The sequence below is a fragment of the Mustela lutreola genome, chromosome 3 (assembly GCF_030435805.1).
Source record: "Mustela lutreola isolate mMusLut2 chromosome 3, mMusLut2.pri, whole genome shotgun sequence".
Lineage (NCBI taxonomy): Eukaryota > Metazoa > Chordata > Mammalia > Carnivora > Mustelidae > Mustela > Mustela lutreola.
In genome coordinates this window covers 1,419,139-1,557,167 of record NC_081292.1, presented here as the reverse complement: position 1 = coordinate 1,557,167, position 138,029 = coordinate 1,419,139, and the positions used below count along the sequence as shown (strand labels likewise).

Here is a 138,029-nt window from a genome sequence, read left to right as displayed (position 1 = left end):
CTTTGAGGGCAGGTCCCTTGGGCCAGAGTGGGAGGGATTCCCTCTATGTGCCCGGGGCAGGGGGTGGTTGGCTGATCCAGTTCTGGTCTGTCTGGACAGCAAGGAGCCAGGATGTAGGGAGGCCCCTGTTGCTAAGTATGGGCAGCTGGTATTTTCCAGAAGAGGCAAGATGGCCCACTGGATAAACAAGGTTGTCCCCGCTGCCGGCATCCGGTCCCGCAGGACGCACCTGAGATTGCCCCGCCTGCCCTGCCCTGCAGGCTAGGGCTGAGCCCTGGGCGGGACCCCACAGCCAGCTTCCCAGAGGAAAGGCACTGGCAGTGGGCCAGGAAGGGTGGAGAGGAACTCCATAGCCAGAGCAGGGCCCAAGATGGACAATGAGGCCGTCCTAGGGACTGTGTGCGTGGGAGCAGCTCCCTCTCTGAGCCAGGTTCCCTAGGCTTCTGTTCTGGCCCCATGGAAATCATAGCACTCCCTGGGCAAAGGCTGGCCATGGAATTTTATGTGCCATTATCCTGCTTGACAGTGCCAGGGGATGGGGTCGTGAGCACGGTCTGAAGGTGCACACAGGAGCTGTATCTTTCCACAATGCCCGCTCTAGTCATCATCAAACAAGGTGATGTCATCATAAAGCAGACTCAGGTCTCCAAATTTAGCGACATTTCACCACGTGATTAACACAGCATAGAGAGTGAACACAAGACAAGCCACACGACAAACAAGATACCAAGGGGGCAGGGAGTTCACGAACCCGAACCCCAAGTCCGTCTGTGGGCGGCGGCTGAGAGGGGGCCCGGGTCTTGCCCCCGGTCAGCTCTTGGCACTTGCTGCTGCTTCTGTTTAAGCAGGGACGCATCTCAGTCCTGTTCGGAGGCCAGCTGGGCGAGGCTTGGGCAGCAGCTGCCTTTCTGAGGTGGTCAGACTGAGGGGGTCTGTCTGTCTAGGGGCGTCCGTCCGGAGAGTCTGATGTTTGCTGCAAAACCCCTCCCTTTTAATTTATTTATTGTTTTAATTTTTTATTTAAGTTCAGTTAATTAACATATAGCATGCCATTAGTTTCAGAGGTAGAGGTCAGGGATTCCTCGTCTGTTTTGTTCCTTAAATTCCACATATGAATGAGATCAGACGATAATTGTCTTCCTCTGACTGATTTCACTCAGCGTAACTCCCTCTAGCTCCATCCACATCATTGCGAATGACAAGGTTTCATTTGCTGATGGCTGAGTAATACTCCACTGTGTATATGAACCACGTCTTCTTATCCATTCAGCTGTCAGTGGACATCTGGGCTCTTTCCATAGTTTGGCTGTGGTGCTGGGTCCCCTTTGGATCATTATGTTTCTATCCTTTGGAGTAAAATACCCAGTAATGTAATTTCTGGGTTGTGGGATAGCTCTATTTTTAATGTCCTGAAGACCCTCCATACCATTTTCCAGAATGACGGCGCTGACTTGAGTTCTCACAAGCAGTGTAAGACATTTCCTTTTTCTCCACGCCCTCCCCAACATCTGCTGTTTCCCACTTGTTAATTTTGGCCATTCTGGCTGGTAAGAGGTGGTATCTTATTGTGGGTTTGATTTGTATTTCCCTGATGCCAAATGACATTGCATACTTTTTCATGCATACTTTTCATGCGTTTGTTGCAGAAATGTCTGCTCATGTCTTTTGCCCATTTCTTGATTGGATTATTTGTTCTTTGGGTGTCGAGTTTTGATAAGTTCTTTATAGATTTTGGATACTAGCCCTTTATCTGATATGCCGTTTAAAAATATCTTTTCCCATTCTTTTGGTTGTCTTTTGGTTTTGTTGACTGTTTTCTTTGCTGTGCAAAAGATTTGATCTTGATGAAGTCCCAGTAGTTCATTTTTGCCCTTGCTTCCTTGCCTTTGGCGATGTTCCTAGGAAGAAGTTACTGAGGCTGAGGTCGAAGAGGTTGCTGCCTGTGTTCTTCCCAAGGATTTTGTTGGATTCCTGTCTCACATTGAGGTCTTTCATCCATTTTGAGTCTATTTTTGTGAATGGTATAAGGAAATAGTCCAGTTTCATTCTTCTACATGTGGCCATCCAATGTTCCTAACACCATTCGTTGAAGACACTACCTTTTTTCCATGGAACATTCTTTCCTGCTTTGTTGAAGATTGGTTGACCATAGAGTTGAGGGTCTATTTCTGGACTCTCTATTCTGTTCCATTGATCTATGTGTCTGTTTTTGTGCCAGGACCATATTGTCTCGATGATGACAGCTTTGTAATAGAGCTTGAAGTCTGGAATTGTGATGCCGTCAGCTTTGCTTTTCTTTTTCAACATTCTTCTGGCTATTTGGGGTCTTTACTGGTTCCATACAAATTTTAGGATTATTTGTTCCATTTCTTTGAAAAAAGTTGATGGTATTTTAATAGATATTGCATTAAATGTGTAGATTGCTCTAGATAGTATAGACATTTTCACAATATTTGTTCTTCCAATCCATGAGCATGGAACATTTTTCCATTTCTTTTTGTCTTCCTCAATTTTTGCCCTGAGTATTCTCTAATTTTCTGAGTGCAGATTCTTTGCCTCTTTGGTTAGATTATTTCCTATGTATCTTACAGTTTTGGCTGCAATTTTAAATGGGATCGACTCCTTAATCTCTCTCTCTTCTGTCTTCTTGTTGGTGTATAGAAATGCAACTCATTTATGTGCATTGATTTGCTATCCTGACACTTTACTGAATTGCTATAAGAGTTCTAGCAGTTTTGGGGTGGAGTCTTTGGCTTTTCCACATAAAATATCATATCATCATGAAGAGTGAGAGTTTGACTTTTTTGCCAATTCAGATGCCTTTTATTTCTTTTTGTTGTCTGATAGCTGAGGCTAGTCTATTACTATACGGAATAGCACTGGTGATTGTGGAGATCCCTGCCATCATCCTGACCTTAGGGGAAAAAGCTCTCTGTTTTTCCCAATGAGAATGATATTCACTGAGGGTTTTTCACAGGTGGCTTTTATAGTATTGAGGTATGTACCCTCTATCCCTTCATTGTGGAGAGTTTTAATCAAGAAAGGATGCTGTGCTTTGTCAAATGCTTTTTCTGCATCTACTGAGAGGATCATATGGTTCTTATTCTGTCTTTTACTAATGTATTGTATCACATGGATTAATTTGTGGATTTGAACCAACCTTGCAGCCCAGGAATAAATCCCACTTGGTCATGGTGAGTAATCCTTTCAAGGTACTGTTGGATCTTAGTGACTAGTATCTTGGTGAGAATTTTGGCATCCATGCTCATCAGGGATATTTGTCTGTAATTCTCCTTTCTGATAGTGTCTTTGTCAGGTCTTTGATCAAGGTAATGCTGGCCTCATGGAAAGAGTTTGGAAGTTTTCCTTCCAGTTCAATTTTTTGAAACAACTTCAGAAGAATAGATATTAATTCTTCTTTAAGCATTTGGTAGAATTCCCCTGGGAAGCCATCTAGCACAGGGCTCTTGTTTGTTGGGAGATTTTTGATGACTGCTTCAATCTCCTTCCTGGTCATGAGTCTGTTTAGGTTTTCTGTTTCTTCCCGGTCCAGTTTTGGTAGTTTCTATGTGTCTAGGAATGCCTCCATTTCCTCCAGATTGTCTAATTTGTTGGCATATAGTTGCTCATAATATGTTCTTGTAACTGTTTGTATTTCTTTGGTGGTGGTTGTGATCTCTCCTCTTTCATTCATGATTTTATTAATTCAGGTCCTTTCTCTTTTCTTCTTGATAAGTCTGGCTAGGGGTTTATCAATCTTATTCATTCTTTCAAAGAGCCAGCTCCTCGTTTCGTTGATTAGTTCTGCTGGGGTTTTTTGTTTGTTTGTTTGGTTGGTTGGTTTCTAGTTCATTGATTTCTGCTCTGATCTTTACTATTTCTCTTCTCCTGCAGGGTTAAGGCTTTATTTGCTGTTCTTTCTCAAGCTCCTTTAGGTCTGGGGTTATGTTGTGTATTTGAGACCTTCCCTGTTTCTTGAGAAAGGCTTGTAGTGCTGCAAATTTTCCTCTTAGGACTGCTTTTGCTGCATCCCAAAGTTCTGAACAGTTGTGTTTTCATTTTCATTTGTGTCCATGAATTTAAATTCTTCTTTAATTTCCTGGTTGACCCATTCATTCCTTAGTAGGATGCTCCTTAGCCTCCATGTATTTGAGTTCTTTCCAACTTTCCTCTCATGATTGAGTTGGAGTTTCAAAGCACTGTGGTCTGAAAATATGCAAGGAATGATCCCAATCTTCTGGTACCATTAGAGACCTGATTTGTGACCCAGTGTGTGATCTCTTCTGGAAAATGTTCTGTGTGAACTTGAGAAGAATGTGTATTTTGTTGCCTTGGGATGGAACGTTCTGAATATATTCATGAAGTCCTTCTGGTCCGGTGTGTTACCAAAAAACCTTCTTTCTTTACTGATCTGCTTAGATGATCTGTCCATTTTAGTGAAGGAGGTGTTAAAGTCCCCTACTATTATTGTGTTATTATCAATGTGTTTCTTTGATTTTGTTATTAATTGGCTGGTCCCAAATTAGGCGCATAAATAGTTACAATTGTTAGATCTTCTGGCTGCATAGACCCTTTAATTTTGAGATAGTGTCCTTCTTCATCTCTTATTACAGTCTTTGGTTTAAAATCTAATTTTTCTGGGGGCGCCTGGGTGGCTCAGTGGATTAAGCCACTGCCTTCGGCTCAGGTCATGATCCCAGTGTCCTAGGATCGAGCCCCGCATCGGGCTCTCTGCTCAGCGGGGAGCCTGCTTCCCCTTCTCTCTCTGCGTAACTCTCTGCCTACTTGTGATCTCTCTCTGTCAAATAAATAAATAAAATCTTTAAAAATAAATAAATAAAAAAATAAAATCTAATTTTTCTGATATGAGGATTGCCACCCCAGCTTTCTTTTGATGTCTATTAGCATGATGAATGGTTTTCCACCCCTCACTTTATTTTTATTTTATTTTTTTTCAGTGTTCCAAAAATCATTGTTTATGCACCACATCCAGTGCTCCATGCAATCCATGTCTTCCTTAATACCCACCACCAAGCTCACCCATCCCCCCAACACCATCCCCTCCAAAACCCTCAGTTTGTTTCTCAAAGTCCACAGTCTCTCATGCTTCATCTCCCCCTCCCATTTCCCCCAACTCACTTTTCCTTTCCTTCTCCTAATGTCCTCCATGTTGTTCCTTAAGCTCCACAAGTAAGTGAAACCATATGGTAGTTGACTTTCTCTGCTTGACTTATTTCACTCAGCATAATCTCCTCCAGTCCCGTCCATGTTGATACAAAAGTTGGGCATTCATCCTTTCTGATGGAGGCATAATATTCCGTTGTATATATGGACCATATCTTCTTTGTCCCTTTGTCTGTTGAAGGGCATCTTGGCTCTTTCCACAGTTTGGTGGTTGTGGCCATTGCTGCTATGAACATTGGGGTACAGATGGCCCTTCTTTTTGCTACATCTGTATCTTTGGGGTAAATACACAGTAGTGCAATTGCAGGGTCATAGGGTAGCTCTACTTTTTTTTTTTTTTAGTTAGTTTTTTTTTAAATTTTTTATTTTCAGCATAACAGTATTCATTATTTTTGCACCACACCCAGTGCTCCATGCAATCTGTGCCCTCTCTAATACCCATCACCTGGTTCCCCCAACCTCCCACCCCCTGCCCCTTCAAAACCCTCATTGTTTTTCAGAGTCCATAGTCTCTCATGGTTGATCTCCCCCTCCAACTTCCCTCAACTCCCCCTCCTCTCCATCTCCCCAAGTCCTCTGTGTTATTTGTTATGCTCCACAAATAAGTGAAACCATATGATAATTAACTCTCCCTGCTTGACTTATTTCACTCACATAATCTCTTCCAGTCCCGTCCATGTTGCTACAAAAGTTGGGTATTCATCCCTTCTGATGGAGGCATAATACTCCATAGTGTATATGGACCATGTCTTCCTTATCCATTTGTCTGTTGAAGGGTATCTTGGTTCTTTCCACAGTTTGGCGACCGTGGCCATTGCTGCTATAAACATTGGGGTGCAGATGGCCCTTCTTTTCACTACATCTGTATCTTTGGGGTAAATACCCAGTAGTGCAATTGCAGGGTCATAGGGAAGCTCTATTTTTAATTTCTTAAGGAATCTCCACACTGTTCTCCAAAGTGGCTGCACCAACTTGCATTCCCACCAACAGTGTAAGAGGGTTCCCCTTTCTCCACATCCCCTCCAACACATGCTTTGCTGAGGAAAATTTGGAAAGAGGAAAATTTGCAGCACTACAAGCCTTTCTCAAGAAACAGGGAAGGTCTCAAATACACAACATAACCCCAGACCTAAAGGAGCTTGAGAAAGAACAGCAAATAAAGCCTTAACCCTGCAGGAGAAGAGAAATAGTAAAGATCAGAGCAGAAATCAATGAACTAGAAACCAACCAACCAAACAAACAAACAAAAAACCCCAGCAGAACTAATCAACGAAACGAGGAGCTGGCTCTTTGAAAGAATGAATAAGATTGATAAACCCCTAGCCAGACTTATCAAGAAGAAAAGAGAAAGGACCTGAATTAATAAAATCATGAATGAAAGAGGAGAGATCACAACCACCACCAAAGAAATACAAACAGTTACAAGAACATATTATGAGCAACTATATGCCAACAAATTAGACAATCTGGAGGAAATGGAGGCATTCCTAGACACATAGAAACTACCAAAACTGGACCGGGAAGAAACAGAAAACCTAAACAGACTCATGACCAGGAAGGAGATTGAAGCAGTCATCAAAAATCTCCCAACAAACAAGAGCCCTGTGCTAGACGGCTTCCCAGGGGAATTCTACCAAATGCTTAAAGAAGAATTAATATCTATTCTTCTGAAGTTGTTTCAAAAAATTGAACTGGAAGGAAAACTTCCAAACTCTTTCCATGAGGCCAGCATTACCTTGATCAAAGACCTGACAAAGACACTATCAGAAAGGAGAATTACAGACAAATATCCCTGATGAGCATGGATGCCAAAATTCTCACCAAGATACTAGTCACTAAGATCCAACAGTACCTTGAAAGGATTACTCACCATGACCAAGTGGGATTTATTCCTGGGCTGCAAGGTTGGTTCAAATCCACAAATTAATCCATGTGATACAATACATTAGTAAAAGACAGAATAAGAACCATATGATCGGGGCAGCTGGGTGGCTCAGTGGGTTAAGCGGCTGCCTTTGGCTCAGGTCATGATCTCAGGGTCCTGGGATTGAGCTCCACATTGGGCTCCCTGCTCAGAGAGGAGCCTGCTTCTCACTCTTCCTCGGCCTGCTGCTCTGCCTACTTGTGGTCTCTATCTATCTCTCTAATAAGTAAATAAAATCTTTAAAAAAAAAATAACCATATGATCCTCTCAGTAGATGCAGAAAAAGCATTTGACAAAGCACAGCATCCTTTCTTGATTAAAACTCTCCACAATGAAGGGATAGAGGATACATACCTCAATACTGTAAAAGCCACCTGTGAAAAACCCTCAGTGAATATCATTCTCATTGGGGCAAAACAGAGAGCAGGGCCAGATAGTTTCCCAGGGGAATTCTACCAAACACTTAAAGAAGAATTAGTATTTATTCTTTTGAAGTTGTTTCAAAAAATCGAAATGGAAGGAAAACTTCCAAACCCTTTCTATGAGGTCAGCATCACCTTGACCCCGATACCTGACAGAGACTCCACCAAACAGGAGAATTACAAACGATGATGAACCCTGATGAACATGGATGCTAAAATTCTCACCAATGTATTAGCCACTAGGATCCAACAGTACCTTAATAGGATTTATTCCTGGGCTGCAAGCTTGGTTCAACATTCACAAATCAATCAGTGTGATACACCACATTAATAAAATACAGAACAAGAACCATATGATCATCTCAATAGATGCAGAAAAAGCATTTGAGAACATACATCTTTTTTTTTTTTTAAAGGGACAGAGACAGTGACAGAGATAGTGAGAGAAAGCACCAGCAGGGAGGAGAGGGAGATGCAGGCTATCAGCTGAGCAGGTAGCCTGTTGCAGGGATTGGCCCCAGGAGCCTGGCATCATGACCTGAGCCAAAGGCAGACGCTTAACCCAACTGAGACACCCAGGTCCCCCTACAACATGCTTTCTTGATTAAAACTTTTCACAGTGTAGAGATAGAGGGTACATACCTCAAAATCATAAAATCCACCTATGAAAAACCCACAGCAAATATCATTCTCAATGGGGAAAAACGGAGAACTTTCCCCCTGGTCAGAAACACGACAGGGATGTTCAATATCACCACTGTCATTCAGCATAGTGCTAGAGGTCCCAGTCTCAGCAGTCAGACAACAACAAAAAAACAAAATAAAAGACATCCAAATCTGCAAAGAAGAAGTCAAACTTTCACTCTTTGCAGATGACATGATACTCTATGTAAAAACCCAAAAGACTCCACCCCAATACTGCTAGAAATCATATAGGAATTCAGTAAGTGACAGAATATAAAATCAATACACAGAAGTCAGCTGCATTTTATACACTAACAATGAGACAGAATAAAGAGAAATGAAGGAATCAATCCCATATACAATTGTACCCCAAAACACAAGATATGTAGGAATAAACCGAACCAAAGAGGTAAAGGATTTTCTTTGGATTCTTTGGATCTTCTTCAGGATCCTAAAGTACCCAGAAAACTACAGAACACTCGTGAAAGAAACTTTGAAGAAGATACAAAGAAATTGAAAATCATCCCATGCTCATGGATTGGAAGAACAAATACTGTGAAAATGTCTGTGCTACCTGGAGCAATCTACATATCCAGTGAAATCCCTACCAAAATACCATCAACTTTTTTTCAAAGAAATAGAACAAAATAATCCTTAAATTTGTATGGAACTAGAAAAGACCCTGAACAGCCAGAGGTATGTTGGAAAAGAAATCCAAAACCGGTGACATCACAATTCCAGATGTCAGGTTCTATTACAAGGCTGTATTCATCAAGACAGTATGGTACTGGCACAAAAACAGACACATAAATCAGTGGAACAGAGTAGAGAGTCCAGAAATGGATCCTCAATTCTATGGTCAACTAGTCTTAGACAAAGCAGGGAAGACTATCCAATGAAAAAAAGACAGTATCTTCAACAAATGATGTTGGGAAAATTGGACAGCCACATGCAGAAAAATGAAACTGGGCCATTTTCTTACACCACAGAAAAATAGGCTACAAAATGGATGAAAGACCTCAATGTGAGACAGGAATCCAACAAAATCCTTGAGAAGAACACAGGGAGCAGCTTCTTCAACCTCGCCCGCAGCAACTTCTTCCTGGAAACAACATCAAAGGCAAGGGAAGCAAGGGCAAACATGAAATATTGGGACTTCATTGAGTTAAATCTTTTGCACAGCAAAGGAAACAGTCAACAAAATGAAAAGACAACCAACAAAATGGGAGAAAATATTCACAAATGACATCAGATAAAGGGCTAGTATTCAAAATATAGAAAGAACTTATCAAACTCAACACCCAAAGAACGAATAATCCAATCAAGAAATGGGCAAAAGACATGAGCAGACATTTCTGCAAAGAAGATACCAAAATGGCCAACAGACATATGAAAAAGTGCTCCACATCACTCAACATCAGGGAAATACAAATCAAAACCACAGTGAGATCCCACCTCACACCAGTCAGAATGGCTAAAATTAATAAGTCAGGAAACAACAGATGTTGGCGAGGATGCACAGAAAGGGCAACCCTCCTACACTGTTGGTGGGAATGCAAGCTGGTGCAGCCGCTCTGGAAGACAGTATGGAGATTCTTCATAGAGTTAAAAATAGAGCTACCCTACGACCCAGCAACTATAGTGACATTCACCCCCAAAGACACAAATGTAGTAATGTGAAGGGGCACATGTACTCCAATGTATAGCAGCAATGTCCACAACAGCCAAACTATGGGAAAAGCCTCAATGGCCATTACACGGGAAGACTATGCAGCCATCAAAAATGAAATCTTGCCATTTTCAATGACATGGATGGTTTGAGAGGATATTATCCTAAGCAAAATAAGTCAATCAGAAAAAGTCAATTATCATATGATCTCATATGATTTAAGAAACAAGGCAAGGAAAAAAAAAGAAACAAGGCAGAGGATCGTAGGGGAAGAGAGGAAAAAAATAAAACAAGATGAAACTAGAGAGGGAGACAGACCTTAACAGACTCTTAATCACGGGAAACGAACTGGTTGATGAACACTGTGGTGGGAGGTATGTGTTGTAATGAACACTGGGTATTGTATAAGACTGATGAATCCCAGACCCGTACCTCTGAAGTAAATAACATGTGTTAATTAATTGAATTTAAATAAAAATTTTAAAAAGTAAGCATTCTGACTTTGCACTCCACTGCTCCATCACTTTCTAGTAGCCAGCTGACAGAGATTCCCTCCCCTGAGGTTTATCTCCCAACAGAGCACCCCAAATTCACATCCCTGCAACTTCCACCCTGCAAACAGTAGCTCCTTTCCTATTCGTAGATTGGCAGCCGTCCTTCTCCCAGACGTCCACTTGATTTCGCAGGAGTTCAGAATGATTTGTAACGATCTAGCTGAATTCCGGGAAAACAGACGAAACTAGGATTCCCTACTCCTCCACCATCTTAACTCCTCCCCAAAGCCTCCCCTTTTAAAGGGATTTAATTGGTCTCGGGCCCTGCAGACCTCTTCTGCTTCTACTGGTTATCAGTTCTAGGGCTGGTCTCGGCAACGTCCATGCCGTGCTGGTCTCAGCAATGTCTGGTCTTAGTAGCCATGCCCTTGACACAAGCCACTGTTCGACATGAGTGACGCCATCTTGCTCTCTACTGATGGCAGTGGCACAAGCATGGCTCCTCCCCTCCAGCATGCAGCTCCCTCGAGCACTTCCTGCTGGCAAAGTAGAAATGTGGAGGGCAGAGTGGCCATGGGAAGCTGGGCACAGAGGCCAGTGGCATGGACCTGAGCCCTGACTTCACTACCAGTGGCCCTCCTGCCACTAAGGCCAGGCACCCTTCAGGACTCCTGCACGCCATAGGGAGTAGAGTGGACCAATGCTGCAGCCAAGGACAACAAACAGGAAGCTTGGGCCTGGCCGGCATCTCAGAACACCCTCCACCATCCTCCCTGCACTGAGGGCAGACTCGGCCACTCCTCCTGGCTCCTGCTGCCCTTCCCAGCATCAGCCCCCTATGAACTCACGCACGAAGCACACTCAGAGCTGTCAGCCCCGCTTCACCCCAGTCTGCCCTCCACTGCTTCACAACACCCCCCCGCAGGCTCACACACTATCACACATGTGTGCATCCTCATACATACATATGTTCACACACAGATGTGCACGTATACACTGCCCCACGCCCACTCACGCATACGCACACATGTGCTCGCATGTCCATGTGCACCAAGCCTGAGAGTGTCAAGCTCAGTCCAGCTTCCTGGCCTTCAGGAGGAATCGCTCTGCAAGACCCCCATATCTCATTGACCTGCTGTCCTTCATGGCTGGCAGGCTCTCCTGTGAGAGTCTGGGGGCCCTGAGTACTTCCCACATGATTGGCTGGAAGGGCATGAGAGGGCAGGAGGGAGGCAGCCTTCCTGCACTGGGAAGACACCCTGGGGTCTCTTCCCCACAGTGACAACACTGTATCAGGCAGGCCTGCTTTGGTGTCCCCAGACCAGTCAATCTGGTCTTGGCTGTGTGGCCTCTCCTTCCACAACTTTAAATTTGTCAGTAAGCTAAGGTGCCCTCCCCAGGGGAAGTTTAAGGGGATAAAACATGTAGCATGTCCGGCCCAGCAGGGAAGCAGGAGACGATATGATGGGGAAGAGGGGGGCGATGACTTTGGGGCCACGAGGTGTGGGGTTCGCATCAAGGCATCGGGAAGACAGGTGAAAGGGAGTTTGCAGAAGGGCCTGGGAGGACGCATGCAACAAGAGAAGCTTCTAGAGCTCCAGAGCACATGGGAACTGGTGGCTTCAGGGTCACGCTCCTCACCGGAAGACAGCACGGGGGACAGTGGAGACTGAGCTGGCTCAGGACCCTGGGCCTTCCCTGCTGGGTCCAGACCCGGAGCTCATATGCTTTTGCCAGATAGGGTGGGTCTGGGCGGGACTGACACGGCCATCTTCGCCCAGCTGGGGGAATGCCAGCAAAGGTGGCTCTGAAGGAGCTTCCCAAACCCCTTCACGGGTGAGCTCCGGTGGCCCCAGCCGAGCAGGGAAAGGAAAGTGGCTCATCTGTGAGCACACACCCTCAGCCTCAGGACCCCGGCTCCCTCCTCATCCTCTAGCCCACGTTACCCTGTTTCCACCCCCACCAGGCCCACTCTACACACAGTGGGCACCGCCCCCGGCCTGTGGTGCCCAGCCTGGCACCTGTCCCCTGGGAGGCCCTCTGTCACTGTGCTGCCTCCTGTAGGATCATGTCTGGCCCTGGGGAAGCCAGCTGGCTGCCTGGAGGCTGGAGCGCCCTGTGGGGGGGCACCACCTTGCTGGTTCCGCTACCGAAGCCTGGCCAGTGGGGCAGGCAGGGGCCCGGCAGACATCGGTCTGCAAACAGGAGCCAGGTAGGGGAGGACTTGTCCAACCGGAGTTGAGGAGGCCCCCCGCCCTGAAGTCATTTAGCTATTCATTCACTCCACAAATATTTATTGTGCCTCCCACATGGCGGGCATGGCGCCCAGCCTTGGCTCGCCGTGGTCTTGGCTGGGGTTGGAAGGGCCAATGGTTTTCACAGGAAGGAGGGCCCTAGGGGCTAGTGAGTGCCAGCCTGTGGCAGCAGGGAATGGCTTCTTCTCCTCCCCCTCCTCCTCCTCCTCCCCTTCCCCCTCCTCCTTCTTCTTCTAAGATTATTTATTCATTTGTTTGGGTCAGAATGCCCAGCAGGGAGGGGGCAGAGGGAGAGAGAGAAGCAGACTCCCCACTGAGCAGGGAACCTGAGGCAGGACTCAATCCCAGGACCCCAGGATCATGACCCAAGCCAAAGGAAGACACTTCACCCACTGAGCCACCAAGGTGCCCCAAGGGAATGGCTTCCTCATGGGCTTCCCACAGTCCCAGGTAGTAGAGAGACCTACTCAAGAAAGCCTCTGGGCTCAGCGGCTCCCACACCTGGCTGTGTCCTCCCTGCAGTGACGCCCTGGGCAAGCTTCCTGCCTTGCTGGCCTCACCTTTACCGCAGAGTCCCCCGTGTGGCCAGCCTCGGAAGGCCCTGCTGAGTTCTAGTGAGACGATGCCACAGACAGCTCCTGTGTGCCCGCTCATACTCTCTGCCCCACAACCCCTTGCGGGTGCCTGGCTCTCAATGCTGGGACCAAAATTCTGGGGCTGGGGCTTGTGCCAGGATCTTAGCAAGGTTGGCCAGCAATGCCAGAAAAATAGATGCCCCCCTCAGTCCCTGAGGTGCTCCAAGTCCCTTGCCAGGTGGGACAGTCAGAGGGGAAAGTTCTACACAAATACCCTGTGATTCCCGTGGGAGGAACCCATGGCCTGCAGTGGCAACTGGCTAGTCACTGCCTTCTCTTCATCATCTCCCCCAGAGAGGTCCCTTTACCTCCTGAATGAATCAAGGGCTCTCCAACCCTCCCTTCGGGGTCTGCTTCTAGAGGGGCTCCAACTGGTCACCTTCAGTGGCCGGCACACAGTCGGTCCCCCAGCAGCCACGGCAATGGCAGTGAGTATCCAGTAGTAGTGGACACCTGCATGGTAGACCAGATGTCCGTGTGCATGTGACCTAGGATCTGGAAGCCTGTGATTTCATCTTCCCTGGGCTGCCAAGTCCACCGGAGCAGTCCCGGGTGGCAGCTGAGCCAGCCATCTCCCCCCAAGGGAGCCCCATCTCCAGAAGCAGCCATGGACAGGCAGGCCTGAGCTGGGAATCTCAGGGTCTGGTCCAAGGCCTGGCAGTGCAGTTTAGTGGGAGCGCCGAGCACGGCACCAAGGCTAAGAGCCCTGGTCTCCCACCTTAGGTTGTGGGGCTTCCTCTAGGCTGACCCTGAGGATCAAACACTGTTTGGGTGGGAAATGCTCGGTGACCTCTAAAGTCTGGCCACCATCCCAGAGCTCTTGTATCCCAGAATTCCCCAGAAAGTTGTGTTGACACCGGCATCAAGACTTCTGGGGAAGGGAGAAATGTCATGAACACTGTGACCTTTGGTGCCGTTAACTGGAAGAACTGATCAAGGGTATGGAGAGTCTAGGCCACCTGAAGCAAAAAGGAATCATATGGGGGGGGATATGAGAGAGAGAAAGGGCCGAAGAAGGGAGAGGCATCCACAAGACAAGATGCACAGTAGACAGGAGGGGTGCACTGGGGAAGGTTAAACCAGCAGCTCGTCCACAAAACCATGCAGTTGTACACATGTGCTTAAGTTTACTGCAAATTATATGCATATAAAAGACATGTAGCACACCAGTCATGAAGAGTGAAAAAATGCACAGTACTCCTTATGGTCCCCCCCGACGGCCAACAGATGTGGCCAGGTGCCTTGCTGGGCTTCTTGCAGCACAAGGGAAGTGCCCATTCTGACTGAAGTACTGACTGATATTTCCCTCTGTATCACAGGCTAAGAGGAATGTGGAACAATACAGACGTCACAGGTGAGGGTCACTCATCAACACTGTCCGTGAATTCTCTGTGCGAGTGGACACTGGTTTTCAAATTCTGGAAGAGGACATCCCGCCAGTTTGGGGCCACTCACAGTGGTAACAATCTCTCCTGCGTGATCAGCGTTTCCCTGTCACTTTCTTAAGTGTAAATAACCCAAAAAAGGACCCATTGAGACGTGGTTTTCTCTGATGATCTGCCGATTTCTGTGGTGTGGACCATCCCCTCTGGCTGACCTCTGCTGCCAGGGTCATGCCGCTGGGCCCTGAGTGAGGAAGAGGAACACAGAGGCGCCGCCACGTCACAGCCCCGCCATCAGGTGCAGTGGGCAGAGCCACCACAAGAGACTAGATGATGGTCACATGTGGCAAAATAATCCGAAGTAGTCAGTTCTGAGTATCACCTTTGTCGTAATATGGCTTATTAAATTGCAAGGTGATAGAACTTAACTTGACATATGACCATCCTTACCGAAAGCTCCCCAAATTCTTGAAAGCCGAACGGCTGACTCTGGGGCACACCACTGCTGTCCCTGCAGTGTCCCTACAGTGGCCAGGGGAAAGGGAGGGGAGGCAGCTGGTAGGGAATGGTTGGGGGCGGGAGAAGGAAGCAAGCATGCGGAGACAGAACATTAAGTGGAAAGTCAGGTCGGAGGAAAGGGAGAGATGCCGGGGGGCTGGGGTAGCTCGGGGGCAAAGCTTGTGGTCCCCCAGCTGATCAGTGGGCCTCAGACATGCTGTGGTCTGTGGAGAGGGTGGCCAGGGCTGGTCGGCACTGGGGCCACAGGAGGGTGCCTAGGGCTGTTTGCACCATGGGGTCTGTGGCCAGAGTTTCCCAACCTCACGGGGGCTGCGAAGACCATGCTCACACAGAAGAGGACACGCTGTAAGGTTAATTCAGCTGTGTCCCACTGTTAGGACTTGGGGGATGGATTTTCTTGATTAAATTTTAAAAGATACGAGGAATAGGAATGGGGTACCTGGGTGGCTCAGTCAGTTGGGTGACTGACTCTTGATTTCAGCTCAGGTCATGATCTCCTGGTTGTGGGACTCAGCCCCATGCTGGGCCCCGTGATCTGCAGGGCATCTATTTGAGATTCTCTCCCTCTGTCTCTGCCCCTTCCCCCTGTTCACTCCCTCTCTCCCTCTCTCTCAAACAAATAAATCCATCTTTTAAAGAAATGCAAGGAATAGCAAGACATGCACAATAAATGTCTATGAGACCTGTGCCCCGACATCGCCTAGAGAGTGGAACCACTGAGAGTCAAACTCACTCAAATTAAATAACATTTAAAATTCTGTTCCTCTGTGGCACTATCGACCTTTTGAGCACTTGATAGCCAGTTATGGCTGGTGGCTGATGGCATCTTAACCAACCGCAGGTGACGTGCGGAGCCCAGCAAAGTCCGAGAGCTGTGGTTTGGGATCACAAAACCTCTCCTCTAGCTTCCTGTTTCCCCAGCTCCAAGCAAACTAACATTACTGTTTAGGTTATTTGGATTTGTCAGGGAAAAGGGTTCCTTTGCTTGAAAACCAAACATATCTCTTCAGTTCCGCTTGTCTAAGTGGTCTGTGGGGGTGACCAGACTTCCATCTTTCTCTGTTTGCCATAAAGAAGGCCAAGAGCAGGTCTGAGGCTCTGACCATGAGCGAGGAGGCAGCACTGGACAGCCACAGAACTTTCCATCCCAGTCCCATGTGCTTCCTCAGCTCCTTCTGGAGGCCCAGACGTGCTTCTGATAGATCGAACAAGGCAAGGAGCTACCCCGCAGGGAGACACACCAGACCCTCTCAAATGGTGCAGATATAAACTTTTTTTTTTTTTTTTTCTATAAGTGTCCCAAAGAGAAGGAGTGCTCTAACTTAGCTTTTACACTTGCGGCAAGTTTGAAATATGCTTTCAACCATGCCTTCATTTTCTTATTTGTCAGATAGAGGCGCGAGTGAAGAACAAGAGCTCACCACGCACCACGCAGTGATCCGTCCGCCGTCGCCACACAGCAACGGCTGTCTTCTCCCTCGCAGGGGGTTCTGCTGTAAGGATTTCCCATCACAAGCTCAGGGTTTCTGGCTGTTTCTGTTCTGTTTCTGATACAAAGCTTGTATCATTTGGGGGACTCTTCTGCAAAAAGAACCCAATAGAATGTAGGGAGTGTGACTTTTTCACTCAAAATAATTCCCTTGAGTTTCATTCAGGTTGTTGCATGTGCCACGATTTCAACCCTTTCATTGTTGAGAAATGTTCTACAGTGTGGATACACCACAGCTGGCTTAACCACTTGCTTCCTGAGGGGCATATAAGTGGTTCCCAGTTTATTTACTATTATGAATGAAGCCCCATCACGAATTCAGTGAAAGGGCAGGTTATAAAATCAATGCACAGAAATCAGTTCTATTTCTAGACACCAACAACAAGCCAGAAGAGAGAGAGATTAAGGAGTCAGTCCCATTTACAATTGCACACCAAACTGTAAGATACCTAGGAATAAATCTAACCAAAGAGGCAAAGAATCTGTACTCAGAAAACTAGAGAACACTCATGAAAGAAATTGAGAAAGACACAAAGAAATAGAAAAATATTCTATGTTCATGGATTGGAAGAACAAATATTGTGAAAATATCTAGGCTACTTAGAGCAATCTACACCTTTAATGCAATCCCTATTGAAACACCTTCTACTTTTTTTCAAAGAAATGGAACAAATAATTCTAAAAATTTGTATGGAACCAGAAAAGACTCTGAGCCTGGGTGGCTCAGTGGGTTAAAGCCTCAGCCTTTGGCTTGGGTTGTGATCTCAGGGTCCTGGAATCGAGCCCCGCATTGGGCTCTCTGCTCAGCAGGGAGCCTGCTTCCCCCTCTCTCTCTGCCTGCCTCTCTGCCTACTTGTGATCTCTCTCTGTCAAATAAATAAATAAAATCTTAAAAAAAAAAAACCAAAGCTGTAATCATCAAGACAGTATGGTATTGGCACAAAAGCAGACACATTGATCAATGGAACAGAATAGAGAGCCCAGAAATGGACCTTCCACTCTATGGTCAACTAATCTTTGACAAAGCAGGGAAGACTATCCAATTTCCATTGGATACAGTGAAGTCTTCCTTTGAAGACAGTCTCTTCAACAAATGATGCTGGGTAAAATTGGACAGCCACGTGCAGAAAAATGAAACTGGACCATTTTCTTACACCACAGAAAAATAGACTCAAAAATGGATGAAAGACCTCAATACAAGACAGGAATCCATCAAAATCCTTGAGGAGAACACAGGCAGCAACCCCTTTGACCTCAGCTGCAGCAACTTCTTCCTAGACACATCGTCAAAGGCAAGGGAAGCAAGGGCAAAAATGGACTATTGGGACTTCATCAAGATAAAATCCTTTACACAGTAAAGGAAACAGTCAACAAAATGAAAAGACAACTAATGGGAGAATGGGAGAAGACATTTGCAAATGACCTATCAGATAAGGGCTATTATCCAAAATCTATAAAGAACTTATCAAATTCAACACCCAAAGGAAAAACAACCCAATCAATAAATGGGCAGAAGACATGAACAGACATTTCTGCAAAGAAGACATCCAAATGGCCAACAGACACATGAAAAAATGTTCCACATCACTCAACATCAGGAAAATACAAATCAAAACCACAGTGAGATCCCACCTCACACCAGTCAGAATGGCTAAAATTAACAAGTCAGGAAACGGGAGATGGTGGTGAGGATGCGGAGAAAGGGGATCCCTCCTACACTGTTGGTGGGAATGCGAGCTGGTGTGGCCACTCTGGAAAACAGTATGGAGGGTCGTCAGAACTTGAAAATAGAGCTACCCTATGACCCAGCAATCACACTACTAGGTATTTAAAGTTACAAATGCAGTGATCCAAAGGGGCACATGCACCCCGTGTTCACAGCAACAACGTCCAAAATAGCCAAACTATGGAAAAACTCTTGCTGGCCATCAACAGAAGAATGGATACAGATGTGGTATATATACATAATGGAATATTACGCACTCATCACAAAATGAAATCCCGTCATTGGCAACAGGGTGGATGGAACTAGAGAATTTTATGCTAAGCAAAATAATTCAATCAGGGAAAGAGACTTTTCATATGATCTCACTGGCATGTGGGATTTGAGAAACAGGGCAGAGGCTCATAGGGGAAGGGAGGAAAAAATGAAACAAGACAAAACCAGAGAGGGAGACACACCATGAGTCTCTTGATCTCAGGAAACATACGGAAGGTATTCCTGGAGTGGAGGGGGGTGGGAGGGATGGGGTGGCTTATGATGGACACTGGGGAAGGTATGTGCTATGCTGAAGTGCTGTAAATTGTGTTAGACTGACGATTCACAGACTTGTACCCCAGAAACAAATAATACATTAAACAGAAGTTTTTAAAAATTTTACTTTGAATTCTGTATCTATTATTTACAGTGTTTGACACCCCTAGTGGTCTATTTCCACTTATTCATTGTATCTTTTATTAAAAGATTTTATTCAACAGAAAGAGAGATCACAAGTAGGCAGAGAGGCAGACAGAGAGAAGCAGCAGCAGGCTCCCCACCGAGCAGAGAGCCTGATGCAGTGCTCAATCCCAGGACCCCGGGACCATGACCCAAGCCGAAGGCTGAAGGCTTTAATCCACCGAGCAACTCAGGCACCCCTCGACCTCTATACTTCTCATGCTAAATTCTCTGTAAAGGACATTATTAATTTCCCAATCAGAAAACTAAACACAACACCCCAAGCTAATGATACACAGTGGAAAATGATATGAATAGAGATATTTCTGTCTCTTAACTCCTTAATATATGCCACTCTGTTATTCATTGTATCTGGTTTCCTTCTGTCTTGGGCAAATTTTAGTATTTTAGCAGGTATTTATGAGATAATACTGGAAAGGTCGTATGAATTCTGAGTTTTGGTATTTGACGTTTCGGGTAGGTAACTTTTATTACGTGATTGAAATTTCCTTATACTCTGGAATTTTTAGAAAATCATGTTATGTGAATGTAGACAATCACAGGGTTCTCACCCGATATTCTCAGATGAGAGGACGCGACACCCTGTGTACCATGGACCGTGCTCCGCTTGCTGGAGGAAGCCGAATTTTCTCATACCCTACCCGTTGCCTTCATCTGCCCAGGCTTGGTTAGCTTCCATATCTCTCTCGTTCACAGTTACATCGGCCCCCGGCCTTCTTGGGCTCCTGATGCCTCGTGGTCATACCCGTTCTGTACAAAGGAGGAGGTAGTGGAAGGTTTCTAAGTGCTTGGAACAGAATGATGTTTCAGACAGATGGACATGTCGTTCAAAGACGCAGAGGCTGCAGAGAGCCTGCATGTTCAGGAACGTGCCAGCAGCTGCACGAGTATCAATCAGGAGACAGGTCCCCAGCAGCCTCCGGTGGGCAAGATTTGAAGCCTCGACTCCTAAGCTCCTCCCATGGGCCCTTGTGTGACCCACCAAGTCCAGACATCAGAGAAGAGGGATGGGCAGCTCATGGAGCTTCAGAGAGTTTTCTTCTCCTTGGAAGATGGCTTCTTAGATTCAAAGTGATCCTCAGACTCCCATTTTTCTAGGTCTGAAAGCCAACACAGAGGTGCTGAAGCTCACGGGCGCGCATGCTCTAGCATGGGGATATCGGCCAGCTGGCAGCACTGCTGCCTCGCCCGAACCCACACCGCCCACTCCCCAGGCTGTGCTCCCAGGTGCAGCGGCACTCAGCAAGGGGAGGCTCCCCGGCTCTGCTGCCGGCTACTGGACCCACGTTCCCGACGATGGACGAAGGCCCATGGGCACACCTGTGAGCCCACACACCTCTGCTGGGTACTGGGCAGAGTCCAAGTTCATTGCACAGGATTTCCCCTGTTCCGTCTCCCAGAGTCTGCGTGGAGGAGCCCAGAGAGAGCAGCTGTGGTCTGCTCTGCCATCGGAGCTGGGCTGTCCCTGGATGCTGTCCCCCACCTCGTGTTGGGTCCTTCACTCCTGGGTGTCCCACGCCCCGCTCCTCCAGTCTTCCTGCTGGCCCAGGGTCTTCCAAGGCCAGAAGCATCTGAGCACTACTCTCCATGGGTACCACTAGGGATCCCCTCCACCAGGACTGAAGCCTTCAAAGACCAAGAGGAGGAAAGCGTGGCAGCAATGAACAGAGTTACAAGGCCTCTCTTCAAAGAGAATCTTTGTAAACAAGATCACTGTCAGGGGATGGACTTGCTCCAAAGGCAAGCTACGGGCCAGGCCCACTGGACGTGGTCCCCACCCAGCTCCCCTCACACCCCTCGAAAGTCAGACCATGAGTTATTCAGCAGAAAACACGTTTGATGCAACAGGTTCCAGGCATCGGCAGCAAGTGCGCTTCCTTTGTGACATGCTCCAGAAGACAGGGCCTGATGCATGCTCCGTTGCTCAGGGCAGCCTGACTTCCTTGAGCCCAGAGGACAGGGTAGGGAAGAGAACCAGCCAAACACGGCTGCTCCCTGCGAGGCTTGTGCTCCCGGCTCGTCTGTACACTGGGTCCGGCTCCTCTCCATTGCCTAACATCCCATGATAGCTCCTTGCATGCAGAAAAGGTGTAGGCTTTAAGGGGACAAAGGTCTTGGCTATCCAATCCAACGAGTCGCCCAATGGATCCAACGAGTCACCCAGCAGACAACCCTTTGAGCACTGCTTTGAAACATAGTAGAAACGTGGATATATCCCTAAGAGCAAATACACACAGAGAGAAAGGAATCAGCCCCCAAAGCACGTTCTGTCAGTACCTGCCCATCCCTGACCTTCTGGTTCTCCCTGCTCAGAGGCCCAAGCTTAAAGAGGACCCCTCTGTCTAGGAGGTAGTCAGGAGCCCTCGCCGAGGAGAAAATGGACAGGACTTAGTGTTAGGAACTGCTCTTGTGGATGGGGAAGGCTTGCCTACAGAGTGGCCAGGAGATGGCCGCCCCACAACCCCTTCCCCAGGCTTGGCCTGTGCATGCGTACTGGGAACCTGGGGCTCGGCTCTCCATTTGGGACCACAGAGGCTCCTAGGCCTCAGCATGTCACTAGCAGGAAACCCAGGCCTTGGTAGCCAGGGGACACACTCGGGAGCTGGGACTTTTGCTTACCTGGGCTATGGCCCAGGGATCAGCTCTGGGCTGTCAATGAGCCGCCAGCCAGGGCCCCAGGCTGTTGCCAAGCACTTCTCAGGGACAGCGTGGGTCGGCGCTTGTGGCTGGGCACTCTTCTGGCTTCCCCTCATCTTTAGTTTCTCGTGCCATTCACTCTTCCCCAGGAGCCTGTGAAGTCTGCCATGGGACGAGCGCAGGTCCTCAGCCTCCACTCTGCACCCCACACATTTCCGGTTCGTCGGCAGGACCACCGGAAGTGGCTGCCGTGCTGCATCTGAGTTCCCGAGTCCTGACCACGCTCTGCTCCCTGGTGCTGGGCCTCCAGACTCCTCTTCCGAGGGGAGCATTGTGTGGCCAGAAGGTCTTGGGTGATTTGCCTGTAACAGAACGATGGTCTGCAAACATTTAACAGCGTACGCCTTCGTTCCCGAACATATGGTGCGCTCACACCCCTGATTATGTAGCTCTCTTGTAGAAGCTACTCCCTCCGGGACAGGTGAAATTATTACAGCTTCATTTTTCACTTAAAATTCAGTACAAATAGGGGCGCCTGGGTGGCTCAGTCAGTGGAGCGTCCGACTCTTGGTTTCAGCTCAGGGTGATCTTCGGGTCCTACGATCAGCCTGGCATTGGGCTCCACGCTCAGTGGGGAGTCGGCTTGGGACTCTCTCCCTCTGCCCCTCCCCTAAGGACCCCTCTTTCCCTCTAACTCTCTTTCCAGGGTAGATACACACATTCTATAAAAACAGAAACAAATACACCACGACCACTTTCCTCCTGCACCCCACTTTACCCTGGTCCAACTCTTTGTGGACTGCTGTATGTTGGCACTGGCCTTCCAAAAGCTGGTGTCCTCTGCCACCGGGTTTCCGTCCTGATGCCTCAGGACGTTGTTCTCCAATTTGTTTAAAGGTCACTTTTATATTAGTTATTCCTTATTGAGAAAACCTGGACAGACCCTAATTCCTGTTAGCATTTACTGAGCTGCCTATGATCCCCAGGAGAAGCCGAGATCCTTATTCATGGAAACAGAGTAATTCAGTTTACTCAGAGTAACTCAGGGCACATTTTTTTCCTGGGTGCAGCGGAAGCTGTTCTCTGCCTCACATAGATGACACATCAGTGTTATATCTAAAAGGAGGAAAAAAAACCCGAAGTGGGTAGTTACAGTCCCCGGTCCTGTCAGATGAACACCCAGCGCCATCATTTCCCTCCTCCACGTGGGTCTGGAGTGCTTTGTCTTCCCTCCTGGGCTTCCCTCCTCCTCCCCCAGGCTGTGCCTCGCTCACACACCCACACCCAGACACACGGCATGGACATGTACACACACAGACACACATCAGTGCACACGGACACCGGAACTACCTGCCTACCCACCCATGCCTTTCCAGAGAAGAACCCTCCCTCCCCACGCTCACACGTGCACATGAACACACAGGCACACGCACATGCACACGCTCGTAGGCACATTCACACACATGCACACACACACACGCACACACTTGGCATCTCACATTGGCAGCTCAGCAGATTTGCCATCTGTTCTCCCGGCCCTTCCCACTCACCTTCGTGGGCCACCGAACCTCCTCCAGCACTAGCTGTGCCGTCCTCAATCCCTCTAGGCCCTGCGCCCTGACTCCCGCGCAGTAGCCCGCTGTTGGGTCTGTATTAGGGCAGGACATGCTCCCGGGAGAGAAGCTGGTCACCGTCTCGCTGCTGCTCCCGTTCTCGGACACAGCCCTGGACGGTCCCATGCGGAACAGGCCAGGCTTGGCTCCCATCATGACCTCTCCCAGGAAGGCAGTCTGACGGGACATCGAGGAGACAGCAGGGTGCTAGGGAAGACACCAGGATTCTAGCACTCCTGCCCGTCTCTGCCCGGGGAGCCCCAAGATGAGAGACTCTCCCTTGAGGTGACCAAATCCACAAGCTGGCTGTCCTGACCATCTCTTGGTCCCTGATGCTTCTGCTTTCCACTTCCCAGAACGACCTGGGGCCCTGAAAGTGTCCATTATGGGTGGCCCCGCCATGTCTGCAACTCAACACCTGCTGGCCTGCCTTCTTCTCCCAGTCAGGAGGCCGGCGGCCTGACTTACCTCTTTGGTGACATTTGTCTCCACGCATGGCAGGGCCATGACCAGGATCATCATTTCTAGCGATGCCTGATCCTGGACACAAGGAGCTGGACGATGTGCTCAGCTCTGTGGCCCCAGGGTCAGGCCTAACTGCCAATGGGACCAGGAGTCCAGGATCAGGGAGGGAGTGTGGTCTCTCTGGGAGGGTGGACACCCATGCCAACCAGATCCCAGGTCCAGCCACGCTCACCCTCACCATCCACTCCAGACCCTCCTGCTTCCTGACACCAACTGTGCCCATGGCCCACCTCACTCACTATAGCCACCGAGCATAGGCCCTATCTACCCACACACCGGTTAGTAGGCGAGTTAAGCCACTGACGTTTATTGAAATGATTGGTATGTTGGGTGTGAACTCCCTCAGAATCTCTCTCTGCTTTAGATTACTACGTACATTAATCATAGTACAAAGTTGACTGATTCTTTCTGTGATGTGTCATCCCTGTTCTTTTTAATATCCCTCTGGATGGCTCCACTTTGCATTTCTGTTTCCGTTTTACCTTACACCCCAGGCTCCTGAAACAGCTTTCTTTCTCCACGTTTTCCTATGTGACTGTTCACTCCCGGCTGTCTGGCTTCAGTGGTGCCCCTTCATTCCCGCTGACCGCCGGGATTAATGACGACCATTCCCCGTGACCCGTGAGCTGTTCTCCGTGACGCTCTCTTCTTACCCCATTCTGTAGTCCCACGACCTCCGCTTCATCTGCGCTGACAGAGGAAGCCTGGAGCATTTAGCCCTACATAGTAGGAGTTCGGGGCCATCACTCCCAAAATTAAACACCTGCCAAACTGGAAACCAACCACATTTCGTAGCCCCTCAGAAAACTGAGGTCACCGAAGTGACAGTCCAAATCCGCTGAGCCAGGGGGACCCTGCCAGGACGTGGTGAAACATGCTGACCTGGAGCAGAAGCTGCTAGAGCTGTCAGCCAGGAGGATCTTACACCTGATTTTGAAAACATGCCGGAGGCTGGGTGTAGCAGCAGTCCTCGGGAATCTCCCGTTCTCACAAGAGTCCGCATCCTGCCCCAAGCTCTTGGCCACCAAGCCCTTTCTTTTGCTTTTGGAAGGATAACTGCTGAAAGTGCCACCAAACACACCCTCCGCCCTAGGAGCAATGCACAGGAAAGATGCGAGCTACAACAGGAGACAAAAGCAAGGACACTCAAGAATGTGAACCCTAAGGAAGCAGAGCTGCAGCAAACATTACAGCGTCCAACCCCAGGCCAAGTAGCATGAATCGTCATGCCCACGGCCTATTTACAGCAGTTCCTACTAACCAGCTCCATGCGTTGGATTTCAACCAGAAATACAAGAAGTGCCAAAGCCAAGAAAACAGTTTTGCGGAGGGAAAGCACGCACGAGGACAAGACCTATGTAACAGATCTATCACAGTCATTAGAGAGGGAGGTGACAGGACTAGGATTGGAACACGAAGAACCCCAGTGGAAAATGCAGATGACACGCGAGAACACATACATAATGTGAGCATAGAGATGAAAACTCTGAGAGTCAAATGGGAATGCTGGAAGCCAAAACCAGTGTGGCAGAGTGCCGAAGGCTGGAGAGGGCCCATCAGTGGATTCGAGACACATTCGGAAAGACTCGGTGAGTTTGAAGACGGGTCAGTAGAAATCTCCCCAGCCGAAAAACAAAGGCAACAGACAATGAGAAAACAGAATAGAATATCGAAGAACTGTGGGAAGGTGAAAACTTTAAGGAACCCGTGCAAAGAAACAAGCAGGGGAACTACAGTGGGCTTCATGTCAGAAACCACGCAAGCCAAAGGAGTGTAACGAAACATGTCCCGGGTTGGAAGACAGATCGCGCCTACCTGGGATCCCGTACCCGGAGGAGTTACCCTTTGAGGTACAGCAGAACACAGTTTTGAAAAAGCACATAACGTGTAACCTCCATTTCGTCCCCTATTGACTGGAACTCTCCTTTACTACTGCGTGATGACAAAATACACCGCACACGTTTGCGGTAGCAACTCCCATCTCCTTTACAATTCCGAGTCAATGGCTCCGAGAACGTACATCACAACTGCAAGGATGCGCTCTCGACGTAGTTATCGGCACGTGCTACAAGCCGCACCCCTCCAACAGCACAGACGCCCGGGGGTGCCCCCGCTCCCTGCACATGAGCAGAGAGCACAGCTCCTCGGGAGGGTCAGCATCGGCCAGCCGCCCGGCGCCTCGCCCCACCGGCCCCTGCATCCCCCGCAGCAGGGCCCCAAGCTGCTGCAGGCAGGGACGGGGCACAGCAGGCCTTTCCCAGCACGAAGGCCCTGTCACTGCTGCCTCCGTCCGGAGGAAGGTCCCCTGCCTGCTCTCCATCAGGCAGCGCTCCGCGCAGACAGCCAGGCCCTGCGGCCGCCTCCCCCCGGAGCTCGGCCCCGGTCCCTGTGCCCGCAGATGCGGCTCCGGAGGCAGTCCTTGACCGGACCCTCAGGAGCAGCTTGGGCACGTGCCGGGAACCCGTCCCTCCGACACTCCCTGCTCCTACCGGCGTCCTGACCAGCGTCTCTGGGAAGGGGAGGCGCGTGTGGAACGGGCCAGAAGCGTCCGTCGCGCGGAGGCTGCAGTGGGGCCCAGGAACCTCCCGCCAGGCCCGCCCCCGCCCCTCTCCCCGCTGCGGGATCAGGTGGCCCGAAGGGCGGGCGCGGAGGGGCGGGGACCCCCGCAGCGAAGCCCACACCCGGGCCCTCTGCTCCCGGAGGGCCCCCGGCCCCGGGCAGCGCCTGCCCCCGCAGCGAGGTCTCGCGGCTCGCCGTGGAGGGTTCGCGTCCACACGGGCCGGAGGAACTCCGAGCCGCTTCTTCCGACGAGGGGCGCCGAGCAGAAGTGAGTCCCCGGCGACCCGGGGCACGGGGTACGGGGCGCGGCCACGTTCACCCCCGCAGCCCCGCGGCCCCGCCGCCGCGCCCCCGGGAGAGGACGGCAGGTGTCTGGGACCGCGGGCAGCGCGGGAAGGACAAGGCGACAAAACAGCGCCCGACAGGGCGGCCCCAAGGGCGGGCGGAGGAAGGGCGGCCCCGGCAGCCCCGCGAGGAGGGCCGAGCGCGCCGGCGCAGGCTCCGCTCCGCGTCCGCGAGACCAGGAGGGCGCGACCCCGCTCCGCCGCACCAGCGGCCCGCGGGAGGACGCGCAGAGCCGGGCCGAAGCGCTCCCCCAGGGTCCCGCTGGGGCTGCGACCCCCGTGCGGAGGGACGCCCCGCACCACCGCCCCGCGCCCGCCCCGCGCCCGCCCCGCACCACCGCCCCGCGCCCGCCCCGCGCCCGCCCAGGCCCCGCGGACCCGGCCGGCCTCCGCGCCCCTCCCCCGCCCCGGGGACGCCCGACCTTCTGTCAGCGACGCTGCTGCTGGGCTGCTGCGGGCCGGCGACCACCTTCCGGAAACCTCGGGAACGGTTCCCGCCTCCCGGCCCTGGAGGGCGGGGCCCTCGGAGCCTGCCGAAGCTTCTGGAATCCCGCGCACCTGAGAGCGCATGCGCACGGGCGTGCGCGCGCAGGGCCCCGCGGGAGTTGGCGCGCCGGCGCGAACAGCCTCCGGGGCGCGCTCCAGCTGAGGGACGCGCCGCTGTGCTGCGGAGGGTCGTCTCGCTCAGCTGCTTCGGCTGTGCACGGAACCCCGCTGTGCCCGCGGCCTCAGGCCCCGAAGTCCGGGGCTCCAGAAGGTTCTCTGGGGTCGTCGAGGGTCGGGTGTGGACGGGGGGCTGCGGGAGCCGGCCGGTGGGCGCGGGAAGGGACTGCGGGGGCGGCGGCGGCGGCGGGAGGCCGGCGGGGAAGCTTCTCCCCCGCGGCGCGGCGGGCCTTGTGCCCCGGCGGCCCCGCCCCCACCGGGTGCTCCCGCAGGCGCGCGGCCGCTCGCCCCCGCCGGCTGCTCCCCAACAGCGGCCGCCTCTGCGCCGACAACCGGCCGGCTCCCTGACAGGCCGGCGCGGCCCTCAGACGGCGCTCCTCCCGCAGCAGGCGGCCGCCTCCCTCAGGCAGCGGCTCCCCGCGCCCCGCACGGCGACGTCCACCTCGGCCAAGGGCTCACACACGCCCCCGTAGGGGCCACCACCCCCTGCCGCAAGGGGCTCCCCCCCGCAGAGACGGCGCCACCCCCCAGGCAGGTGCTGTCCCCAGCCCGGTGGTCGCGCCCCCGCAGCCGGGCGCTCCCCGCGGGGACAGGCGGCGCCCCTCGGGGGCTCGGCCCCATGACCGGCGGCCGCTTCCTCGGGCAGATGCTGCCCCGCCGGACGGTGGCCCCGAGCAGACGGCCGCGCCCCTGCCGGACAGGCGGGCGGGTCCCCACAGGGGCTCCCCCACCGCCACCCCTGCTCAGGCAGGGACTCGCCCTGGAGAAGGCCGGAAGCGCCTGTCAGGAAGGGCGTCTCCCCACACGCAGGTGGACGCCCCTCGTGCAGGTGGCCTCTGCCCTCAGGAAGGCGGCCGCACCCCTGCCCTCAGGAAGGCGGCCGCACCCCTGCCTTCAGGAAGGCGGCCCGCACCCCTGCCCTCAGGAAGGCGGCCCGCACCCCTGCCTTCAGGAAGGCGGCCGCACCCCTGCCCCTCAGGAAGGCCGCCGCACCCCTGCCCCTCAGGAAGGCGGCCCGCACCCCTGCCCTGAGGAAGGCCGCCGCACCCCTGCCCCTCAGGAAGGCGGCCCGCACCCCTGCCCTCAGGAAGGCGGCCCGCACCCCTGCCCTCAGGAAGGCCGCCGCACCCCTGCCCCTCAGGAAGGCGGCCCGCACCCCTGCCCTCAGGAAGGCGGCCCGCACCGCTGCCCTCAGGAAGGCGGCCGCACCCCTGCCCCTCAGGTAGGCGGCCCGCACCCCTGCCCCTCATGAAGGCGGCCGCACCCCTGCCCTCAGGAAGGCGGCCCGCACCGCTGCCCTCAGGAAGGCGGCCCGCACCCCTGCCCTCAGGAAGGCGGCCCGCACCCCTGCCCTCAGGAAGGCGGCCCGCACCCCTGCCCTCAGGAAGGCGGCCCGCACCCCTGCCCCTCAGGAAGGCGGCCCGCACCCCTGCCCTGAGGAAGGCCGCCGCACCCCTGCCCCTCAGGAAGGCGGCCCGCACCCCTGCCCTGAGGAAGGCCGCCGCACCCCTGCCCCTCAGGAAGGCGGCCCGCACCCCTGCCCTCAGGAAGGCCGCCGCACCCCTGCCCCTCAGGAAGGCGGCCCGCACCCCTGCCCTCAGGAAGGCGGCCCGCACCGCTGCCCTCAGGAAGGCGGCCCGCACCGCTGCCCTCAGGAAGGCGGCCCGCACCCCTGCCCTCAGGAAGGCGGCCCGCACCCCTGCCCTCAGGAAGGCGGCCCGCACCCCGGCCCCTCAGGAAGGCGGCCCGCACCGCTGCCCTCAGAAAGGCGGCCGCACCCCGGCCCCTCAGGTAGGCGGCCTGCACCCCGGCCCCTCAGGAAGGCGGCCCCACCCCTGCCCCTCAGGTAGGCGGCCCGCACCGCTGCCCTCAGAAAGGCGGCCGCACCCCGGCCCCTCAGGTAGGCGGCCCGCACCCCGGCCCCTCAGGAAGGCGGCCCGCACCCCTGCCCTCAGGAAGGCGGCCCGCACCCCGGCCCCTCAGGAAGGCGGCCCGCACCGCTGCCCTCAGAAAGGCGGCCGCACCCCGGCCCCTCAGGTAGGCGGCCTGCACCCCGGCCCCTCAGGAAGGCGGCCCCACCCCTGCCCCTCAGGTAGGCGGCCCGCACCGCTGCCCTCAGAAAGGCGGCCGCACCCCGGCCCCTCAGGTAGGCGGCCCGCACCCCGGCCCCTCAGGAAGGCGGCCCGCACCGCTGCCCTCAGGAAGGCGGCCGCACCCCTGCCCTCAGGAAGGCGGCCCGCACCCCTGCCCTCAGGAAGGCGGCCCGCACCCCGGCCCCTCAGGAAGGCGGCCGCACCCCTGCCCCTCAGGAAGGCGGCCCCACCCCTGCCCCTCAGGTAGGCGGCCCGCACCGCTGCCCTCAGAAAGGCGGCCGCACCCCGGCCCCTCAGGTAGGCGGCCCGCACCCCGGCCCCTCAGGAAGGCGGCCCGCACCCCTGCCCTCAGGAAGGCTGCCGCACCCCTGCCCTCAGGAAGGCGGCCGCACCCCTGCCCTCAGGAAGGCGGCCGCACCCCTGCCCTCAGGAAGGCGGCCGCACCCCTGCCCTCAGGAAGCCGGCCGCACCCCTGCCCTCAGGAAGCCGGCCGCACCCCTGCCCTCAGGAAGGCGGACCGCACCCCTACCCCTCAGGAAGGCGGACCGCACCCCTACCCCTCAGGAAGGCGGACCGCACCCCTGCCCCTCAGGAAGGCGGACCGCACCCCTACCCCTCAGGAAGGCGGCCCGCACCGCTGCCCTCAGGAAGGCGGCCCGCACCGCTGCCCCTCATGAAGGCGGCCGCACCCCTCCCCTCAGGAAGGCGGCCCGCACCGCTGCCCACAGGAAGGCGGCCCGCACCGCTGCCCTCAGGAAGGCGGCCCGCACCCCTACCCTCAGGAAGGCGGCCCGCACCCCTGCCCCTCAGGAAGGCGGCCCGCACCCCTACCCCTCAGGAAGGCCGCCCGCACCCCTGCCCTCAGGAAGGCGGCCGGCACCACTGCCCCTCAGGAAGGCGGCCGCACCCCTGTCCCTCAGGTAGGCGGCCCGCACCCCGGCCCCTCAGAAAGGCGGCCCGCACCGCTGCCCTCAGAAAGGCGGCCGCACCCCGGCCCCTCAGGTAGGCGGCCCGCACCCCGGCCCCTCAGGAAGGCGGCCCGCACCCCTGCCCTCAGGAAGGCGGCCCGCACCCCTGCCCTCAGGAAGGCGGCCCGCACCCCTGCCCTCAGGAAGGCGGCCGCACCCCTGCCCTCAGGAGGCCGGCCGCACCCCTGCCCTCAGGAGGCCGGCCGCACCCCTACCCCTCAGTAAGACGGACCGCACCCCTGCCCTCAGGAAGGCGGCCGCACCCCTGCCCCTCAGGAAGGCGGCCCCATGCCCCCACACCCCTTCCCCAGCACCTCACGCAGGTGCTTCCCGCCGGGCAGGCGCCGACTCTCAGCCTCAGCCTGTCGCCTCTGGCCTCAGCGCAGAGCCCCCCGCTCTCGGGCATGTGGCCTCCCCCGCGCTCAGGGTCGGCCCCAGTGAGGCAGGTGCCAGGCTGCCCCCCAGTCAGGCTCCGTCTCCAGCAGGACCCACCTCCTGCCCCATGGGGAGAGGCGTCCCCTGAGTACCGAGGACTGGTCGTGACCCTGAAAAGGCAGGTGGGGCCTCCAGGGCGACAAGCTGCTGGGGCGGGGCACGAGGGTTCCTGCAGGACACCGGACAGGCACAGGTCGGGGTGCCGCCGGGGCCCCAGGGGAGCTGGAGGAGAGGCAGGCGCTGCTGGTGCCTCGGGGGCCGCCCTGGAGCAGAGGGCCAGGGTCCGGGCTCAGCTGTGGGGGGCCCCAGGCGCTCCCAGGCCTGCACCTCGGGGCCACCTGATTCCGCAGAGGTGGGGTTCGGGGAGAACGTTCCTGGGGCACACTGTGGCCAGTGTGCTAGGAGGCTTCTGGCATCTTCCACGCTGTAGTCACGCCCTGTCCCCCATGTCTGTCCAGACGCTGGCGGGAGCAGGAAATAGCCAGGCGGACAGTGTTCTGGCGCTTTCCCCAGGTTGCTCTTGAGATGGAGGGGTGCATAAGGAGGAGCATCTGGGGGCACAGGGGACCTCGGGCGAGCTCCAGGTGGAGGCGGCCCCGGGACCTGGCTGCCTGGGCCGAGCGCTCCTGGGGGCGAGCAGGCGGGATGACTTCCCCCAAGATGAAGTCGCTGGTGGTAGCGCAGCCTTCCTGCTGGGAAAGGCCAAGCCCCAGTCCCTGCGTGGAGCAGCTTGGGCCCTGCTGGGCGGGGGTGCAGGGGCAGGTGGGGAGAGGAGCCCAGCGGCGCGAGCAGGTATGCGCTGCCCCTCCCCGAGGAGCCCGGCTCATGCCCCCCTGGCTCCTGCACACATGCAGCCGGGGGGCGGCGCTCTGTGCACACGGAGCTTGCTGACACGCGTGTGCACATGGAGCTTGCTGACACGCGTGCCCTGCGTCTCCTTGCCTGTAGGTTCGAGCCTCTGCAGGAGATGATGCTTCTCTGCGCCTTGCTGCTAGCCGGCGGCTGGCCATTGGTCATGGCTTCAAGTGAGCATTGTGAGTATGTTGAGTCCCTCAGGAATGGGATAAGCATTTACTGTGATATCCTCATCAGAGAAGGAGTTCGAGGGGGAATTTCTGTCATCTTAGCCAGCAGAGACCTTTGTCATCAGTGCAGATGGCGGACACGGGGTGGAACTTCCTCATGTGAGCAGGCAGGGGTGGCTGGTCCAGCAGCCTCTGGGAGGGCACCGGCCGTTTATGACTCTCAAGCTTCCTCGGGCAGTTGAGGCTTATCTGCAGAGGGCAGGGTCTCCCCCTTGCCCTCTGGGAGCAGGAACAGGCCCCGGCTTCTGTGCAGAAGCTCGTGCTGCCAACAGCAAAGGGGCCTTCAAGGCAGGGGGAGGGTCAGCTGCCAGGGGAGGGCGCAGCCGGCTGGTAACGGGGCAGAGACACGCGGGCCTGATGCCGCTGTGTCTTCTGTCAGGGCCTGCCAACATGAAATGCCACGAGTGCTCGGTATTCAACACCTTCCACTGTCCGACTCTAAGGGTCTGTGAAAACGACGTCAAGTACTGCCTGACAATCTCTGTTCGTAAGTATCTGTTCGTCCTTCCTACGCCTTGTGATTGAGTCCGTTACAGGGAGCAGGTCCAATAGGTTATTTCTCTGCACCCTGAATCGGCCTTGGCCCGCCCTGACCCATCCCGGGAGCACATCCCAAGCACTAGGCTCAGCCCAGCGAAGGGCAGTGCCACCATCGTGGAGAGGCCCATAATCTGCCGGGGCGGGCTGCAGTGTGCACATGTCCTGAGCTGTCTCGCGGGCTCGGGGGTGGCTGCTTCTCTAGGGCTCCAGCTCCTGGAGGAAGCGGACATGCCGTGGCCATGTCAGGGCAACACCTACCTCCCGCAGATGCCAAGACAAAGCGTGGGCTCAGGCAGAAAGGTCAGGCAGTCGGGCCCTCCCAGCATGCTCTCGCCTCTCACTCAGAGGCTCTCGGGCCCTGAGAAAGGCGCCCCACTCTCCAGGCCCCTAAGCTGAGCAATGTGAAGCACCGGCGGCCAGTGACCACTTGTCACCCCAGAAACACTCCACACACATGCCCCGGGGGTTCTGGGCAACCGTGCCGGCGCCATCGGTGGGGAAAGACCGCCTCTTCAAGAGCATCGGGCAAAAATTCATCTTCACCTAAACCTCAACTGGGATTCAAAAATTCCCTCCGAAGGACCGTGGGCTAAGTGTAAAAGGTGCAGTCTGGGACTTTCAGGAGGAGAGAGCGCCGAGGAGGCTAAGCAAAGAGGACCGGGCCTGGCCGCCAGAGCGGGGCCCACAGAGGGGGACTGGCGGTGGGGGACGCCCAGCGATGAGAAGCGCTTCTGTGCGGAAGGCCCTGTTCGGAGGGTGGAGAGGCTACGCACGGGAGCACCAGCGTGCAGCCCGCACTCCCCACAGAAGACCGCGGTCCCCAGCACAGACAGAGCTCTCGCCGTTCAACAGCAAACAATGCAGCCCTCCCGCTAGAACGAGGCCAAAGACACGAAGAGATATTTCACCGATGCAGAGAAACCCATGAACAGATGTTCAGCATCTTGCGCCACTGCCAAAATGAACACTGACACACACAGTTAGGCGTCCTGAATCCGAGTGGCCGAAGTAGAAGAGAGTGACCGCCCCGAATGCTGGCCGGGACAGTAAAGAAACCAGATTCTCACACACCGCCAGCGACAGTGAAGTTGGGGCAGCCGAGACGGGGTCCGGTTTCTTACAAACTGAACATGCAGCTACTCTGCGTGCCCGGAATGGCACTTCTGAGGGTTTCCCCAGAGTAACCAAGTAAAACGGTGCGGCTGTTCACAGCAGATGAATGTGCGACACGCCCGGCCGGAGCATCCCGGCTGTTCTGCACTGCTTAAAGGGTACGGAAGCCATGGGACGGCCGCCCTGCGGGTGCTCCTGCCAGTAAAGAGGAGCAGGTACCGATCCGCCAGCCTGAGCGAATGTCTGGGGCTTCTGCGGAACGAGGGAGGGTGAACCCCAGAGGTGACCGTCCGTGGTCCCGGTTGAGGCCGTGCTCGAAATGACCAACTGCGAGAAGCGGACCCCAGGTTAGTTCTGAGCGCGTGTGGACGAGGGTCCGTGGCTGGCATCTGGGTGGCAAAGACGTCAGTGCATCCGTCTGAGGGCGGAGCGCGGTGATGCAACTGTTGTCTGTCCTGACCGTTCTGAAAGCCAGTGCCCTGGCTGTGACAGCCCGCTGTGCCCTCGCCAAATGTTCCTTTGCAAGTGACTGAGCGACGCTACACGGGAGCTTGCTGTATTTCCTGCGAGTGCTTTGAATATGCCGTTGTCAAAGGGAAAACGTTTAGCGGAAAAGCAATTAAAAATCTACGTGGTTAGATGGTGAAGCCCGGTGGACGTAACGTGGCTGTTTTCCCCAAATTAATCTAAGAACGTCCTGTTCCAGTCAGACTCTCAGTAGGTCTGTGTGTGTGTGTGTCTGTGCACCCACATGCAAGCTGAACCAGATACTGGGATGTGCCGGGGTTAGGAAGGGCTGGAGGGCCCGAGGCAATCTTGCGGGAGAGGAGAGAAACTGGAGGATGGCGCTCTGAACTCGCAAGATGATTTATACCTTTTTGTCGATTCAGACAGTCTGATGTTGGTGTCAAGGTTGAAGAATAGACCTTTAGAGGGGGAAGGAGATCTCAGGTGTGTCTGGTTTCATGCTTTCTGACGACTTTGGCCCCGCAGGTTTAGGGAAGGAGGCTTGTCTGCGCTCACAGCTGGTGGGAGATGGGACCTTAGTCACCGTATGTACTTTACACCAAAGCAGCAGCTTCGGGTGTCTTCTGGATCTCCTTGTAAATACGAAGAGAGCAAGGGGGTCCTGGGCATTTATCCAAAGAACAGTGATCCGAAGGGGCACATGCACCCCAATGTTTAGAGCAGCAGTGTCCACAGTCCCCGAAATACGGAAAGTGCCCAGAGAATGCATAGAGATGGCGTGTGTGTGTGTGTGTGTGTGTGTGTGTACACACATAATGGAGTATTACTCAGCCGTGAAAAGAACGAATCTTGCCATTTGCAACGACATGGTTACAACTAGAGTGTCTTATGCTCAGAGAAATGAGTCACTCAGAGAGACAAATGTCACATGATTTTACCGGCATGTGGAGTTTAAGAAACAAAACAGATGAATGTAGGGGAAGGGAAGAAAAACACAAGAAGCTGAAAGCAGAGAGGGAGAGAAACCACACGAGTCTCTTAACTGCAGGAGATAAGCTGAGGGTTCCTGGAGGTGAGGGATGGGGACGGGGTGACTGGACGATGGGCAGTAAGGAGACCGCCGGCTGGATGAGAACTGGCTGTGGTTCGCACCTGATGACTCGTGCGGTTCTGCGTCTGACACTCGGAATACCGTAGACGTTCCCTGAATTGCATTTAAAGAAGATAAATTTTAAGACGTCAGCTGAAGGGAAACGTAGAAGAATATCTTTGTATCCTTGGATAATTGTGAACTTGAGAAAAGCGAACAATATCGTGCTGGTCACATGTGGCCAAAGTGGCAGGTGCGCTTACATAAAAACTCACCACTTCTGCCCCTGAGAAGACACTGAGGAGACAGTGAAAATGATGCCAGAGATGAAGAGAGAGCAGTGAAAGGCGCTCTGCGGAGGGGCTGTACGCGGTGTATACAATGACCTTCGTCCTACAGATCAGCAGTTGAACAAGCAGATCGCTGCATAGAAATTCGAGCAAAGCGGCTTGAAGGATGTTACCAGAAGATGATACCCACATGGGCAGGAAGTCTCCACAACGAAGCTCAGCATCATCGTTTTTGGTGGAAACGCCAGTCTGAGCCTTGATGCGGTACCCCCAAGGCAACGGCTCCGCATTCACAAACGCCCAGTCAGGGGTGGCGAGTCGTCGAAGCGTCCACCACCCTGTGGAGCGTGCATAGGTACGGCAGGCCCGGCAGCGTGTTCGGCAGCATCTGCCGCAGCCACGCGTCCGCACCCTGAGGACGCGGCGTTATCAGCTCTAAAGAACTCTGCGCGCTCGCCTCTGGATGAGGCCCAGAACATTCCTTGCCATGCTCCTTGGGGATAGACAAGAGCCAGGAACAGCCCTGACGCCCATCACGCACGTGCCGTGGCACAGTCAGCGGGGAAGCATAGAGCTACCGAGCAGGCGGGATACAACAGGGGCCGCGGCGGGGGTGGGTGTCCCAAACACGAAGCAGGCAGGAGAAGCCAGACACCGAAAGGACACAGCGGGAGTACGTAATCACAACGTCCAACGACAACAACGAAGTTCAAGGACGGACGAAGTTAACATATGGCTTACACACCGAGACACTTGCTGTCTTGGGCGCTGGCTGCTCGTCATGCCTGATGGAGGAAGAAAAGCAGGAATGAGGGTTTTCATCCAGTTCTGTTTCTGGACTTTGACGCTGCCGATATTGTTACCAACCCTTCCTGGAAACCCCCTCGGCGGCCGACTTAGGATTCTGCGCTCCACAGGACGGTACGGAACTTTCAAGAGTCCTTTACGTGGCAAAGAAAGAAAAGCAAGTTCCTGGAGCCGGCTGTTCGTTCCTTCTCTGTAACCCCGGAGCCATGAACGGCACATCAACTGCGGCAAGTCCCAGGGAAACAAGTCGTGGGTCAACACGGGTCCCCGGGGGCAGGCTCATGAGCGAGAGCCGAGGACTCGAACTCAAGGACTCGCGAAGGAGGCCTCAGAGGGAGCCTCGCTCCAGCGGCACTGGCTGGCCGAGGCTGTTGGGTGTGCCCGCCACTGAGGTGATCACAGTCACTGTGGGACCCTCGTTGGGACAGAGCGTCCAGTCTGTGCTGGGGAGCAGGTTGGCACTACGCGCGCATCGCCAGTTCCTGTGTTGGGCCAAGAGCTGGGAACATCTGGCCGAGGGGCCGCTCCAACTGCAGAAAATCAGGTGAGGGTCACGGTTTTGGGGTGCTCCACGCCAGGGGCTATGTGATCCTGCGGGACACAAGCCACCGTATTTCTAGAGCCCTGGGAGTCTTAGTGCACGTACCGAGCCGGGCATGTCACACGTGCGGCTGCATGCCAAGGTGCCCAGCGACTATCGGGGAGAGCCCGAGGCAGAGGTGAGGTGGCAGTGCGGACAGAAAAACGTTTCCAGGAGAACCTGTTCAAGGAGGAACAGAACCTCTCGAGGCCTCACTTGACATTCTCTACCAGCGAAGAATTCTAGGCAATGGAGAAGCTTTTGCGGATGTAGAATGTGGGCGCAGCACTAGTTAGACTGGTGAGGTGTGTGTCGATACTCGCAAGCAGAAAGCCTGAAATCAATGATTTTCATGTCTGTATCTCTAGGTGTGCATGAACGGGAACTCCTTGTTTACAAGAACTGTACGAGCAACTGCACGTTCGTGTATCCATCCGAAGTACCTCTTGAAGCCCCAAGAGTCTTGAGGACTAATAGTTTCTATTTTGTTCGGTGTTGTAACAAGATTAATTGCAACGATGGAGGACCTAGTTCTCTGGAGAAGGATATCTCCCTGGAGAGTACAATTGAGGAGACTCTGTCAGGGACCGGGCGCTTGGCGGAGTCGGCATTTTTCCTGGGTGCTGCCTCCATCCTAGTCAGCAACACACTGACGTGAGAAGCCCTCCTAGAGGGTCTGCCCCCCCCATTCCTCAGAGCAAGTTCACGTTCCATCCCTCCCTCGTGAGCCAGGCGCCCTGACCCACATGGCTCCCAGGTGGCGGGTTACCCCTTTGCAGCCTACTTGGAGAGAGAAATAAAGAGCATCATTGTTTGGACTCTGGTGCCCTGGAGGTTTCTTTGTGGTTTTAGCGTTCGATCCGTTTGTTCCTCTTCAGTCATCAGCTCACGAGTAGACCAAAGCCTCTGCCACTCCGGCACACGGGGATCGAGCGTTTGAGTGAAAAGCGGAACGGTTAGAGGGGACAGCGCACGTCTCAGCTGGCAGCGCCGGCCCAGCTGTGCCCAGACCACAGGGAGCTGAGGCCCCCCGAGACCCCAAGCTTCCCTCTCAGAGCGGGACGGTGGTTGCAGGAGGGCGCTTGGCCATAAAGCAGCACACGGCCCACAGTGCCTGACGTTAGAGACTGTGCCGGTGCCTTCTCGCGGGTCAGTGAGCCAAGACCTGCATGAAGCGCCATCCTCCGTCACAATGGCCCCTGTCGTCACGCCAGCGAGAGAAGGTCTCCTCAGATGCTGACGTCAGAGGGCTAAGGGGCCAGAGCCAGCTGCTGAGCGCCTTGAACCGGCAGGGAGACTTCTGGGCGGTGCTGTCATCCTCATTGTGCTCGGGGTCTGTGTCAGGAGAGAGACGTGAAGGGAGCACTAGAGCTCCACCTTCTTTGGCGTCGACCTCTCCTTCTCTAAACTGGATTTGAAATTAGCTAAACTTCACATAACAGGAAAGTCATCATTTCAAAGAGTGTAATTCAGTGTTTTTTACCATATTCACCATACTGTGCAGCCATCCCCACCGCCTAATTCCAGAACATTTGGCAACCCAAAGGGACAGCCTGCTTCAACAAACAGCCAGTCACTCTAAGACCTCTCCTGTGAGACCGGCAAATATTTCTGCACGAGGGCGCGACAGTGTTTGCAAACAGAGTGAGACGTCCTGTCAGCAGCGGCGACTGTGCCACAGTTGTCAGCTCTGTGCCCTGCAAGGCAGCACGACAGCCTCGGCACCAACCCTCCTCCCTCTCCTCCTGGGAGCTCAGGTCAGGAGCCCTCACCGCCAGTCATGAGGCAATCAAGCTTCAGTGTTTCCTCTTCCAGCGGGTAGACTCTCAAACATGTGAAAAAGAAAGCGCCTGCCTGCGCTGGCAGGAAGGACCGGCCATCTTTCCAGTACGGAAATGAGGGCAATGTCAGGTACGGGAGAGGCCGGGCCAGCCCAGCAGCCCCGGGGCCGGGTGGGTCCGCTTCTAAGGGGGAAAGGATGAAGGCGTAGGACCCAGGTAGGATCAAAGCTGCGATTGGAACCCCACAGAAGGGCAGGACTTTTTTTTAAGAAGATTTTGTTTATTTATTTGAGACACCGAGAGAGAGCAGGAGCTAGAGCAGAGGCAGAGGGAGAGCAGGCGCAGACTCCCCGCTGAATGTGGAGAGGATGCCCGAGACGCCGGATCCTGCCCTGGGCCGAGGTCAGGAGTTGGACACTCAACTGAGGAGCCACCCAGGGACCCTGATCTGCCGCTGATCTCCAGGGGCTTTTAGATTCTTGTGTTCACTATGAATGTTCTGCTTAAACTACAGTAAAATCTACATGGTGCCATGTGGTTCGTGAGGGTGTGCAGTAGAGGAAGGTATTTGCAAGAATGCGTGAGCCCGTGGGGACTCGACACCAGCGGAGTGACCTGCCGGTTCGTACATGGTGAACATGGTTGTTGCAAACGCTTGTGTACGAACCTCGTTTCCGTTTCAGGTTTCCTGTTGGCCTCCTTCCAGTGGACAGACACACAAGCCAGCAAATGCTTTTTAAAAAGATTTAAATTCAATTAGCTAACATAAACTATAGCACTTGTTTTTTATTTTTATTTTTTTTAGAAATTTATCTAGTTGAGAGGGAGACAAAGACTGAGAGAGAACGTGAGGGGCTGAGAGGCAGAGGGGGAGCAGCTCCCCACTGAGCAGGGAGCCTGACGTGGGGCTCGATCCCGGAACCTGAGGATCATGACCAGAGCTGACTGCAGACGCCCAACCCACGGAGCCACCCAGGCGCCCCACATCATTTGTATTGTAGTGTTCAAGGATTGTAGCGTTCAAGGATAGCTAGTTGTGTGTAATACCTAGTGCTCATCAGATCACATGTCCTCCTTTTTCCGTTATGATTTTATTTCTTTGTCAGAGAGAGAGCGAGCGTGATAGCACAAGAGGGGAAGCAAGAGAGGGAGAGGCAGACTCCCCACTGAGCAGGAAACCCGATGCAGGGCTTGATCCCAGGACCCTGGCTTTGGGACCCGAGCTGAAGGCAGACACCTAACCTTCGGAGCCACCCCGGCACCCCAGGACAGGACTTTGAAAGACCGCGGCGACACTGAAGACGTAGGGCGGCAATGGTCTGTCTGGCAGTATCGCGACAAGAGAAGGAAGCTGATGTCCACAAGGCGGGAGGGACACCTGTTCCCGCCCGACAACCAGGAGAAACGCCCTCATGCTGGCTTAGGGTTCTTGTCACTCACGTCCTCGGGGAACCCTCACGCTGAGGGATGAACACAGGACGTGGCCCTGGGCAGGGGACCATGCTTGGGTGACTGGAAGAAGCCAGAGAAACGCCTATGGGCAGTGCGGACTCAGCCCAGGCCCCCTCTGGCCAAGGAACAGGTGTCCCACTTGGGGACATCCACGATGTGAAGGTCTAGGCAGCCTGTGCATGGGAAGTCCTGACGAGATAGGAGTGAGGATCATCAAGCTGGGTCTCTCCAGATCGCCTGGACCATTTTCAGAAAGAGCCCAGGGACATCCACCGCCCAAGGACTCAGGGAATCCCAAGCGGGACTCACGGGAAGGGACTGCCACGAGCGATCGCACAGTGAGACATCGGGAGCCACGCAAAACGAGAGATGACCTTGACCCCGAGACCCGTTACTGGGAGGTCATTCCAAGATGTGTGCGGTCACTGCCAACCCAAGGTCCTCCGCTGGCGGGAAGGGGTGCAGGGAGGGCCTGACAGGCGGGGGTCGCAGGGCGCCTCTGCCCGGGGGAGCTGCGAGGCTGTGCAGCAGGAGGGACCCTCTGAGCCTCGGCTTCCCGGCCTGGCCCGCACGCATGAGCTCCTCGCTCCCCTGGAGGGCTGCAGTGACCATGAGGTGAACACGTGTGCTGCCCGCAACAGAGCATCCCTCCGGCCGAGCCTCTTCCGTTCCAGGCCCGCCTCCCTCCCGCGATCCCACAGAGCAGGGCCGCAAACAAGGAAGCGACTTTGGAGCGGCGGGAGAAGCCGGAGCTGCTGACTGAGCGCCTGCTGCAGCAGAGAGCTGGGCCCCTTGCAGACCCAACCTTGCTGTGTCCTCCCCGGGGCCTGGGGGGTGGGAATTCTCCAGCAGAATGCCCACGGGAAGCACTCGAGGCTCAGAGGGGTGAAGGGCCAGGCGCGATGGAAGGGCCAGGCCCGCGTGTGCCTGTGCCCGCAGGGTCCGGGAGCCGCTCTCTTCTCCACGGCTCCACGGCCCCTTGAGCCGTGCCTGGCGGGAGCGGGAGAAGCCCACGCCCCCGCTGCGGCCCTTCTCCGCGGCCAGTGGAGCCAGAAGGGTGCACATCGCCTCCCTCCTCCAGGGAGTCTGGGCAGGACCAGATGCCCGAGGGGCCCCTCAGTGCAGGCAGGGCGGGCCAGACCAGGGTGGAGGGCAGCCCCTCCTCCTCACTGCCTTGCCTGGTTCTCCCCGGGTGAGGTGGGGGTGGGGTGGGGATGGAGGGCGAGCACAGCGACCCCACCCCCCGCTTGGCCTCCCGGTGCCTTTCGACTTGCGGGTGTCACCTGGCCCCAGGCCGCGTGGGACGCACTGCTCGCTCCTGCCAGCTAGGAGACCCCAGCCGACTCTCAGCTGTTCAGAGCCTCTTCCTCCCAGGTCAGGGCCGGTCCCCTGTCCTGAGGGTCACTGCAAGAGGGCAGCCGGCACCGCACACAGAGGGCTTCATTAAAGGGAGCATGTGCCTGTGCCTGGCTGTTATGGCCCCAAGCCTTCTTCTAGAGACTCCTCTGAGGTCGGTCACCCTGCGGCCAGCCAGAGGAGTCCACCTCCACCCAGCTGTCAGAGGAGGATCATTGGCCCAGATGTCCCCGGCAGCTCCTTGGAGGCCATCCTTCCAGGACACACGACACCCGACCCGCGTATTTGGTTCCCCGGCTGGGTGCTTCAGCCACAACCAGAGCCTGGCAGTGCCGGGAGGGCCCAAGCAGCCTGAGCGCAACAGGTAGGGGGACTGAGAGCCCAGCTCGAAGCTCTGGGCCGGACGAGAGCAGTGCAGACAAGGAGTTTGAAGTGGCAACGGGCAAGACTGAGGGAGCCCCAGCTGTCAGCTCTTCATGGGGACAGAGTTGAGTACAGAGGCTGAGGGTTCCCCGAGAGACTAGACAGGGAGGCGGGCGCGGGGCGGGTCCGAAGACCCTGGAGCTAGTGTGGGGCGACAGGGGCTCTAAGGCCCTCCGATGGTGCTCCTTGGTGGACAGGGCACTGGCGGGACTGAGCACGCAGCCAGGACGTGCAACCCAGAGTCATCCCCGACCCTTCGAGCAAGGTGCTGGCCTGGCCGCACAGTGTCGCGGGGCAGGGAGCAGCGCTCTTGGGAGATAACGGGGTGGCCTGGGGTCAGGCAGGGAGGGGCTGGTGGCGCGGCTGTCCCCACAGCATGGTGACGTGACTAGTTGATGGCCCGGAAGGTGAGGAGCGGGAGGGTGGAGGGGATCAGGATGAACTGGTACGTCATCTTTATATCCTCCTGCGTGAGGGTCTCCACCAGGAAGTGGTTCAGCACCTAGGACAGAGGCGCGGCTTCCACCTGCACAACTGCTCAGCCTGGGGTCTGGCCCAGCCTCCCCCTCCTCCTCCTTCCTGGGCCCTGCTCCGTGGGCTGCGTGCCGTGGGCTGCGTGCCGTGCCGGGGAAGCCAGTGGTTCCCAGCCAGGCCGCCCAGCACGCCCAGCCCCCACCCCACCCACTTCCCCCCACCCCCACCCTGGGCCGGGCCCGGGCAGTGGCATGTCATTGCGGCCAGGGCAGCCCCGGCCTGCTCACGTGGTGCAGCAGCAGCAGCATCTCTGTCTCTGCCAGGCGCCGCCCCAGGCACTGGCGCAGGCCGAAGCCGAAGGCCAGGCTGGGGGACCTGGTGCCGGAGCTCCTGCTGTCCAGCCAGCGCCTGGGATGATAGCGCTCCGGCCTCGGGAACACAGAGGGGTTTCGACCCAGGGAGTAGAGCAGCACCTTGACCACGGTCTGTAGAGAGGTGGGGAGGGGCAGCGTCAGCGCCTCGCTGCGGGCAAAGGTCAGCCGGGCCTGGCGTCTGCTGCAGGGGCTGTGGGGCCCCACTCACCCCTGCCGGGATGTGGTAGTTCTGCAGCACCACGTCCGAGCCCACCTGCCGGTCCAGTGAGATGCCCACGGGGTACAGCCTGTGCACAGGGGCATCCAACGGGGACCTCAGCTTCACCCGGACCCTCGCTTGCGTTCTGCGGCCTTCCTATCCAGGAGGCACGGGCGAGGGGAGCTCCCCGCCACGCCCACAGGTGGCTTCGGGCACCGGGAAGCCCAGACCATGAGGGGCGGGCTCCCTGCACCTCCGGAGCCCAGGCAAAGCTCTCCCGGCCTGAGCGGTCCGGCCGAGGAAGCGCCCAGGGCGCCGAAGCGGGATCCCAGGGAGGGAAGCACCCCTATCCCTCAGGGAGAAGAAGAGGAGCTACAGGGCACACAACTGGGGCAAAGTTGCTCGTCAGCCCCAGGATCTGTCTGCAGGTCCGCTGAGCACGGCTCTCCAGACACTGGAGCCGGGGCACCGGGGCGGCCAGGGTCTGCCACACCCACCTCAAGGTCTCCTTGAGGGCCGCCCGCAGCAGGGGCAGCTCTGTGGTTGCCCTCTGGGGATTCTCAGTGATCCCGGCCTCGGCCACCAGGCTCTCCTGGCGTAGGGCCTGCTGCACGTCAGGGTTCCGCGCCAGCTCGAAGAGAGTCATCAGCAAGGGGTAGGCCGTCTGCGGGAGCCACGGTGCGGGGCTCAGACCTTGGCACAGGCCACGCACCTCCGACCCCAGGGGCTCTCCCCCAGGAAGACGCCCTTCCCCCGGGGGTGGATGTGCGTGCCCAGGGAAGCACCGACCCTGGGGATCTGAGACCTCAAGATCTAACACTCGCCTCATCTGCTTCCACTGAATGCCTCAGGGAAGGTGTCCCCATGTTTGGTGAAGACCCAGGCCGCCTCCTCCCATTGCCCCAGGGCCTGCTTCTCCCCTCCTCGGGGGTCCATCTACTCAAGTGTATAGGTACGGGGGGTGCGGGGGTGTAGCCCTTCATCCCCAGACCCCTTGGCACCCACTGCGTCATGTCCCCTGGGCTCCCATAGGCAGGTCAGCCCAGACCCCGGGGTCCCAACAGGAACGGGCCACCCTGGACCCTAAGTGGCCGAACTGCAGCCTCTGCTCATGGGCTTTCTCTAGCCAGTGCTCTGTGCCTCTGCTACGAAGCCTGCGGGCCTGGCCCAGAGCAGGACCTCAGGGATGCTGGCAGATGAGGGTTGGCTGTAGGGCAGGAGGCTCACTGCACTCCACACCCTGGGACCTGCCTGCACCTCCCTACAGCACCCCGGCCCCGGGGCTGGGCTGCCAGCTGCTCTCTCTTCCACAAGCTGGAGCCTCCGCTGCCCTCTGTGTCTTCAGCCCATCACCTCCGAAGCCTCTGTAACGACAGCCCAACGGACTGTGGCCCCGGCAGGGGCTCCTTGTGTGGGCATCCCTGCTTGTGCGCACCCCTCCTTGTGCAGCGGCCCCTCAGCCCCCCTCCTTCCCAGGGCCCAGACGTCGGCCGGGGTCTGCGCTGCTGCATGTTCCTGGGCCTCACCCATTCTGCACTGGGCCTGGAGCACACTTCCCTCCAGAGCATCTGCAAACCCTTCCCTGGGAAGATCAGCTCCGGAGTGCTCTCCCCACCAGCCCCCTCAGATCAGAGCCCTCCATCCGCTCCAAACAGGGCCTGTGGGAGCCACGCGCCATGGGGGTCTCTGCCTGTAGTCAGGAGGCTCCGAGTGCTAGGGCAGGGCTGGCTGCCGGCCTGACCGTGTCCACGCTCCCGGCGGTGAGTTCGATGGAGTTGGCCCTGACTGCCTCCAGGGTCATGTCCGCGTGCATCAGCAGCTCCCCCACGATGCCGCTGTAGTGCTGTGGGCCGCCGAGGGCCAACTCCTGGTAGATTTTCTGGATGGCATTGTTGGCTGTGCGGAAGGGGGAACAGGGGCCTGGGCCTGGTGCTGGGCAGCACCTGTCCTCATGCCGCCACCTGGCAGCACCCCCCACCCCCCAAGACTCACTGTTCCTGTGCCAGATGCTCAGGACCGGCCCAGCCCAGCCTCCCTGCCAAGTCTCTTGGGCCCCGAGGACGCCATGAGCCCAGTGAAGTGGCTTCAGCGCCCCCCACCCCGATTTCGGTGAGTGGCTACTGGGGGCCCTGGTGTCCTTGCTACTCGGCACTGCCCCGTCTCTGGGCCTCACCGTACTGGAAGATGTAGTCCCAGGACTCGAAGTGCTCCTTCCACACCCTGGCACTCGTCCAGCGTGACAGGTCCCTGGGCATGAACATGAGCTGCGCGGTGGACTTCAACATGGCCTCCAGAGCCCGGATGAACTGCAGGCTGGCAGGACTCGGGCTAGGGCCGAGGAGGCCCAGCCGCTCTCCAAAAAGGGCTAAATTGCTGGCTGAGGAGAGGGTATGGCTGCTGAGCCTCGGGCAGCCGATGGCCTCATGGGGGCCTCCTGCAGCACACCCACACGGTCCCAGTCCAGTTCCTGGCTGCCCCTGCCCCACAGAGCCCGGCACCTCCCTACCTTCTACGGTGTAGTTGAGGATGCTCGGCCGGATGTCCAGCGTCAGACTGCCCCGGGCATTCTGCAGCACTCTTGACTTCAGGGCCTTTGAGAAATCCCTTGCCACCCTGTCCACCATGGGGATGTACTTCTGCACCGCCTGCGGCGACAGCACGTCCGGGTTGAGCTTCAGCCGGTTCACGCGCCATTCGGGCCCGTTTCTGGAGAGCAGAGGGAGGAGCTTCAGGGAAGCCGGAGTCAGCAGCTCGGGGCCAGCCCCGGACACATCTTCTCCGGATGGGGTGTGGGGGGGGGGGGGCGCGGACAGGGAGCTGCCTGCTGGGCCTGAGGGGCAGATGCCTGCCTGTCGGCCTCAGCCGCAGCCCTTTCTCTGAGGGAGGCCTTGCGTGCTGTGCCCAGCGTGCTCCCGTCTAAAGAGGGGCTGACCCAGAACTTCTGCATGGCCACGCCACGAGTGGGTTCCTGGCGTTCACTCGTGCACACCTACAGGTCCCCTGCTGGCCCGTCAGCACCCGTCTGGGCCGTCCCTGTCCCGGGAGGAAGGAGGGAGGGGCGACTTCCTGTCCGCCTTTGCCACCCTGCTCACACCAGGCCCCAGAGGCAGAGGCCCGGGGCTTCACCTCCCACCCTCCCCGTTGCTGAGAGTGCTACCCCTGTGCCAGTCACACCTAGTCCGTCCCGGCCCGTCTCCTGGTCCTCCAGGGCAGGAGCCAAACCACGGGTCCTGTCACGTGCTCAGAACAGAGCCCAGAATTGTACTTCTTCCTTTCCCAGCTGCATGACTTTTGTTTCTTTTTCTTGTCTGATCGCTGTGGCTACACCTCGAGTGGGTAAAGAAGCAGTAATAAAATGTTCTTCCCGCCTGTAGATGGCATGAGACTGTATAGAGGGAAAGCTCTAAAGTGTCCAGCAGTGAAACCAACACAAAACAAAAAGAACTGACAACTGAATTCAATCAGGTCGCAGGACACAGAATCAATACACAGAAACCTGCTGGATTTCTGTACACTCATGATGAAGTAGCAGTAAATGATATGAAGAAAACAGTCCCATGTACGGTCGCACCCAAAATAACAAAACATCTAGGAATACGCTTAACCAAGGAGGTACGAGCCCCGTAGTCAGAAAGTCTACGACACAGATGAAAGAAACAGAAGGAAATGGAAAGCCATCCCAGGCTCATGGTAAGGAAGCACCAGTGGTGTTAAAATGTCCGTGCTGCCCAAAGCAATCTACAGGTTCGCTGCAATCCTTATCACAAGAGCGACATTTTTCACGGACTAGAACAACGAATGCTAAAATTTGGAGGGGACCCTAATAGACCTTGACTAGCCAAGGCAACCTTGAGAAAGAAGATGGAAGCCGGAACCCCAGAACCCCAGATTTCCACCCAGATGACAAAGCGCTAGCGATCAGTTCTGTGTGGTGCTGGCACAGAAGCAGGCACACCCATCGATGAAGGAGCATAGAAAGCCCAGAAGCAAACCCATGATTGGACGGTCCACTGTATGGCCGACCTATGACGAAGGAGGCAAGGACACCCGATGGGGAACGACCGTCTCTTCAACAATGGTGCTGGGAAAGCTGGACAGCCCCATGCAGAAGAATGAAGCCGGACCACTGCCTTACGCCACACAGAAAAATAAACTTGAAATGGATGAGAGACCCATGGGTGAGACCTGAAACCACAAAACTCCTAGAAGACAAGGCAGGCAGTAATGACTCTGCCACGGGCCACAGAAACATTTTTCTAGATGTGTCTCCGGAGACAAGGGAAAGAAAAGCAAAATTAAGCTATCCGCACCTTGCCACAATTTGGAAAGGTTTTGCCCAGCGAAGAAACCATCAACAGAAGGAAAAGGGGGAAGCTCCTGATTGGCGGAAGATACTTGCCAGTGGTACGTATGGTAACCTTAATATCTAAAGCATACAAAGAACCCAAGCAGCAGCACACCGAGCAAACAAACGATCCCATTAAAAATGGCCGAAGAGGGACGCCTGGGTGGCTCAGTTGGTTAAGCAGCTGCCTTTGGCTCAGGTCATGATCCCAGCATCCTGGGATCGAGTCCCACATCGGGCTACTTGCTCCGCAGGGAGCCTGCTTCTCCCTCTGACTCTGCCTCCCACTCTGTCTGCCTGTGCTCACTCTCACTCTCTCTCTCTTACAAATAAATAAATAAAATCTTAAAAAAAAAAAAAAAAAAAAAAAAAAAAATGGCCGAAGACCGGAAGAGACCTTCTTCCACGGAAGACCTGGCGATGGCCAACAGACACGTGAACGGGCGCTCAGCAGCACCCTTCATCACGGAGGTCCGCGTCAGCTCTAAGGACACATCACCTCCCAGCGGTCGGCTAAAATCAGAATCACAAGAAACAACGGGCGTTGGTGAGGATGTGGAGAAAGGGGAGCCCTTGTGTACCGTTGGTGGGAATGCAGACGGGTGCGGCCACTCTGGAGAAAAGTGTGGAGGTCCCTCAAAAAGCTAAAGCGAGTTCCACTACTGGTCATTTACCCAAAGATGATGAAACCACAAATGCGACGAGATACCTGCCCCTGTGTTTCCTGCAGCACGGGTACGATGGCCCAGAGAGGGATACAGAGAGATACTCGTCCACATGATGGGGTACTACTCGGTCCCTAAAAGGAATGGGATCTTGGCCATTTGCGAGCCCATGGATGGACGCAGAGGGTATTAGGCTAAGAGAGAAATGTCAGTCAGGGTAAGACAGATTAGTATAAGGTTTCGCTCATGTATGGAATTGAACAAAGCAAATGAACAAAGACACAGAGAGATCAAACCAAACGCGGACGGAGTCTTAAATCCAGACAACAAACTGTGGTTGCAGGAGCGGGGGGATTTCGGGGGTGGGGGACGGGGATCCAGAGTGCGCGCGTCGGGGTGAGCGCTGAGCAGCACACGGAAGTGTTGAGTTTTCCACTGGACCCCGGGTCCTAGTGCGCCAGTTCCTGGGAGTACAGGTCCGTGAGCCGGAAGTAGCAGCAAGAGGAGAACAGGAGCGGAACAGGAGAGGGAGGGGAGGAAGAGAAGGAGAGACAGGCTAAGAAGAGGGGGAGCGGAGGGAGAGGCTGAGGAGGAAGAGGGGGAGGAGGGGGAGGAGGAGGAGGAGAAGAGGCCACAGCAGCAGCAGAAGGGAAGGGGAGTAGGAGCTGGAGGGCGGAGGGGGGGGGAGGGGGAAGGGGGAGGGGGAGGAGAGAAGCTTCTCCCCCACAGGCTGATGAGGACCTGGTTAGATCAGTTTTCTCCGAGGGCACCAGGGCCCAGGGCATTGGCTGCTCCAAAGACAGGCCCATGCCCTCAGCGCACGGCGGGGAGGCCCCTGCATCCTCAGCCACACTCAAGCAGAAACACCTTCCTGGCTTCGGCTGGCCGCCGGCAGGTCTTCAGAACAGTCGCGTGCACACACGTGCACACTTGCACACCAGCGAACACACGTATGCCCGGAGAGATGCGCATACCACAGCGGGACGCCTGCACACGCGCTCGCTGACCAGGACGACGCGCGTGAGCACGCCCACAATCCCCACACGCACCGCTGCCACAGCACAGCTGGAGCGCTCAACCCATGCGCACACGGAGACACACGCGCACGTATGCAGCACTCACAGCGCACACCTACTCCGAGGCTGCGGACAGCTCCAGCCAGGAAGCCACACACACACGGGCACACGCACAGGCTCACGCTCGCAGGGGCACCCGCTTAGAGTTTCGCTTCTGAACAAGGGCGCCTTTCCTACTGCCTGCCCTCTCCCCACCCCAGCCTCCCCATCCTGAGCTACCTGCGCTCACCTGGAAGTCCCACAGGGGACCTCGTGCAGAGGGCTGCTGTCCGGGGGGCCCTCAGGCTGACATGGACGCCTGGCCGGTGAACCCCCCCCACCCCAGGCCTGGGCGTCCCAACCTATAGGAAGGGAGAAGCCCACCCTGCCGGGACAACGCGCAGAGGCGGGCGCAGAGTGGGTGCTCCCTAGTGCCAGTGGTCATCCTTCCTCGTCTCTGGGCTGTGGTCCCACAGCCCCTTCCCGCCCCTGCGACACACAGGGCCCACCTGCTCTCAGGATCTCCCTGGCCAGGGGCGCTTGTGGGCTTCTGGACCTGGCTGGACCCCGCACTGGGGTGCGCGCCACCCGTGCCCCCCCTCCCCCGCCCCGTCCCCCGCCCTCCACGCCACCGCCACCCCTCCTGGCTCTCACAGCAAGAACACGCCACATTTGTGCCCACGATGCTGTCGGTAGGCCAGCCAGGGATCCAGGAGCGGCCGCCAGGGCTGAGGGCTCTCGGCCCGCTGCAGGCTCTCCACATCCTCGGGCAGCATCACGTACACCATGTGTGTCCCTCCCACGTCATACCTGCGGGGCAAAGCTCAGAGCCCTGCCAGAGGGGCCTGCCCTCCCCTGGGCCTCGTTCCGCAGCACCAAGCCGGCCTGTCTCCGGGGGGCCTCTCCCTTCCAGAGCAGGCGCTCCCTCCCGCTGTCTAAGGCAGGAAGCCTCTGGGGCTCTGCTGTCTGCACTCCGCCCTCTCAGCGGCCAGTGGGACTGCTCTGTCCTCACCGAGAGCCGCCGCCTCCACGGTCAAAGGCCCAGAACAGCCACCCCTCGGCTCCCACCCTGCCTTCGTGAGGGCGCAGACAGAGCCCAGGCCACGGGCGCCCGGCGGGGACGGGGCAGCGCTGGTGCGAGGCACCCAGCCGGGACTCAGTCGTCCGGAGGGACAGCCGGTGAGGGTGCTCTCTCGGCCAGGCGGGCAGGAAGGGCTTTACCTGAAGATGGGCCCCAGCTCCTGGAAGGTCCGGTGCATCTCCAGGTGGAGGTTCTCGGAGCCCTGCTCCTTCCAGATCTGCAGCAGCCTCAGCCACTTGTTGCCGGGGCACTGGGGGATGGCTTCGAAGGGCAGCACCGCCTTGGGGGCCTGAGCGGCGCTGGTGCCCAGTGTGCGTGCACAGCTCAGGGACAGCCGGCGCCCGGCCAGCCACCGGCGTGCCTTTGCCCCCAGTGCCATTCTGAAGCTCCCTCTGACCCTGGGCAGCGCAACCCTTTTATCTCGCCGGGAGGCCTGGAGCGGCCGACCTGACCACGTCACGGGAGAAGCTGTCCCTGGACCAGGCCAGGAAACCCAAGGCAGGGGTCAGGGCTGGAGGCCTCCGGCTGTAGGCAGAGGAAAGAGATGGATGGGTGCCTTGTCTCCCACTGACGCAAGACCTGCGGGCGGGTGGCTGTTGAGAGCCTGTGCAGGGTCTGGCCTGGGGGCTCGGTGGGCTCGGCCGGTCGGCGGCGGGATAGGGGCCCTTCCGTCCTTCCCGTGGAGAATAGAGAGAGAGGAGAGCCGCCTGGGACAGGAGCTGGGGCGAGCGAGGGCCTCCATCCCATTAACGCAGGGCCTTTCTGTCTGCTCCTCCCCAGGCCTTCGGCTAGGTGCAGGGCACCGGGACTCAAACCAGGAGCCGTGAGCTGGCAAGAGTCCCCGAGTCCCCGCCAGTGAGGCCTTTCAGTGCTGGGGGTCAGTCAGAGGAACCCAGAGACACACCTGGGGATGGCAGTGATGTGGCGGAGGCCCCGGGAGAGGCTCGCTCGCCTTGGCCCCAGCTTGGCCGACCCCGCCTGGGCCTGTGCTCGGGGCCACGCCCTCCTTTCTCCTCCTTCGGAAGCGGGCTCTCCCGGATGGACGCAGACTCTGAGCGCAGGCCGGGGGCAGCGTGGAGTCTGTGCTGGGGGTGCTGCGGGCGTGGGCTGTCCACCCTCTGCAGGCTGGGCCCGCGGGTCGGGGTCCCAGGGCACCTATCCCCCCGAATCCTGGCAGCCTTCCCATGGCCGCCATTGTTCCCATGCCCACACAAGGGGACAGAAGCCCCTCGCTCCTGCTACCTCCCAGGGTCGCCCTCCTGCTGAATCCGTTCCCTGCTCCTGCCCCTTCCGTGGGTTGGGGGCTTAGGGGAAGGTCTTCAGGTGCGGCGGCCGAGGAGTCAGGACGGCCAGGCAGGCCCCTTCAGCAAGCTGAGATGTGTGCGGTGCCTCAGCCCCGGAGGGGGCCCAAGCGGTCCTCGGGCAGAGAGGCAGGCTGGAGGCACATCGGCCCACGCCACGCCGGACACTCCTGTTGCCCGTGCCTGCCCGTGGGCCCTCTGCCTCCCGGCCCCTCCGGACCTCTGCTGCCCGTTCTCAGGCCTGACAGGGCTACCGCAAGGGGTCTGCTTTCCGTGTCCCCACACAGCCTGCCGTGAGGACCTGGGGAGGCAGGTGGCCTGGAGCCAGCCTCTCCTGCCGAGAGGAACGGTGCAGCCGGCTCCAGCAGGGACGTGCCGGTGGCGGACGGTCCTGCACTTGCCCCGAAGTCCCGGTGCGGGCCGGCGCCCCAGCCCTGTGCCCGGGAGCAGGTTCCGGAAAACTCTTCCTGTGAAGCCTCCTCCTTGGTGCGCACCCAGGAGGGCTGCCAGCGCCGCTGCTGGGCTGCTGCCCCCCCCGCCCCCCATGGACCCACAGGCCGGGCAGGCCCTGGGGGGCGGGGCAGGGTGGCTGCTCTGAGGCAGAGCTGGGGGGCCCAGGCCCAAGCGGCCTGATAGGGAGATCCCCAGCCCTGGCGCTGCCCGTGCCTGCTGACAGCGCACCAGCGGGGGAGGGAGAAGAACACAGTCGGAGGCGGGCCAGGGCAAGGCCAGTGCAAGGTGTCCCTGAATGAGGCGGGCGCCCCAAGGCCCAGTGTCCGGAAAAAGAACCGTCTGCTGACGGGCACCCTGAGCCCCGGGCCCGCCTCTGCAAAAGAGCTGAGGTTGGCACGTGGGCTGCTGGGAGCAAGTCCGGCAGGGTCAGCCGCTCCGCCCTCCCTGGGGCTTGGGTCCCAGCTGTCCACACTTTATATCTAGTCCTTCCTGGCCCCAACGGCAGGGACGGAGCCCGCCCCCAAGGGGCTTCTCTGACGCCCTCCCCTGGGCTGCGGGCAGCAAACCCAAGCCCGGCCTGGCCCCATCAGCTGCCTCGCCATGCCCACGGCACAGGTCATGGGGAACACGGGGGCCCCTCTTCTGGAAGCAGGGAGCTCCGCACAGAACATGCCCTGGTACCCGGGAGTCTTCGCCCCTCTATTTCCATTGTTGTGCCCGAGTTTTCCCCTCCGAGAGACCACCAAGGAGCCAAGCACCGATGCAATCACGCGAGGGTTTATTTGTCAAGCTTAAGCTTGGGCCCAAGTATACCCGACCCAGCGGAGCAGGGACTCGGATGCGAGCTTGGTAAAGGCAGGGGTGTTTATGGGTTCCTGCTACTAGAGCAGGGTGGGGATTCCTGCAACCAAAGCAGCGTGGGGCTTACGAAAGCGAAGTAGGGGAAAGTTCAGCCCTTGGACACAGGGTCTGAGCCGGCCGCCGGGGCTGTGGTGGCCGTACTTATGCGAGAGCTAAGCCTGACGGGGGATGGCCTTAATGTTCTCGGCCTCCACGCCATGATACTATATTCCCAACATGGCATTAAGTGTGCGCTGGTACTCTAGGAGAACCGGGGAGAAACGGGGAACAAGTGCCCCCCGATGTCCGGTCGGGGGGAAAGGGCTGTCACGGCCGCGCGTGCGCACCACTGAAGGGGAGGCGATGGACGGGCCGGGCCGGGGCGGCCTCCCTCCCTTCCCCCTTCTGCCCCTCCCTCCCTCCCGTGCTCAGCAGGCATCACCACGGGACCCGGAGCAAGAGAAGCGCCTCTTTGCCTTCCAAGCCGGTAGCTGGCTTCCCCGGCGGGGGCGGCGCTGCCCAGGGCGTGCAGGGAGAAGGGCCCGCAGCGAGCGCAGGGCCAGGGGGCCAGACAGCCCCGGGTGAGGAGGAACGCGTCTCAGCTGCTCACCGCGGCACCACACGCTCGGCATCAGGTTTGAGCCCGGCCAGAAGCTAGACGCTGAAGTGCACTACGTATGGCTGTTTAAGGTCAGGTCCCCCATGAGGTCTGGGGGAGACGGAGACCCCACGACGGGCCTTAGGTTGGGGGAAACAGGGAGGTGGTGCGCCGGGATCGGAGGTGGGGGAACTGCCCGCTCTTCTTCTAGGGCTGGGCTGGGTCCTTCCTTCCACTCCGAAGAGGGCCCCCGCGAGAAAGCAACAGACCTCGAGGCCTGTAGGACAATGTCAGTGGTCCGTGGGCACCAGTGCGGGGAGCCTGCTCTGGCCGGGCAGGACCCAGTCAGGCCCCACGCTGCTCCTGGGTCCCCGGGACAGGAGCTTTGCCCCCGCGGCAGGCTGCAGACCAGCAGAGGGCAGGCACCTGCTCAAATGTCCTGAAGCTCTGGATGGGAGCCCCTCCTACCAGACAGACTGACAGACCAAGGAGCAGACAAACAGGCTCTAGCCATCCCGAGCTCCCCTCCTCCCAGGCTGATCGCTGGCCGGTGGCAGACCGTCAATCCGAACGCCAGGCAGAGAGTGGCCCCCACAGTGGTCCGCAGCTCCTGCGTCGAGCCTGGGCTCTCTGAGCGCCTCCTGCGGTGCTCCGGGAACACGAGGGGCTCCAAGTGCAGTGTGCTGGCCTTTCAGCTTGTCCTTCCGTGCCGGACCAGCACCTGGGTCTGGCCGCGTGGGTGGCAGAGGTGACGTGGGGAGGACTCAGGCAGTGTTTCTCGAACGGACCCACAGCCCCGACGGGCAGACAGCAGTGGCCGTCCAGCGCCCTGTGCCTCCTCCCCGCTAGGTTCTTTGGGGCCCTCGGGTGCTTTTCCACAGAACATGGGTGTCTCCAACCTCTGGACCATTGTGCTTCCTGCTTCCCTGCTGGGATCAACTCTGAGAACTGCAGAGCTCACTGCTTTGAACTTGGGTCTCCGGGAGGCCGGTGGCCGCAGTGGGAGAGGGTGTGTGTGTGGGGGGGGGGGTATGTGTGTGCGTTCGTGCACGCGCACACACACCTCTTCCTCTCTCTGTCCCTCTGCCACCCAGCTGCTCACCAGTGTGAGATGGGACAGCACGAGGCCATGCGAGGGCCGTCAGTGAATCTTGCCATCCGGAGTGGACGTCACTCTGTCCAAGCCAGGCAGCTGGACCGACCTGACGCTTTCTGCGCTGGGTGCTTCTCCGGCGCGGCTCTCCCTGGCAGTGTTCTGACGTCGCCAGCTGCGTCTGTATTCCGGGTGGTCGGTCGCTGGAGAAGACGCTGACAGCCCGAGGGCTGGTGAGGTGTGCTCATCACCACCCACGCCTGCCCCGGTGCCCCCATCCCTCTGGGCAGACTACTGAGCGGGTAGCAAGAGGGACCCATGCTGGCTCACCAGCCCGGGGCCCTGCCCTGGTCCACGGAAGACATGGGTGCACCTCCCCCCCAGCAGCACGGAGGCAGCCTTTTCCTGTGGCCACCGTCGCCTGCGACGTAGATTTCCGTCCTGCGACTCTCGGCGTCTCAGGAAACTGCATCGGAGACAGTGGCTCCTGGAGTGCCGTGCGGCGGTGTCTGGTTGCCCATCTCGGCGCCTTTTCCTCCCAGATTCATTCTGGTGGCATACGTGCGATAACTGATGTAGAATGATGATTCTTCACGTTCTGTTGTCAGATCACGCCATGTTTTCCGTTTGTCTCGCTTTCCCTGGTTTTAAGATGCGCAGAGTAAGAACTTGACCTTCTTGACCATTTTGTAGTGCCCAGCTCAGGGGTATTGAGTGCCATCCGCTCGTTCTGTGTCCTTCACTGCTACCCTCTGCAAGTCTCTTCGCCCCATACAACGGAAGCGTTGTGCCGAGGAACCATCCATACCTCCCGTCTCCTTGCCCTGCCCTCAGCCCCCTTGGCACATCCCCCACGGTTCTCACTTTGAATGTTGCCTGCGCGCCCTCTTCCCTTGACCTCTTTGGCCTTCTCCCTACTTCTCTACACTGTGGCCTCCACTGGCCACGCACTTGGGCCTCCGGCTGCATTTCCCACCTCTTTTCCTTCCTGTGGATTTCAGTTAAGGAACGTGTTTAGCTTGTGAAAAAGAGGAAAGGAAAGCCTCATGGATGTGGACGCTGGGAGCTAGAAGGGGACGCCAGAAGGGGTCCCTAGCCCTCCATGTCTGTCACAGGAAACACCATGAGTTGTGGGCCCCCGCAGGGAAAGATGGGGCTCCCACACGAAGTCACCACCCCCTGCAGCACAGCCACCAGAAGCCAGCATCTGTCTGGAGCCCTGCCAGCCTCCGGTGGCCTTTCCCTCAAACCCACTCTCCCAGCGTCCTCTTCTGCACCCTCAAGTAACACTCGTGCCCTTTGTTTGTGGGACTAGACTGTGGCTCAGCTGTTGCTTGCTCGTCCGGTCCTGCAATTCTCTGAAACTCCCATTTTGCTGGCAAAATCACGGCTGTGACGTTGACAGCTTACACCCCAGTTTCTTACTCACTCTTCACCCATGTGTAATGTGTAATATTTCACTTTCCCCAATTTCTTTGCTCAGCTCTTCCATTTCTCATTCCTAAGAGTTATCTGTAGATTTTTTTCTTTCAGGAAAATCCCCATACCATTTTTTGACTATGTCTTCTTCTTTTGTCGTGTTTTCTCTGCTCTTCTTCTTCATCTTCTTCTTTTAAGATTATTATTTGTTTATTTGACAGACAGAGATCACAAGTAGGCAGAGAGGCAGAGAGAGAGAGAGGGGGAAGCAGGCTCCCCGCTGACCAGTGAACCCGATGCGGGGCTCAGTCCCAGGACCCCAGGACCATGACCGGAGCCGAAGGCAGAGGCTTTAAATCACTGAGCCACCCAGTCACCCCATATGCTCTTATTCTTCTATAAGCAAAGTTACTTGTGAGATGGTGGTCACTCCATGGCTTCGTGCCAATCCAGCGGTCACCTGCCCCTCTAGTTTCACTCGGATTTCATTAAAGTGTTTATATTAGCTGCAGACCTATTCACAGAGACCTGACGGGCCAGAAAGGACTGGCATGATATATTTGGGCACTAAACAAGAAAAATATGCAGCCAACAATACTATATCCAACTAGGCTATCATTGAAAATAGTAGGACAGGCAAAAAGCTTCCAGGACAAAGAGAAACTAAAAGAATTGGTGATCACCAAACCAGAGCTACAGGAAATATTGAAAGGGGTCTTCTAAGCAAGGAGAGAGTGTCAAAGTAACATAGACCAGAAGGGAACAAAGACAATACACAGTAACAGTCACCTTACAGGCTTTAAGATGGCACTAAATTCCTTTCTCAATCATTATCCTGAATGTAAAGGGACTAAATGCCCCATTCAAAAAACACAGCTTCTCAGATTGGATAAAACAACAACAACAATAACAAAACAACCCAGACCAATCGATATGCTGTCTGCAAGAGACTCATCTTAGACTCAGAGACACCTCCCGATTTAAAGCGAGGGGGTGGAAAACTATTTACCACACTAAAGGATGTAAACAAGCAAACAAACAAACAAACAAAAAACCTGGGGTAGCAATCCTTTTATCTGACAAAGACTGTAATAAGAGACGGGGAAGGACACTATATCATACTAAAAAAGTCTATCCAACAAGATCTAACAACTATAAATATATATGCCCCCGATATGAGAGCAGCCAATTTCCTAAGCCAATTAATAACAAAATCATGAAACACATCAAGAATAATACAACCATACTAGGGAGTTTTAACAACCCCCTCAGTGAAATGGACAGATTGCTGCTGCCCCTCGGAACAATTTGTTACTTAAACTATAATCCCTGGAGGATTTTAATAGTTGCCAAGCACATTTAGATATGGCCTTAATAAAAGCATATACTGGCAACGGGTCTTTGGGGAGAAGGATGATATACGACCGTGAATCTGGGCAGCTGGGGATGCCCGGCTCGCTCAGGGCAAAAGGCTGCCCCTTCACAGAAGCCGGGCAGCTGGGAACGCTGGCCCGCCCAGGGCAGAACAGTGCCTGCTTCAGGGAAGCCCAGCACCTGGTCAGCTGGGTCCACCCGGTCAGCTCAGGGTGGAACGAAATACCGGCTGCCTCCCTTTTCCGTTCTCGCTCCTTTCTCTTCCCAGAAGCGCCCGTTGTGAGTTAGAGGAGTCCCTCGAGTGTGCTTGGTTAACTAGAAACTGGATCCTCCTCCTTGCTTGTCCACAAGACATGTGATTAACGTTTGACCTTCATCGGGTCTTCTGTTGGCTATTGTTTCTATCTAATAAAAGTGCGACTGTGGAGTTGCTCATGGCAGCAGTCTTTTTGACTGTTGTCCCCTGCTCCCAATCTCTTGCAGCTGACTTGTTTGTGCCTAATTCTTCTCCCGTCGCCGACTGGACGCGGCAACAGATCATTTAGAGAGAAGCTCCACAAGGAAGTAAGGACTTCCAATGACACACGGGACCACATGGACACCACAGATATATTCAGAACATTCCATCCCAAAGCAACAGAATATACATTCTTCTCTAGTGCACATGGAAGAGTCTCCAGAATACATCACATCCTGGGTCACACATCAGGTCTCAACTGGTACCAAGAGACTGGGGTGATTCCCTGCATATTTTCAGACCACACTGCTTTGAACATTGAACTCAATCACAAGAGGGAAGCTGAAAGACCTCAAATAAATGGAGGTTAAAGAACATCCTACTAAAGAATGAATGGGTCAACCAGGAGATTATAGAAGATTTTTTAAAAATTCATGAAAACATAGCTGTTTAAAACCTTTGGGATGCAGTGAAATCTATCCTAAGAGGAAAGTACACAGCACTACAAAGCCTTTCTCAAGAAACAAGGAGGTCTCAAGTACACAACCTACCCTCACACCTAAAGGAGCTGGAGAAAGAACAGCAAATAAAGCCTAAACCCAGCAAGAGAAGAGAAATAATAAAGATCACAGCAGCAATCAATTAAATAGAAACCAAAAGAACAGCAGAACAGAATTATTAAGAATTATTAAGATTCTTTGAAAGAATTATTAAGATTGACAAACACCTGGCCCGCTTTATCAAAAAGAAAAGAGAAAGGACCCAAATTAATAAAATCATGAATGAAAGTGGAGAGATCACAACCAACACCAAAGAAATACAATCAGTTAGAAGAACGTATTATGAGCAACTATATGTCAACAATCGGGAAGAAAGGGATGCGCTCCTAGAGATGTAAAAACTACCAAAACTGAACCGTGAAGAAGTAGAAAACCTGAACAGACACATAACCAGCAAGAAAAATGAAGCAGTCATCAAAAATCTCCTAACAGACAGGAGCCCAGGGCCAGATGGCTTCTAGGGGAATTCTCCCAAACTTTGAAAGAAGAATTAATACCTATTCTTCCAAAAGACAGACACGGAAGGAAAACTTCCAAAAACATTTTATGAGGCCAGCATTACCTTGATCCCAAATCCAGACAAACACCCCATCAAAAAGGAGAGTTACAGGCCAATATCCCTAATAAACACGGATGCGAAAATTCTCACCAAAATTCTAGCCAATAGGATCCAACACTACCTTAAAAGGATTATTCACCATGATTTATTTCTGGGCTGCAAGGTTGCTTCGACATCTGGAAATCAATCAACTAATGCAACACACTACATTAATAAAAGAAAGAACAAGAACCATATGTTCTCGATAGATGCAGAAAAACAATTAACAAAGTACAGCATCCTTTTAAAATTTTTTTTAATTCATTTAAAAAATTTCTATTTAAAATTTTTATTTATTTTTAAAATTTCTTTTCAGTGTTCCAGAATTCATTGTTTATGCACCACAACCAGTGCTCCATGCAATACGTGCCCTCCTTAATTCCCATCACCAGGCTCACCTAACCTCCACCCTCCACCCCTCCCAAACCCTCAGATGGTTTTTCAGAGTCCACAGTCTCTCTTAATTAAAACTCTTCACAGTGCAGAGATAGAGGGTGCATACCTCAAAATCATAAAAGCCACCTATGAAAAACCCACACTGAATATTATTCTCAATGGGGAAGAACGGAGAGCTTTATCCCTAAGGTCAGGAACACAGCAGGGATGTCCACTGTCAGCACTGCTACTCAGCATAGTACTAGATGTCCCAGCCTCAGCAATCAGACAACAACAACAACAACAAATTTTTAAAAAGATTTTATTTATTTATTTACTTGACAGAGAGAGAGAGAGAGGGAGAGAGAGAGAAGGCACAAGTAGGTAGAGCTGAGGGAGAGGGAGAAGCAGGCTCTCCACTGAGCAGAAAGCCCAATGTGGGGCTCGATCCCAGGACTCTGGGATCATGACCTGAGCCGAAGGCAGCCGCTTAAGGACTGAGCCTCCCAGGCACCCCCTCCTTTTTAAAGATTTTATTTATTTATTTGACAAAGAAATTTTTTTAAAGGCATCTGAATCAGCAAAGAAGAAGTCAAACTCTCACTCTTTGCAGAGGACATGATACTCTATGTGAAAACCCAAAGGACTCCACCCCAAAACTACCAGAACTCGTGCAAGAATTCAGTAAAGTGGCAGGATATACAATCAATGCCCAGAATTCAGTTGCAATTCTATACACCAACAAGACAAAAGAAAGAGACATCAAAGAGTCAATCCCATTTACAATTGCACCCCAAACCATAAGACACCTAGGAATAAATCTAACCAAAGAGTCAAAGAACCTGTACTCAGAAAACTAGAGAATGCTCACGAAAGAAATTGAGGAAGACACAAAGAAATGGAAAAACGTTCCATGCTCATGAATTGGAAGAACGAATATTGTGAAAATGTCTATGCTACCTAGAACAATGGACAAATTCAGTACAATCACTATCAAAATACCATCAACGTTTTTCAAAGAAATGGAACAAGTAATCCTAAAATTTGCCTGGAATGAGAAAGTAGCCAGAGGAATGTTGAAAAAGAAAACCAAAGCTGGTGGTACCACGATTCCGGACATCAACTCTATTTCAAAGCTGCCATCATCAAGACAGTATGGCACTGGCACAAAAACAGACACATCGATCAATGAAGCAGAGTAGAGAGCCCAGAAATAGACCCCCAACTCAATGGTGAATTAATCTTGACAAAGAACGAAAGAAAGTCCAATGGAAAAGAGTCTCTTCAACAAATGGTGCTGGGAAAATTGGACGGCCACATTGAGAAGAATGAAACAGGACCGTTTCCTTACACCACACACAAGATTAGACTCCAAATGGACGAAAGACCTCAATGTGAGACAGGAATCCATCCAAATCCTTGAGGAGAACACACGCAGCCACCCCTTTGAACTCAGCTGCAGCAACTTCTTCCTAGAAACATCGCCAAAGGCAAGGGAAGCAAGGGCAAAAATGAACTGTTGGGACTTCATCAAGGTAGCGTGCTTTTGCACAGCAAAGCAAACGGTCGACAAAACCAAATGACAACTGACACAATGGGAGAAGTTATTTGCCCATGACATATCAGATAAAGGGCTAGTATTTGAAATCTAGAAAGAACTTATCAAACTCAACACCCAAAGAACAAATAATCCGATCGAGAACTGGGCAGAAGACATGAACGGACATTTCTGCAAAGAAGACATCGAAATGGCCAGCAGATACACGAAAAGGTGCTCTACATCACTTGGCATCGGGGACATACAAATCAAAACCACAATGAGATACCACCTCACACCAGTCAGAATGACTAAAATTAACCAGTCAGGAAATGACCAGCACTGTCAAGGATGCGGAGAAAGGGGATCCCTCCTACACTGTTGGTGGGAGTGCAAGCTGGTGCAGCCACTCTGGAAAACAGTATGGAGGGTCCTCAAGAACTTGAAAATAGAGCCACCCTACGACCCTGCAACCGCACAACTGGGCATTTACCACAAAGATACAACTTGCAGTGATCCAGAGAGTCCAATGTTCCCCAATGTATAGCAGCAATGTCCACAATAGCCAAACTATGGAAAGAGCTATCAACAGATGAATGGATAAAGAACATGTGGTTTGCCCATACAATGGAATATTATGCCTCCATCAGACAATGAAATCCTGCCATTGCAACAATGTGGATGGAACTAGAGAGCATTCAGAGAAAGAGAATTTTCATATAATCTCACTGGCATGTGGGATTTGAGAAACAGGGCAGAGGGTCATAGGGGAAGAGAGGAAAAAAATGAAGCAAGACAAAAACCAGAGAGGGAGACACACCATAAAAGACTCCTTCGATCTCAGGAAACAAACAGAGGGTTGCTGGAGTGGAGGGGGTGGGAGGGATGGGGTGGCTGGATGCCTGACACCGGGGAGGGTATGTGCTATGGTGAGTGCTGTGAATTGTGTTAGACTGATGAATCAGAGACCTGTACCCCTGAGATTAATACAACATTATATGTTAACCTGAAAACATTACTTTGTATTCCATATCTATTATTTGCAGTGTTTGACACCCCTGGTGGTCTCTTTCTACTTATTCCTTGTATCTTGTTTCCCTGTGCTTTTGTCTTTTTTTTTTTTAATTTAATTTTATTTTCCCAGTGTTTCGAGATTCACTGTTTATGCACCACATCCAGTGGTCCATGCAATCCGTGCCCTCCTTAATACTCACCACCGGGCTCACCCATCTTCCACCTCCCTCCCCTCCAAAACCCTCAGTTTGTTTCTCAGAGTCCACAGTCGCTCATGCTTCATGTCCCCCTCTGATTTTCCCCAATTCATTTTTCCTTTCCTTCTCCTAATGTCCTCCATGTTATTCCTTATGCTCCACAAGTAAGTGAAACCATATGGCAATTGACTTTCTGCTTGACTTATTTCACTCAGCATAATCTCCCCCAGTCCTGTCCATGTTGATACAAAAGTTGGATATGCACCCTTCCTCTTGGCTGTGTAATATTCCATTGTGTATATGGACCACATCTTTTTTATCCCTTCATCTGATGAAGGGCATCTTGGCTCTTTCCACAGTTTGGCAGTTGTGGCACTGCTGCTATGAACGTGGGGGTACACATGGTCCTTCTTTTCACTACATCTCTATCCTTGGGGCAAATACCCAGTAGCGTAATTGCCGGGTCATAGGGTAGCTCTATTTTTAAGTTTTTGAGGGATCTCCACACTGTTCTCCAAAGTGGCTGCACCAACTTGCATTCCCACCAACAGTGTAAGAGGGCTCCCCTTTCTCCACATCCTCTCCAACACGTGTTTCCTGTCCTGTTAATTTTGGCCATTCTAACTGGTTTCAGGTGGTATCTCAATGTGCTTTTTGACTTGAAATTCTGTGATAGCTAAAGATGATGAACATGTTTTCATGTGTCTGTTAGCCATTTCTAGGTCTCCTTTTGAGAAGTGTCTGTTCATGTCCTCTGTCCATTTTTTGACTTGATTATCTGTTTTCTGTGTGTTGAGTTTGAGGAGCTCTTTACAGATCTTAGCTATCAGCCCTTTGTCTGTAGTGTCATTTGCGAATAACTTCTCCCATTCCGTGGGTTGTCTCTTTGTTTTGTTGACTGTTTCCTTTGCTGTGCAGAAGTTTTTTTTACCTTGAGGAAGTACTAAAAGTTCATTTTCACTTTTTTTCCTTTGCCTTTGGAGACATGTCCTGAAAGAAGTTGCTGTGGCTGATATCAAAGAGGTTACTGCCTGTGCTCTCCTCTAGGATTTTGATGGATTCCTGCCTCATGTTGGGGTCTCCCATCCATCTCGAGTTTATTATTGTGTATGTTGTAAAAGAATGGTCGAGTTTCATTCTATATGTAGCCAAGCAACTTTCCAGTCTCCACTTACTCTTTTTAAAAATATTTTATTTATTTATTTATTTATTTATTTATTTGACGTCAGACAGAGATCACAAGCAGGCAGAGAGACAGGCAGAGAGAGAGGAAGAGAAGCAGGCTCCCTGCCGAGCCAAAAGCCAATTTGGGTCTTGATGCCAGGACCCTGGGATCATGACCTGAGCCAAAGGCAAAGGTTTTAACCTACTGAGCCACCCAGGCGCCCCATCCCAGCACCATTTATTGAAGAGACCGCCTTTTTTCCACTGGATATTTTTTCCTCCTTTGTCAAAGATTATTTGACCACAGAGTTGCAGGTCCATATCTGGACTCTCTATTCTGTTCTATTGCTCTATGTGTCTGTTTTTGTGCCAGTACCATGCTGTCTTGGTGATCATAGTTTTGTAGTAAAGTTTGAAATCAGGCAATGTGATTCCCCCAGCTCGGTTTTTCTTTTCCAACATGTCCTTAGCGATTCAGAGTTGTTTCCGGCTCCATACAAATTCTAGGATTGTTTGTTCCAGCACTTTGAAAAATGCCGGTGGAATTTTGATCAGGATGGCATTGAAAGTATAGATTGCTCTGGGCAGTATAGACATTTTCACAATGTTTATTCTTGTGATCCATGAGCATGGAATGCTTTTCCATCTTTTTGTGTCTTTTGAATTTCATTCATGAGTGTTCTATAGTTCCTCGGGTACAGATCCTTTACCTCTTTGGAGAGGTTTACTCCAAGGTATCTTATAATTCTTGGTATTAGAATAAATGGAATTGATTCTCTAATTTTCCTTCCTATGGTTTCATTGTTAGTGTATAAGAAAGGAATTGATTTCTGTGCATTGATTTTGTATCCTGCCCCATTACTGAATGGCTGTATGAGTTCTAGAAATTTGGGGGTGGAGGCTTTTGGATTTTCCATAGAAAGTTATCCTGTCAACTGTGAAGAGAGAGCGTTTGAGTTCTTCTTTGCCAATTTGAGTGCCTTTTATTTCTCTTTGTTGTCTGATTGCCGTTGCTAGGACTTCTAGAGCTATGTTGAGCAACAATGGTGAGAGTGGGTATCCTTGTCATGTTCCTGATCTCAATGGGAGGGCTGTCAGTTTTGTCCCACTGAGAAGGATATTTGGTAAATTTTAGTATTTTAAGCAGGTATTTATGAGATAATACTGGAAAGGTCATATGAATTCTGAGTTTTGGCATTTGTTTTACATTTTGGGTAGGTAACTTTTATTACATGATTGAAATTTCCTACTTCTCTGGAATTTTTAGAAAGTCATGTTATGTGAATGTAGACAATCATAGGGTTCTCACCCGATATTCTCAGATGAGAGGACGCGACACCCTGTGTACCATGGACCATGCTCCGCTTGCTGGAGGAAGCCGAACTTTCTCATACCCTACCCGTTGCCTTTATCTGCCCAGGCTTGGTTAGCTTCCATATCTCTCTCGTTCACAGTTACATCGGCCCCCGGCCTTCTTGGGCTCCTGATGCCTCGTGGTCATACCCGTTCTGTACAAAGGAGGAGGTAGTGGAAGGTTTCTAAGTGCTTGGAACAGAATGATGTTTCAGACAGATGGACATGTCGTTCAAAGACGCAGAGGCTGCAGAGAGCCTGCATGTTCAGGAACGTGCCAGCAGCTGCACGAGTATCAATCAGGGGACAGGTCCCCGGCAGCCTCCGGTGGGCAAGATTTGAAGCCTCGACTCCTGAGCTCCTCCCATGGGCCCTTGTGTGACCCACCAAGTCCAGACATCAGAGAAGAGGAACGGGCAGCTTATGGAGCTTCAGTGAGTTTTCTTCTCCTTGGAAGATGGCTTCTTAGACTCAAAGTGATCCTCAGACTCCCGTTTTTCTAGGTCTGAAAGCCAACGCAGAGGTGCTGAGGCTCACAGGCGTGCATGTTCTAGCATGGCGACACAGGCCACTTGGCAGCACTGCTGCCTCGCCCGAACCCACACCGCCCACTCCCCAGGCTGTGCTCCCAGGAGCAGCGGCACTCAGCAAGGGGAGGTACCTGGCCCTGCTGTTGGCTACTGGACCCACGTTCCCGATGATGGATGAAGGAACATGGGCACACCTGTGAGCCCACATACCTCTGCTGGGTGCTGAGCAAAGTCCAAGTTCATTGCACAGAATTTCCCCTGTTCCATCTCCCACAGTCTGCATGGAGGAGTCCAGAGAGAGCAGCTGTGGTCTGCTCTGCTATCAGAGCTGGGCTGTCCCTGGATGCTGCCCCCCACCACATGCTGAGTCCTTCACTGTCAGAGGCAGGCCCCTGGCCAGGGCGGCCTCCGCCATTAAAAGATGGCGCCTGGCTAGTTGCCAGGTTAGGATTGCCTTGTGAGACTAAGCGGAACGCCCAAAGAGGAAGTAAACACCATTGGTTGCTAGCGTAGTTGTTCGTTTGGGTGCACAGCCTGATTCGCTCCCTCCTGTACCCTGCTCCCAGATTGGTCACGTAAGCGTATATAAGTGTGTAGACTTGCGGAAATAAGGAGAGAGAAGATGCATCCGAACTGGGGCTTCTTGTCGTCCTTGCGGGCCGAGGGCGATACTTCACTCCTGGGTGTCCCACACCCAGCTCCTCCAGTCTTCCTGCTGGCCCGGGGTCCTCCCAAGGCCAGAAGCATCTGAGCACTACTCTCCCTGGGTACCACTAGGGCTGGTACAAATACACACAGAGAGAAAGGAATCAGCCCCCAAAGCACGTTCTGTCAGTACCTACCCTTCCCTGACCTTCTGGTTCTCCCTGCTCAGAGGCCCACGCGTAGAGGCCCCCTCTGTCTAGGAGGTAGTCAGGAGCCATCGCTGAGGGGGACTGGGACAGGCCTTTACGTTAGGAACTGCTGTAGTGGATGGGGAAGGCTTGCCTACAGAGTGGCCAGGAGATGGTCCCCCCACCACGCCCCACAGCCCCTTCCCCAAGTCTGGCCTGTGCATGCGTACCAGGAACCTGGGGCTCAGCTCTCCATTTGGGACCACAGAGGCTCCTAGGCCTCAGCATGTCACTAGCAGGGAGCCCAGGCCTTGGTAGCCAGGGGACACACTCGGGAGCTGGGACTTTTGCTTATCTGGGCTATGGCCCAGGGATCAGCTCTGGGCTGTCAATGAGCCGCCAGCCAGTGCCCCAAGCTGTTGCCGAGCACCTCTCAAGGGCACCATGGCTCGGCGCTGGTGGCCGGGCACTTTTCTGGCTTCCCTTTTGTCTTTAGTTCCTCGTGCCATTCACTCTTCCCCAGGAGCCTGTGAAGTCTGCCATGGGACGAGCTCGGGTCCTCAGCCTCCACTCTGCACCCCACACGTTTCCGGTTCGTTGGCAGGACCACCGGAAGTGGCTGCCACGCTGCATCTGAGTTCCTGAGTCCTGACCACGCTCTGCTGTCTGGTGCTGGGCCTCCAGACTCCTCTTCCGAGGGGAGCATCGTGTGGCCAGAAGGTCTTGGGTGATTTGCCCGCAACAGAATGGTGGTCTGCAAATATTTAACAGCGTACGCCTTCGTTCCCGAACATATGGTGCGCTCACACCCCTGATTATGTAGCTCTCTTGTAGAAGCTACTCCCTCCGGGACAGGTGAAATTATTACAGCTTCATTTTTCACTTAAAATTCAGTACAAATAGGGGCGCCTGGGTGGCTCAGTCAGTGGAGCGTCCAACTCTTGGTTTCAGCTCAGGGTGATCTTCGGGTCCTACGATCAGCCTGGCATTGGGCTCCACGCTCAGTGGGGAGTCGGCTTGGGACTCTTTCTCCCTCTGCCCCTCCCCTAAGGACCCCTCTTTCCCTCTAACTCTCTTTCCAGGGTAGGTACACACATTTCTATAAAAACAGAAATAAATACACTTCGACCACTTTCCTCCTGCACCCCTCTATCTCCCCTGGTCCAACTCTTTGTGGTCTGCTGTATGTCGGCACTGGCCTTCCAAAAACTGGTGTCCTCTGCCACCGGGTTTCGGTCCTGATGCCTCAGGATGTTGTTCTCCAATTTGTTTAAAGGTCACTTTTATATTAGTTATTCCCTATTGAGAAAACCTTGACAGACCCTAATTCCTGTTAGCATTTACTGAGCTGCCTATGAACCCCAGGAGAAGCCGAGATCCTTATTCATGGAAACAGAGTAACTCAGTTTACTCAGAGTAACTCAGGGCACATTTTTTTCTTAGGTGCAGCGGAAGCTGTTCTCTGCCTCACATAGATGACACCTCAGTGTTATATCTAAAAGGAGAAAAAAAACCCCGAAGTGGGTAGTTACAGTCCCCGGTCCTGTCAGATGAACACCCAGCACCATCATTTCCCTCCTCCACGTGGGTCTGGAGTGCTTTGTCTTCCCTCCTGGGCTTCCCTCCTCCTCCCCCAGGCTGTGCCTCACTCACACACCCACACCCAGACACACGGCATGGACATGTACACACACAGACACACACCAGTGCACACGGACACCGGAACTACCTGCCTACCCACCCATGCCTTTCCAGAGAAGAACCCTCCCCACGCTCACACGTGCACATGAACACACAAGCACACGCACATACACGCACATGCACACGCTTGTAGGCACATTCACACACATGCACACACACACACGCACACACTTGGCATCTCACATTGGCAGCTCAGCAGATTTGCCATCTGTTCTCCCGGCCCTTCCCACTCACCTTCGTGGGCCACCGAACCTCCTCCAGCACTAGCTGTGCCGTCCTCAATCCCTCTAGGCCCTGCGCCCTGACTCCCGCGCAGTAGCCCGCTGTTGGGTCTGTATTAGGGCAGGACATGCTCCCGGGAGAGAAGCTGGTCACCGTCTCGCTGCTGCTCCCGTTCTCGGACACAGCCCTGGACGGTCCCATGCGGAACAGGCCAGGCTTGGCTCCCATCATGACCTCTCCCAGGAAGGCAGTCTGACGGGACATCGAGGAGACAGCAGGGTGCTAGGGAAGACACCAGGATTCTAGCACTCCTGCCCGTCTCTGCCCGGGGAGCCCCAAGATGAGAGACTCTCCCTTGAGGTGACCAAATCCACAAGCTGGCTGTCCTGACCATCTCTTGGTCCCTGATGCTTCTGCTTTCCACTTCCCAGAACGACCTGGGGCCCTGAAAGTGTCCATTATGGGTGGCCCCGCCATGTCTGCAACTCAACACCTGCTGGCCTGCCTTCTTCTCCCAGTCAGGAGGCCGGCGGCCTGACTTACCTCTTTGGTGACATTTGTCTCCACGCATGGCAGGGCCATGACCAGGATCATCATTTCTAGCGATGCCTGATCCTGGACACAAGGAGCTGGACGATGTGCTCAGCTCTGTGGCCCCAGGGTCAGGCCTAACTGCCAATGGGACCAGGAGTCCAGGATCAGGGAGGGAGTGTGGTCTCTCTGGGAGGGTGGACACCCATGCCAACCAGATCCCAGGTCCAGCCACGCTCACCCTCACCATCCACTCCAGACCCTCCTGCTTCCTGACACCAACTGTGCCCATGGCCCACCTCACTCACTATAGCCACCGAGCATAGGCCCTATCTACCCACACACCGGTTAGTAGGCGAGTTAAGCCACTGACGTTTATTGAAATGATTGGTATGTTGGGTGTGAACTCCCTCAGAATCTCTCTCTGCTTTAGATTACTACGTACATTAATCATAGTACAAAGTTGACTGATTCTTTCTGTGATGTGTCATCCCTGTTCTTTTTAATATCCCTCTGGATGGCTCCACTTTGCATTTCTGTTTCCGTTTTACCTTACACCCCAGGCTCCTGAAACAGCTTTCTTTCTCCACGTTTTCCTATGTGACTGTTCACTCCCGGCTGTCTGGCTTCAGTGGTGCCCCTTCATTCCCGCTGACCGCCGGGATTAATGACGACCATTCCCCGTGACCCGTGAGCTGTTCTCCGTGACGCTCTCTTCTTACCCCATTCTGTAGTCCCACGACCTCCGCTTCATCTGCGCTGACAGAGGAAGCCTGGAGCATTTAGCCCTACATAGTAGGAGTTCGGGGCCATCACTCCCAAAATTAAACACCTGCCAAACTGGAAACCAACCACATTTCGTAGCCCCTCAGAAAACTGAGGTCACCGAAGTGACAGTCCAAATCCGCTGAGCCAGGGGGACCCTGCCAGGACGTGGTGAAACATGCTGACCTGGAGCAGAAGCTGCTAGAGCTGTCAGCCAGGAGGATCTTACACCTGATTTTGAAAACATGCCGGAGGCTGGGTGTAGCAGCAGTCCTCGGGAATCTCCCGTTCTCACAAGAGTCCGCATCCTGCCCCAAGCTCTTGGCCACCAAGCCCTTTCTTTTGCTTTTGGAAGGATAACTGCTGAAAGTGCCACCAAACACACCCTCCGCCCTAGGAGCAATGCACAGGAAAGATGCGAGCTACAACAGGAGACAAAAGCAAGGACACTCAAGAATGTGAACCCTAAGGAAGCAGAGCTGCAGCAAACATTACAGCGTCCAACCCCAGGCCAAGTAGCATGAATCGTCATGCCCACGGCCTATTTACAGCAGTTCCTACTAACCAGCTCCATGCGTCGGATTTCAACCAGAAATACAAGAAGTGCCAAAGCCAAGAAAACAGTTTTGCGGAGGGAAAGCACGCACGAGGACAAGACCTATGTAACAGATCTATCACAGTCATTAGAGAGGGAGGTGACAGGACTAGGATTGGAACACGAAGAACCCCAGTGGAAAATGCAGATGACACGCGAGAACACATACATAATGTGAGCATAGAGATGAAAACTCTGAGAGTCAAATGGGAATGCTGGAAGCCAAAACCAGTGTGGCAGAGTGCCGAAGGCTGGAGAGGGCCCATCAGTGGATTCGAGACACATTCGGAAAGACTCGGTGAGTTTGAAGACGGGTCAGTAGAAATCTCCCCAGCCGAAAAACAAAGGCAACAGACAATGAGAAAACAGAATAGAATATCGAAGAACTGTGGGAAGGTGAAAACTTTAAGGAACCCGTGCAAAGAAACAAGCAGGGGAACTACAGTGGGCTTCATGTCAGAAACCACGCAAGCCAAAGGAGTGTAACGAAACATGTCCCGGGTTGGAAGACAGATCGCGCCTACCTGGGATCCCGTACCCGGAGGAGTTACCCTTTGAGGTACAGCAGAACACAGTTTTGAAAAAGCACATAACGTGTAACCTCCATTTCGTCCCCTATTGACTGGAACTCTCCTTTACTACTGCGTGATGACAAAATACACCGCACACGTTTGCGGTAGCAACTCCCATCTCCTTTACAATTCCGAGTCAATGGCTCCGAGAACGTACATCACAACTGCAAGGATGCGCTCTCGACGTAGTTATCGGCACGTGCTACAAGCCGCACCCCTCCAACAGCACAGACGCCCGGGGGTGCCCCCGCTCCCTGCACATGAGCAGAGAGCACAGCTCCTCGGGAGGGTCAGCATCGGCCAGCCGCCCGGCGCCTCGCCCCACCGGCCCCTGCATCCCCCGCAGCAGGGCCCCAAGCTGCTGCAGGCAGGGACGGGGCACAGCAGGCCTTTCCCAGCACGAAGGCCCTGTCACTGCTGCCTCCGTCCGGAGGAAGGTCCCCTGCCTGCTCTCCATCAGGCAGCGCTCCGCGCAGACAGCCAGGCCCTGCGGCCGCCTCCCCCCGGAGCTCGGCCCCGGTCCCTGTGCCCGCAGATGCGGCTCCGGAGGCAGTCCTTGACCGGACCCTCAGGAGCAGCTTGGGCACGTGCCGGGAACCCGTCCCTCCGACACTCCCTGCTCCTACCGGCGTCCTGACCAGCGTCTCTGGGAAGGGGAGGCGCGTGTGGAACGGGCCAGAAGCGTCCGTCGCGCGGAGGCTGCAGTGGGGCCCAGGAACCTCCCGCCAGGCCCGCCCCCGCCCCTCTCCCCGCTGCGGGATCAGGTGGCCCGAAGGGCGGGCGCGGAGGGGCGGGGACCCCCGCAGCGAAGCCCACACCCGGGCCCTCTGCTCCCGGAGGGCCCCCGGCCCCGGGCAGCGCCTGCCCCCGCAGCGAGGTCTCGCGGCTCGCCGTGGAGGGTTCGCGTCCACACGGGCCGGAGGAACTCCGAGCCGCTTCTTCCGACGAGGGGCGCCGAGCAGAAGTGAGTCCCCGGCGACCCGGGGCACGGGGTACGGGGCGCGGCCACGTTCACCCCCGCAGCCCCGCGGCCCCGCCGCCGCGCCCCCGGGAGAGGACGGCAGGTGTCTGGGACCGCGGGCAGCGCGGGAAGGACAAGGCGACAAAACAGCGCCCGACAGGGCGGCCCCAAGGGCGGGCGGAGGAAGGGCGGCCCCGGCAGCCCCGCGAGGAGGGCCGAGCGCGCCGGCGCAGGCTCCGCTCCGCGTCCGCGAGACCAGGAGGGCGCGACCCCGCTCCGCCGCACCAGCGGCCCGCGGGAGGACGCGCAGAGCCGGGCCGAAGCGCTCCCCCAGGGTCCCGCTGGGGCTGCGACCCCCGTGCGGAGGGACGCCCCGCACCACCGCCCCGCGCCCGCCCCGCGCCCGCCCCGCACCACCGCCCCGCGCCCGCCCCGCGCCCGCCCAGGCCCCGCGGACCCGGCCGGCCTCCGCGCCCCTCCCCCGCCCCGGGGACGCCCGACCTTCTGTCAGCGACGCTGCTGCTGGGCTGCTGCGGGCCGGCGACCACCTTCCGGAAACCTCGGGAACGGTTCCCGCCTCCCGGCCCTGGAGGGCGGGGCCCTCGGAGCCTGCCGAAGCTTCTGGAATCCCGCGCACCTGAGAGCGCATGCGCACGGGCGTGCGCGCGCAGGGCCCCGCGGGAGTTGGCGCGCCGGCGCGAACGGCCTCCGGGGCGCGCTCCAGCTGAGGGACGCGCCGCTGTGCTGCGGAGGGTCGTCTCGCTCAGCTGCTTCGGCTGTGCACGGAACCCCGCTGTGCCCGCGGCCTCAGGCCCCGAAGTCCGGGGCTCCAGAAGGTTCTCTGGGGTCGTCGAGGGTCGGGTGTGGACGGGGGGCTGCGGGAGCCGGCCGGTGGGCGCGGGAAGGGACTGCGGGGGCGGCGGCGGCGGCGGGAGGCCGGCGGGGAAGCTTCTCCCCCGCGGCGCGGCGGGCCTTGTGCCCCGGCGGCCCCGCCCCCACCGGGTGCTCCCGCAGGCGCGCGGCCGCTCGCCCCCGCCGGCTGCTCCCCAACAGCGGCCGCCTCTGCGCCGACAACCGGCCGGCTCCCTGACAGGCCGGCGCGGCCCTCAGACGGCGCTCCTCCCGCAGCAGGCGGCCGCCTCCCTCAGGCAGCGGCTCCCCGCGCCCCGCACGGCGACGTCCACCTCGGCCAAGGGCTCACACACGCCCCCGTAGGGGCCACCACCCCCTGCCGCAAGGGGCTCCCCCCCGCAGAGACGGCGCCACCCCCCAGGCAGGTGCTGTCCCCAGCCCGGTGGTCGCGCCCCCGCAGCCGGGCGCTCCCCGCGGGGACAGGCGGCGCCCCTCGGGGGCTCGGCCCCATGACCGGCGGCCGCTTCCTCGGGCAGATGCTGCCCCGCCGGACGGTGGCCCCGAGCAGACGGCCGCGCCCCTGCCGGACAGGCGGGCGGGTCCCCACAGGGGCTCCCCCACCGCCACCCCTGCTCAGGCAGGGACTCGCCCTGGAGAAGGCCGGAAGCGCCTGTCAGGAAGGGCGTCTCCCCACACGCAGGTGGACGCCCCTCGTGCAGGTGGCCTCTGCCCTCAGGAAGGCGGCCGCACCCCTGCCCTCAGGAAGGCGGCCGCACCCCTGCCCTCAGGAAGGCGGCCCGCACCCCTGCCCTCAGGAAGGCGGCCCGCACCCCTGCCTTCAGGAAGGCGGCCGCACCCCTGCCCCTCAGGAAGGCCGCCGCACCCCTGCCCCTCAGGAAGGCGGCCCGCACCCCTGCCCTGAGGAAGGCCGCCGCACCCCTGCCCCTCAGGAAGGCGGCCCGCACCCCTGCCCTCAGGAAGGCGGCCCGCACCCCTGCCCTCAGGAAGGCCGCCGCACCCCTGCCCCTCAGGAAGGCGGCCCGCACCCCTGCCCTCAGGAAGGCGGCCCGCACCGCTGCCCTCAGGAAGGCGGCCGCACCCCTGCCCCTCAGGTAGGCGGCCCGCACCCCTGCCCCTCATGAAGGCGGCCGCACCCCTGCCCTCAGGAAGGCGGCCCGCACCGCTGCCCTCAGGAAGGCGGCCCGCACCCCTGCCCTCAGGAAGGCGGCCCGCACCCCTGCCCTCAGGAAGGCGGCCCGCACCCCTGCCCTCAGGAAGGCGGCCCGCACCCCTGCCCCTCAGGAAGGCGGCCCGCACCCCTGCCCTCAGGAAGGCCGCCGCACCCCTGCCCCTCAGGAAGGCGGCCCGCACCCCTGCCCTCAGGAAGGCCGCCGCACCCCTGCCCCTCAGGAAGGCGGCCCGCACCCCTGCCCTCAGGAAGGCGGCCCGCACCGCTGCCCTCAGGAAGGCGGCCCGCACCCCTGCCCTCAGGAAGGCGGCCCGCACCGCTGCCCTCAGGAAGGCGGCCCGCACCCCTGCCCTCAGGAAGGCGGCCCGCACCCCTGCCCTCAGGAAGGCGGCCCGCACCCCGGCCCCTCAGGAAGGCGGCCCGCACCGCTGCCCTCAGAAAGGCGGCCGCACCCCGGCCCCTCAGGTAGGCGGCCTGCACCCCGGCCCCTCAGGAAGGCGGCCCGCACCCCTGCCCTCAGGAAGGCTGCCGCACCCCTGCCCTCAGGAAGGCGGCCTGCACCCCTGCCCTCAGGAAGGCGGCCGCACCCCTGCCCTCAGGAAGGCGGCCGCACCCCTGCCCTCAGGAAGGCGGCCGCACCCCTGCCCTCAGGAAGCCGGCCGCACCCCTGCCCTCAGGAAGGCGGACCGCACCCCTACCCCTCAGGAAGGCGGACCGCACCCCTGCCCTCAGGAAGGCGGCCGCACCCCTGCCCCTCAGGAAGGCGGCCGCACCCCTGCCCCTCAGGAAGGCGGGCCGCACCCCTGCCCCTCAGGAAGGCGGCCCGCTACCCTGCCCTCAGGAAGGCGGCCGCACCCCTGCCCCTCAGGAAGGCGGCCCCATGCCCCCACACCCCTTCCCCAGCACCTCACGCAGGTGCTTCCCGCCGGGCAGGCGCCGACTCTCAGCCTCAGCCTGTCGCCTCTGGCCTCAGCGCAGAGCCCCCCGCTCTCGGGCATGTGGCCTCCCCCGCGCTCAGGGTCGGCCCCAGTGAGGCAGGTGCCAGGCTGCCCCCCAGTCAGGCTCCGTCTCCAGCAGGACCCACCTCCTGCCCCATGGGGAGAGGCGTCCCCTGAGCACCGAGGACTGGTCGTGACCCTGAAAAGGCAGGTGGGGCCTCCAGGGCGACAAGCTGCTGGGGCGGGGCACGAGGGTTCCTGCAGGACACCGGACAGGCACAGGTCGGGGTGCCGCCGGGGCCCCAGGGGAGCTGGAGGAGAGGCAGGCGCTGCTGGTGCCTCGGGGGCCGCCCTGGAGCAGAGGGCCAGGGTCCGGGCTCAGCTGTGGGGGGCCCCAGGCGCTCCCAGGCCTGCACCTCGGGGCCACCTGATTCCGCAGAGGTGGGGTTCGGGGAGAACGTTCCTGGGGCACACTGTGGCCAGTGTGCTAGGAGGCTTCTGGCATCTTCCACGCTGTAGTCACGCCCTGTCCCCCATGTCTGTCCAGACGCTGGCGGGAGCAGGAAATAGCCAGGCGGACAGTGTTCTGGCGCTTTCCCCAGGTTGCTCTTGAGATGGAGGGGTGCATAAGGAGGAGCATCTGGGGGCACAGGGGACCTCGGGCGAGCTCCAGGTGGAGGCGGCCCCGGGACCTGGCTGACTGGGCCGAGCGCTCCTGGGGGCGAGCAGGCGGGATGACTTCCCCCAAGATGAAGTCGCTGGTGGTAGCGCAGCCTTCCTGCTGGGAAAGGCCAAGCCCCAGTCCCTGCGTGGAGCAGCTTGGGCCCTGCTGGGCGGGGGTGCAGGGGCAGGTGGGGAGAGGAGCCCAGCGGCGCGAGCAGGTATGCGCTGCCCCTCCCCGAGGAGCCCGGCTCATGCCCCCCTGGCTCCTGCACACATGCAGCCGGGGGGCGGCGCTCTGTGCACACGGAGCTTGCTGACACGCGTGTGCACATGGAGCTTGCTGACACGCGTGCCCTGCGTCTCCTTGCCTGTAGGTTCGAGCCTCTGCAGGAGATGATGCTTCTCTGCGCCTTGCTGCTAGCCGGCGGCTGGCCATTGGTCATGGCTTCAAGTGAGCATTGTGAGTATGTTGAGTCCCTCAGGAATGGGATAAGCATTTACTGTGATATCCTCATCAGAGAAGGAGTTCGAGGGGGAATTTCTGTCATCTTAGCCAGCAGAGACCTTTGTCATCAGTGCAGATGGCGGACACGGGGTGGAACTTCCTCATGTGAGCAGGCAGGGGTGGCTGGTCCAGCAGCCTCTGGGAGGGCACCGGCCGTTTATGACTCTCAAGCTTCCTCGGGCAGTTGAGGCTTATCTGCAGAGGGCAGGGTCTCCCCCTTGCCCTCTGGGAGCAGGAACAGGCCCCGGCTTCTGTGCAGAAGCTCGTGCTGCCAACAGCAAAGGGGCCTTCAAGGCAGGGGGAGGGTCAGCTGCCAGGGGAGGGCGCAGCCGGCTGGTAACGGGGCAGAGACACGCGGGCCTGATGCCGCTGCGTCTTCCCTCAGGGCCCTACAATATGAGGTGCTACAACTGTTGGACCATCAACAATTTCTACTGTTCACAATCTAACCTCTGTCCCTTAAATTTGAGGCGCTGCCTGACAATCTCCGTTCGTAAGTATCTGTTTGTCCTTCCTACGCCTTGTGATTGAGTCCGTTACAGGGAGCAGGTCCAATAAGTTCTATCTCTGCACCCAGAACCGGCCCTTGGCCCACCCTGACCCATCCCGGGAGCACATCCCAAGCACTAGGCTCAACCCAGCAAAGGGCAGTGCCACCATCATGGAGAGCCCAGCCCCGTAATCTGCCAGGGCAGGCTGCAGTGTGCACATGTCCTGAGCTGTCTTGAGGGCTTGGGGGTGGCTGCTTCTCTAGGCTCTAGTCCCTGGCAGGCCTGGTCGTGTGTGTCGACAGCGCTGTGTAACCTGGGTAGTTCCTCGTGGCCCATTTGATTCTGGTCGTTGCCAGAGGCTTCCAGATAAGCAGACCCAGGAAGTGGACACGCCATGGTCGTATCAGGGCAACACCTACCTCCCGCAGATTCCAAGACCAAGCGTGGGCTCAGGCAGAAAGGTCAGGCAGTCGGGCCCTCCCAGCACGCTCTCGCCTCTCACTCAGAGGCTCTTGGGCCCTGAGAAAGGCGCCCCACTCTCCAGGCCCCTAAGCTGAGCAACGTGAAGCACCGGCGGCCAGTGACCACTTGTCACCCCAGAAACACTCCACACACATGCCCCGGGGGTTCTGGGCAACCGTGCCGGCGCCATCGGTGGGGAAAGACCGCCTCTTCAAGAGCATCGGGCAAAAATTCATCTTCACCTAAACCTCAACTGGGATTCAAAAATTCCCTCCGAAGGACCGTGGGCTAAGTGTAAAAGGTGCAGTCTGGGACTTTCAGGAGGAGAGAGCGCCGAGGAGGCTAAGCAAAGAGGACCGGGCCTGGCCGCCAGAGCGGGGCCCACAGAGGGGGACTGGCGGTGGGGGACGCCCAGCGATGAGAAGCGCTTCTGTGCGGAAGGCCCTGTTCGGAGGGTGGAGAGGCTACGCACGGGAGCACCAGCGTGCAGCCCGCACTCCCCACAGAAGACCGCGGTCCCCAGCACAGACAGAGCTCTCGCCGTTCAACAGCAAACAATGCAGCCCTCCCGCTAGAACGAGGCCAAAGACACGAAGAGATATTTCACCGATGCAGAGAAACCCATGAACAGATGTTCAGCATCTTGCGCCACTGCCAAAATGAACACTGACACACACAGTTAGGCGTCCTGAATCCGAGTGGCCGAAGTAGAAGAGAGTGACTGCCCCGAATGCTGGCCGGGACAGTAAAGAAACCAGATTCTCACACACCGCCAGCGACAGTGAAGTTGGGGCAGCCGAGACGGGGTCCGGTTTCTTACAAACTGAACATGCAGCTACTCTGCGTGCCCGGAATGGCACTTCTGAGGGTTTCCCCAGAGTAACCAAGTAAAACGGTGCGGCTGTTCACAGCAGATGAATGTGCGACACGCCCGGCCGGAGCATCCCGGCTGTTCTGCACTGCTTAAAGGGTACGGAAGCCATGGGACGGCCGCCCTGCGGGTGCTCCTGCCAGTAAAGAGGAGCAGGTACCGATCCGCCAGCCTGAGCGAATGTCTGGGGCTTCTGCGGAACGAGGGAGGGTGAACCCCAGAGGTGACCGTCCGTGGTCCCGGTTGAGGCCGTGCTCGAAATGACCAACTGCGAGAAGCGGACCCCAGGTTAGTTCTGAGCGCGTGTGGACGAGGGTCCGTGGCTGGCATCTGGGTGGCAAAGACGTCAGTGCATCCGTCTGAGGGCGGAGCGCGGTGATGCAACTGTTGTCTGTCCTGACCGTTCTGAAAGCCAGTGCCCTGGCTGTGACAGCCCGCTGTGCCCTCGCCAAATGTTCCTTTGCAAGTGACTGAGCGACGCTACACGGGAGCTTGCTGTATTTCCTGCGAGTGCTTTGAATATGCCGTTGTCAAAGGGAAAACGTTTAGCGGAAAAGCAATTAAAAATCTACGTGGTTAGATGGTGAAGCCCGGTGGACGTAACGTGGCTGTTTTCCCCAAATTAATCTAAGAACGTCCTGTTCCAGTCAGACTCTCAGTAGGTCTGTGTGTGTGTGTGTCTGTGCACCCACATGCAAGCTGAACCAGATACTGGGATGTGCCGGGGTTAGGAGGGGCTGGAGGGCCCGAGGCAATCTTGCGGGAGAGGAGAGAAACTGGAGGATGGCGCTCTGAACTCGCAAGATGATTTATACCTTTTTGTCGATTCAGACAGTCTGATGTTGGTGTCAAGGTTGAAGAATAGACCTTTAGAGGGGGAAGGAGATCTCAGGTGTGTCTGGTTTCATGCTTTCTGACGACTTTGGCCCCGCAGGTTTAGGGAAGGAGGCTTGTCTGCGCTCACAGCTGGTGGGAGATGGGACCTTAGTCACCGTATGTACTTTACACCAAAGCAGCAGCTTCGGGTGTCTTCTGGATCTCCTTGTAAATACGAAGAGAGCAAGGGGGTCCTGGGCATTTATCCAAAGAACAGTGATCCGAAGGGGCACATGCACCCCAATGTTTAGAGCAGCAGTGTCCACAGTCCCCGAAATACGGAAAGTGCCCAGAGAATGCATAGAGATGGCGTGTGTGTGTGTGTGTGTGTGTGTGTACACACATAATGGAGTATTACTCAGCCGTGAAAAGAACGAATCTTGCCATTTGCAACGACATGGTTACAACTAGAGTGTCTTATGCTCAGAGAAATGAGTCACTCAGAGAGACAAATGTCACATGATTTTACCGGCATGTGGAGTTTAAGAAACAAAACAGATGAATGTAGGGGAAGGGAAGAAAAACACAAGAAGCTGAAAGCAGAGAGGGAGAGAAACCACACGAGTCTCTTAACTGCAGGAGATAAGCTGAGGGTTCCTGGAGGTGAGGGATGGGGACGGGGTGACTGGACGATGGGCAGTAAGGAGACCGCCGGCTGGATGAGAACTGGCTGTGGTTCGCACCTGATGACTCGTGCGGTTCTGCGTCTGACACTCGGAATACCGTAGACGTTCCCTGAATTGCATTTAAAGAAGATAAATTTTAAGACGTCAGCTGAAGGGAAACGTAGAAGATCTTTGTATCCTTGGATAATTGTGAACTTGAGAAAAGCGAACAATATCGTGCTGGTCACATGTGGCCAAAGTGGCAGGTGCGCTTACATAAAAACTCACCACTTCTGCCCCTGAGAAGACACTGAGGAGACAGTGAAAATGATGCCAGAGATGAAGAGAGAGCAGTGAAAGGCGCTCTGCGGAGGGGCTGTACGCGGTGTATACAATGACCTTCGTCCTACAGATCAGCAGTTGAACAAGCAGATCGCTGCATAGAAATTCGAGCAAAGCGGCTTGAAGGATGTTACCAGAAGATGATACCCACATGGGCAGGAAGTCTCCACAACGAAGCTCAGCATCATCGTTTTTGGTGGAAACGCCAGTCTGAGCCTTGATGCGGTACCCCCAAGGCAACGGCTCCGCATTCACAAACGCCCAGTCAGGGGTGGCGAGTCGTCGAAGCGTCCACCACCCTGTGGAGCGTGCATAGGTACGGCAGGCCCGGCAGCGTGTTCGGCAGCATCTGCCGCAGCCACGCGTCCGCACCCTGAGGACGCGGCGTTATCAGCTCTAAAGAACTCTGCGCGCTCGCCTCTGGATGAGGCCCAGAACATTCCTTGCCATGCTCCTTGGGGATAGACAAGAGCCAGGAACAGCCCTGACGCCCATCACGCACGTGCCGTGGCACAGTCAGCGGGGAAGCATAGAGCTACCGAGCAGGCGGGATACAACAGGGGCCGCGGCGGGGGTGGGTGTCCCAAACACGAAGCAGGCAGGAGAAGCCAGACACCGAAAGGACACAGCGGGAGTACGTAATCACAACGTCCAACGACAACAACGAAGTTCAAGGACGGACGAAGTTAACATATGGCTTACACACCGAGACACTTGCTGTCTTGGGCGCTGGCTGCTCGTCATGCCTGATGGAGGAAGAAAAGCAGGAATGAGGGTTTTCATCCAGTTCTGTTTCTGGACTTTGACGCTGCCGATATTGTTACCAACCCTTCCTGGAAACCCCCTCGGCGGCCGACTTAGGATTCTGCGCTCCACAGGACGGTACGGAACTTTCAAGAGTCCTTTACGTGGCAAAGAAAGAAAAGCAAGTTCCTGGAGCCGGCTGTTCGTTCCTTCTCTGTAACCCCGGAGCCATGAACGGCACATCAACTGCGGCAAGTCCCAGGGAAACAAGTCGTGGGTCAACACGGGTCCCCGGGGGCAGGCTCATGAGCGAGAGCCGAGGACTCGAACTCAAGGACTCGCGAAGGAGGCCTCAGAGGGAGCCTCGCTCCAGCGGCACTGGCTGGCCGAGGCTGTTGGGTGTGCCCGCCACTGAGGTGATCACAGTCACTGTGGGACCCTCGTTGGGACAGAGCGTCCAGTCTGTGCTGGGGAGCAGGTTGGCACTACGCGCGCATCGCCAGTTCCTGTGTTGGGCCAAGAGCTGGGAACATCTGGCCGAGGGGCCGCTCCAACTGCAGAAAATCAGGTGAGGGTCACGGTTTTGGGGTGCTCCACGCCAGGGGCTATGTGATCCTGCGGGACACAAGCCACCGTATTTCTAGAGCCCTGGGAGTCTTAGTGCACGTACCGAGCCGGGCATGTCACACGTGCGGCTGCATGCCAAGGTGCCCAGCGACTATCGGGGAGAGCCCGAGGCAGAGGTGAGGTGGCAGTGCGGACAGAAAAACGTTTCCAGGAGAACCTGTTCAAGGAGGAAGAGAACCTCTAGAGGCCTCACTTGACGTTCTCTAGCAGCGAAGAATTCTAAGCATCGGAGAAGCAGATGTAGAAGGAGGGTGCGGTGCTACGCGGCGCTAGTTAGACTGGTGAGGTGTGTGTTGATGCTCGCAAGCAGAAAGCCTGAAATCAATGATTTTCATGTCTGTATCTCTAGGTTTGAATGAACGGGAACTCCTTGTTTACAAGAACTGTACGAGCAACTGCACGTTCGTGTATCCATCCGAAGTACCCCCTGAAGCCCCGAGATCCAAATTTTTCAAAACTAATAGTTTCTATTATGTTCGTTGTTGTAACTTTATTAATTGCAACGAGGGAGGACCTCTGTCTCTGGAGAAGGATTTCTCCCCCGAGCGTACAATTGAGGAGACTCTGTCAGGGACCGGGCGCTTGGCGGAGTCGGCATTTTTCCTGGGTGCTGCCTCCATCCTAGTCAGCAACACACTGACGTGAGAAGCCCTCCTAGAGGGTCTGCCCCCCCCCCCATTCCTCAGAGCAAGTTCACGTTCCATCCCTCCCTCGTGAGCCAGGCGCCCTGACCCACATGGCTCCCGGGTGGCGGGTTACCCCTTTGCAGCCTACTTGGAGAGAGAAATAAAGAGCATCATTGTTTGGACTCTGGTGCCCTGGAGGTTTCTTTGTGGTTTTAGCGTTCGATCCGTTTGTTCCTCTTCAGTCATCAGCTCACGAGTAGACCAAAGCCTCTGCCACTCCGGCACACGGGGATCGAGCGTTTGAGTGAAAAGCGGAACGGTTAGAGGGGACAGCGCACGTCTCAGCTGGCAGCGCCGGCCCAGCTGTGCCCAGACCACAGGGAGCTGAGGCCCCCCGAGACCCCAAGCTTCCCTCTCAGAGCGGGACGGTGGTTGCAGGAGGGCGCTTGGCCATAAAGCAGCACGCGGCCCACAGTGCCTGACGTTAGAGACTGTGCCGGTGCCTTCTCGCGGGTCAGTGAGCCAAGACCTGCATGAAGCGCCATCCTCCGTCACAATGGCCCCTGTCGTCACGCCAGCGAGAGAAGGTCTCCTCAGATGCTGACGTCAGAGGGCTAAGGGGCCAGAGCCAGCTGCTGAGCGCCTTGAACCGGCAGGGAGACTTCTGGGCGGTGCTGTCATCCTCATTGTGCTCGGGGTCTGTGTCAGGAGAGAGACGTGAAGGGAGCACTAGAGCTCCACCTTCTTTGGCGTCGACCTCTCCTTCTCTAAACTGGATTTGAAATTAGCTAAACTTCACATAACAGGAAAGTCATCATTTCAAAGAGTGTAATTCAGTGTTTTTTACCATATTCACCATACTGTGCAGCCATCCCCACCGCCTAATTCCAGAACATTTGGCAACCCAAAGGGACAGCCTGCTTCAACAAACAGCTAGTCACTCTAGGACCTCTCCTGTGAGACCGGCAAATATTTCTGCACGAGGGCGCGACAGTGTTTGCAAACAGAGTGAGACGTCCTGTCAGCAGCGGCGACTGTGCCACAGTTGTCAGCTCTGTGCTCTCCAGGGCATCCCCAACTAAAGAACTCAGGGATTCCCAAGCGGGACTCATGGTAAGGGACTGCCACGGGTGATTGCACAGTGAGACATCGGGAGAGCCTGAAAGAAGAGATGACCTTGACCCCAAGAAACTTTACTGGGAGGTTGTTTTCAAGATGTGTGCGGTCACTGCCAACCCAAGGTCCTCTGCTGGGGGGAAGGGGTGCGGGGAGGGCCTGACAGGCGGGGGTCGCAGGGCGCCTCTGCCCGGGGGAGCTGCGAGGCTGTGCAGCAGGAGGGACCCTCTGAGCCTCGGCTTCCCGGCCTGGCCCGCACACATGAGCTCCTCGCTCCCCTGGAGGGCTGCAGTGACCATGAAGTGAACACGTGTGCTGCCCGCAACAGAGCATCCCTCCGGCCGAGCCTCTTCCGTTCCAGGCCCGCCTCCCTCCCGCGATCCCACAGAGCAGGGCCGCAAACAAGGAAGCGACTTTGGAGCGGCGGGAGAAGCCGGAGCTGCTGACTGAGCGCCTGCTGCAGCAGAGAGCTGGGCCCCTTGCAGACCCAACCTTGCTGTGTCCTCCCCGGGGCCTGGGGGGTGGGAATTCTCCAGCAGAATGCCCACGGGAAGCACTCGAGGCTCAGAGGGGTGAAGGGCCAGGCGCGATGGAAGGGCCAGGCCCGTGTGTGCCTGTGCCCGCAGGGTCCGGGAGCCGCTCTCTTCTCCACGGCTCCACGGCCCCTTGAGCCGTGCCTGGCGGGAGCGGGAGAAGCCCACGCCCCCCGCTGCGGCCCTTCTCCGCGGCCAGTGGAGCCAGAAGGGTTCACATCGCCTCCCTCCTCCAGGGAATCTGGGCAGGACCAGATGCCTGAGGGGCCCCTCAGTGCAGGCAGGGCAGGCTCAGCAAGGGAGCCACCCATCCTCCTCACTGCGCTGCCGGGAGCTCAGTGCCTGGTTAATGGTAGGTCAGTAAATACTTACTAGACAGGGGTTTGTCTATTTTTTCTCAACAGTGAATAACTGATATAAAAATGAGATTTTAAAAAAATTGGAGAGCAAGGTCCTGAGACGTCACCACTGAAACCTGGTGGCAGAGGAAACCAGCTTTTGGATGGCCAGTGCCGACATATGGCAGACCACGTTAGACCAGGGGAAATAGTGGGGTACAGGAAGAAAGTAATCGAGGTTTATTTGTATGTGTTTTTACACAAATGTATATATCTACCCTGGAGAAAGAGAGAAAGAAAGAGAGGTCCCTGCAGGAGAGGGGCAAAGGGAGAAAGAGTCCCAAGCCGACTTCCCACTGAGCGTGGAGCCCAATGCCAGCTGATCGTAGGAACGGAAGATCATCCTGAGCTGAAACCAAGAGTCGGACGCTCCACTGACTGATCCACCCTGGCACCCCTATTCTTACTCAATTTTAAGTGAAAAATGAAGCTGTAATAATTTCACCTGTCCCGGGGGGAGTAGCTTCTACAAGAGAGCTACATAATTGGGGTGTGAGTGCACCATATGTTCGGGAACGAAGGCGTACACGGTTAAATGTTTGTAGACCATCGTTCTGTTGCGGGCAAATCACCCAAGACCTTCTGGCCACACGATGCTCCCCTCGGAAGAGGAGTCTGGAGGCCCAGCACCAGGGAGCAGAGCGTGGTCAGGACTCGGGAACTCAGATGCAGCACGGCAGCCACTTCCGGTGGTCCTGCCGACGAACCGGAAACGTGTGGGGTGCAGAGTGGAGGCTGAGGACCTGCGCTCGTCCCATGGCAGACTTCACAGGCTCCTGGGGAAGAGTGAATGGCACGAGAAACTAAAGATGAGGGGAAGCCAGAAGAGTGCCCAGCCACAAGCGCCGACCCACGCTGTCCCTGAGAAGTGCTTGACAACAGCATGGGGCCCTGGCTGGCGGCTCATTGACAGCCCAGAGCTGAGCCTAGGAGCCTCTGTGATCCCAAATGGAGAGCCGAGCCCCAGGTTCCCGGTACACATGCACAGGCCAGGCTTGGAGAAGGGGCTTTGAGGCGCGGTGGGGGGCCCTCTCCTGGCACTCTGTAAGCAAGCCTTCCCCATCCACAACAGCAGTTCCTAACACAAAAGCCTGTCCTGTTCCCCCTCACCGATGGCTCCTGAGTACCTCCTAGACAGAGGGGGCCTCTTTAAGCTTGGGCCTCTGAGCAGGGAGAACCAGAAGGTCAGGGATGGGCAGGTACTGACAGAACGTTCTTTGGGGGCTCTGCTTTCAGCTCACGTGATTCCTTTCTTTCTGTGTGTATTTGCTTTTAGGGATATATCCACGTTTCTACTATGTTTCAAAGCAGTGCTCAAAGGGTTGTCTGGTGGGCGACTCGTTGGATCCGCTGGGTGACTCGTTGGATTGGATAGCCAAGTCCTTTGTCCTATTAAAGCCTTCGTCTTTTCTGTATGCGAGGAGCTGTCATGGGATGTTATGCAATGGAAAGGAGCCGGACCTCCCCGACCCAGTGTACAGACGAGCCGGGAGCACAAGTGTCGCAGGGAGCAGCTGTGTTTGGCTGGTTCTCTTCCCGACCCTGTCTTCTGGGGTCAAGGACCTCAGGCTGCCCTGAGCCATGGAGCATGCATCAGGCCCCAGCTTTTGGAGTGCACTTGCTGGCGATGCCTGGAACCTGTTGCATCAAACTTGTCTTCTGCCGACAAACTCAGGGTCTGACTTTCCAGGGGCGTGAGGGGAGCTAGATTGGGACCACATCCAGTGTGGCTGGCCTGTAGCTTGCCTTCGGAGAAAGTCCATCCCCTGACAGTGATCTTATTTACAAGGGTTCTCTTTGAACACAGGCCTTGTAACTCTGTTCATTGCTGTCACGCTTTCCTCCTCTTGGCCTTTGAGGGATTCAGTCTTGCTGGAGGGGATCCCTAGTGGTACCCATGGAGAGTAGTGCTCAGATGCTTCTGGCTTTGGAAGGACCCCCGGCCAGTGGGAAGACAGGAGGAGGAGCGGGGCGTGGGACACCTAGGAGTGAAGGACTCAACATGAGGTGGGGGACAGCATCCAGGGACAGCCCAGCTCCGATGGCAGAGCAGACCACAGCTGCTCTCTCTGGGCTCCTCAACGCAGACTCTGGAGATGGAACAGGTGAAATTCTGTGCAAAGAACTTGGACTTTGCCCAGCACCCAGCACAAGTGTGTGGGCTCACAGGTGTGCCCATGTTCCTTCATCCATCGTCAGGAACGTGGGTCCAGTAGCCTGCAGCGGGGCCCGGTAGCCTCCCCTTGCTGAGTGCCGCTGCTCCTGGGAGCACAGCCTGGAGTGTGGGTGGTGTGGGTTTGGGCGAGGCAGCAGTGCTGCCAAGTGGCCTATGTCGCCATGCTAGAACATGCGCACCCGTGAGCTTCAGCACCTCTGTGTTGGCTTTCAGACCTAGAAAAACGAGAGTCTGAGATTGCACATTGAGTCTAGGAAGCCATCTTCCAAGGGGAAGAAAACTCTCTGAAGCTCCATGAGCTGCCCATCCCCCTTCTCTGATGTCTGGACTTGGTGGGTCACACAAGGGCCCATGGGAGGAGCTCAGGAGTCGAGGCTTCAAGTCTTGCCCACCGGAGGCTGCCGGGGACCTGTCCCCTGATTGATACTCGTGCAGCTGCTGGCACGTTCCTGAACATGCAGGCTCTCTGCAGCCTCTGCGTCTTTGAACGACATGTCCATCTGTCTGAAACATCATTCTGTTCCAAGCACTTAGAAACCTTCCACTACCTCCTCCTTTGTACAGAACGGGTATGACCACGAGGCATCAGGAGCCCAAGAAGGCCGGGGGCCGATGTAACTGTGAACGAGAGAGATATGGAAGCTAACCAAGCCTGGGCAGATAAAGGCAACGGGTAGGGTATGAGAAAGTTCGGCTTCCTCCAGCAAGCGGAGCATGGTCCATGGTACACAGGGTGTCGCGTCCTCTCATCTGAGAATATCGGGTGAGAACCCTATGATTGTCTACATTCACATAACATGACTTTCTAAAAATTCCAGAGAAGTAGGAAATTTCAATCATGTAATAAAAGTTACCTACCCAAAATGTAAAACAAATGCCAAAACTCAGAATTCATATGACCTTTCCAGTATTATCTCATAAATACCTGCTTAAAATACTAAAATTTACCAAATATCCTTCTCAGTGGGACAAAACTGACAGCCCTCCCATTGAGATCAGGAACATGACAAGGATACCCACTCTCACCATTGTTGCTCAACATAGCTCTAGAAGTCCTAGCAACGGCAATCAGACAACAAAGAGAAATAAAAGGCACTCAAATTGGCAAAGAAGAACTCAAACGCTCTCTCTTCACAGTTGACAGGATAACTTTCTATGGAAAATCCAAAAGCCTCCACCCCCAAATTTCTAGAACTCATACAGCCATTCAGTAATGGGGCAGGATACAAAATCAATGCACAGAAATCAATTCCTTTCTTATACACTAACAATGAAACCATAGGAAGGAAAATTAGAGAATCAATTCCATTTATTCTAATACCAAGAATTATAAGATACCTTGGAGTAAACCTCTCCAAAGAGGTAAAGGATCTGTACCCGAGGAACTATAGAACACTCATGAATGAAATTCAAAAGACACAAAAAGATGGAAAAGCATTCCATGCTCATGGATCACAAGAATAAACATTGTGAAAATGTCTATACTGCCCAGAGCAATCTATACTTTCAATGCCATCCTGATCAAAATTCCACCGGCATTTTTCAAAGTGCTGGAACAAACAATCCTAGAATTTGTATGGAGCCGGAAACAACTCTGAATCGCTAAGGACATGTTGGAAAAGAAAAACCGAGCTGGGGGAATCACATTGCCTGATTTCAAACTTTACTACAAAACTATGATCACCAAGACAGCATGGTACTGGCACAAAAACAGACACATAGAGCAATAGAACAGAATAGAGAGTCCAGATATGGACCTGCAACTCTGTGGTCAAATAATCTTTGACAAAGGAGGAAAAAATATCCAGTGGAAAAAAGGCGGTCTCTTCAATAAATGGTGCTGGGATGGGGCGCCTGGGTGGCTCAGTAGGTTAAAACCTTTGCCTTTGGCTCAGGTCATGATCCCAGGGTCCTGGCATCAAGACCCAAATTGGCTTTTGGCTCGGCAGGGAGCCTGCTTCTCTTCCTCTCTCTCTGCCTGTCTCTCTGCCTGCTTGTGATCTCTGTCTGACGTCAAATAAATAAATAAATAAATAAATAAATAAAATATTTTTAAAAAGAGTAAGTGGAGACTGGAAAGTTGCTTGGCTACATATAGAATGAAACTCGACCATTCTTTTACAACATACACAATAATAAACTCGAGATGGATGGGAGACCCCAACATGAGGCAGGAATCCATCAAAATCCTAGAGGAGAGCACAGGCAGTAACCTCTTTGATATCAGCCACAGCAACTTCTTTCAGGACATGTCTCCAAAGGCAAAGGAAAAAAAGTGAAAATGAACTTTTAGTACTTCCTCAAGGTAAAAAAAACTTCTGCACAGCAAAGGAAACAGTCAACAAAACAAAGAGACAACCCACGGAATGGGAGAAGTTATTCGCAAATGACACTACAGACAAAGGGCTGATAGCTAAGATCTGTAAAGAGCTCCTCAAACTCAACACACAGAAAACAGATAATCAAGTCAAAAAATGGACAGAGGACATGAACAGACACTTCTCAAAAGGAGACCTAGAAATGGCTAACAGACACATGAAAACATGTTCATCATCTTTAGCTATCACAGAATTTCAAGTCAAAAAGCACATTGAGATACCACCTGAAACCAGTTAGAATGGCCAAAATTAACAGGACAGGAAACACGTGTTGGAGAGGATGTGGAGAAAGGGGAGCCCTCTTACACTGTTGGTGGGAATGCAAGTTGGTGCAGCCACTTTGGAGAACAGTGTGGAGATCCCTCAAAAACTTAAAAATAGAGCTACCCTATGACCCGGCAATTACGCTACTGGGTATTTGCCCCAAGGATAGAGATGTAGTGAAAAGAAGGACCATGTGTACCCCCACGTTCATAGCAGCAGTGCCACAACTGCCAAACTGTGGAAAGAGCCAAGATGCCCTTCATCAGATGAAGGGATAAAAAAGATGTGGTCCATATACACAATGGAATATTACACAGCCAAGAGGAAGGGTGCATATCCAACTTTTGTATCAACATGGACAGGACTGGGGGAGATTATGCTGAGTGAAATAAGTCAAGCAGAAAGTCAATTGCCATATGGTTTCACTTACTTGTGGAGCATAAGGAATAACATGGAGGACATTAGGAGAAGGAAAGGAAAAATGAATTGGGGAAAATCAGAGGGGGACATGAAGCATGAGCGACTGTGGACTCTGAGAAACAAACTGAGGGTTTTGGAGGGGAGGGAGGTGGAAGATGGGTGAGCCCGGTGGTGAGTATTAAGGAGGGCACGGATTGCATGGACCACTGGATGTGGTGCATAAACAGTGAATCTCGAAACACTGGGAAAATAAAATTAAATTAAAAAAAAAAAAGACAAAAGCACAGGGAAACAAGATACAAGGAATAAGTAGAAAGAGACCACCAGGGGTGTCAAACACTGCAAATAATAGATATGGAATACAAAGTAATGTTTTCAGGTTAACATATAATGTTGTATTAATCTCAGGGGTACAGGTCTCTGATTCATCAGTCTAACACAATTCACAGCACTCACCATAGCACATACCCTCCCCGGTGTCAGGCATCCAGCCACCCCATCCCTCCCACCCCCTCCACTCCAGCAACCCTCTGTTTGTTTCCTGAGATCGAAGGAGTCTTTTATGGTGTGTCTCCCTCTCTGGTTTTTGTCTTGCTTCATTTTTTTCCTCTCTTCCCCTATGACCCTCTGCCCTGTTTCTCAAATCCCACATGCCAGTGAGATTATATGAAAATTCTCTTTCTCTGAATGCTCTCTAGTTCCATCCACATTGTTGCAATGGCAGGATTTCATTGTCTGATGGAGGCATAATATTCCATTGTATGGGCAAACCACATGTTCTTTATCCATTCATCTGTTGATAGCTCTTTCCATAGTTTGGCTATTGTGGACATTGCTGCTATACATTGGGGAACATTGGACTCTCTGGATCACTGCAAGTTGTATCTTTGTGGTAAATGCCCAGTTGTGCGGTTGCAGGGTCGTAGGGTGGCTCTATTTTCAAGTTCTTGAGGACCCTCCATACTGTTTTCCAGAGTGGCTGCACCAGCTTGCACTCCCACCAACAGTGTAGGAGGGATCCCCTTTCTCCGCATCCTTGACAGTGCTGGTCATTTCCTGACTGGTTAATTTTAGTCATTCTGACTGGTGTGAGGTGGTATCTCATTGTGGTTTTGATTTGTATGTCCCCGATGCCAAGTGATGTAGAGCACCTTTTCGTGTATCTGCTGGCCATTTCGATGTCTTCTTTGCAGAAATGTCCGTTCATGTCTTCTGCCCAGTTCTCGATCGGATTATTTGTTCTTTGGGTGTTGAGTTTGATAAGTTCTTTCTAGATTTCAAATACTAGCCCTTTATCTGATATGTCATGGGCAAATAACTTCTCCCATTGTGTCAGTTGTCATTTGGTTTTGTCGACCGTTTGCTTTGCTGTGCAAAAGCACGCTACCTTGATGAAGTCCCAACAGTTCATTTTTGCCCTTGCTTCCCTTGCCTTTGGCGATGTTTCTAGGAAGAAGTTGCTGCAGCTGAGTTCAAAGGGGTGGCTGCGTGTGTTCTCCTCAAGGATTTGGATGGATTCCTGTCTCACATTGAGGTCTTTCGTCCATTTGGAGTCTAATCTTGTGTGTGGTGTAAGGAAACGGTCCTGTTTCATTCTTCTCAATGTGGCCGTCCAATTTTCCCAGCACCATTTGTTGAAGAGACTCTTTTCCATTGGACTTTCTTTCGTTCTTTGTCAAGATTAATTCACCATTGAGTTGGGGGTCTATTTCTGGGCTCTCTACTCTGCTTCATTGATCGATGTGTCTGTTTTTGTGCCAGTGCCATACTGTCTTGATGATGGCAGCTTTGAAATAGAGTTGATGTCCGGAATCGTGGTACCACCAGCTTTGGTTTTCTTTTTCAACATTCCTCTGGCTACTTTCTCATTCCAGGCAAATTTTAGGATTACTTGTTCCATTTCTTTGAAAAACGTTGATGGTATTTTGATAGTGATTGTACTGAATTTGTCCATTGTTCTAGGTAGCATAGACATTTTCACAATATTCGTTCTTCCAATTCATGAGCATGGAACGTTTTTCCATTTCTTTGTGTCTTCCTCAATTTCTTTCGTGAGCATTCTCTAGTTTTCTGAGTACAGGTTCTTTGACTCTTTGGTTAGATTTATTCCTAGGTGTCTTATGGTTTGGGGTGCAATTGTAAATGGGATTGACTCTTTGATGTCTCTTTCTTTTGTCTTGTTGGTGTATAGAATTGCAACTGAATTCTGGGCATTGATTGTATATCCTGCCACTTTACTGAATTCTTGCACGAGTTCTGGTAGTTTTGGGGTGGAGTCCTTTGGGTTTTCACATAGAGTATCATGTCCTCTGCAAAGAGTGAGAGTTTGACTTCTTCTTTGCTGATTCAGATGCCTTTAAAAAAATTTCTTTGTCAAATAAATAAATAAAATCTTTAAAAAGGAGGGGGTGCCTGGGAGGCTCAGTCCTTAAGCGGCTGCCTTCGGCTCAGGTCATGATCCCAGAGTCCTGGGATCGAGCCCCACATTGGGCTTTCTGCTCAGTGGAGAGCCTGCTTCTCCCTCTCCCTCAGCTCTACCTACTTGTGCCTTCTCTCTCTCTCCCTCTCTCTCTCTCTCTGTCAAGTAAATAAATAAATAAAATCTTTTTAAAAATTTGTTGTTGTTGTTGTTGTCTGATTGCTGAGGCTGGGACATCTAGTACTATGCTGAGTAGCAGTGCTGACAGTGGACATCCCTGCTGTGTTCCTGACCTTAGGGATAAAGCTCTCCGTTCTTCCCCATTGAGAATAATATTCAGTGTGGGTTTTTCATAGGTGGCTTTTATGATTTTGAGGTATGCACCCTCTATCTCTGCACTGTGAAGAGTTTTAATTAAGAGAGACTGTGGACTCTGAAAAACCATCTGAGGGTTTGGGAGGGGTGGAGGGTGGAGGTTAGGTGAGCCTGGTGATGGGAATTAAGGAGGGCACGTATTGCATGGAGCACTGGTTGTGGTGCATAAACAATGAATTCTGGAACACTGAAAAGAAATTTTAAAAATAAATAAAAATTTTAAATAGAAATTTTTTAAATGAATTAAAAAAAATTTTAAAAGGATGCTGTACTTTGTTAATTGTTTTTCTGCATCTATCGAGAACATATGGTTCTTGTTCTTTCTTTTATTAATGTAGTGTGTTGCATTAGTTGATTGATTTCCAGATGTCGAAGCAACCTTGCAGCCCAGAAATAAATCATGGTGAATAATCCTTTTAAGGTAGTGTTGGATCCTATTGGCTAGAATTTTGGTGAGAATTTTCGCATCCGTGTTTATTAGGGATATTGGCCTGTAACTCTCCTTTTTGATGGGGTGTTTGTCTGGATTTGGGATCAAGGTAATGCTGGCCTCATAAAATGTTTTTGGAAGTTTTCCTTCCGTGTCTGTCTTTTGGAAGAATAGGTATTAATTCTTCTTTCAAAGTTTGGGAGAATTCCCCTAGAAGCCATCTGGCCCTGGGCTCCTGTCTGTTAGGAGATTTTTGATGACTGCTTCATTTTTCTTGCTGGTTATGTGTCTGTTCAGGTTTTCTACTTCTTCACGGTTCAGTTTTGGTAGTTTTTACATCTCTAGGAGCGCATCCCTTTCTTCCCGATTGTTGACATATAGTTGCTCATAATACGTTCTTCTAACTGATTGTATTTCTTTGGTGTTGGTTGTGATCTCTCCACTTTCATTCATGATTTTATTAATTTGGGTCCTTTCTCTTTTCTTTTTGATAAAGCGGGCCAGGTGTTTGTCAATCTTAATAATTCTTTCAAAGAATCTTAATAATTCTTAATAATTCTGTTCTGCTGTTCTTTTGGTTTCTATTTAATTGATTGCTGCTGTGATCTTTATTATTTCTCTTCTCTTGCTGGGTTTAGGCTTTATTTGCTGTTCTTTCTCCAGCTCCTTTAGGTGTGAGGGTAGGTTGTGTACTTGAGACCTCCTTGTTTCTTGAGAAAGGCTTTGTAGTGCTGTGTACTTTCCTCTTAGGATAGATTTCACTGCATCCCAAAGGTTTTAAACAGCTATGTTTTCATGAATTTTTAAAAAATCTTCTATAATCTCCTGGTTGACCCATTCATTCTTTAGTAGGATGTTCTTTAACCTCCATTTATTTGAGGTCTTTCAGCTTCCCTCTTGTGATTGAGTTCAATGTTCAAAGCAGTGTGGTCTGAAAATATGCAGGGAATCACCCCAGTCTCTTGGTACCAGTTGAGACCTGATGTGTGACCCAGGATGTGATGTATTCTGGAGACTCTTCCATGTGCACTAGAGAAGAATGTATATTCTGTTGCTTTGGGATGGAATGTTCTGAATATATCTGTGGTGTCCATGTGGTCCCGTGTGTCATTGGAAGTCCTTACTTCCTTGTGGAGCTTCTCTCTAAATGATCTGTTGCCGCGTCCAGTCGGCGACGGGAGAAGAATTAGGCACAAACAAGTCAGCTGCAAGAGATTGGGAGCAGGGGACAACAGTCAAAAAGACTGCTGCCATGAGCAACTCCACAGTCGCACTTTTATTAGATAGAAACAATAGCCAACAGAAGACCCGATGAAGGTCAAACGTTAATCACATGTCTTGTGGACAAGCAAGGAGGAGGATCCAGTTTCTAGTTAACCAAGCACACTCGAGGGACTCCTCTAACTCACAACGGGCGCTTCTGGGAAGAGAAAGGAGCGAGAACGGAAAAGGGAGGCAGCCGGTATTTCGTTCCACCCTGAGCTGACCGGGTGGACCCAGCTGACCAGGTGCTGGGCTTCCCTGAAGCAGGCACTGTTCTGCCCTGGGCGGGCCAGCGTTCCCAGCTGCCCGGCTTCTGTGAAGGGGCAGCCTTTTGCCCTGAGCGAGCCGGGCATCCCCAGCTGCCCAGATTCACGGTCGTATATCATCCTTCTCCCCAAAGACCCGTTGCCAGTATATGCTTTTATTAAGGCCATATCTAAATGTGCTTGGCAACTATTAAAATCCTCCAGGGATTATAGTTTAAGTAACAAATTGTTCCGAGGGGCAGCAGCAATCTGTCCATTTCACTGAGGGGGTTGTTAAAACTCCCTAGTATGGTTGTATTATTCTTGATGTGTTTCATGATTTTGTTATTAATTGGCTTAGGAAATTGGCTGCTCTCATATCGGGGGCATATATATTTATAGTTGTTAGATCTTGTTGGATAGACTTTTTTAGTATGATATAGTGTCCTTCCCCGTCTCTTATTACAGTCTTTGTCAGATAAAAGGATTGCTACCCCAGGTTTTTTGTTTGTTTGTTTGTTTGCTTGTTTACATCCTTTAGTGTGGTAAATAGTTTTCCACCCCCTCGCTTTAAATCGGGAGGTGTCTCTGAGTCTAAGATGAGTCTCTTGCAGACAGCATATCGATTGGTCTGGGTTGTTTTGTTATTGTTGTTGTTGTTTTATCCAATCTGAGAAGCTGTGTTTTTTGAATGGGGCATTTAGTCCCTTTACATTCAGGATAATGATTGAGAAAGGAATTTAGTGCCATCTTAAAGCCTGTAAGGTGACTGTTACTGTGTATTGTCTTTGTTCCCTTCTGGTCTATGTTACTTTGACACTCTCTCCTTGCTTAGAAGACCCCTTTCAATATTTCCTGTAGCTCTGGTTTGGTGATCACCAATTCTTTTAGTTTCTCTTTGTCCTGGAAGCTTTTTGCCTGTCCTACTATTTTCAATGATAGCCTAGTTGGATATAGTATTGTTGGCTGCATATTTTTCTTGTTTAGTGCCCAAATATATCATGCCAGTCCTTTCTGGCCCGTCAGGTCTCTGTGAATAGGTCTGCAGCTAATATAAACACTTTAATGAAATCCGAGTGAAACTAGAGGGGCAGGTGACCGCTGGATTGGCACGAAGCCATGGAGTGACCACCATCTCACAAGTAACTTTGCTTATAGAAGAATAAGAGCATATGGGGTGACTGGGTGGCTCAGTGATTTAAAGCCTCTGCCTTCGGCTCCGGTCATGGTCCTGGGGTCCTGGGACTGAGCCCCGCATCGGGTTCACTGGTCAGCGGGGAGCCTGCTTCCCCCTCTCTCTCTCTCTGCCTCTCTGCCTACTTGTGATCTCTGTCTGTCAAATAAACAAATAATAATCTTAAAAGAAGAAGATGAAGAAGAAGAGCAGAGAAAACACGACAAAAGAAGAAGACATAGTCAAAAAATGGTATGGGGATTTTCCTGAAAGAAAAAAATCTACAGATAACTCTTAGGAATGAGAAATGGAAGAGCTGAGCAAAGAAATTGGGGAAAGTGAAATATTACACATTACACATGGGTGAAGAGTGAGTAAGAAACTGGGGTGTAAGCTGTCAACGTCACAGCCGTGATTTTGCCAGCAAAATGGGAGTTTCAGAGAATTGCAGGACCGGACGAGCAAGCAACAGCTGAGCCACAGTCTAGTCCCACAAACAAAGGGCACGAGTGTTACTTGAGGGTGCAGAAGAGGACGCTGGGAGAGTGGGTTTGAGGGAAAGGCCACCGGAGGCTGGCAGGGCTCCAGACAGATGCTGGCTTCTGGTGGCTGTGCTGCAGGGGGTGGTGACTTCGTGTGGGAGCCCCATCTTTCCCTGCGGGGGCCCACAACTCATGGTGTTTCCTGTGACAGACATGGAGGGCTAGGGACCCCTTCTGGCGTCCCCTTCTAGCTCCCAGCGTCCACATCCATGAGGCTTTCCTTTCCTCTTTTTCACAAGCTAAACACGTTCCTTAACTGAAATCCACAGGAAGGAAAAGAGGTGGGAAATGCAGCCGGAGGCCCAAGTGCGTGGCCAGTGGAGGCCACAGTGTAGAGAAGTAGGGAGAAGGCCAAAGAGGTCAAGGGAAGAGGGCGCGCAGGCAACATTCAAAGTGAGAACCGTGGGGGATGTGCCAAGGGGGCTGAGGGCAGGGCAAGGAGACGGGAGGTATGGATGGTTCCTCGGCACAACGCTTCCGTTGTATGGGGCGAAGAGACTTGCAGAGGGTAGCAGTGAAGGACACAGAACGAGCGGATGGCACTCAATACCCCTGAGCTGGGCACTACAAAATGGTCAAGAAGGTCAAGTTCTTACTCTGCGCATCTTAAAACCAGGGAAAGCGAGACAAACGGAAAACATGGCGTGATCTGACAACAGAACGTGAAGAATCATCATTCTACATCAGTTATCGCACGTATGCCACCAGAATGAATCTGGGAGGAAAAGGCGCCGAGATGGGCAACCAGACACCGCCGCACGGCACTCCAGGAGCCACTGTCTCCGATGCAGTTTCCTGAGACGCCGAGAGTCGCAGGACGGAAATCTACGTCGCAGGCGACGGTGGCCACAGGAAAAGGCTGCCTCCGTGCTGCTGGGGGGGAGGTGCACCCATGTCTTCCGTGGACCAGGGCAGGGCCCCGGGCTGGTGAGCCAGCATGGGTCCCTCTTGCTACCCGCTCAGTAGTCTGCCCAGAGGGATGGGGGCACCGGGGCAGGCGTGGGTGGTGATGAGCACACCTCACCAGCCCTCGGGCTGTCAGCGTCTTCTCCAGCGACCGACCACCCGGAATACAGACGCAGCTGGCGACGTCAGAACACTGCCAGGGAGAGCCGCGCCGGAGAAGCACCCAGCGCAGAAAGCGTCAGGTCGGTCCAGCTGCCTGGCTTGGACAGAGTGACGTCCACTCCGGATGGCAAGATTCACTGACGGCCCTCGCATGGCCTCGTGCTGTCCCATCTCACACTGGTGAGCAGCTGGGTGGCAGAGGGACAGAGAGAGGAAGAGGTGTGTGTGCGCGTGCACGAACGCACACACATACCCCCCCCCCCACACACACACCCTCTCCCACTGCGGCCACCGGCCTCCCGGAGACCCAAGTTCAAAGCAGTGAGCTCTGCAGTTCTCAGAGTTGATCCCAGCAGGGAAGCAGGAAGCACAATGGTCCAGAGGTTGGAGACACCCATGTTCTGTGGAAAAGCACCCGAGGGCCCCAAAGAACCTAGCGGGGAGGAGGCACAGGGCGCTGGACGGCCACTGCTGTCTGCCCGTCGGGGCTGTGGGTCCGTTCGAGAAACACTGCCTGAGTCCTCCCCACGTCACCTCTGCCACCCACGCGGCCAGACCCAGGTGCTGGTCCGGCACGGAAGGACAAGCTGAAAGGCCAGCACACTGCACTTGGAGCCCCTCGTGTTCCCGGAGCACCGCAGGAGGCGCTCAGAGAGCCCAGGCTCGACGCAGGAGCTGCGGACCACTGTGGGGGCCACTCTCTGCCTGGCGTTCGGATTGACGGTCTGCCACCGGCCAGCGATCAGCCTGGGAGGAGGGGAGCTCGGGATGGCTAGAGCCTGTTTGTCTGCTCCTTGGTCTGTCAGTCTGTCTGGTAGGAGGGGCTCCCATCCAGAGCTTCAGGACATTTGAGCAGGTGCCTGCCCTCTGCTGGTCTGCAGCCTGCCGCGGGGGCAAAGCTCCTGTCCCGGGGACCCAGGAGCAGCGTGGGGCCTGACTGGGTCCTGCCCGGCCAGAGCAGGCTCCCCGCACTGGTGCCCACGGACCACTGACATTGTCCTACAGGCCTCGAGGTCTGTTGCTTTCTCGCGGGGGCCCTCTTCGGAGTGGAAGGAAGGACCCAGCCCAGCCCTAGAAGAAGAGCGGGCAGTTCCCCCACCTCCGATCCCGGCGCACCACCTCCCTGTTTCCCCCAACCTAAGGCCCGTCGTGGGGTCTCCGTCTCCCCCAGACCTCATGGGGGACCTGACCTTAAACAGCCATACGTAGTGCACTTCAGCGTCTAGCTTCTGGCCGGGCTCAAACCTGATGCCGAGCGTGTGGTGCCGCGGTGAGCAGCTGAGACGCGTTCCTCCTCACCCGGGGCTGTCTGGCCCCCTGGCCCTGCGCTCGCTGCGGGCCCTTCTCCCTGCACGCCCTGGGCAGCGCCGCCCCCGCCGGGGAAGCCAGCTACCGGCTTGGAAGGCAAAGAGGCGCTTCTCTTGCTCCGGGTCCCGTGGTGATGCCTGCTGAGCACGGGAGGGAGGGAGGGGCAGAAGGGGGAAGGGAGGGAGGCCGCCCCGGCCCGGCCCGTCCATCGCCTCCCCTTCAGTGGTGCGCACGCGCGGCCGTGACAGCCCTTTCCCCCCGACCGGACATCGGGGGGCACTTGTTCCCCGTTTCTCCCCGGTTCTCCTAGAGTACCAGCGCACACTTAATGCCATGTTGGGAATATAGTATCATGGCGTGGAGGCCGAGAACATTAAGGCCATCCCCCGTCAGGCTTAGCTCTCGCATAAGTACGGCCACCACAGCCCCGGCGGCCGGCTCAGACCCTGTGTCCAAGGGCTGAACTTTCCCCTACTTCGCTTTCGTAAGCCCCACGCTGCTTTGGTTGCAGGAATCCCCACCCTGCTCTAGTAGCAGGAACCCATAAACACCCCTGCCTTTACCAAGCTCGCATCCGAGTCCCTGCTCCGCTGGGTCGGGTATACTTGGGCCCAAGCTTAAGCTTGACAAATAAACCCTCGCGTGATTGCATCGGTGCTTGGCTCCTTGGTGGTCTCTCGGAGGGGAAAACTCGGGCACAACAATGGAAATAGAGGGGCGAAGACTCCCGGGTACCAGGGCATGTTCTGTGCGGAGCTCCCTGCTTCCAGAAGAGGGGCCCCCGTGTTCCCCATGACCTGTGCCGTGGGCATGGCGAGGCAGCTGATGGGGCCAGGCCGGGCTTGGGTTTGCTGCCCGCAGCCCAGGGGAGGGCGTCAGAGAAGCCCCTTGGGGGCGGGCTCCGTCCCTGCCGTTGGGGCCAGGAAGGACTAGATATAAAGTGTGGACAGCTGGGACCCAAGCCCCAGGGAGGGCGGAGCGGCTGACCCTGCCGGACTTGCTCCCAGCAGCCCACGTGCCAACCTCAGCTCTTTTGCAGAGGCGGGCCCGGGGCTCAGGGTGCCCGTCAGCAGACGGTTCTTTTTCCGGACACTGGGCCTTGGGGCGCCCGCCTCATTCAGGGACACCTTGCACTGGCCTTGCCCTGGCCCGCCTCCGACTGTGTTCTTCTCCCTCCCCCGCTGGTGCGCTGTCAGCAGGCACGGGCAGCGCCAGGGCTGGGGATCTCCCTATCAGGCCGCTTGGGCCTGGGCCCCCCAGCTCTGCCTCAGAGCAGCCACCCTGCCCCGCCCCCCAGGGCCTGCCCGGCCTGTGGGTCCATGGGGGGCGGGGGGGGCAGCAGCCCAGCAGCGGCGCTGGCAGCCCTCCTGGGTGCGCACCAAGGAGGAGGCTTCACAGGAAGAGTTTTCCGGAACCTGCTCCCGGGCACAGGGCTGGGGCGCCGGCCCGCACCGGGACTTCGGGGCAAGTGCAGGACCGTCCGCCACCGGCACGTCCCTGCTGGAGCCGGCTGCACCGTTCCTCTCGGCAGGAGAGGCTGGCTCCAGGCCACCTGCCTCCCCAGGTCCTCACGGCAGGCTGTGTGGGGACACGGAAAGCAGACCCCTTGCGGTAGCCCTGTCAGGCCTGAGAACGGGCAGCAGAGGTCCGGAGGGGCCGGGAGGCAGAGGGCCCACGGGCAGGCACGGGCAACAGGAGTGTCCGGCGTGGCGTGGGCCGATGTGCCTCCAGCCTGCCTCTCTGCCCGAGGACCGCTTGGGCCCCCTCCGGGGCTGAGGCACCGCACACATCTCAGCTTGCTGAAGGGGCCTGCCTGGCCGTCCTGACTCCTCGGCCGCCGCACCTGAAGACCTTCCCCTAAGCCCCCAACCCACGGAAGGGGCAGGAGCAGGGAACGGATTCAGCAGGAGGGCGACCCTGGGAGGTAGCAGGAGCGAGGGGCTTCTGTCCCCTTGTGTGGGCATGGGAACAATGGCGGCCATGGGAAGGCTGCCAGGATTCGGGGGGATAGGTGCCCTGGGACCCCGACCCGCGGGCCCAGCCTGCAGAGGGTGGACAGCCCACGCCCGCAGCACCCCCAGCACAGACTCCACGCTGCCCCCGGCCTGCGCTCAGAGTCTGCGTCCATCCGGGAGAGCCCGCTTCCGAAGGAGGAGAAAGGAGGGCGTGGCCCCGAGCACAGGCCCAGGCGGGGTCGGCCAAGCTGGGGCCAAGGCGAGCGAGCCTCTCCCGGGGCCTCCGCCACATCACTGCCATCCCCAGGTGTGTCTCTGGGTTCCTCTGACTGACCCCCAGCACTGAAAGGCCTCACTGGCGGGGACTCGGGGACTCTTGCCAGCTCACGGCTCCTGGTTTGAGTCCCGGTGCCCTGCACCTAGCCGAAGGCCTGGGGAGGAGCAGACAGAAAGGCCCTGCGTTAATGGGATGGAGGCCCTCGCTCGCCCCAGCTCCTGTCCCAGGCGGCTCTCCTCTCTCTCTATTCTCCACGGGAAGGACGGAAGGGCCCCTATCCCGCCGCCGACCGGCCGAGCCCACCGAGCCCCCAGGCCAGACCCTGCACAGGCTCTCAACAGCCACCCGCCCGCAGGTCTTGCGTCAGTGGGAGACAAGGCACCCATCCATCTCTTTCCTCTGCCTACAGCCGGAGGCCTCCAGCCCTGACCCCTGCCTTGGGTTTCCTGGCCTGGTCCAGGGACAGCTTCTCCCGTGACGTGGTCAGGTCGGCCGCTCCAGGCCTCCCGGCGAGATAAAAGGGTTGCGCTGCCCAGGGTCAGAGGGAGCTTCAGAATGGCACTGGGGGCAAAGGCACGCCGGTGGCTGGCCGGGCGCCGGCTGTCCCTGAGCTGTGCACGCACACTGGGCACCAGCGCCGCTCAGGCCCCCAAGGCGGTGCTGCCCTTCGAAGCCATCCCCCAGTGCCCCGGCAACAAGTGGCTGAGGCTGCTGCAGATCTGGAAGGAGCAGGGCTCCGAGAACCTCCACCTGGAGATGCACCGGACCTTCCAGGAGCTGGGGCCCATCTTCAGGTAAAGCCCTTCCTGCCCGCCTGGCCGAGAGAGCACCCTCACCGGCTGTCCCTCCGGACGACTGAGTCCCGGCTGGGTGCCTCGCACCAGCGCTGCCCCGTCCCCGCCGGGCGCCCGTGGCCTGGGCTCTGTCTGCGCCCTCACGAAGGCAGGGTGGGAGCCGAGGGGTGGCTGTTCTGGGCCTTTGACCGTGGAGGCGGCGGCTCTCGGTGAGGACAGAGCAGTCCCACTGGCCGCTGAGAGGGCGGAGTGCAGACAGCAGAGCCCCAGAGGCTTCCTGCCTTAGACAGCGGGAGGGAGCGCCTGCTCTGGAAGGGAGAGGCCCCCCGGAGACAGGCCGGCTTGGTGCTGCGGAACGAGGCCCAGGGGAGGGCAGGCCCCTCTGGCAGGGCTCTGAGCTTTGCCCCGCAGGTATGACGTGGGAGGGACACACATGGTGTACGTGATGCTGCCCGAGGATGTGGAGAGCCTGCAGCGGGCCGAGAGCCCTCAGCCCTGGCGGCCGCTCCTGGATCCCTGGCTGGCCTACCGACAGCATCGTGGGCACAAATGTGGCGTGTTCTTGCTGTGAGAGCCAGGAGGGGTGGCGGTGGCGTGGAGGGCGGGGGACGGGGCGGGGGAGGGGGGGCACGGGTGGCGCGCACCCCAGTGCGGGGTCCAGCCAGGTCCAGAAGCCCACAAGCGCCCCTGGCCAGGGAGATCCTGAGAGCAGGTGGGCCCTGTGTGTCGCAGGGGCGGGAAGGGGCTGTGGGACCACAGCCCAGAGACGAGGAAGGATGACCACTGGCACTAGGGAGCACCCACTCTGCGCCCGCCTCTGCGCGTTGTCCCGGCAGGGTGGGCTTCTCCCTTCCTATAGGTTGGGACGCCCAGGCCTGGGGTGGGGGGGGTTCACCGGCCAGGCGTCCATGTCAGCCTGAGGGCCCCCCGGACAGCAGCCCTCTGCACGAGGTCCCCTGTGGGACTTCCAGGTGAGCGCAGGTAGCTCAGGATGGGGAGGCTGGGGTGGGGAGAGGGCAGGCAGTAGGAAAGGCGCCCTTGTTCAGAAGCGAAACTCTAAGCGGGTGCCCCTGCGAGCGTGAGCCTGTGCGTGTGCCCGTGTGTGTGTGGCTTCCTGGCTGGAGCTGTCCGCAGCCTCGGAGTAGGTGTGCGCTGTGAGTGCTGCATACGTGCGCGTGTGTCTCCGTGTGCGCATGGGTTGAGCGCTCCAGCTGTGCTGTGGCAGCGGTGCGTGTGGGGATTGTGGGCGTGCTCACGCGCGTCGTCCTGGTCAGCGAGCGCGTGTGCAGGCGTCCCGCTGTGGTATGCGCATCTCTCCGGGCATACGTGTGTTCGCTGGTGTGCAAGTGTGCACGTGTGTGCACGCGACTGTTCTGAAGACCTGCCGGCGGCCAGCCGAAGCCAGGAAGGTGTTTCTGCTTGAGTGTGGCTGAGGATGCAGGGGCCTCCCCGCCGTGCGCTGAGGGCATGGGCCTGTCTTTGGAGCAGCCAATGCCCTGGGCCCTGGTGCCCTCGGAGAAAACTGATCTAACCAGGTCCTCATCAGCCTGTGGGGGAGAAGCTTCTCTCCTCCCCCTCCCCCTTCCCCCTCCCCCCCCCCTCCGCCCTCCAGCTCCTACTCCCCTTCCCTTCTGCTGCTGCTGTGGCCTCTTCTCCTCCTCCTCCTCCCCCTCCTCCCCCTCTTCCTCCTCAGCCTCTCCCTCCGCTCCCCCTCTTCTTAGCCTGTCTCTCCTTCTCTTCCTCCCCTCCCTCTCCTGTTCCGCTCCTGTTCTCCTCTTGCTGCTACTTCCGGCTCACGGACCTGTACTCCCAGGAACTGGCGCACTAGGACCCGGGGTCCAGTGGAAAACTCAACACTTCCGTGTGCTGCTCAGCGCTCACCCCGACGCGCGCACTCTGGATCCCCGTCCCCCACCCCCGAAATCCCCCCGCTCCTGCAACCACAGTTTGTTGTCTGGATTTAAGACTCCGTCCGCGTTTGGTTTGATCTCTCTGTGTCTTTGTTCATTTGCTTTGTTCAATTCCATACATGAGCGAAACCTTATACTAATCTGTCTTACCCTGACTGACATTTCTCTCTTAGCCTAATACCCTCTGCGTCCATCCATGGGCTCGCAAATGGCCAAGATCCCATTCCTTTTAGGGACCGAGTAGTACCCCATCATGTGGACGAGTATCTCTCTGTATCCCTCTCTGGGCCATCGTACCCGTGCTGCAGGAAACACAGGGGCAGGTATCTCGTCGCATTTGTGGTTTCATCATCTTTGGGTAAATGACCAGTAGTGGAACTCGCTTTAGCTTTTTGAGGGACCTCCACACTTTTCTCCAGAGTGGCCGCACCCGTCTGCATTCCCACCAACGGTACACAAGGGCTCCCCTTTCTCCACATCCTCACCAACGCCCGTTGTTTCTTGTGATTCTGATTTTAGCCGACCGCTGGGAGGTGATGTGTCCTTAGAGCTGACGCGGACCTCCGTGATGAAGGGTGCTGCTGAGCGCCCGTTCACGTGTCTGTTGGCCATCGCCAGGTCTTCCGTGGAAGAAGGTCTCTTCCGGTCTTCGGCCATTTTTTTTTTTTTTTTTTTTTTTTAAGATTTTATTTATTTATTTGTAAGAGAGAGAGAGTGAGAGCGAGCACAGGCAGACAGAGTGGGAGGCAGAGTCAGAGGGAGAAGCAGGCTCCCTGCGGAGCAAGTAGCCCGATGTGGGACTCGATCCCAGGATGCTGGGATCATGACCTGAGCCAAAGGCAGCTGCTTAACCAACTGAGCCACCCAGGCGTCCCTCTTCGGCCATTTTTAATGGGATCGTTTGTTTGCTCGGTGTGCTGCTGCTTGGGTTCTTTGTATGCTTTAGATATTAAGGTTACCATACGTACCACTGGCAAGTATCTTCCGCCAATCAGGAGCTTCCCCCTTTTCCTTCTGTTGATGGTTTCTTCGCTGGGCAAAACCTTTCCAAATTGTGGCAAGGTGCGGATAGCTTAATTTTGCTTTTCTTTCCCTTGTCTCCGGAGACACATCTAGAAAAATGTTTCTGTGGCCCGTGGCAGAGTCATTACTGCCTGCCTTGTCTTCTAGGAGTTTTGTGGTTTCAGGTCTCACCCATGGGTCTCTCATCCATTTCAAGTTTATTTTTCTGTGTGGCGTAAGGCAGTGGTCCGGCTTCATTCTTCTGCATGGGGCTGTCCAGCTTTCCCAGCACCATTGTTGAAGAGACGGTCGTTCCCCATCGGGTGTCCTTGCCTCCTTCGTCATAGGTCGGCCATACAGTGGACCGTCCAATCATGGGTTTGCTTCTGGGCTTTCTATGCTCCTTCATCGATGGGTGTGCCTGCTTCTGTGCCAGCACCACACAGAACTGATCGCTAGCGCTTTGTCATCTGGGTGGAAATCTGGGGTTCTGGGGTTCCGGCTTCCATCTTCTTTCTCAAGGTTGCCTTGGCTAGTCAAGGTCTATTAGGGTCCCCTCCAAATTTTAGCATTCGTTGTTCTAGTCCGTGAAAAATGTCGCTCTTGTGATAAGGATTGCAGCGAACCTGTAGATTGCTTTGGGCAGCACGGACATTTTAACACCACTGGTGCTTCCTTACCATGAGCCTGGGATGGCTTTCCATTTCCTTCTGTTTCTTTCATCTGTGTCGTAGACTTTCTGACTACGGGGCTCGTACCTCCTTGGTTAAGCGTATTCCTAGATGTTTTGTTATTTTGGGTGCGACCGTACATGGGACTGTTTTCTTCATATCATTTACTGCTACTTCATCATGAGTGTACAGAAATCCAGCAGGTTTCTGTGTATTGATTCTGTGTCCTGCGACCTGATTGAATTCAGTTGTCAGTTCTTTTTGTTTTGTGTTGGTTTCACTGCTGGACACTTTAGAGCTTTCCCTCTATACAGTCTCATGCCATCTACAGGCGGGAAGAACATTTTATTACTGCTTCTTTACCCACTCGAGGTGTAGCCACAGCGATCAGACAAGAAAAAGAAACAAAAGTCATGCAGCTGGGAAAGGAAGAAGTACAATTCTGGGCTCTGTTCTGAGCACGTGACAGGACCCGTGGTTTGGCTCCTGCCCTGGAGGACCAGGAGACGGGCCGGGACGGACTAGGTGTGACTGGCACAGGGGTAGCACTCTCAGCAACGGGGAGGGTGGGAGGTGAAGCCCCGGGCCTCTGCCTCTGGGGCCTGGTGTGAGCAGGGTGGCAAAGGCGGACAGGAAGTCGCCCCTCCCTCCTTCCTCCCGGGACAGGGACGGCCCAGACGGGTGCTGACGGGCCAGCAGGGGACCTGTAGGTGTGCACGAGTGAACGCCAGGAACCCACTCGTGGCGTGGCCATGCAGAAGTTCTGGGTCAGCCCCTCTTTAGACGGGAGCACGCTGGGCACAGCACGCAAGGCCTCCCTCAGAGAAAGGGCTGCGGCTGAGGCCGACAGGCAGGCATCTGCCCCTCAGGCCCAGCAGGCAGCTCCCTGTCCGCGCCCCCCCCCCCCCCACACCCCATCCGGAGAAGATGTGTCCGGGGCTGGCCCCGAGCTGCTGACTCCGGCTTCCCTGAAGCTCCTCCCTCTGCTCTCCAGAAACGGGCCCGAATGGCGCGTGAACCGGCTGAAGCTCAACCCGGACGTGCTGTCGCCGCAGGCGGTGCAGAAGTACATCCCCATGGTGGACAGGGTGGCAAGGGATTTCTCAAAGGCCCTGAAGTCAAGAGTGCTGCAGAATGCCCGGGGCAGTCTGACGCTGGACATCCGGCCGAGCATCCTCAACTACACCGTAGAAGGTAGGGAGGTGCCGGGCTCTGTGGGGCAGGGGCAGCCAGGAACTGGACTGGGACCGTGTGGGTGTGCTGCAGGAGGCCCCCATGAGGCCATCGGCTGCCCGAGGCTCAGCAGCCATACCCTCTCCTCAGCCAGCAATTTAGCCCTTTTTGGAGAGCGGCTGGGCCTCCTCGGCCCTAGCCCGAGTCCTGCCAGCCTGCAGTTCATCCGGGCTCTGGAGGCCATGTTGAAGTCCACCGCGCAGCTCATGTTCATGCCCAGGGACCTGTCACGCTGGACGAGTGCCAGGGTGTGGAAGGAGCACTTCGAGTCCTGGGACTACATCTTCCAGTACGGTGAGGCCCAGAGACGGGGCAGTGCCGAGTAGCAAGGACACCAGGGCCCCCAGTAGCCACTCACCGAAATCGGGGTGGGGGGCGCTGAAGCCACTTCACTGGGCTCATGGCGTCCTCGGGGCCCAAGAGACTTGGCAGGGAGGCTGGGCTGGGCCGGTCCTGAGCATCTGGCACAGGAACAGTGAGTCTTGGGGGGTGGGGGGTGCTGCCAGGTGGCGGCATGAGGACAGGTGCTGCCCAGCACCAGGCCCAGGCCCCTGTTCCCCCTTCCGCACAGCCAACAATGCCATCCAGAAAATCTACCAGGAGTTGGCCCTCGGCGGCCCACAGCACTACAGCGGCATCGTGGGGGAGCTGCTGATGCACGCGGACATGACCCTGGAGGCAGTCAGGGCCAACTCCATCGAACTCACCGCCGGGAGCGTGGACACGGTCAGGCCGGCAGCCAGCCCTGCCCTAGCACTCGGAGCCTCCTGACTACAGGCAGAGACCCCCATGGCGCGTGGCTCCCACAGGCCCTGTTTGGAGCGGATGGAGGGCTCTGATCTGAGGGGGCTGGTGGGGAGAGCACTCCGGAGCTGATCTTCCCAGGGAAGGGTTTGCAGATGCTCTGGAGGGAAGTGTGCTCCAGGCCCAGTGCAGAATGGGTGAGGCCCAGGAACATGCAGCAGCGCAGACCCCGGCCGACGTCTGGGCCCTGGGAAGGAGGGGGGCTGAGGGGCCGCTGCACAAGGAGGGGTGCGCACAAGCAGGGATGCCCACACAAGGAGCCCCTGCCGGGGCCACAGTCCGTTGGGCTGTCGTTACAGAGGCTTCGGAGGTGATGGGCTGAAGACACAGAGGGCAGCGGAGGCTCCAGCTTGTGGAAGAGAGAGCAGCTGGCAGCCCAGCCCCGGGGCCGGGGTGCTGTAGGGAGGTGCAGGCAGGTCCCAGGGTGTGGAGTGCAGTGAGCCTCCTGCCCTACAGCCAACCCTCATCTGCCAGCATCCCTGAGGTCCTGCTCTGGGCCAGGCCCGCAGGCTTCGTAGCAGAGGCACAGAGCACTGGCTAGAGAAAGCCCATGAGCAGAGGCTGCAGTTCGGCCACTTAGGGTCCAGGGTGGCCCGTTCCTGTTGGGACCCCGGGGTCTGGGCTGACCTGCCTATGGGAGCCCAGGGGACATGACGCAGTGGGTGCCAAGGGGTCTGGGGATGAAGGGCTACACCCCCGCACCCCCCGTACCTATACACTTGAGTAGATGGACCCCCGAGGAGGGGAGAAGCAGGCCCTGGGGCAATGGGAGGAGGCGGCCTGGGTCTTCACCAAACATGGGGACACCTTCCCTGAGGCATTCAGTGGAAGCAGATGAGGCGAGTGTTAGATCTTGAGGTCTCAGATCCCCAGGGTCGGTGCTTCCCTGGGCACGCACATCCACCCCCGGGGGAAGGGCGTCTTCCTGGGGGAGAGCCCCTGGGGTCGGAGGTGCGTGGCCTGTGCCAAGGTCTGAGCCCCGCACCGTGGCTCCCGCAGACGGCCTACCCCTTGCTGATGACTCTCTTCGAGCTGGCGCGGAACCCTGACGTGCAGCAGGCCCTACGCCAGGAGAGCCTGGTGGCCGAGGCCGGGATCACTGAGAATCCCCAGAGGGCAACCACAGAGCTGCCCCTGCTGCGGGCGGCCCTCAAGGAGACCTTGAGGTGGGTGTGGCAGACCCTGGCCGCCCCGGTGCCCCGGCTCCAGTGTCTGGAGAGCCGTGCTCAGCGGACCTGCAGACAGATCCTGGGGCTGACGAGCAACTTTGCCCCAGTTGTGTGCCCTGTAGCTCCTCTTCTTCTCCCTGAGGGATAGGGGTGCTTCCCTCCCTGGGATCCCGCTTCGGCGCCCTGGGCGCTTCCTCGGCCGGACCGCTCAGGCCGGGAGAGCTTTGCCTGGGCTCCGGAGGTGCAGGGAGCCCGCCCCTCATGGTCTGGGCTTCCCGGTGCCCGAAGCCACCTGTGGGCGTGGCGGGGAGCTCCCCTCGCCCGTGCCTCCTGGATAGGAAGGCCGCAGAACGCAAGCGAGGGTCCGGGTGAAGCTGAGGTCCCCGTTGGATGCCCCTGTGCACAGGCTGTACCCCGTGGGCATCTCACTGGACCGGCAGGTGGGCTCGGACGTGGTGCTGCAGAACTACCACATCCCGGCAGGGGTGAGTGGGGCCCCACAGCCCCTGCAGCAGACGCCAGGCCCGGCTGACCTTTGCCCGCAGCGAGGCGCTGACGCTGCCCCTCCCCACCTCTCTACAGACCGTGGTCAAGGTGCTGCTCTACTCCCTGGGTCGAAACCCCTCTGTGTTCCCGAGGCCGGAGCGCTATCATCCCAGGCGCTGGCTGGACAGCAGGAGCTCCGGCACCAGGTCCCCCAGCCTGGCCTTCGGCTTCGGCCTGCGCCAGTGCCTGGGGCGGCGCCTGGCAGAGACAGAGATGCTGCTGCTGCTGCACCACGTGAGCAGGCCGGGGCTGCCCTGGCCGCAATGACATGCCACTGCCCGGGCCCGGCCCAGGGTGGGGGTGGGGGGAAGTGGGTGGGGTGGGGGCTGGGCGTGCTGGGCGGCCTGGCTGGGAACCACTGGCTTCCCCGGCACGGCACGCAGCCCACGGCACGCAGCCCACGGAGCAGGGCCCAGGAAGGAGGAGGAGGGGGAGGCTGGGCCAGACCCCAGGCTGAGCAGTTGTGCAGGTGGAAGCCGCGCCTCTGTCCTAGGTGCTGAACCACTTCCTGGTGGAGACCCTCACGCAGGAGGATATAAAGATGACGTACCAGTTCATCCTGATCCCCTCCACCCTCCCGCTCCTCACCTTCCGGGCCATCAACTAGTCACGTCACCATGCTGTGGGGACAGCCGCGCCACCAGCCCCTCCCTGCCTGACCCCAGGCCACCCCGTTATCTCCCAAGAGCGCTGCTCCCTGCCCCGCGACACTGTGCGGCCAGGCCAGCACCTTGCTCGAAGGGTCGGGGATGACTCTGGGTTGCACGTCCTGGCTGCGTGCTCAGTCCCGCCAGTGCCCTGTCCACCAAGGAGCACCATCGGAGGGCCTTAGAGCCCCTGTCGCCCCACACTAGCTCCAGGGTCTTCGGACCCGCCCCGCGCCCGCCTCCCTGTCTAGTCTCTCGGGGAACCCTCAGCCTCTGTACTCAACTCTGTCCCCATGAAGAGCTGACAGCTGGGGCTCCCTCAGTCTTGCCCGTTGCCACTTCAAACTCCTTGTCTGCACTGCTCTCGTCCGGCCCAGAGCTTCGAGCTGGGCTCTCAGTCCCCCTACCTGTTGCGCTCAGGCTGCTTGGGCCCTCCCGGCACTGCCAGGCTCTGGTTGTGGCTGAAGCACCCAGCCGGGGAACCAAATACGCGGGTCGGGTGTCGTGTGTCCTGGAAGGATGGCCTCCAAGGAGCTGCCGGGGACATCTGGGCCAATGATCCTCCTCTGACAGCTGGGTGGAGGTGGACTCCTCTGGCTGGCCGCAGGGTGACCGACCTCAGAGGAGTCTCTAGAAGAAGGCTTGGGGCCATAACAGCCAGGCACAGGCACATGCTCCCTTTAATGAAGCCCTCTGTGTGCGGTGCCGGCTGCCCTCTTGCAGTGACCCTCAGGACAGGGGACCGGCCCTGACCTGGGAGGAAGAGGCTCTGAACAGCTGAGAGTCGGCTGGGGTCTCCTAGCTGGCAGGAGCGAGCAGTGCGTCCCACGCGGCCTGGGGCCAGGTGACACCCGCAAGTCGAAAGGCACCGGGAGGCCAAGCGGGGGGTGGGGTCGCTGTGCTCGCCCTCCATCCCCACCCCACCCCCACCTCACCCGGGGAGAACCAGGCAAGGCAGTGAGGAGGAGGGGCTGCCCTCCACCCTGGTCTGGCCCGCCCTGCCTGCACTGAGGGGCCCCTCGGGCATCTGGTCCTGCCCAGACTCCCTGGAGGAGGGAGGCGATGTGCACCCTTCTGGCTCCACTGGCCGCGGAGAAGGGCCGCAGCGGGGGCGTGGGCTTCTCCCGCTCCCGCCAGGCACGGCTCAAGGGGCCGTGGAGCCGTGGAGAAGAGAGCGGCTCCCGGACCCTGCGGGCACAGGCACACGCGGGCCTGGCCCTTCCATCGCGCCTGGCCCTTCACCCCTCTGAGCCTCGAGTGCTTCCCGTGGGCATTCTGCTGGAGAATTCCCACCCCCCAGGCCCCGGGGAGGACACAGCAAGGTTGGGTCTGCAAGGGGCCCAGCTCTCTGCTGCAGCAGGCGCTCAGTCAGCAGCTCCGGCTTCTCCCGCCGCTCCAAAGTCGCTTCCTTGTTTGCGGCCCTGCTCTGTGGGATCGCGGGAGGGAGGCGGGCCTGGAACGGAAGAGGCTCGGCCGGAGGGATGCTCTGTTGCGGGCAGCACACGTGTTCACCTCATGGTCACTGCAGCCCTCCAGGGGAGCGAGGAGCTCATGCGTGCGGGCCAGGCCGGGAAGCCGAGGCTCAGAGGGTCCCTCCTGCTGCACAGCCTCGCAGCTCCCCCGGGCAGAGGCGCCCTGCGACCCCCGCCTGTCAGGCCCTCCCTGCACCCCTTCCCGCCAGCGGAGGACCTTGGGTTGGCAGTGACCGCACACATCTTGGAATGACCTCCCAGTAACGGGTCTCGGGGTCAAGGTCATCTCTCGTTTTGCGTGGCTCCCGATGTCTCACTGTGCGATCGCTCGTGGCAGTCCCTTCCCGTGAGTCCCGCTTGGGATTCCCTGAGTCCTTGGGCGGTGGATGTCCCTGGGCTCTTTCTGAAAATGGTCCAGGCGATCTGGAGAGACCCAGCTTGATGATCCTCACTCCTATCTCGTCAGGACTTCCCATGCACAGGCTGCCTAGACCTTCACATCGTGGATGTCCCCAAGTGGGACACCTGTTCCTTGGCCAGAGGGGGCCTGGGCTGAGTCCGCACTGCCCATAGGCGTTTCTCTGGCTTCTTCCAGTCACCCAAGCATGGTCCCCTGCCCAGGGCCACGTCCTGTGTTCATCCCTCAGCGTGAGGGTTCCCCGAGGACGTGAGTGACAAGAACCCTAAGCCAGCATGAGGGCGTTTCTCCTGGTTGTCGGGCGGGAACAGGTGTCCCTCCCGCCTTGTGGACATCAGCTTCCTTCTCTTGTCGCGATACTGCCAGACAGACCATTGCCGCCCTACGTCTTCAGTGTCGCCGCGGTCTTTCAAAGTCCTGTCCTGGGGTGCCGGGGTGGCTCCGAAGGTTAGGTGTCTGCCTTCAGCTCGGGTCCCAAAGCCAGGGTCCTGGGATCAAGCCCTGCATCGGGTTTCCTGCTCAGTGGGGAGTCTGCCTCTCCCTCTCTTGCTTCCCCTCTTGTGCTATCACGCTCGCTCTCTCTCTGACAAAGAAATAAAATCATAACGGAAAAAGGAGGACATGTGATCTGATGAGCACTAGGTATTACACACAACTAGCTATCCTTGAACGCTACAATCCTTGAACACTACAATACAAATGATGTGGGGCGCCTGGGTGGCTCCGTGGGTTGGGCGTCTGCAGTCAGCTCTGGTCATGATCCTCAGGTTCCGGGATCGAGCCCCACGTCAGGCTCCCTGCTCAGTGGGGAGTCTGCTTCCCACTCTGCTTCTGCCCATCCTCTCTCTTGTCTCTCAAATAAATAACTTCTCCCCCCTCCATAAAAAATCTCAGACAAATGTCCTGTGCATTTGTGCTGAGGTCATTAGGTTTCGGAGAAGAGGACAGTGTGCTCACAGCACCGAGGAGAATGACTTCCGAGGCGGAAGCATGGCTCAGCCCACCACACAGCCATGCGTACCCGCTGAATAAAACTTTTCAGCCAAGCATCTCATTATCCAGAACCTTTCTGAAGGGACCACTCAGAATCTGCTTCAAAAAAGGAAAATTGAGGGGCGCCTGGGTGGCTCAGTGAAGTGTCTGCCTTCGGCTCCAGTCGTAATTCCAGGGCCCCGGGATTGAGCCCCGCACTGGGCTCCCTGCCCCCAAGGGAACCTGCTTCTCCCTCTCCTACTCACCCTGCTTGTCCCCTCCACTCCTTTTTGCTGTCTCTGTCAAATAAATAAGATATTTTTTTAAAAAAATAGAAAAAAGGAAAGTTGGGAAAGGGGGAAATGTTTGGCAGGCTCACGAGTTCCAGCCTGCCCCACGGGGGGTGGAGAGCTTCCTTTTTTTTTTTATTATTTTTATTAACATATGATGTATTATTTGCCCCAGGGGTACAGGTCTGTGAATCTTCAGGCTTACACACTTCACAGCACTCACCATAGCACAGACCCTCCCCAATGTCCATAACCCAACCACCCTCTCCCCATCCCCCACCCTCAGCAGCCCTCAGTTTTTTGTGTGAGATTCAGAGTCTCTTATGCTTTGTCTCCATCCTGATCCCATCTTGTTTCATTTTTTCCTTTCCTGCCCCCCATAATCCCCCCTCTGCCTCTCGAATTCCTCAAATCAGAGAGATCATGTGATAATTGTCTTTCTCTGATTGACTTTTTTCGCTAAGCATAATATCCTCTTGTTCCATCCATGTCATCGCAAATGGCAAGATTTCATTTCTTTTGATGGCTGCATAGTATCCAATTGTATATATACACCATATCTTTCTCCATTCATCTGTTGATGGACATCAAGGCTCTTTCCATAGTTTGGCTATTGTGGATATTGCTGCTATAAACATTCGGATGCACGTGCCCCTTCGGATCACTACATTTGTATCTTTAGGGTAAATACCCAGTAGTGCAATTGCTGGGTCATAGGGTAGCTCTATTTTCAACTTTTTAAGGAAACTCCATGTTTTTTCCAGAGTGGCTGCACCAGCTCGCATTCCCACCAACAGTGGAGGAGGGTTCCCCTTTCTCCGCATCCTCGCCAGCATCTGTCATTTCCTGACTTGTTGATTTTAGCCATTCTGACTGGTGTGAGGTGGGATCTCATTGTGGTTTGGATTTGTATTTCCCTGATGCCGAGTGATATGGAGCACTTTTTCATGTGTCTGTTAGCCATCTGGATATCTTCTTTGCAGAAATGTCTGTTCATGTCCTCTGCCCATTTCTTGGATTATTTGTTCTTTGGGTGTTGAGTTTGATAAGTTCTTTATAGATTTCGGATACTAGCCCTTTATCTGATATGTCATTTGTGAATATCTTCTCCAGTTCTTTCATTTGTCTTTTGGTTTTGTTGACTGTTTCCTTTGCTCTAAGCTTTTGATCTTGATGAAGTCCCAATAGTTCATTTTTGCCCTTGCTTCCCTTGCCTTTGGCGATGTTCCTAGGAAGATGTTGCTGCGGCTGAGGTCGAAGAGGTTGCTGCCTGTGTTCTCCTCAAGGATTTTGTTGGATTCCTGTCTCACATTGAGGTCTTTCATCCATTTTGAGTCTCTTTGTGTGTGGTGTAAGGAAATGGTCCAGTTTCGGGGCACCTGGGTGGCTCAATGGGTTAAGCCTCTGCCTTCAGTTCAGGTCATGATCCCAGGGTCCTGGGATTGAGCCCCACATTGGCCTCTCTGCTCATCGGGGACCCTGCTTCCCCCTCTCTCTCTGCCTGCCTCTCTGCCTGCTTGTGATCTCTGTCTGTCAAATAAATAAATAAATAAATAAAAAGAAGTTGTCCAGTTTCATTCTTCTGCATGTGGCTGTCCAATTTTCCCAGCACCATTTGTTGAAGAGACTGGACATTCCTTCCCGCTTTGTCGAAGATTAGTTGAGGGTCCATTTCTGGGCTCTCTACTCTGTTCCATTGATCCATGTGTCTGTTTTTGTGCCAGTACCTTGCTGTCTTGATGATGACAGCTTTGTAATAGAGCTTGAAGTCTGAAATTGTGATGCCACCAACTTTGGTTTTCTTTTTCAATGTTTCTCTGGCTATTCGGGACCTTTTCTGGTTCCATATAAATTTTAGGATTATTTGTTCTATTCCTTTGAAAAAAAAAATGGATGGTATTTTGGTAGGTATTGCATTATATGCATAGATTGCTTTAGGTAGCACAGACATTTTCACAGTATTTGTTCTTCCAATCCATGAGCATGGAACATTTTTCCATTTCTTTGTGTCTTCCTCAATTTCTTTCATGAGTACTTTATAGTTTTCTAAGTACAGATTCTTTGCCTCTTTGGTTAGGTTTATTCCTAGGTATCTTATGGTTTTGGGTGCAACTGCAAATGGGACTGACTCCTTAAATTCTCTTTGTTCTGTCTTGCTGGTGATGTATAGAAATGCAATTGATTTCTGTGAATTGATTTTATATCCTGACACTTTCCTGAATTCCTGTATAAGTTCTAGCAGTTTTGGGGTAGAATCTTTTGGGTTTATGCATAAAGTAACATATCATCTGCAAAGCCTGAGAGTTTGATTTCTTCTTTGCCAATTTGGCTCCTGTTATTTCTTATTATTGTCTGATTGCCTAGGCTGGGACTTCTAGTACTATGTGGACTAGCAGTGGTGATAATGGGCATCCCTCCCGTGTTCCTGACCTTAGCAGAAAAGCTCTCCGTTTTTCTCCATTCAGAATGATACTCATGGTGGGTTTTTCATAGATGGCTTTGATGATACTGAGGTATGTACCCTCTATCCCTACACTGTGAAGAGTTTTGATCAAGAAAGGATGCTATGCTTTGTCAAATGCTTTTTCTGCATCTATTGAGAGTATCATATGGTTCTTGTTCTTTCTTTTTTTAATGTATTGTATCACATTGATTGATTTGCAGATGTCGAACCAAACTTGCAGCCCTGAAATAAATCCCACTTGTTCGTGGTGAATAATCCTTTTAATGTACTGTTGGATCCTATTGGCTAGTATTTTGGTGAGAACTTTCACATCTGTGTTCATCAAGGATATTGGTCTATAATTCTCTTTTTTGATGGGATCCTTGTCTGGTTTTGGGATCAAGATAATGTTGGCCTCATAAAATGAGTTTGGAAGTTTTCCTTCCATTTCTATCTTTTGGAATAGTTTCAGGAGAATAGGTATTAATTCTTCTTTAAATGTTTATTAGAATTTCCCTGGGAAGCCATCGGGCCCTGGACTCTTGTTTATTGGGAGATTTTTGATGACTGCTTCAATCTCCTTAGGTTATGGGTCTGTTCAGGTTTTCTATTTCTTCCTGGTTCAGTTTTGGGAGAGCTTCCTTTTGAAGAAGAGAAGGGAAAGGAACAGGAGCTGAGGTACTCTGCAGAGCATACACCATGAGTGTGAGCCCAGCAGCGGCGGCGGCCACGTGTGGACACAGTGACCAGCCACCGACCACAGAACCCAAGAGCCATATCCTGCAGCACAGAGCTCTGGGTCACTTGGAACATCTGGATGCAACCAGCTCCCAGCTGTGATGCATGTTCCTCGTCAACGTTCCTGATCAGTCCCTCTCAGCCTTCAGTATATGCCAAGGGCACTGTGTCAAGCCCAGCACCAGGCATCCCTGTCCAGCACCAGGCTCCCTCCAGAAACCAACGTGCTCCCTGATGGCCCGAGGCAGCCTGGGCAGCCTGAGTCGCAGAGTGAGCTCCCACTCTGGGAGCCTGGAGAAGTGGTTTAACTCCTGGCCTCCAAGATTTTTCCTCCATCTGTAAAACCATACTGAACGTGTAAGAACCATGGTAGTTATGATATTGCTTTCATGTATCAACCATGAGCAGTCTTGAGCCCTCAGGTGTGACCTGGTCCGCAGTTTCTGATAGTCACATAGCTAGAAGGTTATGGAGGAGGGACTGTCATTCTTCTACCTTACAATCAGCAAACGGAAGCCCAAAATATAAACATCTTTCTTTGCCTGAGGATATAAGGCTAATGGGTGGGACAGCGGGGATCAGCACCCTCATCCCTGTGACTGCATGGCCAGAGGTCCTCCTGGGCTTCCACACAAAGCCAGGTATGGGGAGACCTTCCTGCCGATGAAGGCCAGGGATCAGGGTGCATGAGGAGGAAACTCTCTGGGGAAACTGACCCCAGCTGGACCACCTGAAGGATGCTGGGTCTGACCAAGACTGACTCTGGGATTCAGCGGGGTCTATGAGGCCTCCTGTCCTTCAGTTCTTCCCTGCCACAGCAGTTGAAATAAGAAGCAAGCAGCCCGCCCGTCACCCCTAGGAAACAGGGCTAACATCTCCCCGGGGCCTGATGCCACCCCACGTCCACCCACCCGCCGAGAGCTGCACACATGTCTCCCACACCCTGCTCAGTCCCTGTAATCCCTGAGCCCAGTCTGGGATGTTCCCCTGACAGAGACTTCGGGCACACCCAGCACCTCTGTCCAGGAGCTCCCCTGGTGCCCCTGTGCCTCTCACCTAGGCTCCAGGGTCTGGTGCTCAGACAGACCAAGTTTACAGCTCTCCTTCTCCTAACTGCCCTGGGTAAGACGTGCCTTCCCCTTATCTGAATAAAATTCATATCTGTTTCCACTCAGAGGCTGTCTGTCCTTCTGAAGATAAGGCAAGAGAATACCAACTGCCTAGATCCTGGTCCTTCCTTCCCGGTAAGATCTGGGAGAGCCGCCAGCATGGAAGGTGAGGGGTGCTTGGAAGGAGGGACATGGCATAGACAGGAGGCCAGCCGGCACACCGTGCTCCTCCATGCCCGGGGAACACTCCCCACTGCCCCCTTCCCACTCCTCCATGCCCTGGGCACACTCCTCCCCGCTAAGGCCCCAGATTCCCCTGGTCCTCCACTGAAGGATTAGATCCTGCTTACGGAGTCGAGACCCCCCAAGGCCCACTTCCCCGTCAGGCCAAGGAGGGCTGGGGTCCATGCTCTGAGTTATATTGTGGGAAAATGTTTTCATTTTAATTTTTGTAAACGACAATGAAAGAGTCATAACAATAATGCTGATGTGATCATACACACGATGGAGTCGTGAACCCAGCCTGGAGTGCTGTTGCCTTCGTACTGGTGCAGTCCGACGCGTACTTGTTAATCTTCCTCTACGGAGAGAAGAGCCCATGAAGGGACCGGGCCTTGGACCTGTGAGAGCAGCAGCACCCGGCCGAGGGGTCTCGGCTGCTCAGTCCCATGTCCCCTCTCTCTTTCTGCCCCTCCCACACACGTGTGTGCACACGCGGCTCTCCGAAGGGCATCGCGACTCGTGGTACCTGAGGAGCCGCACGACCAGCAGCTCTCTGCAGCAGTGAGTACGTATTTACTGAGCGCCCACCGTTCGCCAAGTAATTTTGCGGGTTTGGGGCACAGGCTGGACTCCACCGCAAACTTCTCTGCATGGACTTTGCGCGCTAGTCAGAGAGTCGACACCTAGATGGGGCGGGAGAGGCGTGTGTGCTGAGGGCGGGGTAGAGGCCGGGGGCGGGGGAGAACAAGGTGCCCGAGCTCAGCTGAGGACAACAAGCCTCTCTCCAATCAAGTCAATCTTTTCACCTTATTCCCAAGTTTTGACTTTTTTTCCTTAGTGGGGAACCAGGAGATGGAAATACATTTTTACAGATATGTGAAGCCACCAGACAGGCCACCAGGGAATTCGGTAGCCAAGTCTGAAAACCAAGCCGGGGGCCCTGCCAGAGTGGGACTGGGGGTCTCTTGGGGGAGGGGGCTGCAGGAAGGAGGCCCCCCAGCACTGAGTGCGTGAGCAAGGAGTGAGTCGGGGACTGAAGTCAATGCCTGGGTTTGCACTGCAGCGGTCCCAGGTGGACATGAACACAGTTGTGTTCGTGGAGTGACGGCTGGGAACCCTTCTAGAGCAGGAGCGAGAGGAGAAGCAGCCACAGAACACAGAGAAGGTTCTCGGCCACTTTTCTATAAAAGTAGACAAATGGGGACTCACTGGACAGGAGGAGACATCAGGAAGAGAAGGGTGTCCTCACAGCTGATACCCCAGTGGGGCGCTGCTCTACCAAGGGGACAGCGGTGAGAGGAGCAGCTCCTGGAGCCCTGTCCTTGAGCAGAGAGACGGGGGCGAGTGCTGCTGGGGAGCAGAGCGCTGGCCACTGGCCCCCCTGCAGCCACGACCCTTGCTGGGACGAGTGAGGTGGAGATGCAGCCAGCAGGAGCCTCTCTCTCAGGCTCTCTCTGAGTCACGAACACTAGACCCCCAACTTATGACGCTCAGGAAAGAGTGTCCTTGGGGAGCCCCTCGCCCTCGGACACAACTATGAAGAAAAGAGAAGAGGACACTGTCGCTTTCAGAGGGTGAGCGGGCACTACAACACCCGCCAGGGAGCAGGCGGTTCGGAGACCTCCACACTTAAAAGCCGCAGGAGGCGGACGCGGTCTGTTCTTCGGGGGGGACCATCCAGGAGGGAGGACAACCAGTAGCCGGACGCAAAGAGGGAGCAGACAGAAGGGCGGCCTGTCCGCACCGAGCGCCAGGGAGCGTGTACGCACAGACACGTCCTCGGGGTGACTCAGGGCTCTCACAGCGGATCTGGGAGCACTGGACCGGCTCAGATGCTCCCCACAGTGTTTGGCAGAGCCCCCCCAGATTGCGGCCTTGGAGACAAGGAAGAGAAGCAACGCTCACCACCGTCAGCTGTCAACCAAGGCCAAGGCCGTAGGCCATTCTGAAGAAGCATTTCTCAGTCCCTGCATCGCCAACCCTCGTGAGGGTCACCCCTTCTGCAGCGAGACCTCCTGGCTGCGCGGGCCCGGGGAGCGGCTTCGGGTGTGCGCCCTCCGACCCCCAGGCCCTGAGAGTGGACAGCAGGCGCTATGCCCCCAGGGCCCTGGCGGCGACCGTCTTTGCTCTCTCTGCTGCCTCCGTCCCTGGAAGCTCCAGTTAGGAGGGGGCTGTGTGCTGCCTCAAGAGCAGCGGTGTCCCCAAACCTGGGCTTTTGGGGGATGCTTCCTTGTTGGTGATGCGAGCAGTGCGCAGCGGGGCCTCGGGGCAGCAAGCACTTGGCTTATCAGACCTGGCCAGGGCCCCACCCTCTTCCTTCAGGGCTTCAAGGACACAGAAACCAGGAAGAGTGGAGTTTCAGGAACTCACTTGGCCTCTGGGTCTTCTAACAGGAGCCATCACAGGGGGCACCTGCTGCTCTCCCCGGAGGCACTTGCCCAGATTCCTCACACGACACCATTGTCCCAAAGACCCGCATGTGCCCATCCTACACAGGCACCTGTTGCCTGCCTGATCTCTCTTTCTGTTCATGGAAGACCGCAGCCCCCAGCACCTGGTTCCTGGCCTTGTCTTGATGAAGTTTTAGAATATAGGTGAGGTTCAACGGGGGTAAGGTCTGGAGCCGAGGACCCAGAAAGAATTCTTGAGACATCTTTGGTGCAAAACGGTGGTTTATTAAAGCCCGGGGACAGGACCTGTGGGAAGAGCTGCTGCCCCGGGGATGTGAGGGGGGCAGGTTCTGCATGTACGATCCCCGGGGATGTGAGGGGGGCAGGTTCTGCATGTGCGATCCCCGGGGATGTGAGGGGGGCAGGTTCTGCATGTGTGATGGGGTTGGGGAGAGAAGAAAGAGAGGTGTCAACGGAACTTCCATCCGCTAACGGGGACCTGCAAGACCCGGGATGCCAGAGGCCTTGCCATCGCCAGGGTCGTTCTGCCCTTTTTAGCAGGCTGTTAACATTAAGATGTTGTGAGATTCCCGGAGAACGTCAGAACGTCACACACGTCCCACCCGGGAGTGGGGGTGGGAGGGCTGCAGCGTGTCAGGTTCTTCCCCTCCCACGGAACCCAGCAACCCTGTCCCATGACTCACCCGGGAACCTGCCATCTGCCAGTCTTTCTCTCCCAAGCCCCGGACCCCACTTGCCCACAGGAAGCATCACCGTCTCTCCGGAGCCCTCCCTCGCTGCACGGCCTGCCACAGCCCCATCTTGTTAGCGCATTGGCCCAGCCTGAGAATGCAGGGTCTTTCCCCACACCCTCCTAATCTACCCCACCCAGATCTCCTGTTTGAGGCTCTGGTCTTGCAACGCTCACACCCTGAAGATCCCGGACCACTGGGCAATGTCACAGCTTAGCGGCCTGGTGGACTGAGTCAGCCACGGGCCCAAAGGTCGGTACTCTATCACCACCAGGTTTATGATGCTGGGCAAGTCACTGGCCTGCCTCATCTACTTTTATAGCCTCGGATACAGAAGAGGTGGTAATTAAGCCACATTGCGTAATGAACACTGAGAAGCTCCCGGAATAGACTGAATATTTTCCGTAAATGTCAGAGTCCCGATGCACGTTTCCTGCTCACAGTGGCTCTGAGAAGCTGGGCAGGTAAGCAGACACAGTCTCGTCCCAGGCCAATGTGCGGCCATGTTCCCCGCGGCCACAGTGCCCGCAGCCCTCCACCTCCGCGGCCACCACGACCCCTCTCCCTTGACCCACAGCCATGGGGCAAGGGGAGCCAGGCAGGACACCCTCCCTCGGACAGCAGTCCCCTCTCCCCCCCCACACACACAGCCAGGCCCCTCCTGCCTCTTGAGGCGAGATGAGGCACCCAGGAAGGGCAGGCACGGCCAGGAAGGAGGAGGTCGTTGGATGGAGAGGAAGGGACGCGGGACCCGCCAGCCGAGGGGTCTGCGCCAGCGCAAAGCTCCCTGACAAACGTGTGTGGACCCGGGCCTCTACCCACACACCAAACACTTGGGCTGCTTTAAGGGGAAATACACTGTTGCTGTTTTTAACAGCGCTTCTCCAGCCCTACCGCGCGGGAGCCTCACCGGGACGTCGCCGACAGAGTGCAGGCTCCGATTTGGCGGCTCAGACACAGCCACGCACCACTGTCCGTCTCCAACGGGCCTTGGGCGCAGTGGGAGCCGCCCCCCGCCCCAGCCGGTCCGCGGGACCAGGCGTGGAGGCGTGAGGCTTCGGTGCAGAGAACGCCCCAGCAACACCACCACCGTCCCCCCCCCTCCCCCAAAAAAAACCAAAAATTGCAGGCTGGGCTCCCAGACACAGCCGCAGACCTGGCCTGCTCTGGACGCTGCTGTGTCCACAGTGGCCGTGGCCCCAGCACCGGGCCTCCTCGGGCCCACGCGCAGCTGCCATCCCGCCGGCCGGCTCCAGGGCTGCCTCCAACTGCCACCCTCCGCGCCTGCCGATGGGCTTGGGAACCTAGTCTTCTGGCAAGTTCCACCTGGCACTTCTGATTGGTGGAGCTACGTCACATGTCCAGCCACCGCCGCAGGGGAGGCTGGGAAATGTAGTTTTCGAGCGTCCACTGTGGGGAGGAGGCGCCGCATGGTGGAGAACTGTCCGCAACGAGTGCCACCCGCTAGGACGGCTGGTGCGAGGTCGAGTCACGAGTGTTGGCGAGGACGCGGGGCACCGGGGCCCATGTGCTGCTGGCGGGGACGTAAAATGATGCCGCCGCTGCGGAACACGGTCTGGATTCTCCCCAAACCCTAGGCCGGAGTCCCCTTTGGACTTGCAGGCCCGCTCGGGGCAGGGGTGCAGGGGCAGGGCCCCCAGAGAGCCACGCACCGCGTCCGCAGCAGCCGCGCCTCCGGCCGGGTGACCGACCGACACGACGCAGTCGGGCTGCCGCAGAGGAAGGAGGAGACGCGGTCACCTGCTACCGCGGGTGGACCTGGAGGACGGCGAGACAGGCCGGGGCCGAGAAAGCAAACCCTGTGGACGCCGCTCCCGCGAAGCACCTGCGGACGCGGTTCCCCGCGGCCGTGGAGGTGGGGGAGGGGCGGGGAGCCGGTGTTGGAAGGGACGGCCTGTCCCTGTCGGCCTGGGAAGGTGGAAGGATCTGGAGGTGTGCCTGGGTGAAGGTCGCACAGCGACGTGATCGTGCTTAGTGAACAATGGCTAAAATAGTAAATTTTATGTTATATATATTGTAAAACGATTTTTTATTTTTTTAAATATTTTATTTATTTATCTGTCAGAGGGAGACCGTGAGCGCACAGCTGCAGGAGCAGCAGGAGGGACGGGGGAAGCAGGCTCCCCGCTGAGCAGGGTGCTGGATGCGGGGCTCCATCCCGGGCACAAAGGCAGACGCACAACCCACTGAGCCACCCAGGCGGCCCAGCGCGATTTTTTATAAAGATACAGGAGGATTTTTAGAAGGTCTGAGACTTCCCTAAGTGGTTAAGTGGCGGCTTATTTCTCTGCCTTCTCACATCAGTACCATTGAACAAAGTCCTGTCTGTAGCCCCCATGGTGCCCCTCTCTTTTTTTCCCCTCACGGCCCCCAAACCAACAAAAACCGGCCAGTCTACCCCAGTTGCCTCCCCTGTGGTCCGTCTGCTCTGGGGCTTTCGCCTCCCATCTGGCCAGTGTTATTCCCCACGGGCGGCTGTGGTCCTACAAGTGAGGACGGCTACATTCCTCCCCCCGCAGAGGCTCCGACACCCCCTTCTCCATATTCCTTCCCTCCGTTTCCTCCTGGGGACCAACGACCCCCTGTCGCTGACTGCCAGGTCACGGGGTCTCAAGGTCTCCGCTCACCCGGTCCGCCTTGTCAGCCGCCCAGAAGCTCAGACTTCCATCTCCTGGCAGGGAGGCTGGTGAGGCTGAGCTCCGGGCCACTCGCCCGATGCTTCCCACGGATGGCACGGACTCCTGTCTGTGAGCGCCCACAGGCACCCAGGCTGCGTGGGCACCCCTGGTACGCGGGCTCGGGTTTCTGCCCAAGGGGCCCCAGGCCTCCACAGCCACAGAAGAAGGGGCCGCTCATCAGAGCACGTGTCCTCAAGGCCACGTTAAAGCACCGTTTTCTTCAGCCAGACACGTGGGTCTCATAGGCAGACGCGGTGGCAGTGGCACCCAGCTGCAGGATAAGTATGGAGGCTTCCAGGCCCTCCGCATTTCTGAGAGGCTGCTCTGGGCTCTTGCCTCCTTCCACGTCCTTTGTCCCAGAGACCCCAGAAGGAACTAGTGAGCCCAAGCGCCTCGTCTCTGTCCTCAGCGCAGGACGTGGGAAGCACCGCCAAGGGATGTCTTGATCACTTGTCCGTGTGGGCCTGGGATAAAGGACCTTTGCTCTGGGGGTGTGTCTGGCCCAGGCTGCAGGGGCGTGACCGTGACCCGCAGGGTTGGAGGCAGGAGCCACTGAGGAGGAGGAGACTGGCAGCTACATAAGGGCCAGCCCAGCCCAGCCTGGAGCTCTCTGGGAGGTGGTCGCTGTGAGGATGAAGGCTGTTGTTCTGCTGGTGGCCCTGCTGTGCCAGGGTGGTGAGGCAGGGAGACAGGGTGACGGGGTGGGGGGGACGCCTCTTCCCAGACTCACCCTTCCTAGTGCCTGCCGTGTGTCCTCTGCTGTACTTTCTGACCACTCCCCCCCCCCCCCCGCTCACTGGGGGTCCTCCTTCCTGCCCCGCCCTCACCTGTCCCTCCTCCCTGGAGCACCTGGATTCTGCACTCCGGTCTGTGCTGGATCCCAGGTCCCGGGCAGCAGACGGGGCTCTGCCTCCTTTCCTGCCTCCTTTCCTGCCGTGGCCAGGCCCTGGGGCTTCAGCACACCAGGCGGTTGATGCTGGCCTCTGTCCCCCCACAGCCTGGGCCTTGAGATGCCACAATTGCTCTAGCACTGGAGGGAGCACGTGCTCAGGACCTATAGAATGCCCCAGCCACGCGCAAGCCTGCATTTCAGAGAAGCTAAGTGAGTCCCTCTCCTCCTGCTCTTCCCCCTTCTGCCTTCTAGAAGCCAAGAGGGGTAGATGGGATGTGAAGACCTCGGCAGGGGTTGGGGGAGCAGGACAGGGCAGCCCGGGGCGGGTGGGGGGGGGGGGGCACTTCCCTACCTGGCAGAGGTGCGACACATGTCACTCTGTAACAAGAAAGCCTGTGTTCCGGGGCATCTGGGTGGCTCAATCCGTGAGCATCTCACTCTTCATTTCTGGGGGTCACAGTCTCAGGGTGGGGGGTTGGAGCTCTGCGCTCAGGGGAGCGCCAGCTTGGGATTCTCATTCTCTATCTGCCCCTCCCTCTCTAGCTCTCACTCAAAAAACAAAAAACAAAAACAAAAAAAACCCCAAAATCTGGATGTCAGAATGAGAATCCCCAGGGGATTTCCTGCAAATCCAAATGTGGCTTTGTAGCGTGAGCCAGATCCTGGCCTCGAGGGCACCCCTCCACTGTGGGTCCAGCCAGGGGCTCTGTGGCCAGCCTGGCTCTCTGGGCTGTTGGGCTGGGTGCCATCCGTGTGCTCTCGGGCCTGGGCTCCAGAATGAGCCCATTCTGGGGTCAGGAGGAAGGTTCCAGGCACCGCTCGCAGACCCGCAGCCTCTGGGTGTTTCTTCTGTGCGACAGGCATGGACGTGCTGGGCGGGAAGTACACCTTAGTGGCCAAGACCTGTGTGGAGTCCTGCGACTACCCCAACCCCGTGAAAGCCAGAGCGTACATCAAGGAGATGCAAGTCTTCCAACACTGCTGTAGCACTGACCTGTGTAACGGAGCCGGGAACTGGGGCCCGGGGACCACCACCGTGGGCCTCATGCTTGTGGCCACTGTCCTCGTCACCCTCCCAGGGGCCTTCTTGTGACCCAGAGGTGCAGGACGTGCATGAGGCGGCACAACCCCCGTCCCCATCCAACTGTCTGTGAGCACATCCATGGAGGAGGAGCCTGGGGAGGTGGGGGACTGGGCGGGATGGTCACAAAGGACTGCGCCAACTCATCCCCGATCTTCAAGGCTGACAGATGTCCCCACCCCCAGCACGCCGATGCGAGAACCCCCCAGTCTTTGACTTTGTCTGAGGGTCCTCCCTGGCCTTTCAGCAAAACCAGCCCTGCCCTTGTCCTCTGGGAGCTGCCGCCCCATCCGGGTGGTGCTGGGAGGAGTGTCCTTTGCCCTGGGTGGAGGACCCAACAGCCAGGATGTTGCTTTCAAGGGCAGAACGTGAGGCCTGACTCACACCCCAGAGCCCCTGGTCAGGCTGGGGCTCCGGGGGTCACAAGCCCTCCCCGCGGCGCCTCCCGTCCCTGTCCAAAGCCCCGCTTCCTGACGGGTCCCCCAGGAGCCTCTGGAATAAAGCTCGTACACGGGAATCCTGCCTCAGTGTCTGCTTCAAGAGAACCCAGCCTGAAGCCGAGCTTCGTGCCCGCTGTGGCCATGGCTCCCAGGCGGAGGCGTGTTCTCTGCTCTCCGGGGGTCTCTGCGCCTCGCGAAACCTTTCAAACCATACAGTGTGTCATTCGTGTAGCACTGAGGCCATCAGTCAGGAAATGCTCGGGGTGCTCTGAGAAGAGGTGACTGGGGGGGCCCTCTGGAGACAAAGTGGCCACAGGCCGGGGTGCCTGGATCAGGTTGGCCAGAGTCCAGTGGCCTGTTAGCCGTCGCCTCCTCCCGAGGCAACTGGGGAGGAGTCCCAGGCAGGGCCAGGGACCAGCGGGAGCACTGGGCAGGACTGGCCCATCCCAGGCCCTGCAGACAGAACTCAGACCCCTAAGTTGATGCCTGGCAGAGAGGGTGGCCGGTGGGAGGCCGGGGGATACTCACCATGGACCCCCCTACACAGCCAGGGGAGGTGGGCTTTTCCCAAAGACCTTACCAAACCCTGGGGCAGAAGGCACTCGGGGCGGGGCTCTCAGCTCCTTCTCTCCTTTAGTCCCAAAACCACCACCACCACCCCGCCCCGAGAATCAGACGTCACTCTAATTGTCCTTTGTCTGGTGAAGGGACCTGCTGAGAGTCTGGGTGCTGGTCAGCTCAGGTGTGACAAATCACCAGCGACCAGTGCGATTAGCCTCCCCTGGTCCTGCAGCCGCCGGCGTGTCCTCCCCCTACCCTCACATAGTCTTCGGGTTTCCCCTTCTTATCAGGACACCAGTAACACAGGTTTAGGGCATCTGTAGGACTATCTCGAGACACAGTCACCTTCTGAGGTCCTGAGGCTTAACACTTCAACCTCGGAGTTTGGGAAGGACTCAATTCAGGCCACTATACAGGAGGAGGGAGGGTCCCATTGAAGTCCAAGTTCAGACTCACCAGGATCCCACAGAGGTGAAGGGGCTGCTCCCACACGAGCGGCTGGAAGGTCCAGCCCAGACAGCTGCGCGAATCCCTGTGAGTAGAATGTTTAATCTCGCCCCAGGGAATGCCGGCGTCGGTCCTCCGCTGCAGGTCATCGCAGAGCCTGGGGACGTCCCGAGCACAGTGTCCCGTTTCCCCGGGGCTCTGGGCCACACGGTGTCAGCTCGGGCTCCCGAGGGGCTGGAGACGGAGGTAGGCCACGCAGGAAGACGACCAGGTCAGCGTGACGGGAGCCCGACGAAGACCCTGGACGGGGAGGCGGGGGCTTCCCTGGCCGGCAGCACTCGTGCGAGCCGCACTTCGGGCCGGGAGAGCACACGCTGCCCGTGACTCCACGGGGAGAGGGCGGTGCGGACCCTCCCAGGCCCTGCCCGCGCGCCCCTGCCCCTGGCTGAGGGCGTCTGCGTCCTTTCCTTGCGATGAGCCTAACCGGGAGCCTGACCGCTCTCGTGAGTTCTGGGAGCCCTTGGAGCGAATTAGCGGACCCCACGGGGTCTCGGGGACGGCTGCCTCACTTCACAGTATGACAAAGCTAGTAACCGTGCCTCTTACAGTGGATGTTAAGGGCCCGTGAGACGGAGAACGGCAGGCCCCGCACACCGGCGGCACCGACGCAACGCCCGGAAAGGCCAGGACGGAGCCAGCAGGGCGCGTCCGGTCCGCCCCCAAGCCCTGAGCCCACTGATGGCCTCGGCCCACCAGGACCCCCCAGAGCTGTAAATTCAGGACCCGACGGACAACTCTGAAAAATAAAGAAGAGTCCAAGAAATTATTCTCTGGAGGTGAGATGTAGCCACTGGAATCCCACGAACCCTAACAACCCCGCCCAGCGGGACTCGGAGGCCGCGGCGTGGCCGCGCAGGGTCTCCACGGCGCCCAGCGCGCCCGGCTCGCGCGCGTCTAAGCCCCGCCTCAGGGCTGTTTCCCCCTCCAGATACTTCGCCAGCGCGACTTGCAGGTGCGCCCCGGTCTCCCAGAGGCCTCAAACGTGTGCGAGCAGGAAGCAAGGGAGCGGAGGGTGAAGGACCTTCCGCAGACGCCGGCGCCGGAGGAGCTCCGCCGGGCCGGCGGCAGGACAGACGGACGCGTGGGCGCCAGACAGGTGCGCGTGTGCGTGCGATGCAAGGACGGGCGGGAGGCTTCCAGCCTCCAAGCCTGCGGCGCCCAGCGACATCCCAGCCGCGCAGCGCCGGCAGGAAAGAGCGGGCGGCGGGGCAGGCGGGGAGAGCCGCGCAGCGCAGGCTGCCGAGGAGTGGGGCAAGAGAAAGAAATCTAGAAACTGCGATTTAGAGACGACCAGAGGTTCCTGCTGATGGCCTTAGAACAGAATAGCTTGGACCAATGTTTATGAATTTTAAATTCTTCAAAAGTAAAAATATTTGCGTAACAAACATAAACAGTAAAACGTAAAAACAGCAAATGTGGGGCGCCCGGGGGGGCTCAGCGGGCAAAGTGTCTGCCTTCGGCTCAGGTCATGATTCTGGGGTCCCGGGATCGAGCCCCGCATGGGGCTCCCTGCTCAGTGGGGAGCCTGCTGCTCCCTCTGCCTCTACCCCTCCCCTTGCCCGTGCCCTCTCTGCGCCCCCACATAAACAAAATCTTAAAAAAAAAAAAAAAGCAAACGGTAAAAAGGAGGAAATATGGCCGCCTGGGGGGCTCCGTGGGGTGAAGCCGCTGCCTTCAGGGCAGGTCATGATCCCAGGGTCCTGGGGATGGAGCCCCGCATCGGGCTCTCTGCTTCCCCCTGTCTCTCTGCCTGCCTCTTGGCCTACTTATGATCTCTGTCTGTCAAATAAATAAATAAAATCTTAAAATAAATAAATAAATAAAATGAAAAGGAGGAAATATTTGCAATCGTGTAACAAGCAAAGGTTAATATTCAGGACCTTCTACTGTCCCCTAATTAACATGGAATATATACATCCCACCAAATACAAGAGCACGGGATATGAGTAGGCAGTTTGTACGCGAGAGCCTGCCCCCCCCCCCCCCCCCGCAAGCGAAACTCAGCTCGGCTCCAGAATGTTCTGGGAAGTGGCAAAGGTGTCCCTGCCGGCTCAAACTTTGTAAGGGATGGAGACACGAGCTTATTCACCGTATAAGCTGATGCAACATTTTGGGGGTGATGGAGGGTAGCGATTTGTTAGTAGAATCAAAATTTTACAGATGCTGGCATTTCTCCTTTTTCCAGAAATTTCTCTTCTAGGAATTGTCCAATAGAAATACTGATTTGGGTGCAAAGGTGTGTGCGGATGATCTGTAGAGCCGTGAAAACAAGAGCCTGGAAACACACTAAGTACAAACTGAAGGGGCAGGCGCTGAGCCACAGCTCCTGACGCGGCCACTTACAGACCAGATTTGGGTCCTGAAATTCAAGTATCTCTAAGACGTGTTGTCAGTTTTTAAGATCAAGGCACATCCCGATCCTGTGGACTAACGTGTGGAGGGACAGAGGTGAGTACACAGCAGGCAAATGTCCAGGGAAGGGCTGGAAGTACTTTGCATAAACCTGACTGGGGCCTCTGCCCTCCCAACCAACCCGCCCCTCAGGAGGGACCCGGGGGAGGACAGGCAACCAGTGATGTGTCCACTCCCTTCCCGGGAGCGATTTCTCACCAGGTTTTCCCAGCACCTGTCATGGGGCAGGTGACCCGCTTGTTTGAGGGACCTCCTTGCTCCGGCCAGGTGCACAGGGAATGTTAGTCAGGTAGAAGAACTAATTGCATGGCAGCGGCCGCAGGGGAACATGGCAGAGACCCCTGGAACCTCCATTATCTTGGCACGGTCCCCTTCCTGCCAGCTATCCCCAGACTTGTGCTTTGGGTCTGATCTCGGACGAGGCCTGCAGGGGTGGCTGTGTGTGGGGCGGGAGGGTGGTCGGTGTGCCCGGCTAGGGCAGGGCTGCTGCTGGGCCTTTAAGCCTGGCCTTGCCCTTGTCCCCAAGGGCAGAGCTGCCCTGTCGCTCTTGCCCACCAGCAGGTGGGGCTGGCGGTCACATTCTAGAAAAGGACACCGTGGTGGATGGACCAGTCGTGAAAATCTAGCTTGCAATTTACAGCAGTCAGAATGGTCGGGGTCCATCCCAAGAGTGTGCGGTTTTGGGTTTTTACCCGTTTGCCCACTTTTGACCTTTCTGAGGCCATTCTAGCCTTTTTTCCTTAAACTTATTTATTTGACAGAGAGAGAGAGTGAGAGCGGGCACAAGCAAGGGGAGTGGCAGGCAGAGGGAGAGGGAGGAGCAGGCTTTCTGCCAAGCCAGGAGCCCGATGCCGGACTCCCGGATCAAGACCTGAGCCAAAGGCAGACACTGAACTGACTGAGCCCCCCGGGCGCCCCCCATTCTAGCCTTTTGTTCTAAGGACTCATCTTCCCAATTTCATGTCACACGCAGGCGTTGCAAGCTAAGCAGAAAGTGGGGGCCTGCCTGAGGCTGTGAGCTGGGGAGCCGCGGACACTGTCTGTCCCCCACACCCAGCGTCAGGAACACGAGGAAGGAAGGGACCCAGACTCGGACTCGGAGAAATGCCATCTCCCTCAGGAAGCAGAGATGCTCGGGGTTCTGCCAGCCACTCCCCTCCCCCGAGGGCCAGCCCTTCACTTGGCATCAGGACAAATGTCATCGGGACCCAGATGGGTCAAAGTTCAAAGGAGAGACAGCAACTTCAGAGAGACTCTGCTCCAGCTGTGGAAGGGACTTGCTGGCCAGCAAAGGGAAGGCTTCATAGTTTCCAGGATAGAAAAGGTCCATCTTGGGGTTCCCAGCGGCTCAGTCAGTGAAGCATCTGCCTTCGGCTCAGGTCACGTTCCCAGGGCCCTGGGATCGAGCCCCGTGTCAGGCTCCTTGCTCCATGGGGAGCCAGCTTCTCCCTCTCGCACTCCCCCTGCTTGTGTTCCCTCTCTCCCTGTGTCTTTCTGTCAAATAAATAAATAAAATCGTTAAGAAGAAAGAAAGGAAACGTCGATTTTACGCACAAGAAAATTTAAAGTATATAGAAAGCTGAGAAAATGCACAATGGGAGATTTTTATCTTTAATACATGAGCAAGTGTTAAAATTTCCATGCAGGCAAATCACAGGAAGGAGGGGCCAGTGATTCTGAAGCACGTGGACAGACAGACGGGAACCCTCAGCCTCCCTGGCAATAAAATTCCAACAAGGGAGCCCCGTATCACCCAGCCCATGCCTTCCACTGTTCTATTTGATTTTGGGTCATAAAACCCAGTGTTACGCAGAGTTACGAATGAGCCCTGAGGAAAACAGCACATAGCTGGGGGTTCTTCTAGAAGGCAGTAGGCTCATCTGCGCCCAAAGCTTTAGACTATCCCCAGCCTCTGACCTGGTCATCCCAATTTAAGAAAATTATTGGAAGTCAATAAACAAAAATGCAATGTGCTTTTACGACTATATTATTCATTTCAGGAAAGGCATGAGCGAATCAGTTCGAAGGAGAAGAACCAGAGGAAGAGGAGAGAGCGCGATTTTTCAGAGGGTTAAGAGACTGACAGAGATTGTAGGTCTGGGCCTGGAGGCAGCTAGGGGAGGTGATGGGGGCTCAGCCCAGGAGCCCCGGGAAGACCAACAGTGGCCAGCTCCCCAGACCATACCCTGGACAGTGGCAAGGACCCAGCACAGACACACACAAGTGTCTTGTAATGTCTCACATCTGTGAGAAGATGGTCTCTCTTGGAATCTGAAGTATGGAGGTGCCAGGCCCAGTGGTGGGGCAGGCCAGGAACTGGGGCGGGGAGGTGGGGCCCAGAGACGGGGAGCGCCATGCCTGAGGTCACACAACATGTCAGCCTCACAGTGAGATCGGGCCCCAGACTCCTAACACTGCGTCTCCTGGGTATTCCTGAGGCTGGCCCCTCTGCGATTAACCGAGGTGGGCTCCAGGACGCAGGGCCAGTCGCGCCCCGGCTGCTGCAGCTCCGCCCCCGGCCGCTGCAGCTCCGCCTCCCGGCCGCTGCAGCCCCGCCCCCGGTCGCTGCAGCTCCGCCCCCCGGCCGCTGCAGCTCCGCCCCCGGTCGCTGCAGCTCCGCCTCCTGGCCGCTGCAGCCCCGCCCCCCCCGGCCGCTGCAGCCCCGCCCCCGGTCGCTGCAGCTCCGCCTCCTGGCCGCTGCAACCCCGCCCCCGGCCGCTGCAGCTCCGCCCCCCGGCCGCTGCAGCTCCGCCCCTGGTCGCTGCAGTCCCGCCCCCGGTCGCTGCAGCCCCGCCCCCCGGCCGCTGAAGCTCCGCCCCCCGGCTGCTGAAGCTCCGCCCCCTGGCCGCTGCAGCTCCGCCCCCCGGCCCCTGCAGCCCCGCCCCCGGCCGCTGCAGCTCCGCCCCCTGCCGCTGCAGCTCCGCCCCCCGGCCGCTGCAGCTCCGCCCCCCGGCTGCTGCAGCTCCGCCCCCCGGCCGCTGCAGCCCCGCCCCCGGCCGCTGCAGCCCCGCCCCCCTGCTGCTGCACTGGCCACGTGGTTGCAGAGAGCTGTGCTCCGACGGGAGGACTTGGAGAAAACCAGACTCCGTGGAACGCAGGGCAGCGGTTTTGATGGCTATCCTTTCCCGGCCTGGGGAACCCGGGACCCACGGGACAGAGGGTTATTGATTGAAACCTGCAGAATGCACTCTTCACCCCTTTGAGCAAACCTGCCAGCGCCTGCCTGGACCTTTTCAGATAACTCTCCCATTCTGTGGGGATGCACAGGAAAAGGTAAGTGAAGTCATGTCTCCTCATGTACCCAGGATCGGGGCTCAGAGTGTGACCAGGGTTGGAGAGGGCCCAGCGTGTGACTGGGATCAAGTCTACCCTCTGCCCCATACTTCTCCCTCTTCCTTTCTGTGCAGCCTACACCCTGCAGTCAGTAACTGTAACGACCTGTCTTACAACCTGGGCATGCCTGTGCCACACGCTGTGTGGAATGCCCATATGGACCATCTCCTTCACTCATCCTAAGGACCTTGAGATGGACACAACCACCTCAGTCCCATTCTGGCAAGAGAAGACTGAGACCAGCATTTTCCTGGCAAATGCATGTACTTGGATTAAAAACGAGGTCTTCAGGGGCACCTGGGTGGCTCAGTGGGTTAGCCTCTGCCTACCACTCAGGTCATGATCTCAGGGTCTTGGGATCGAGTCCGCATCGGGCTCTCTGCTTGGTGGGGAGCCTGCTTCCTCCTCTCTCTCTGCCTGCCTCTCTGCCTGCTTGTGATCTCTGTCTGTCAAATAAATCAATAAAACATTAGAAAAAATTTTAAAATAAAAAACGAGGTCTTTAGACACCTGGGTGCCGCAGTCGGTGAAGTGTCTGCCTTCCGCTCAGGTCATGCCAGGGTCCTGGGATGGAGCCCCGCGTCTGGCTCCCTGCTCAGCGGGGAGTCTGCTTCTCCCTTTCCCCAACCCCCTGCTCGTTTTCTCAATCTCCCGCTTTCACGCTCTCTCTCAAATAAATAAACAAAATCTTAAAAAAAAAAAAAAAAAAAAAAAAAACTATGGGAAAAAAAGCGGAGGAAGGAAGGAAGGAACCAGGCTTTCTTGGGGCCCCTGGCTGACTCAGTCAGTGACGCATGTGGCGTGATCTCAGGTTTGTAAGTTTGAGCTCCAAGCTGGGTGTTGAGATTGCTTACAAATAAAATCTAAAAGGGTCGGAAGGAAAGATGTGAAGAAGGAAGGGGGAGGGAGGAAGGAAGGGGGGATGGAAGGGAGACAGAAGAGAAACCGGGTCTTCTCAGACTCTGCCGATCTCGCCTGCCACTCCGCAGCCTCCTGCTGAAGGACCCACGAGCTCCGTGGCGCCCAGCCTCCCTGCCCTCCGGCAGCGCTGCGCTTGCTGCCCGTGTGGTCTGCCAGAGCAGTCTTCTCTCCCCCCCCCCTTTTTTTTTAAAGGATTTTGTTCATTTGAGAGAGCGAGAGGGCACGGGGTGGGAGGAGAAGCAGAGGGAGACGGAGACGCTGACTTTCCGCTGAGCAGGGAGCCCGATGCGGGGCTCCATCCTGGGACCCCGAGATCATGACCTGAGCGACTGAGCCCCCTGGTGCCCCAAGCAAATGTTCTCTGCAGGAGGTGGGCTGGAAGCACTGCCTGGGCACCAAGGAGCACCTCGGCTGCTGGGGGAGACACAGCTGGTGGTCAGAGACCGCGCCCAGTTCCCTGCCTGGTCCTCTGACCCCACAGCTGCACAGCCTGGGGCCTGGCAGGAGCCCACTGCCGTCTCCCACACTAACTCTGGGAAGTACCAGCTTGCCAGGCTCACCTCCCCTCACCCACGCAGGGCAGCCCCTGAACGTCATGGCCCCGTGGGTGCACACAGGGGCTCAGACAAGGAGCCACCACGACGCAGAGCCTGTCAGTGCCTCCAGGGGAGGGCAGCACAAAGCCCTGGGGTGGGGGCTCTGAGCGGTGGAGGTCCTGGGAACCGGTGAGCCCAGCCCGACGGTGCCTCACAGCATTTCCAGGGTCGTCAGCCAGCCTGGTGGAAAGCACCTCTCCGGGGGCTGCAAAGGCAACAGTAGGTCCAGCGACACGTCTGGGTAATGCGGGAAAAGGCAGAGGGGTGTGGGCATGTCGGGACGAGGAGAGCTTGGCTGCTGGCTGCGCTCGATGTGGGACCTCTGGCAACCCCCTTCCTTTCTGTGCCCTGGCTTCCCCCTCTGGGCAGCAAGGGACCCCTCCAGCAGGTCAGCTCCCAGCGCCCAGGATTGGAGCCCAGGTACCCCAGGGACGGGGGGAAGAATGAAGGGGGACCCAGGCCAGCACATCCATTGGCTCACCCGGCTAAGCCAGCAGGAGCACAGGCAGTGGCTGGACAGAGCAGGTGCAGGGCAAGAGGGCAAGTTGTGTGGGGCCTGGATCAGGCCAGCCTGTCCTCAGAGGGCCTCTGTCCAGCTGTGACTGGGGTGGGGCCCTTGCAGCCCTCACGGTCTCCTGACTCTCTCCAACCCGGCGTGCCTCATCACCTGAGCTGTGGTCAAAGCAAGAAACCCTTCCCCCTGCCCCCCGAATGCCCACAGCTGTCCAGGCCCCCTCTTCCTCGTGACCCTCTCACACACTGCCCCCTCCACCCTCCGTTTCCCGTGACTCCCTCACACATACCCCTTCCACCCCCCTTCACCTAACAGACCTCCAGGGCGGGTTGCAGACAAGTGGGAGCCCAGACATCCCCTGGAGAGGGCTGTTCGCCAGCATTCATGACAGACACCACAGACAGGACAGCTCAAGTGACAGAAGGCTGTTACTCATAGTCCCAGAGGCTGGAAGTCTGAGCTCCAGGCACGAGCGGGGCTGCTCCTCCTGGCATGTAGATGACCGTCCCCTCCCCATGTCCTCCCATGGGCATCTCTGTGTGTGTCTGCGTCCTGCTCTCCCCTTCTCTTCGGGACACCGGTCAGCGTGGATCAGAGCGTTTCTCCTAACACTTCCACAAACACCCATCTCCAGGCATGGTCACCCTCCAGGGTGCTCCAACATGTGAATTCTGTGACACAAGAGGAGGTAGAAAACGGGTCATGACTACTTGATGGCAGCTTTGTTGCCACACCCTAAAGTGGAGACCCCCGAGATGCCCCTCTCCAGGTCACAGACCCACCTCGGGAAGGGCCCAGTGGAAGAGCTAACTCGGGGTCTCCAGGATGTACGCTGTGCGGGAAATGCTGTGTGACTGCATTGAAATGACATTGTCCTGCATCCATGTTCACAGCAGTGTCCTTCACAATCGCCAAGACATGGAAGCAACCTAAGTGTCCTCCCACAGTCCATGGGTAAAGGACTGGTGGTGGTGGCCCTTCTGAGATAAGTCAGAGACAAATGCGGCCAGATACTGCACGATCTCACATACACGTGGAACCTAAAAAAATAGGAGGGAGGCAGAAAAACCAAACTTCTAGAAAAAGAGATCAGATCTGAATGCCTGGGTGGCTCAGTCTGCTAAGCCTCTGCCTTCTGCTGAGGTCATGATCGCAGGGTCCTGGGACAGAGGCCCCAGTGCCTAATAGGGTTCCCTTCTGGGAGGGGAGCGGTGGCCTGCTTCTCCCTCTCCCTCTGCACCTTCCCCTGACCCCTCCCGCTCGTGCGTGTGCTCTCGCTCTCTCCCGTAACGCTCGCTCGCTCGCTCTCTCAAAATCTTTTTTTTTTTTAAAGTTTTCTAAGAGAAATCAGATCTGCGGTTTCCTCGGGTGGAGTGCGGGAGGGAGGAGGTGGGGGGGCGTCCGAAGGGCCGATTTCCCTGGTGGAGAAGCAGGAGCTGCACCGTGCGATGGGCGGCTCGTGCTGCTGGGCTCCCAGCGCAGACGAGGGAGAGGACACCTGTGTACCCGCCTGACAGCCTGTGGCCGCCCTGGGTTCACTGCCAACGTGACTTCTCATCACTGCACACGGGACGCTGGCGGTCTTCACGTCCGTCAGGTCTCCGGAGAATGGGCGGGAAAGCAAAAGGCCAAGTGCACGAAGCAGCATTCTCAAAGTGACCCGTTTGCAGGGCAGAGAGCGGCCGCGGACCAGCTATGCGAGCCAGTGTCGGGGGAGGAGGGGGCTGCGCGGTGGAGGGGTGAAGGCCGCGGGACGCTCGGCGAGGAAGCCCTCCCTGCACCTGTACCGGTGTCCCCGCGCGCGCCACACCGCCTGCCCCCACCCCAAGGCTGGGCTGCTGCTAGGGGCCAAGCGCCTGCCCGCAAGCCTCCCCTGAGTGCATAGCTCCGTCCAAGTAAAAGTTAACACCCCCCCCCAAAAAAATCAGAACTTTTTGTGTTCTATTATTTCTTGTAAGTTTTATTAGCTTTTGATGCATAATTTACCTCATTAACTTAAATTTTCAGAATTTTTTTATATTGAACATGTTAGTACAATCCTTGCGCTGTGGGGGCTCCTGGGTGGCTCAGTGGGTTAAAGCCTCTGCCTTCAGCTCAGGTCATGATCCCAGGGTCCTGGGATCGATCCCCGCATGGGGCTCTCTGCTCAGCGGGGAGCCTGCTTCCTCCTCTCTCTGCCTGCCTCTCTGCCTGCTTGTGATCTCTGTCTGTCAAATAAAATCTTTTAGAAAAAAAAAACCCTTGCGCTGTGTGCTGTGTTTTAAACCAGTTGGTGTCTGTTTGGGCTGCAGCCACAAACGCCTAGGCCAGGCTGGGGGCAGGGGAGCCATGCCCAGCACTGAGGTCAGTGTGGGCCACCCTTTGGCTCAGAGCTGTCTCCTCCGGCTGTCAGCCCCTCCCCAAGGGCTCAGGGGGTCCCGACACTAGTCCCATTCCAGAAGGCGGCCCTCACAGGACTCGGATCCCAGCCAGGGTTAGGCTGCGGGGCAGGTTTGAAGGAGCACGATTTTACAAGGGCTGAGACCACTGCTTCCCCTTTTTATCCTGACTAGTGTCACCAGATTTCCACCCGTCATTATGAAATGCCAATAGAGTATTACCCCCACCTTAAAAGACCACCAGAGACGTGAGTCAAAGCCAATCAGCAAGGGTTGTTTATTGCAGGTTCGAACCTGGACCTCTGCGCTGCTCGCTGCTCGTTGCCGATAACGCCGAGAGGTCCAGAGCTGGGTCGGTGCAGGGTTTTTATAGACAGATACAAACAAGTTTCGGGTGGGGCTGAGCTGTTTGAACAGGCATACTTGGCGTCAGTGAATTGGGTCAGGGGACCCCCGCGCGAAAGCAGACAAAGCAATCTTTTTTTTTTTTTTTTTTTTAAAGATTTTATTTATTTATTTGACAGAGAGAGATCACAAGTAGGCAGAGAGGCAGGCAGAGAGAGAGGAGGAAGCAGGCTCCCTGCTGAGCAGAGAGCCCGATGCGGGACTCGATCCCAGGACCCTGAGATCATGACCTGAGCCGAAGGCAGCGGCTCAACCCACTGAGCCACCCAGGCGCCCCCAGACAAAGCAATCTTACAGAAGCAGAACTGGCCGGTGAGCTCACGCAGGCGAAAAAAGCACTACCAGGATATTGAAGGCCTGGTTACTATCAAGTAAAGACCACTGGGAGTCTCCTGGTGGAATGTTACATTCCTGCTATCAAGCATCCTTGTTAATGAGATTTAGGTTTAGAAGAAATTTAACTTTACTTTTCCTTCTACCTCCGCCTCCTTCGGTTTTTTTATGGAGGGGAGGGTGACATTAGGGCTTGTGGAACTGAGTTCTGTGTCCCTGGAAATTGGGCTATTGATAAGGTAACTTCTTTGTTGTAAATCTCAAGGACATTTGCAAACCAAGGGAGACTCCTGTCTTGCAGGATTGTGATCTCAGCAAGTTAACCATTTATCATTTTATGGCAGTCAGGGGTGCCTGAGGAACACCACACATATGGAGGGGAGCGGGTGAAGGGGGGGTGCAAGGCGCCAGCCTTTGCTTTGTCCTCAGCCAGCCTCCTGCTCCTTCAATTAATGTTGGGTCGGTGGCTCGGCTGGCTCGGGGAATGCAGAGAAACAATAGAAACGACCGCCAGGGCTGCCATCTTCCAGCCCCTCCCCCCACTTCCCTAACCCTTGACTCCCGCCTAAAGGATGCCCAGGTCACGTCTCCATAAGTAACCCAACACCTATGCAGGAAAAAGGAGTATCAGGGGCCCCACCCCATACCCTCCAATCACCAAATACCTTACCATGTATGGACGTGAACCCATGCCCTGCCTTGGCCCGATGAAAGACCCCCGCCGACTCCCTGCCACCGCGACTTCCGCGACTCCCCTTTCTGTAGAGTCCGGGAACCTCACCCGAGGGTGCCCACCTCCTCCCCTCGCGACTTTCCTGGCTCTCCTTCTCCTGAGCCCCAAAACTTCACAGAGACGCCTTTAATAAATCTTGCCTTGCGCCTTCCTCGCCTGGTGTTGTGTCTACCTCATGTGCAAAACTTTACAATTAATGTTTCCAAACACATCCTGTTTTGGGAGAGCTCTGTCCCTGTGGTTAAGTTCCACTCTGGTTAGTGTTCCCTCCGCTTTCTTGTATCTTCTATTTGTTGGGTGCCGCTTCCAGTCGGCGACGGGAGAAGAATTAGGCACAAACAAGTCAGCGGCAAGAGACCGGGAGCAGCGCACAACAGTCGAAAAGGACGGCTGCCCCAGCAACTCCACAGTCGCACTTTTATTAGACAAAAGACAACAGCCAACAGAAGGACTGATGAAGGTCAGACGTTAGTCACTGGTCGCGTCTTGTGGACAAGCAAGGAGGAGGATCCAGTTTCTAGTTAACCAAGCACACTCGAGGGACTCCTCTAACTCACGACGGGCGCTTCTGGGAAGAGAAAGGAGCGAGAACGGAAAAGGGAGGCAGCCGGTATTTCGTTCCGCCCTGAGCTGCCCGGGCGTCCCCAGCTGCCCAGCTTCACGGTCGTCCATCGTCCCCCTCCGTTGCCAGTATATGTATTTCTGAAGGCCGTATCTCAATGTGCTTGGCCACTAGTAAAATCCTCCAGGGGTTGCAGTTTAAGTAACAAATTGTTCCGAGGGGCGGCAGCAGTTGGGGACTTCTTTGGCGGTTCTTTTTGAGGGACACTTATTTGCTTCATTAATGTTGACTCTTTTCTTTTCCTTTTTTTTTTTTTTAAGATTGTATTTATTTGACAAACAGAGATCACAAGTCGGCAGAGAGGCAGGCAGAGAGAGAGGGGGAAGCAGGCTCCCTGCTGAGCAGAGAGCCCGATGCGGGGCTCGATCCCAGGACCCTGAGATCATGGCCTGAGCTGAAGGCAGAGGCTTGAACCCACTGAGCCACCCAGGTGCTGCAATGTTGACTCTTGTTTTGGATGTAGGAAAGTAAGACCACACAGTTCTCTCCAGGTGTGGTCAGTGGTTTGCATGTGAGTGGACACATCCCATATCTGCAATCACTTACTTAGCAAGCCGAGTCTCATTTTGATTTCTTCTGTGACCCATGAGGTATTTATTTTAAAAACTTATTTCCAAATAGAGGGGGATTTTCTGTATTTGTGTTAATAGTTTACAGTATAATTGCATGGTGAATAGTTTACAGTATAATTGCATGGTGACTGGAGAAACTATTT

The 138,029-nt window shown here is 56.1% G+C and overlaps 5 protein-coding genes and 1 long non-coding RNA gene across 10 annotated transcripts; 5 read left to right on the top strand and 1 right to left on the bottom strand.

Moving 5' to 3' along the window:
* Nucleotides 1–32,379: 32,379 nt before the first annotated feature.
* Nucleotides 32,380–37,744, top strand: LOC131827791 (glycosyl-phosphatidylinositol-anchored molecule-like protein). The gene is made up of 2 exons (XM_059168819.1): nucleotides 32,380–32,524; nucleotides 37,294–37,744. Exons 1-2 carry the CDS (start codon nucleotides 32,395–32,397, stop codon nucleotides 37,581–37,583), a joined length of 420 nt encoding a protein of 139 aa, XP_059024802.1. The 5' UTR covers nucleotides 32,380–32,394; the 3' UTR covers nucleotides 37,584–37,744.
* Nucleotides 37,745–42,273: 4,529 nt separating this feature from the next.
* On the bottom strand, nucleotides 42,274–50,509 carry LOC131827767 (cytochrome P450 11B1, mitochondrial-like). 2 transcript variants are annotated; one of them, XM_059168771.1, is made up of 9 exons: nucleotides 50,271–50,509; nucleotides 49,704–49,859; nucleotides 45,491–45,690; nucleotides 45,158–45,361; nucleotides 44,726–44,880; nucleotides 43,482–43,648; nucleotides 42,994–43,072; nucleotides 42,699–42,896; nucleotides 42,274–42,439 (listed from the first exon to the last, which is right to left on the bottom strand). In XM_059168771.1, exons 1-9 carry the CDS (start codon nucleotides 50,507–50,509, stop codon nucleotides 42,326–42,328), a joined length of 1,512 nt encoding a protein of 503 aa, XP_059024754.1. In that variant the 3' UTR covers nucleotides 42,274–42,325. The 2 variants fall into 2 exon arrangements, with proteins under 2 accessions (XP_059024754.1, XP_059024755.1); XM_059168772.1 differs by lacking the exon at nucleotides 42,699–42,896.
* A 21,324-nt stretch (nucleotides 50,510–71,833) lies between these two features.
* Nucleotides 71,834–81,146, top strand: LOC131827785 (glycosyl-phosphatidylinositol-anchored molecule-like protein). The gene is made up of 4 exons (XM_059168814.1): nucleotides 71,834–72,009; nucleotides 75,190–75,275; nucleotides 75,706–75,813; nucleotides 80,688–81,146. Exons 2-4 carry the CDS (start codon nucleotides 75,209–75,211, stop codon nucleotides 80,981–80,983), a joined length of 471 nt encoding a protein of 156 aa, XP_059024797.1. The 5' UTR covers nucleotides 71,834–72,009; nucleotides 75,190–75,208; the 3' UTR covers nucleotides 80,984–81,146.
* Nucleotides 81,147–99,860: 18,714 nt separating this feature from the next.
* LOC131827768 (cytochrome P450 11B1, mitochondrial-like) lies at nucleotides 99,861–108,093 on the top strand. 2 transcript variants are annotated; one of them, XM_059168773.1, is made up of 9 exons: nucleotides 99,861–100,099; nucleotides 100,511–100,666; nucleotides 104,677–104,876; nucleotides 105,006–105,209; nucleotides 105,487–105,641; nucleotides 106,719–106,885; nucleotides 107,295–107,373; nucleotides 107,471–107,668; nucleotides 107,928–108,093. In XM_059168773.1, the coding sequence occupies exons 1-9, from the start codon at nucleotides 99,861–99,863 to the stop codon at nucleotides 108,039–108,041; spliced, it is 1,512 nt and encodes a 503-aa protein (XP_059024756.1). In that variant the 3' UTR covers nucleotides 108,042–108,093. The 2 variants fall into 2 exon arrangements, with proteins under 2 accessions (XP_059024756.1, XP_059024757.1); XM_059168774.1 differs by lacking the exon at nucleotides 107,471–107,668.
* Nucleotides 108,094–122,109: 14,016 nt separating this feature from the next.
* On the top strand, nucleotides 122,110–127,267 carry LOC131827792 (lymphocyte antigen 6D-like). 3 transcript variants are annotated; one of them, XR_009352140.1, is made up of 5 exons: nucleotides 122,110–122,261; nucleotides 122,584–122,688; nucleotides 123,339–125,278; nucleotides 125,616–125,843; nucleotides 127,253–127,267. XR_009352140.1 is itself a non-coding variant. In XM_059168821.1 (3 exons), the coding sequence occupies exons 1-3, from the start codon at nucleotides 122,219–122,221 to the stop codon at nucleotides 123,569–123,571; spliced, it is 408 nt and encodes a 135-aa protein (XP_059024804.1). In that variant the 5' UTR covers nucleotides 122,110–122,218; the 3' UTR covers nucleotides 123,572–124,076. The 3 variants fall into 3 exon arrangements, 2 of the variants coding, with proteins under 2 accessions (XP_059024804.1, XP_059024805.1); XM_059168821.1 differs by lacking the exons at nucleotides 125,616–125,843; nucleotides 127,253–127,267 and having other exon boundaries at nucleotides 123,312–124,076; XM_059168822.1 differs by lacking the exons at nucleotides 125,616–125,843; nucleotides 127,253–127,267 and having other exon boundaries at nucleotides 122,111–122,261; nucleotides 123,339–124,076.
* A 3,225-nt stretch (nucleotides 127,268–130,492) lies between these two features.
* LOC131827804 (uncharacterized) lies at nucleotides 130,493–131,317 on the top strand. Its single transcript, XR_009352148.1, has 2 exons — nucleotides 130,493–130,752; nucleotides 130,887–131,317. It is a non-coding gene; the product is annotated as an uncharacterized LOC131827804 (long non-coding RNA).
* The last annotated feature ends 6,712 nt before the right edge of the window (nucleotides 131,318–138,029 follow it).

What these genes read in the sequence shown, in the direction of transcription:
- LOC131827785 (XM_059168814.1), top strand. Translation starts at nt 75,209, where the DNA reads ATGATGCTTCTCTGCGCCTTGCTGCTAGCCGGCGGCTGGCCATTGGTC. An exon ending in CATGGCTTCAAGTGAGCATT is followed by an intron (nt 75,276 to 75,705) that starts GTGAGTATGTTG and finishes GTCTTCCCTCAG; the next exon opens with GGCCCTACAATATGAGGTGC. An exon ending in CTGCCTGACAATCTCCGTTC is followed by an intron (nt 75,814 to 80,687) that starts GTAAGTATCTGT and finishes CTGTATCTCTAG; the next exon opens with GTTTGAATGAACGGGAACTC.
- LOC131827767 (XM_059168771.1), bottom strand. Translation starts at nt 50,509, where the DNA reads ATGGCACTGGGGGCAAAGGCACGCCGGTGGCTGGCCGGGCGCCGGCTG. An exon ending in AAATGTGGCGTGTTCTTGCT is followed by an intron (nt 45,691 to 49,703) that starts GTGAGAGCCAGG and finishes TCTGCTCTCCAG; the next exon opens with AAACGGGCCCGAATGGCGCG. An exon ending in ACTACCACATCCCGGCAGGG is followed by an intron (nt 42,897 to 42,993) that starts GTGAGTGGGGCC and finishes ACCTCTCTACAG; the next exon opens with ACCGTGGTCAAGGTGCTGCT.
- LOC131827791 (XM_059168819.1), top strand. Translation starts at nt 32,395, where the DNA reads ATGCCGCTGTGTCTTCTGTCAGGGCCTGCCAACATGAAATGCCACGAG. An exon ending in CTGCCTGACAATCTCTGTTC is followed by an intron (nt 32,525 to 37,293) that starts GTAAGTATCTGT and finishes CTGTATCTCTAG; the next exon opens with GTGTGCATGAACGGGAACTC.
- LOC131827792 (XM_059168821.1), top strand. Translation starts at nt 122,219, where the DNA reads ATGAAGGCTGTTGTTCTGCTGGTGGCCCTGCTGTGCCAGGGTG. An exon ending in GGCCCTGCTGTGCCAGGGTG is followed by an intron (nt 122,262 to 122,583) that starts GTGAGGCAGGGA and finishes GTCCCCCCACAG; the next exon opens with CCTGGGCCTTGAGATGCCAC. An exon ending in CTGCATTTCAGAGAAGCTAA is followed by an intron (nt 122,689 to 123,311) that starts GTGAGTCCCTCT and finishes GCAGACCCGCAG; the next exon opens with CCTCTGGGTGTTTCTTCTGT.
- LOC131827768 (XM_059168773.1), top strand. Translation starts at nt 99,861, where the DNA reads ATGGCACTGGGGGCAAAGGCACGCCGGTGGCTGGCCGGGCGCCGGCTG. An exon ending in AAATGTGGCGTGTTCTTGCT is followed by an intron (nt 100,667 to 104,676) that starts GTGAGAGCCAGG and finishes TCTGCTCTCCAG; the next exon opens with AAACGGGCCCGAATGGCGCG. An exon ending in CCGCCGGGAGCGTGGACACG is followed by an intron (nt 105,642 to 106,718) that starts GTCAGGCCGGCA and finishes TGGCTCCCGCAG; the next exon opens with ACGGCCTACCCCTTGCTGAT.